Source organism: Tachypleus tridentatus, chromosome 4 (assembly GCF_004210375.1).
Source record: "Tachypleus tridentatus isolate NWPU-2018 chromosome 4, ASM421037v1, whole genome shotgun sequence".
Taxonomy (NCBI): Eukaryota; Metazoa; Arthropoda; class Merostomata; order Xiphosura; family Limulidae; genus Tachypleus; species Tachypleus tridentatus.
The window spans coordinates 102,519,861-102,635,488 of record NC_134828.1 but is presented as its reverse complement, the minus strand read 5'-3'; the positions used below and the strand labels follow the sequence as shown (position 1 = coordinate 102,635,488).

At 34.9% G+C, this 115,628-nt stretch overlaps 2 protein-coding genes across 3 annotated transcripts; one reads left to right on the top strand and one right to left on the bottom strand.

Moving 5' to 3' along the window:
- Positions 1-4,942: 4,942 nt before the first annotated feature.
- On the top strand, positions 4,943-53,417 carry LOC143249800 (sclerostin domain-containing protein 1-like). 2 transcript variants are annotated; one of them, XM_076500236.1, is made up of 2 exons: positions 4,943-5,950; positions 50,164-53,417. In XM_076500236.1, exons 1-2 carry the CDS (start codon positions 5,752-5,754, stop codon positions 50,496-50,498), a joined length of 534 nt encoding a protein of 177 aa, XP_076356351.1. In that variant the 5' UTR covers positions 4,943-5,751; the 3' UTR covers positions 50,499-53,417. The 2 variants fall into 2 exon arrangements, with proteins under 2 accessions (XP_076356351.1, XP_076356352.1); XM_076500237.1 differs by having other exon boundaries at positions 5,810-7,880.
- A 48,064-nt stretch (positions 53,418-101,481) lies between these two features.
- Positions 101,482-107,680, bottom strand: LOC143249799 (uncharacterized). Its single transcript, XM_076500234.1, has 4 exons — positions 107,578-107,680; positions 107,207-107,444; positions 103,721-104,042; positions 101,482-102,259 (listed from the first exon to the last, which is right to left on the bottom strand). Exons 3-4 carry the CDS (start codon positions 104,040-104,042, stop codon positions 101,634-101,636), a joined length of 948 nt encoding a protein of 315 aa, XP_076356349.1. The 5' UTR covers positions 107,207-107,444; positions 107,578-107,680; the 3' UTR covers positions 101,482-101,633.
- Positions 107,681-115,628: the final 7,948 nt, after the last annotated feature.

The following is a 115,628-nucleotide window of genomic DNA, read 5'->3' as shown; positions in this document are numbered from 1 at the left end:
AGCGTCAAGAATTTTTTTCGGTAATGAACATTCTGGCTGGAAACATTTGAAAATTTTAAATTTTGAGAAAGTGAGAAAAATAATCATTTAGGACATTTGTTTTGAAAGGTTGCCTAGATATAAAATGAGGTGAAGAAAAACGCAATATTCGAAACCTTCGAGAAGACACGTCTTTTGAAAACCAGAAGACGTGTATGAAAAGTTAGAGAAACAAAACTCCATATATAACCAACCCAGGGCTAGAGTCATACGTGTATAAAAAAATGTGCGAATATAAACCTCAGAATATGCTTTTAAGAGATAACAGAACCTGAAACAGAGCGGGAAGACAATCAAAGTGAGATATTTATAGAATATAATGCCTAATCATTCACCTCTATCAAAGAACTCTTGATGCTGACTTGAAATAACAAGTGATTGAAACGTGAACAAAATTTTCCCTTTTTAGAACCAAAGAGAATCACTGTTGTTAGAGTGGCAATAAGCAAGATGACAGTGACGAATTCAAGCCAAAAGATGTTGACCACAGTCATAATAACTTATCTGAGTGTAAATGCAATCTTAAAGATGGCCAAAACACTTGTGTCATCGTGATGTTGACATATTCAACAGGACTCATTGTCTTAAACATATCAACAACGTAAATAATATATAGATAGAACCGAGAGAATCGAGATAAAGACTTCTCAAGAGGAAAAATTGCACGTGATCTACTAAGAAATCTTAGTTAATAAAACTGACGTGTGGATGAAGAGAAAGCATTACATTTCATAATCCGTAGATTAAACGTCACTCATTCAAAACCACACACACGAGAAAGTTTGTTACTGTTAGATACATTGGGCATAGAGCTGGATAGTTTTAGGTGTCGGTCTATTGTTAAGAGCTATGGACAAAACCCAGTCTGGGTGCATGTCGAGAGCTGCTGATCTGCAAAGCAACCTATGGAGTCGTTGAACCCAAATACGTTGAAAAGGTTTATTGAAGACATAAATAAGGTTGATAGGCTTATTATGTTTTAGGAAGAATAAAAGTACATAATTCTTCACAGAATTAAGTTAGAATTCAAAGCGAAGAAAATTACCCATGACACATTTGCATCTTTCTCTATTCCCACACGTGTATATTTTTTAGTGTTTAACATCCAAGCTGAGAGCAAAAACATAATCCGCTAATACGTAAAAAAATGAGTTAACTTCTATGGGATAATATGAAGAGTAAAATAACATTTCAAGTTATACGTGCTTTCAGAATTTTTTTTTTTATTATTCGTTCGATCAGAAACAGGATAAATCTTTGCATATAATGTATTTCAGCCAAGTTATCTCATAGGAATTTTAAACTGAAAAGTCATTTATATCAGACCAATCAATGATGTGATGACAACAATAATGTCATTTATTTACGTTGTAGATTTGAACAGAGTTTAAGTGGGGTCAGGTATGGCCAGATGGTCAAGGCACTCAACTCCTAATCTGACGGTCACGGGTTCGAATCCCCGTCACACCGAAAATGCTCGCCCTTTCAGCCGAAGGAGGGTTATAATATGAAGACCAATCCCACTATTCATTGGTAAAATAGTTGGCGTTAGGTGGTAATGACTAGGCGCCTACCCTCTTCTCTTACACTGCTAAATTAAGGACGGTTAGCGTACATAGCATACGTGTAGCTTTGCATGAAATTCAAGAAACAAACAAACAGAATTAAAGTGATTCAGCTTTATGTTACAATCATATGATATTGACTGTTAAAACTTATTGATATAAGTTTAAGGTGATTATACAAAAACAGCGAACCACCTTGACATTACTCATCAATTTATTTATCTGTACACAATGATAAATATATAACAGATAGACTGAAACCAGTTATCAACAAAGATATGTATGTACGTTGAACGTTAGTAAACAGTAACAGAGTAATCCAATTTCATGAGATCTATTTATTTTTGTTGAGAGAACAATCTCACGTTTCAGCAAAAACATGACCCTACTTCTTACATACCACTCGACTCGTAATCCAAGTGTCGCGGGTTCGAATCCCCGTCACACAAACATGCTCGCCCTTTCAGCTATGGGTGCGTTGTAATGTTCGATCAATTCCACTATTCATTGGTAAAATAGTAGCCCAAGAGTTGGCGGTGGGTGTTAATGACTAGTTGCCTTCCCTCTAGTCTTATACTGCTAAATTAGGGACGGCTAGCGCAGATAGTCCTCGTCTAGCTTTGTGCGAAATTCAAAACAAACCAAACCAATCATATGTACTGAAACAAGTGAAAACGTTGCGCGGTTATTTTGTTTGTAAGCTCTTGTAACGTGCACGTGACGACAGAGATACACACGTGTATATCAGTGAAACTACAAATGTATAGCTGGGTGTAAGAAACTAATCAATCAACGATATCGGAATGAAAGTCTATGCGACTGCCTAATTTTTATTTACATTTGTGATCGCACGTCACAACGTATTCTGAGACTCGTATTAGCGTACATTATTTGTTTTGTTTTATCGACTCCGTCGTATTCCTAAAATAATCACCGTATAAATAACTTTAAAAAACATCAGTGAAGGGTGGATAAGAACAAAACGGTTTGTTTAACCAGTCCCGTCTTTGTTTTATTTGTAGAATCGACCGCACTGTTTTCAGTTTCCCTAGGTGATTTGTGTCACTTAGAATGTCCACTCCTTTAATTAACATCCTGGATATGACTGTTGACGTCAGTTGAAACTTGCTAGTTTAATCATAATGAAAAGACGTAAAAGAAACTAAAGTGGGGAAGTTATGTAAAAAAAAATGTAAAAGACAGATAAGAGCAAATAAGTAAATACACCCACGTATTCGGTTCGGAAAGGCTAATATTTGCACATTAGAATTCCGATTTCACTTAGAGTGTATAACAGGATTTCGTTGTGACATTTGCTGTTGATATTGAGACGAATATCAACACCTGATCGCAACGATACGGTAATCCTCCCCCAGTCGACTGGAATAACATGTGTAGACAAGTTAACCGGATTCGGGAAGGAATTTATCCGACTTTCACACAATAATAATCCTGGACAGCAAATTTCTATTTCAGTAGCCTCTATTTTCATCATGACTCCGGTCCAGCACGACCAGGTGGTTAAGGCACTCGAGTCGTAATGCGAGGGTCACGAGTTCGCATCCCCGTTGCGCCAAACATCCTCCCCCTTTCAGCCGTGTGGGCGTTATAATGTTACGGTCAATCCCACTATTCGTGGGTAAAAGAGTAGCTCAAGAGTTGACGGTGGGTGATGATGACTAGCTGTCTTCCCTCTAGTCTTACACTGCAAAATTAGGAACGGCTACCGCTGATAACCCTCGTGCAGATTTGCGCGAAATTTGAAAACAAATCAAACTTCATGATTCCACCGACGTATTTTTGTTACGACTTTTTTCATTCAAGCCAGGTAAAAGTTAACAACAACATAGATTTTATTTGTTCTAAAGTGTTAATTTTTTAATATTTTTCGAGACGATTTATTAAAGCAATCAACGCAAATCATTTCGTCCGGTACGCTCCGTTATAGGAGACAATACAGAGCTACTGAATTATTTATTATACGTTAATCCAACAAGAATAAAACGGTTGTTTCAAGTGTAATTTAGTCGATGACATTAAAAACAAAAAAAGCCTCAGTTCAGTTTTGTCTAAAACAATAAGCGGTCACGCCGAAGTAGTCAGTGTGGTTATATAATAAGAAAGGGGAAACTTATCTCTTCTATGAGACGAGTGAAACCATCCCTCAATCCGAGTGCGGGTGTCAGTAAACAACAACAACAAAAAACAAACACATATATTCTATGTACATTCGGATTCTCTACACCCAGTCTTTAATATTCCGACTATTACCCACATCACTTTTAACACAGACATATAAAGCTTGTTGCTGGTTTAGGATTTTTAATGAACGTACTTTTGTTTGTTAGTCTGTATTATTTCTGATTTTTCTTGTTATATTATAATAATTATTCTGCATTTTTAACTTACTATAAGTATTTCCGACCAACGTAAAGTCTCCCGTGTTGACCGAACTTGTGGTTTTATCAGGAATCACTTGAAATAAAAGTTGTATATAATGGTTATATGTAAGTGAAGATTGCAGGGTTTGGGTAGTTTGGTATTCTGATATTTTACTAGTGTAACCTTCATGCTATTTACATTTCAAGTCCTTGTGCTGAAAAATGAATATACATTTATTTGAGAAAGTGTTTATTATAAAGACCTAATTATAAGTGATCAATTTAAGTCTATTCTTCACCAAAACCTAATATACCAAATTGTTTATAAACGTATTAATGACGTCATGAACTATTTAAAACCTCGAAGATTCTCCCTGTATCTTGTGCCAAATTAACTTGTCAAAAGGTCGCTGACATTATACACAAACTGTCTGGTTGTTGCGTTTTAAACTGATTTGATGTTCAGAAAGTTCCTCGTGCCACTTTCTTTAAACCCACCAACAGTTAATCTATTTTGAAATACTTGGTGTAAATGTGTGAATTTGTTGACAGTTCGCCCACTCTAGCGAATATTTCTGCCAATACAATCGACTATAGTAATTTCAAATACATAACCGTTTCCAGCTCGCCTAGTTTGGTGTAGCCTTACTGACGCCTTATTAGTGCATCAAACGTTGCGGACAACGTTCTTTCGTCCTTGCCTCAAATGGGTAGAGATCCCAGTAGGCTTACAGGGTCAGAAACATACAGCTTTTTTTTGTTGTTGTTTGAAGGCTGAGGCCCTCACACCAGTACAATTCGAAAAGGCCACCGCACAGAAATATGATAGTTGCCTTACGCTAATACATTTTTCATCTCCAGCACATACAATTAAAAACTATTAATTAATATCTCAAGATTTTGCACGTACCGCGTACTACAGCCGACAGAAAGCAACGTATCATCCACACGCATTGCGCTTGAATCTCAGCATTCGCTCACTTGTTCTGTCACTGCACGTGACCACCAGGTAGCAGGGTACGCGCAATGACAGCAGGTGATTGGCCAACTAAGCGGGAGGTGGACCTTTTGCGTAGACATAAAACTTGATTCGTAAGAGGCAGTTGTAAGAGATTATTTGAGTGGGGTTCGCGTGGAAAGTAGTGTTACGTTTAGTTGAGGTGGGGATGGTAAAATCAGATTTACGCTAGAGGATATTTAAGGCGGTTTACTATATCGGTTAGGTTTCGAGAAATATAGGGACTTTCAAAAATATTTTAAAATTTCTAGTTCATGCTGTGTTGAAAAACCGAAACTAACAGCAAGTAGTAACCTACCTTCACTTGGGACAGGTATGTAATAGTAGATGAGAGTATAGGTTTACGTAAATGAATGAAACACTCTGGATCGGATAATATGATGAATATTTACAACTTCCAATTATGATAAGGGAAGATTTAAAGCGTCCCACTCTCTAGCTGTCGATGCGCATGGTGATGTAACTGGTCTACGTTTGGGAAACCCAGCAACTAATAGGCTTGTATGTATTCCTGCTTGCATTGAAATTTTAACGATGTGTTAATTGTTGCATTTTCTTACGTACTCTGGAAATAAAGCGAAACATACTGCATAATAACTTGGATTTCTAGGCGTTAACGTTTAGAAAAGTGTAATATTTTTGTGTTAACTTAATTGCAAGGAGACAAAGGCAATAACTGAAAATTTGAAACATTTCGCTTTCGAGTAACTATTGATGTATATTTGACACGTGCAAGTCTTCGTGTAGAATGACAGAACTGAGAATAATGGTTGGAATGCTCATGGTTTCTGTTCTAACAATGTCCCACTTTGCCTGTGGCTTTCAGCCTTATGGTTATCAACCCAGTTACCGCAAAGACAAGTCCGACAACAATGTTACCTCAGACACCGAGCCTCAACGTTGGAGCGACGAAACCTTCAACGCTATTATGTCGGATTTAAAATCTGGTGAGTTCCACATTGGCCTACTGATGCCTTTCAGTTAATGCCTGATCAGCTGACTGACTCTCGTTACGATTAGCCATCATTCCTTTAACTTATAACGACAGACTTCGTATGTTTCTAATATTAATAAAAATGATTAAACCTTTTAAAAACGCTATATTTGTTAGGAGAGTTGCTCTAGTATATATTTTAAAGTTTAGCTTAAAACATAAGTGATTGTAGTCAACTAGAACATGGAATTGATGTGAATTTGAACGTATAAGTTCCGAAGCAAGTTCCGGGTAAAGTTGCATATAATGTGAATAGACTATACTGCTCTGTATCCCTGTAGAAGTAAATCAGTATCGGATGGAAGGCCCTCTAGTTTGTTTCATGTACACTATTGTTTTTAAGTAACAAATAGATGTATTGCAAATTGACTAATTTGTATGCTCAAACTGAAATTTTGACTAATGGATGTTGTGTGTGTTTTTATATATTGATAAACCCGTAATTCTTCACCATGAAAATTGAAATGGATCAGATTCGATTACGTATTGTTTATTTCTTTTAGTTAACCTCGGGTTATTTATTTAACCTGCTTGTGTATAATTGTATATTATCGTTATACGCACTTTTCACTGTTTTATTTAAAAGATCATCTTCAGTTTACGTTATCCATTTTTCCCTCTTGGGGGACTTACTGTTTCGAGTATTTATGATGACAATTTGAGAAATGTTTTCTTCCTAACTTTTAAAAGATTTATTCAATAGCGTCAAAAAGCTATTTAATGTCTTCGAATTTATTTTTTGTGTGTATTTTCGTATATTAATTATTATGAAAGAGTGCTCTGTACTTCATTCAGCAACATCACGTGAATATGATAATTATAAAACACTAGACAGAGTTTTCACCAGATTCGCTCTAATTGGGTAGTGTCTCCTGACGGGACAAAGGGACTTTCATTGAATATCGTCTTGTATTACAATCGCTAAATCTACTTTACTGTGCATGTAATTTTAATGGTTTGTTTCTTTAAAGGCCAAATGTACTTGCGCACGTTTAAGAGAAACAAGTTTGTAGTCCAAGGTTAACCTTTACTTGGCCTAAAATTCTGTTAACTGTTGTTATTATAGTAACAACAAATAAATAAACACGCCTCTCGTGTCTTCGTACTAAACTTAATAACTTATTCAATACAAGTATTTTCGTATATTGTTTGCGTCGAGCAGTTGGTTAATGGAAGCATGAGACTGAGAACGTGTGTAACACAGATTGAGAAGATAATCTATCGAAACACCTAAAACTGTCCACTAACTAGCTCGGTTCAAGAGTTAGCCTTGGAGTTTCGTAGCTATTTATGGAAGTACCATGCGACGTGAGAAGAATTTCGAACTCCCATAAAGTGGTTGTCAAACCCTGTCGGTAGTTTACAAATTAGCTACCACGAAGGCATGATCGAATTGTTGGACGTCCGGATCTCTCTGTGATTTATGATCGCTTGAGGGTGTGGCGTGACTGCTTTGTGTTTTACAGACCTTGGTCTAGCGCTCTTCTATTTATTTTTGTCTTTTTTTTTAATCGAAAGATGTCGCGAAATGTTATTAAACAATAGAAAACTTTCCTATTGTTCCTTTATCATTGGTGGCACTTCACAATGAGTAAGAACAAAGTATTATTTACTGATAAACCTTTCACGTTGACTTCAACTCACTGAACACTTGTGGAAGAAGATTCAGTTTTTCTCTGTTGTAACCAACTTTCCGGTTGTTGAAACTACTGCAGCATTATGGAACGTATTTCTAAGAACCCACTGAGTGAAAGCAAAGATTGTTATAATATGCCAGTTACACTACATGCATGATCCAATGCCGGTGAGGTCTTTCTTAAAATTCAGAGCTCGTCAAATCGGTAAGAAACCGTCTGAGAGAACTTTTCAGGGTGTGAATAAAGGTAAACAAGTGCATCGTTATTTTTGTCAATCTTATTTCAGTCTCTTTACAAATCAAACTTAGAACTAACAATAACAATTTTATTTTATACCCAGCTCTGCTTCACCAAAGTTGTCAAAAGTGAATATAAAAACAATTAGGTTACAGGCATTCTTCACATGCACTGTGCATGTTAAACCATCTAGTATCAAGGAAGACTATCTGTGGACGCATCTCCTCTTAAACGAGTCGACCAATCCAAACCAGACGTAGCATGCTAATATAGTAGTCCAAAAGCACATCAAATTCGTATTACACGTTCCCATAATTCTGAAATTTTTTTTTATAGAATAAGCCCTATATATATCGTTACTGCCAGAAGCTTTCGTAAGTAACCGTGTTCGAACAAAGCTTTCACGAAAACAAAAATTTTACAAGTCGAAGTTTGTGAATAAAAATTTTGGCATGTTTCTCATAATCACAAAAAATGTACAGTAATAAACTATCCAAGTTCAATACGGAGAATAAATGTGTTTTAAGTTTTCAACTCTTTCCTTATTCATACAATATAACTTTAGGTTATACTTTGGTTAGAATGAATTAGAGAAGTATTTCATTATTAAAATGTTTGTGATATTTTTTGCTTATTGATGTAGAATGTAGCTTTACGTAGAAGAAAATCCAAGATTATTATTATTATTAAATTTTGTACATTAACTGCACCGAATTCAGACAGTAGAAATCTTGACCACGTCTCTACCGTGAAATTGGCTACTTTTAAACAAGAACTGACACAACTGCTTTGCCATTTGTGCCAAGTTTCTCCGCTTCCACACCATCCGTTCCATTTCCCCTGTATTGTAAGAGTTTTGTTTGTGTTGAGAGAGAGAGAGAGAGAATAACAACTACTGACAGTTCTAGCAGAGGTTTGCTCATTTTCAGCCAATTTGTGTTTCCCGCGATTTCAAGATAAAGATGACTGAAGAATGCAGTTTCTTTTAAAATATACCCTCAAAACTTTTAAAGTAATACCTTTAAAATACATGCTCTAAAAGAGCTTCAGAAAGAAAGCTCATTTGTAGACTTTCATGGAATCTGTCGGGTTTTCACCAAAGGGTAGACCAAGTACAATTTTCGCTAAAGAAAATTAAATTGTACATTTATTTTAATTTTATTCTAACATTGTTTGTATATTTTACTTGTTTGTCTATTTTATTTGAATTAATTTTAATACGATTCACAACTCGCAAGAATTAGCGAGTCAGCAAGTTTGTCTTGTACCTACAGGGGGTCATGTAATAACCACAGCGTTAACGGGAGGAAATTACGTAATACCCGAGTTCATGTTTATTCCTTTTTGAACGACCTAAAACACGTATTCTGAAGACAACTGGTACGGGCATTAAACACTAATTAAAATAAAGTACAGAACAACGTTTCTACCTTCTTAACCTAACCTGTAGATGACCTCAGAAGGTCGCAACGTTGTCCTGTATTTTAAAGTTTTAATACCCATATCAGTCGTCTTTAGAATACATTTTTGCTGCTCGTGGGTTTCTCGTCATCATGAATTATCTAAAACATGACTTGTGTAAATTTTCGTGAAGTTTTGATATATTTGGGGGAGAAAAATGGTCACATGCTTAGATAATGAAATAAATATCCAGTTCGGGTAACAAATTGTTTTTGAGGCTAATAATGTGACATAGTTTCATTGTGGTTAAGCTAGTAACTGATTTCGTAATTCAGAATTTTTACAGATGCACGTGAAATTTACTGTTTTCCTTTTTAATAGGCAAAAAAAAAAAAAAAAGCAAATGTGTGGACCAGATTTATTAACCTTTGTATGTGCTGGAACCGCTAAATTTTGTTACACCCTCTGTGCTGTATACATTACACTTACTACACACGACTGTGTGAGTTTGTAACTAGCAACAAGAATAGAATCGTGGAATTTCTGTTTAAGAATGCTGTGTCGAATAATAATTAAAAAAAAAATCTAGAACGTTTAGTCTCCGTCTTTGTGGAAAGTCCGGACTTATCGAATGTAGTTTAAGGTTTAACCTTCTGTAAACTTTTACAGAAACCATTAATTGCATATTATTGTTGTAGTGCCCTTGGTATGCATACAAACAAACACCCACGTATGATCAGATAACTTGGAACAGGGAGGAGCAGGGAATACATTGAGGAGGACAGGAAAGTGAGGGAAGACACTACATTAAAGAAGAGTGTTTAGCACTACACGTTAAGTGTTCCCACGGCCGGAATTTTTATGGTCTATAGTCCGAAATTGTAAAATTTGACGAGAAAAATATACTTCGCTAGCGACCACACAACCAATCACATCACGTGATCGACAGTCGGAAAACCAGTTCCTGCTTTGTGTTTGTTATCGCGAGACAAGTTTAATGGCTTTTTGAAACGGTTCAAAGTTTGACAAAGTAATTAACTTTTTATATGAGCAGGGATTTATTGATGTAACTGGTTTATTTGATCCACTATTCCTACATATTTTTCAACTCTTGATATAAGAAGTATGTGTTGTGCCATTACATTTTGTCACCGCTATATGGACACTAATGACTAAGAGTAGAAGTGTATTCATTACACAAGCTTCAAAGAAGTCGTGTGTAGTTTGATCTTACACAGCTCGTTGTCTGAAACTTCGGCGTTTTCTACATGTCGCTGAAATGTAGCAAATATTACGGTAATATTAGTTTTGTAATCATATAAGAGAGGGAGAATTGGAGAGGGTAATAACAGCGAGAGATGACTTCCTTGGAGTTATCAGGTGGAGGTAAATTATCCGGGAAAGAAACCTGTAATTATTCCTTTCTTGAATTTTTATGAGTAAATTGTCAGAAGAAAAAGTCGTATTTCTCACAAACGAAACAAAACACACGTTACACGAAGTGCATGTTCTTGCAATTCTACTGAAAGCGTGTTGCGTTATAATGATACGGTCAATCCCACTATTCGTTGGTAAAAGAGTAGCCCAAGAGTTGGCGGTAGGTGATGATGACTAGTCTTACACTGCTAAATTAGAGACGGCTAGCGCAGATAGCCCTTGAGTAGCTTTGCGCGAATTTAAAAAAAAAACTAAACAAAACTAGAGATGTGACGAGTCAGAGATCAAATACGTGTTCGTTATTAATCTTCGTTCGAAAGATTGCGTCAGAGGATTGTGACCAAGTTTTGGTCATTTGAATAATTCATTATTTATTGAAGTGGAACTAGGAAAGTGAGGAGGGAACGTTTTAGTTAAACCTAATCTTTCCAACAGACTTCCCCTACTCATCTTTTCCTTTTCCGGTCCTTTTCCTTCTCTTTTTCCATAAAAGGGAGAAGTGGAGGACTAGGAAGATAAAGGATGGGCAGGGCTGTATTTGTCTATTCCATAGACAAAATGTACACATTAGCTCAAGGTTGGTGCTGTGTATCTTCACAGTAGGGTAGGACTTTTATGCTCGTGTTTGCCCCCAGGGCAGAGGAAGTAGGAGTGGAACTGAGAGGTTGAACACAGAAACAGCTAGTCCAAACGAACGTTTCAAACTGCTGTACAAGTTCGTTTGACAAGTTCAAGGTTGCAGTAGCTCGATGGGAAATAAATCTATGTAATTTGTCAACACTTTCTTGTAATCAGTGAAAAACCGCACTCATTTTAGTACACGGGGATTTTTAGTAAAACAGTATTACAATGACTAAGTGGAACAGAAGGACATTTTTTTTTCTGCTCAAAGCCCACGAGTTTAATACATCTTAATCAAATCAGTTGTATCGCACGTGTATGGAAATATTACCGCTAATTCCGTCTACCCACAGCCCCTCAACAGCATGTCTGTGGACTTACAACGCTAGGAACCGGGTTTCGATACCCATGATGGGCAGAGCACAAATAGAAAATTGTGTAGCTTTGTGCTTAACTTCAAACACAAAAACAAAAGTCGCAAAAGTTTTGATTAATTATACATTATTTGAATTTGTTTTGGAATATTGTTTTAAGTTTTTTTGTTGTTTCTAAATTAATATTTAAACTTATGTATTGCGAGCTTGAACTACGATCTAATAACCCAAACATTATTTAACGTGCTCAAATATTATTACAGTTGTACTGTAATAGTTTTTGGTAAACTTCCAGAATGCATTTTACTGTACTGAAAAGCTTTGCAACAAAATTACTAATCAGTTGTATTAACTGAAAAATTCTGTAACCTGTGAGGAAATTGAAGAATATTTTCTTATTAAATTTCTGTGGTATTTAGATAACGTAAGCTGTAAGTTGCATGCCCAGAATTAAATTGAGAGTAGGCCCAGCATGGCCAGGTGGGTTAAGGCGTTCGACTCGTAATCTGAGAGTTGCTGGTTCGAATCCCGGTCGCACCACACATGCCCGCCCTTTCAGCCGTGGGGGCGTTATAATGTGACGGTCAATCCCACTATTCGTTGCTAAAAGAGTAGTTCAAGAGTTGGCGGTGGGTGGTGATGACTAGCTGCCTTTTCTCTAGTCTTGAACTGCTAAATTAGGGACGGCTAGCGCAGATAGCCTTTGTGTAACTTTGTCCGAAATTCAAAAACAAACAAACAAAAAAACGATAATGTGAAGCTATATTTATTAAATGAAAAGTAAATTTTCCTTGAAATACGGTTGTTGTACGCCTGAGGGAGGAACTCACAGTTTGGAAAACTGTGTGTTATTACCTCCTACACGGAGGTTGTGTTTTCACTTTCACCCTTCCGTGTTTGCTAGCAAGATTTCTTTAAAACGGTTGAATTGATTTGAACGAAAATTGGTATAAGTTTGGACTGTGGACCAATTTGGAAATGGTTAAATTTTTGGAGGGTCCAGATAAGAGCAAGACCACAAAACAAAATCCCTCTCTCTTAACATGGGGCCAGGTGGTCGCAGGTTCAAATACCCGTTACATCAAACGTGCTCGACCTTTCAGCCGTGGGGGCGTTATAACCTTTACATCTCTTGCATGCGAAGGTTAAATGGTTTGATGGTTAATTTTCTTGTTTGTTTCTTTATCTTCTAGCGTGGATGTGAGACAAAAGTATCGTACTCATTTAATAGGGCCCGGGATGGCTAGATGGTTAAGGCACTCGACTCGTGATCCGTCCTTTCAGCCCTGGGGGCGTTATAATGTGGTGGTCAATCCGACCATACGTTGATAAATGAGTACCCCAAGAGTTGGCGGTGGATGGTGATGACCAGCCGCCTTCCCTCTAGTCTTACACTATTAAATTAGGGACGGCTAGCGCAGATAACCCTCGTGTAGCTTTGCGCGAAATTTAAAACAAACCAAACCACACTTAACATGGGAACAGATTTTTTCACACTGTTTATACAGTACACTTCAGTAACAAAAATTATCGAATGTTGATGAAACTTGGTGGACATAGAATATTATTCCACATTGACCTGTCGAAAAGGACCGTTCGAGTTGATAACGACGAAGATTACGGACACACTTTCGTATTTTTGAGTCAAATTTGATCAACGCTGCGTAGCTGATGTAAGTTCTCTGCTGAGTGCCCCTCTAGGTTATCTTTGCTTTTCCATTTATTACTCTCGCCCCCGATTATTTCAATCAGGTCTGTTTGTATTTCCTCACATGTATCTCGAAAACTAATCGACCGATGTAAACGAAAATTTTACACAAGATGGAAAATGAATACGAGACAGTCCTTCCCAAATTTGGTACGGATCCAAGTTCGGTTATGGATTACGAAAAAGTTTGAAGCATTTTATAATGGGGAGATAAGGCATATTTTGCGGTTTTGGGTTATCATCTCTGTAAGGTGTGATCGGATTTGTACCAAATTTTATGGGTACATTAACTTACATTTGAGACTTCTCATAATACTACAAAAATAATCCGGATCCTTCTGGATTTAAGAAGGATTTTCTGAGATTTCGAAGGTGAAATTTGACGTTATTCAATATACGTGCATGCAGTCTCGACGAAGGGTGACAGGACGAGGGTATGTAATATCTGTGATTGCTCTCCTTTTGTTTATCTTGTAATATTGAGGGGGAGTGACTAATCATGTTACACAGTGAAGAATATTCTGCAAAAGAAATAAACCGAAAGCAACAGGTATCCCTGCAAAGTAATGACCATGGATGTCGTCTTACCTTTAACATATATATTTATGATATTGTTGCAATATTATTTACTTTATTTGCTTGTTTTTTTTTAAATTCATCTGCTGAAAAATAAGTACAGGCTATTTAGCAATCACAATTTTTTTATTTCCTTCTTTAACATGTTTACAAGCTTCAACACTGTCGTAAATTATTGTAGGCCTACGTTACAAAGACTAGGAGTAACGTAAACCAAATCAACTCATTTCGAAAAAGTAACTGGAATGTCAACACGCTAACTGTTTTACTCTGCTATTTTTAAATAATTATCAGACTTGTACGTTAAATCTGGAAGCAACTTTTGCATAAAATAGTTTAAACAATTACACTACTGTTCACGCAGAATCAACAAATATCTGAATAAAAAAATCAACAAATCATCATTCTATATATATGCAAAAACGGCTCGTTTGGGTTGAGAAAATATTTTACATAGAAGACTGACAAACTACACTGACAAACACCACACCAACATTATTTATAAAATACAATGTGATAACTGCCACGACTTCTATATTTGAGAAATAAGTAGAAAAATGGAAACCAGATTCAAAGAACATAAAAAGTCACCTTCACACGTTTTCGAACACTGCGAGTCAAATAAACACAACATAAACCATAGAAAACACTCAAATACTAAATAAAGAAACAAACATAAACAAACGCAAAATTAAAGAAGCCTTACTTATACAACAACTTAAACCCAAAATAAACCAATATAAAGGAACGCCTTTATACCTATATTAATATAATAAAATAAATAAAATTATATTCAAACATCTAACACCGCCCTCTACATTCCGACACTAAGTTACACAACCCCTTTCAAACATGTGGTCAGCTTCCGGTCAGTTACCTCTTTTTTTGTGAACCTGACGATGACCGAAGAAGGTCGAAACGTTGTTCGCTCTTCTATGCAAAATATTTTCTCAACCCAAACGAGCCGTTTTTACATATAAATTTCTCTACAAGTGGGTTTTCTCGACATCAAATCATCATTCTATTTTAACTCTGCATGGGGGTTAGACTTAAATGAGCATAAATATGTATATTTTATTATAGTAAACTACTGTATTATTTATCTGTAGAGTAGTTGTTAATTAAGTTATATTATTTACTTAAACAATTGTATACAACAGCTAAATTACCCGTTCATTTCACATATATCCAGCAAATTACTTGAAAGTTATTTAAAAGACAACGAAATTACCTGTAGGAACATGTATTTAAATAATCCAATTTTCACAATATTTTAATTCTTCCCTAAATCTTTGATTTCCAAACAAAAAAACTGCACAATCCAGATTAAAGTTTCTTTACATACCACATTGGCTGTTGTTCTTTCTGACAACATAAACGGGTTTTGACGAGATCCAGCCCTTAAACATACTACATGGTACTAACCATGTGAACAACAAGACTGCTTTAGGAACAACACAGCAACCTTTAAACTTTTACATTGCATCTTATTAATTGACGTTGTAAAACAGATTAACTAGTAATTGGAGTTTTCTAATTCAAAGGAGTAATTTGGTAGCAAAGGAATTTTTGGAATAAAGACAACTTCACCGTTGGTATGACCAGTTGTCATTGTTGCTTCAACAGAATGTGGCAGTAAAATCTTAAAAATTAAATTTGCGCCATTACGTATCCTTGGAGGATAAAGATTTTTCAACAACTTTATTGTTGAACCTACCTTTAATTTCAGAATATGACCTAGCATCCCTGGTGGTTCAAGAGAAATAAGGAACTGTAACTGGAAACCTAACGTTTTATCTGTATGCGAATTTCTTTCTGGGAACTTTTTGCAGCAATTGATAACTTATGTCATGAACACCATTTTTTATCGAGGTGTAAGAATTGTTCTTTTAAACAACCATTAATATTTTTAACAAATATTTGGGAACACCTTTTCCCTAGCTCTTTTGTATGTTTAAGTCGCTACACTTGTCTGAAATAGTAATGGAGTTGTTTGATTAATCGGGAACATTCTAAAACTAACGTAAGAAGTTTCCGAATTAAACTGAATGCTTTTATATTGCTGAAGTTGTTAAAAACGGAGACTGTATAGATATAATGGTACTGTCTGTTGTTTGTCCGTGTAATTACATCTCAGGGTGTGGATGGATCTTCACCGAAATTTGTATGGAAGTTGAAGTTCGTTGGGTCCGTAGGGAGACGCATACAAATTTTCAATTTTATGTTTTTTACTATCATGTATGAGGGAAGTATCTTTACATGCCCTAAAGTTAACCTCTCGTTAATCATGAATTTCCGTCCAGGAACTGGTGTTCCAGCTAGTATACAAAATAAACCACAAATTAACATGCACGTTACGCCTTCAACATAAGCAATATTGTAGGCCTAACAACAATATTGTGATGCCTTTGTTGTTAACCGACAATGCACAGTGTTGAGTGTTATCAAAAAGAATTTGGCACGAAGACAAACTGAATCTAAAAACCAAAAGTGTGTTGTTGTTTTATGGGAATTTTGCCCCATTTGTTTTACATCCGGGGGGCCACGTGAGTCACTCACCCAAATTTTATAGTGATTGGTCAAATAGTGTGAGAGGAGTTAGTGGAGAGACAATCTCATTTGTATATATTTTATATTTCAGTCATTGGTTGTCGTATACGTACATGTATGTACTAATGAAATAACATATTAGCATGTTCCATTCTTCAGGGGTGATGTTTGTTTATTGTTGAAACTCGTCGCCAACAAGTCACACACGCCTTCTGTAAAAAAAAAAAATCCAATCTACAGCAGCTTTGAAGTTACAATTACAAAGTATCAACAGGAGCCATTGCATGCATCTATTTTGAGTCCAAAAAATGCTAATGTTTCATCAGAAGAGCGTAAACTAAAACAAAACTACTAGAAACTATGTTATAACTAATATATATTTGTTATACCACAAAACTAGAGCATTCCACTGAATACCCTTGAAACAGTAAGAAATATTAGTTAATGGACGTTAACATTACAATTATTTATGTAGCTTTTGTGTTACGAAGCGCAACCCTACACAATGGGTCATGTGTGCTATGCCCACCACGGGTATCGAGATCCGGTTTATAGCGTCATAAACACTTAAACTGTTTTCTTTTTTATTTAAACGCGAGACAGTGTGAGTTGTTTAATTATTTTTGATATTTTTATTATTCTGTAAACAGGACAAGTCTTAATATTTGAAGCTTCTACTGGAGTTAATGATTAGTAATTAAAGGCCTAGTTGTTAAGGCGCTTAATACGTAATCTGCGGGCCGTGAGTTCGAATCCCCGTCACATTAAACATGCTCGCACTTTCAGTCCTGGGGGCGCTTTAATTTAACGGTCAAACTCATTATTCGTTGTTAAAAGAGTAGTCCAGCAATCGGCAGCGGGTGGTAAGTAGCTACCTTCCTTATAGTATTTCACTGTTAATTTAGGGACAGCTAGCGAAGATAGTCCTTGTGTATCTTTGCGCGAAATTTTAAACAAAACTAAAACTAGTGGTAAAGGCGCTTTGTAATCAATGGGTCGCTGATTCAAAAGCAATTCTCAACATGCCTGCTTTCTCAGCTATGGAGCATTATAACATTACGGTCAATCCCACTATTCGTTGGTAACAGAACAGCCCAAACGTTGGCGGTGGGTGCTGCCTACAGGTTGCCTTCACTTAAGTAGCTTTGCGTGAAATTCAAAACAAAACAAACCAAAATCCATCTTTAAAAAACAACAACAAAAAAAAAACGCGTGTTGTTGTTAATTTTTGTTTGTTATGTTTATGGGAGAGCTAGCTATAAGGGCTGTCTTCGCTAGCCGTCCTTAATTTAGCTGTGTATGACTAAAGGGAAGACAACAAGTCATCTCCACCCACCCGTTAACCCTTGGGCTACTGTTTTAAAACGAATAGTGGGATTGACTGTAACATTATAACGCCTCCACGGCTGAAAGGGCGAGCATATTTGGTGCGACAGGGATTTGAACCCACGACCCTCGGCTTATGAGTCGAGTGCTTTAACCCTCTGGCTAAAAGACGGAAGTTAAGTATAAATTTTATCTTTAACTGTAGTCGAATAAATTACCTTGTTCCTTCCTTTAGTTTCTGAGCGGTGTTTTTTTTGTTTGTCTTAGTTGTCATGTTGTCGTTGTTATCAGCCCCAAGGGAACGTTACACTTTTAGTATAAGTAAACAATTTTGTTTACTTGGCATTTCCGTTAGATAGTATTCCCCTTTCATTTTGAGTCGGACTCGTCTGCCCATTCTTGTGATATTTGTGACATTAGTTACATCTATGAGGTCCCATTCTGAAAGTATTAATCTTAAATTAAAACGTCTTTAAGTGGATAAAATTTTAATTTAAAAAAAAAAAATATTATTTAACTGATTATGGAAGTGGTATTGATACAATGTTTTCAAAATTTCACATTAATCTATCATTACTTTGGGGTTAGCGTGTAACTATCACTGAACGTTTGTAGTTGTACTCGCAATCAAAGAAACGGACACAACCTGATTATCAGTCTGTTGTTGCCTTGGGAACTTGAGTTTCTACGAGTTATTAAGTATTTGTAGTCGTATTTCGCAAACATACAAGCGGGAAAATATTTCATTTTAACTGAGGTTTGTTGCGTGATTCAGTATATAGCATTTTTATAGTCTGTGTTACTGACTACGAAACGGTGTGATAGATCAAATAGCGATTACTAATTTAATAGGAGAGAAATAGTAGTTAAATATTATGTCTTATTTAAAGATCGAAAGTTATTTAATAAAATGATGGTCACTCAAAGATTATGAAGGTTGAATGTAATTTGAATTACTGTCATCGTGTTTAATGGGAAATAATGAGTTATGATATTCCGAAATCACTTTAGTTGTACACTGTGTGTGCGAGTGACAGTTGTCATATTTTGACCTTTGTCGTTACGTTTCTGACGCCATTGTTCAAAATTCCACGTCTCGCGTGACGTTACTAGTAAACTAGTTTCGCTGGATCCAAGCGCCATAAAAACGTTTTGTTTTTAACGTTACGGTTAATTTACGATAACAGTTTTATTTACAGGAATATCACAGTAAAACGTGGCGTGAAGTTTGGGGAACAGTTGTTTATTTAGAAACGTCGAAAAAGCTAAATGTTTCTGTCAGGTATTTTTTTTATTTTTTATTAATATTTATACCTTACGACATTAAATCATTTACTGCCATCTATAGTTACTGATCGTTTATTCCAACGAAAAATAACATGCAGCGATAACGTCACACATAACTTAAATGTGCATTACGTTCTTTCATTTAATTATTTTAAAAATACATACTGCATTGCTACTTTTGAAATGTTTTTTAGCTTAAGGAGAAAAGACTGAAACAGTATTATGTAAATAGTTACGTTTTCCCCTTCTTTAACTATAGTGTTTGTTGTTGACAAGTTGCTTTTAGCAAACGCCTTCCTGTAGTTGTGTTTGGGAATTTTCAGTTAAAGAAACAAACGAATGTATACACCATTAAACTTGTTCATAACTCTACGTTTAAAATATACGTTTACTTACGGAAGATAAGTTTACCACAATGGATATTCAAGATTTCTAATGCACAAATATGTGCTTTTAATTACACTTTATAATATGGAGATCAATTATAAGGGATCCCCAGTTCAATGTGAAATTTAAGTTATGGAAACTGGAACAAAGTTTTGTCTTGCAAGACTTAGAATGTGTGCGCAAAGCTCAACAAGGGTTATGCGCTCGTAACTAGCTGTTCGCGATTTTGAACTGAAACTAAAAGGTGGTTAGTCTACAGTGTTCACTACCCTTGGTCACTTATCTGTTTGGATTGTGTGGTTTGTTTGTCAACACCATGACTCAAAAACTGAGAAGAGCGTTATTTTGGTAGCGGGACAGATTTCGGATTTATAGGACGGACATTCTTAACTACTAGGGGCACCCGGCTTGTTCAATTAGTGTATTTATCATGACATTTACATTTTTAAATTGATCTCTACCTCTTGTTTTGCAACTGGTAATTATTTATTAACTCACCTGAAACTGTCTCTGATTAAATAAGTAGAAAATCTGGTGTGTTTTTTTGAGCTTCCGGCATCACACGTTTCATGCCCGTGAGGTTTCGAAATTCCGTGTAATAGGACAAGAAAGAAAGGTCACGTTAGTTTTTGAACAAAGGTGAACGGTTCTCATTGGTTCTATTTAGTTTTAAACTGTGGTACGAATTTTGGATCAACTGAAATTAATTTGAAGACATTGTTATGTTACAAAACTTTTAACAAGAAATGAACAACAGACGATAATTGGAAATAAATTCAATTTGAAAACGAAACGTATTGTGTCTTCAACATTTTATCTACTTTCCAAGAGCGATAGTAAAGTATGTGACGCAGTATTAAGGACAGCATTTTCAAACAATGTTACCACAGTGCTCAGTTTTATCAACATAGTTTGATACGGGAACTTCGGTTTTGATATTTCACATTTTTTTTTTAATTGGAGTCTTCAACTTGAATGGTATGTGATACGCCATTGTGCTAACGATTAGGTCTGATATTTTTATAATTCGGATATGGCTACTTCTAATCTTGAACTATTGACTAGAATGAAAATCCTGCCACTTAGATTCTCAGACCAACATGCTAAGCACTAGTTCTGCCTGATCCTAAAGTCTTTGTGGAAACTGTTGACGGGGAATTATAGTTTTCACCAAAATCTATATAAATTATATTAATACAGTCTGTTGGCTGCCCATGTAATTACTTCGCAGGATGTGGATGGATCTTCACCGAAATTGGTATGGAAGTTCATTAGGCTCATAGGGGTTACGTACAAATTCTCAGTTTTGCATTTTATCTCTTACGGTTTTTATTTTTGCGTTTTTTTTTACCACTACTTCGCCCCCTGTTGACATATTTTCAGCCAAATTTAACATGAAGGTTTATGGAGTCCATGCAGAGATTAATGCCAATTTCCGGTTTCACATTTTGTGTGTTATAGTTTTTATGGAATTTTTTTGCGTTATTTTTAGTCGCATATGAGGGAAGTAACTTTTCGTGTCCTGAGATAAGATAACCTTTCGTTAATAATGAACTTGCATAACTTCCGACCAGGTGACGGATACACCAGCTAATAAGTAAATAAATTAAATGAGCTGTAGTATTTTTTTTATTTTATTTTAAAATATAACTTAAATAATTGGATGACAGACGAACCACTTGACAAAATTTGTTTTAGCCTATTGAATAAATAGGTATCTGGCCCGGCATGGCCAGGTGGGTTAAGGCGTGCGTTTCGTAATCTGAGGGGCGCAGGTTCGAATCCCCGTCGCATCAAACATGCTCGCCTTTTCAGACATGGGGGCGTTATAATGTACGATCAATCCCACTATTCGTTGGTAAAAGAATAACTCAAGAGTTGGCGGTGAGTGGTGATGACTAGCTGCCTTCCCTCTAGTCTTACACTGCTAAATTAGGGACGGCTAGCGCAGATAGCCCTTGAGTAGCTTTGCACGAAATTCAAAAACAAACAAACAAACTAGGTATCCACTATCTGAGCTCTATCCATTACGAGAAATCTAATCTTGGATTTTAGCGTCATAAGTTCGAAAATTTCCCGTTGACCCCTCCAGGTCAAGATTAAGATTAGAAACTAAAAAGCCTTGCTACAAATAAATTCATCAAATTTACCTTTGAAATTATGTTGTGAATAATTCCAACTTTGAAAACATCGACACGATGATCAGACATAAAATCTTTCACAAATGTATTTGATGGCAGAAGTGTGTTATTTGCAATATTGTTAAATTTTCCTTTGTTTTCTGGTTATTTCTCCCTCTTTCTGATGTACAGTAAACTTAGTCTTGTAACGGGAATGGTCTAGTAGTGTGCTTGGACAGTGGTTTTGTTGTTGTTTTTTTAAATTTCGCGCAAAGCTACACAAGGGCTATCTGCGCTAGCCGTCTCTAATTTAGCAGTGTAAGACGAGAGGGAAGGCAGCTAATCATCACCACCCACCGTCAACTCATGGGCTACTCTTTACCAATTAATAGTGGGATTGACCGTCACATTTATAACGCCCTCACGGCTGAAAGGACGAGCATGTTTGGTGCGATGGGGATTCGAATCCACGACCCTCGGATAATGATTCGAGTGCCTTAACCTACCTGGCCTTGCTGGGTCTCGGCTTGGTCCGTGAATTCATGGTTCGTGACCAGTTTTGTGCACAAACGGGGAATTTCGAGGCGCTGAGTACATGATAATAGTGTTGATGAAGACCTACTATTTGGTCAGACGTCACTTGCCGGTGATTGTTTGAAGGTTGTTTTATCCAATGGGCAAAGGGAACAGTTGCCCAGAGCTCGCTGAGCGTTGCGAATAAAATAAATGAAATATTAAGTGTATATTAAAATAATAATAAACCAGATTATAAATTTTTCTCTTTTTATTTATTTAGTATATTTTATCACTAATAAACTTAGTTATCAAATTTTATGGCATTATATTTTTAAAAGCAAGAGGAAGTCCACTTAGTTTAGGGTCCAGTAGCGTCTTAATGTGGCACTGAGTATCTTTATCGTAACTGTACTTAATTTCTTTGAATACAGCATTTCTAGAATAAATTGAAAAATAGAAAATGATTCTTCGCAGACTCCTAAACCTGTAAGTGCACGATTTAGTCCTAACTTTGGTTAAGTCTTTATTAATGATGTCCATATTCGATAAATTAACATTACGACTGTTGTACGTTTTCTGCTTTTGTTTAGGTAGGCCTAAACTTTGCCTGCCTAATACTATCAGTAAACGAACTTATGCTGTTGTCATAAGACCTAACGTTAAACCTTTTTAAAACCTTTAAACTTTTAATATGTTGTTCGTACAAAATATCGACTAAAGTGTGTTTTATATCCGTTGATATGGGGTTCATGTACATTCAGACAGTAAGATTCTCGCACATTTTTAGGACAGACAAAAACTGAGGATTATTTAATGTGTTAATGGTAAACGGACAACTAGACACTTAAAAAACGGAAGAAATGAACATTTATATACCTAATAATTTTAGGAAGGTGCAAAAAAAATTAACTAAAGCTCCGTCCGCAACATGTTTAAAGGAAAAATTGTATTCGCAACATATTTGTCTAATTACTCAGTAACCATGGTTAGAAATGCGGTAGTTCGATTTTTTTTAATGCACGTGAGAACTACATACGCAGTTTCTTAATGTATACATCAGCAACTATAATTCCTGAAAATATAACAACAATACAGATATAAATTTAATTTTATTAGATATAGGGATACAAAATATTTGTCAGTTATAAAAGTGTCCCATCCATCCACTCAAAACTCGCACGTTTCATAATAATTTTGAGTTTCATAACTTTTGCTTTTCTTGAACGCTTTTACTTTGAAACTTCCTTCTGGATTAACTAAAAGAAATATCTGATTTTATCACTGGTATTAAACAAGAAGCGCAAGTGCCTTTTGAAACAGCAAATTATTGCGGTAACAAAATCTTACATGTCGTAATTTGTTAGCTAGAGGGCGCATGACAATATAATCAAGTAAGTTTGAGGATGTGGCCTAGAAAATTTTGACGTCAGAATTTCTGTTACATTTGAGAATAAACTGTATAAACAAAGTTGAGTAAAACATAAAACAGGTCAATGAAAGAACAATGTAAAACAGTAGTATGAATGGTTTATCACCATTACTGCTGTTTCATCCGTGGCTACAGGACTTTCCTGGACTACTACAGCCATGACACTGCGAAATAAGATCCTAGAATTTAGCTGACTAACTCAACATTGCCTGTTGAAGAAATCAAGTATCTATGATAGAAATATACCATGGGAACCATATCACACTTAGTTTGAAATTGTTTCCAGAACAGGTGTAATGATGAACGAAAAGCCATCTAGCTTGCTGCCTGTTTGAAAGGACTAGCTTTGACTACATTAATTAACCGCTTATAAATTATCTTCATACATTTATTTTCTTATGTATTCTGTTTGGGGAAAGACTTTCTGTTCTAGAAATTTGAGTATTTACAATACGTCTTTGTGTTGTTTTGAAAGGTAAAATTATAAGTAACTTTCACAAGTGTTTTCGTGTGTGAACAGTGGACAAATCTTCCTCCTCCTTTTATGTATTTTTTTTATTTCAGTATTGACCTTCTTAAAAACGGTAGAATGTCAATATATCTATGCGAAGTGGGCATGTCATATCTCTGAATACTTTAACTGGTTCGCCCGCAGTGCGTTTTTAAGACTCGTAATACGAAAACGAGCAATCTTGTTTGATGATTTGATTTAACTTTTGAGTTATTTCGATTCAAGATCACCCGGGGTTTGGCTAGAAATTGCAGCCACCCAGTAGTTTTATGTAATTTTCCAACATTGTCGAAGGTTTTTTACCTCTTTTTCTTGAACGAGTTTTTGGTCTTTTTGAGACTTAAGAGGATCAGATGCATTGGAGAACCTATTACTTTCTACTCTCTCCACGATGGTTTATTGTCGATTTCTTGAGGAAACTGTAAATGAATTACATCGTAATCAGGTTTTTTTATATACAGATTTATTAATCTTTCTTCTTCCTGGTCGAGATTTAGGACATTTTTAGACTTCGGAGCGTCTGGAAAAATGTTGTCTTTTCTATCCTTTCCTGGATGGTTGGTTTGTTCTTTCAGTTTTTGATTTAGACGGGAAAATACTAGTGTTATTACAACACGAGGATTGGTGATTGTGTCCAGTTTTCCAGGCACGTATCTTCACCCGATAACCAGCTAACTGGACACCTAAAAAATGTGAAAGTACGACATCTAGACACCTAATTATTTTAGATGGAAGTTAAGACTTCCAACATACTTAAAATACAAGTAATGCCGATTTTATAATAGAGTGAATTAAGCTGGTAATGTAGTAGGTCTAAATATACAAAGTCATATAATGGAAAATGGACACAACCATTTTCCTCTTCAAAGACACCATTTATGACCAAATAAATGTGATCACCGCTGGGCCTAACGACAGCCGATAGTTTTTTATATGCTATCATGTAGTGAAATAAATTGAACTGGTAATATGGTAGGACTACATATATACAGGTATTTTATATACGTATATAGTGTTGTGCATATAACATATCTGTAATTATTGTTTTATTTTATAAGTGGTGTCACTTTTTTAAGCTTTTGTGATGGTCCCACACATTAGAAACTGTTAGTGATATTCATACACACGTTTTAGATTAAATCGCTTTGAGGGCGTTGTGCACAAACAACCTTTCACTGCTTTCATAATTCTTTTAACTCTGGTTAAGGTTCAGCTGTAGGTTGCCTTAGGTTATATTATATCTGTGGTAGATGTTAATTGGTGAGAGATACTTAGTACCACTTTCTTCTTGTGTGCTGTAGAGGGCTAAGTCACGTAAAAGCTTGTTTATATTCCAATTTTTCTCGAAATAATTTAGTGAACTATGTAGGTGTCTCTCGGGTTAATATTGTATATTTACATATTTATGAAGGAAGACCGGTAAGATTTATTTTGAAAGTTGATGATTTGAGGGTTGCTATGGGTAAGGGGTTTTGTAAGATTTGTAATTTATTTTTTATACGTGATGGTGCTATGTTAATCCATGTCAGACATGAAATGACGTAATCTACCAGTGCGTGTTGTGTTGTATAATTTTTAAATACGTTTCTAGCTATGCTCCTCTGTTTTTGCTTGTCAGACTCTTAGCATAGTTCGTACGTCGCTATTTCCATCCACAGTCTCACGGACGGCAATAGTTGTCCAACGGTATAACGCCGTGAATGTTCTTGTTTGTTTAACAGAAAGGCTTAATGAATAGTCCTGTTCTTGCAAACAGAAACAAGTTATTTAGGTTCGTTTTACTAATTTAAATCCAATTATATAAAGAAATATTGGATCTCCTTACATTTTAATTTCCGTTCACTAAATATAAACAGCAGGAACAGAGGTTAAAATATTTGTAATTTGTAGTGCATCGCTTGACAGCCCCTGTTAGACCCTCACTGGACGTGTTGCAGTTGTACATCTTAATTTGGGTATTTTCCCAACAAAATGTTGCACTGTTCTAATTTGTATACCGTTTTAGTCATTAACTCTCTTTCAGTCTTATTAACAGAAAGTATGTTTGTGTACAGACGATTCATCACACTTTTAGTTTACGAAGATGGCTGTTCTCGTGCTTCAACTTGAATTGTTTATATCGGTGTCGGTCCTATGTTTACACACAGCTGACTAGCATTTCAATTTCCATGGTAAAATCCCCTCGCTAGTACAAAGCTAAAATCAGGGCTTCGATTCCTTACGGTGGGCTCGGTACCGATGTGGCTTTGTTATAAAAATAACACACGCACACATTCATCCGTGGTAAAAAGTTTCATAATATATTAAAGTCCTTTTTAGTATATACATATTCATAACTCTGTCACTCTTATATGTGGACATCGATCTATAAGACATGAAAGTCTGTTGCAATTGTATCGGGTTATTTGAATGGTATTATTTTGATTCCAGTTTCTTTGGCCTTCTTTCTCATAAAAAGAGTAATTAATTTTGATATGTAATTTGAAGTTTTTGTACTTCTGTGTTATGGTCAATTTCAAATCTTCATTTGTTCTTAATGCTACAAATAGCATCACGATGGCACTTAAGATCGGAGTGTTCTCTTTCGTAACCATAGCTTGTACTTTGCAGATCATGGCTCTGTTCTGGATTGCTTTGCGAGGTGGTTTCTGATCCTGTAACTGACCCAAACGCTCTGTTTATCAGCTTTTTATTTCATCTGTTTCCAGTGAAAACCCAAGTATTTTACAAAATGTGACGTTCTTTAGTCCGACGTTGTTAGGTAAAGATTAAGATCTCTTGTCACATCCCTAACTTGAATGACTACAAGTAAAGTGAGTACAGGAGGTTTCTAAAACATCAAGTGTTTGCAGAAGTAGGTTTGATATTAAAACTATTATCTTATGAATGTTTCAATCGGATTCCTTTTGTATTTCAATCAGCAGCATCTAACAAAGAGATCTTTTTTTTATCAGTATTTAGAGTGTAAGCAATTAAACGTGAGTACATGCAGCTTTCTACTAACTTTCAATGAAGTTTAATGAAGGAAATACATTGGTTAAAAATGTTTGATTACGTCGCTACTATGAGGGAAAAAATAAACGATGTCGGAGACCCCCCCCTCTCCGATCTGGAAAGGAAAATACAATCCCGAAAATCCCGGGATTTGTGGAGTCCAATAAGCAGACAGGATCCTGGGTGTAAAAACCCATAACTGTGAGCCTGTGACATAATTCTCAAGCCACAAGTCAACCCTAGAGGCGTTGTATGTCGAATCGTTGGAAATTCATCGTGAACCAAATATATATATAGGTAGTAAAAATGTCGCCCGTGGCACCAATGCTCACGTATTCAGCAACACACCACAATATTAATATATGCATAAATCATTCTTATAAGTATTATTAACTCTCTCTATCGCTGACTCTTTCGTTAAAAAAAACTTGCCGTGTATAATGTAAACTGTTATTTATAAATCTCTGATGTTATCTTTATTTCGAATGGCTAGTTACGTCTTTATGGAGTCACTGAATTATAGAATGTCAGTGTTCTCAATGGAGCTTAAAATATAAACACATATTTTTTGATAGATTGTTTAGGCAGAGTATTCATAATAAAACTTTGTAGAATGGACGGTAACTGCCATCCACCAGGACATTATAAAAGACCGACAACAACGTCGCCCTCTACACTTGTCTCCGCAAGAGGCAGCTGTTGTCTATTCTATAAAGCTCCATACACGCCTGTTGTGGGCCTTACCTACTGTATACTGCTGATAGACGGTTGTAAAAACAATTAAAACTGTGTTTGTATATTCAATGTATTGTATGGAGGTTTGGTTTTTCAAGTAGTTAGAGCTTTTTGATATAGAGGTAGCGCCTCCCAGGAAAATAATTTATAAGGCATTACTTTCCTTAGAACCTTGAGGCCTTGAGTTGGACTTTTTATCTATAACATTTAGTGATTTTTATAAACGTATTCTATTATCAGCGTTTGCAAGGACATTCGAATTACAGAACTGTATATAGTTTAAACTCCTACTAGTGCTAAGTAATTATAGGATAGCAAATTAATGTACATTAAACACTGTGAATTAATGTTTATGAGAGGTTTTAGGTCTCTACGTCCTGGCAGAAGACAAAGGATTATATCGGTAAATTACAATTAATAATAGTTTTAGCTTTCAAAGCCTTAAAACCCAACTAGTTTCGATAAAACAACTTCAGAACTTGACATTCGAGCAGTACTCTAGAACCTGGTTATATTGCCAAACTTTAGTTTTTTAAGAATTATTAATTTTCTAAGTAGATATGGCATTCGGAGGGGATGCGGAAGCAAGAATATATTACCCAGCTCCTTGAGAGTTTTATTTATTTATTTATTTATTTTTACCTCTCCTCTACCCACTATAACTTTGGTAGGTCGTTTGTCACTAAATGATAGATGTTTGTTTATCGAGTCTTGGTGATTTACCCGTAAAACTATTTTGGGGAACGAGAATATATGAAAATGTCAAAACATGTTGTTCAGTAATCTTTGAATTGGAACTTGTAGAAACTATCCAAAATATTACAAAATCGTGTTTGGTACATAAGTACTGTTACTGGGTGTTTTACTTACTGGGCCGCGCTCTTCGTGACTGGTTGAAATCCTGGTTATGTTTACAAGACTTCGTTTAGTTTAGGGCAAATTTATACCTATGGGGAGATTGAGTCAATGTCCTCTCCTACCTAACTGTCTCGTCATCTTGCTTGTTTTTCTTCTTCTTCGATCTTGTAGGAAGAGAAGTAGCAATTAGTAGATATTTTCGTAATTAGTAAGTACTTCTTGACCTCAGTATAATACGCCATCTACCCTTATTGTTGCGAGTCTGTTTGATAATATGTAAGACAGATTGTTTTTGAAAATATATTCATTGTATCTGCAGCACCACGTAATGTAAGTGTGCATAACATCCAATATTTAAACGGACAAGAAACAGTTTGCATTATTTAATTATTGATATCGTGTTATTTTTAACATTTTTAATTTCTTCTTACATGAACAAGGTAATATCTCAGGCTTACTTCATATCTTATTCTGTGTACGATTTTCATTTATTTTTGTAAAACGGTCTGATAATTAAAATTTTACCCCAGCTAATTCTTTAGTGAAAAAGTTAATGCACAGGTTATAAGTAACCCTTATCTTTTTGTGGTTAAACCTTTTTAAATTTAATACTGTTCGTAATTTTACGTTTTCAGTTAATTACGCCATAAAGTGTTACTCCTTTTCAACGGATCTGTGAAGGTTAAATATAGTAAGTAATAACCCATTATCTTTTAAAAGTTCTTTATAGTCATTCAAAACAAAAATACAGTTAATTTAATGACAAACATATCGGATGTATATTGGCAAAGATCATTTTATTCTGAAGACGAGAAATAAAATTTCATTGCTGTTATTTTAACATGTGGTTAAGCGACTCATATAAGTAGTAAGCATTTTACAAACAAGACGGTATTCACAAATTCGAAAAAAAAACAACAAAGAAACTGTGATTTCTTTTTTACTAACTCGATTTTGTTATTTGCAACAAATGTGTGGTCACGATTACAGCCTTGTATCAGATGCATACTGTAAAACGATGAGTTAACTTGGCTCTCTTTAAATATCTACTTGAGCTGTTATCCACATCTACTACCCGTAAGTGTTACAAAAAGATGTGAATGAAATGGTTATCTTGACTTGATCATTCAAGTATTTATACTGGTTGATTTCCTTGACCTGTTCCTCCTTTAGAACAAGTAGAAGCGCCAAAATCAAGTTTTTCCTTTCAGACCTGATGGATCTGGGGCCAGTTTAGGCCCAGCGAGACCTTGGCTTGCCTGTGTTGTTTATCTAGCCTTAGGCGAAAAACTGTCTACGTAGACTCATTATTTCCTTTTTTTTGCCAAATAATTCGCCTACCCTAATGTCTGAAGTTTCTTCATTCACTAAGGATGCGAGCCACTTCTGCCGCACGAGTACCAGTAGAATAGAAGGACGCTCGCACTAGATCTGCACTTGCGCCCTCTGGGTTCATCTTTACCACTTGCTCTCGTAGGTAGGGCTTATGTTTATGAAAGTCAAACATGGGAGTTTTTACAGTCGTGAATTTATAATATTTTCCATACACGTATGAACCTAGACATAGAAACGTGTTTGTTTGTTTTTATTAGGCCAAATCTGTCTGAAATATGTTGTTACGTTATTTTATATCTTCATTAGATGACTGTCAAATTGGTTTTGTGAAATCTGACGATATAACGAATTGTGTTTTTTTAATATAGAAGTTCCTAATTGTGCCTGATATATAATTCACTAAACACGTTAAATCATTAAAACATTTTTTGGTACTTTTAAATGTGAAACGAACTTAAAGTAATTCACTAACTGGTGTTTTTACAGTCAGTAGGGTTCGTTTTATTGAAAGTATTATTTAGTCTAGGAAATCTGTTTTAGAATATTTGCGCAAAGTTTACACAAAAGAGCTGTTTCCACATAGTCGTCTTTAGGTTTGAACTAAATGGGAGTACGCCGTTAGTTAGCCAAAAGCATCTACCATCAACTCTTGGACTGTTTTCGTCGAAGCAAAATATAATTTTACTGTTGCTGTTATGGCAGGTCCACGGATCCAGGACGATGTCTCGCCTCCATGACCACTGACTCTCGCTTTAAAACAAACTTTTGATGCATTCCAATTAATAAATACAGATTTTTGCAAAAATTTGGCGTTACTTTAAATCATAAGATGCACTCTGTGAACATTTATAACTATAAGACTTGAATGTGGTAATCAAATGAAGTCGACCACCAAAATTCCTCTACCAAATACTCAAGAATTAATTGTTTTTCCGAATTTCGCGCAAAGCTACACGAAGGCTATCTGCGCTAGCTGTCCCTAATTTAGCAGTATAAGACTCGAGGGAAGGCAGCCAGTCATTGCCACCCACCGCCAACTCTTGGGCTTCTCCTTTACCAACGAATGGTGGGACTGACCGTTACATTATAATGCATCCACGGATGAAAGGGCGAAGCATATTTGGTGCGACGGGGATTCGAACCCGCGACCCTCAGATTACGAGTTGAACGCCTTAACCCACCTGGCCATGGTGGACAAATATTCAAGAAGTTTTTTTGAGTGATGTTTCAATTGTGGAAAATTGTTCTAAATTCTTTTTGATATGAATTGTCATATATTTTTTTTATTTTGTGTTCAGACAAAATTGTTTGTTTTTTTCGTGTAAGTATGTACTTTGTATTTTTCAATCATTTGTTTGAAAATTTTTGTTTTATTGAAATAGAACCATTTCTTTCTAATGAGATGCCAGATTTATGCAACAAAGTACCGAATTTTTACAGCCATGTGTAATTTCTCATCTTGAAAAATAAAAGATATGTTTACCAAATTACCTACCTAATTAATTTTCACTTTTAAAACTAGATAAACAAACTTTCAAAATGTTTTTAAAAAGTAAAGGTGAATTATATATAATTTATATGAGACATTCTCCTTATTTTCGTGCCTATATCTCTTTTTAAGTATATGCGTTTTGTTTTGGCACAAGACTGAACCGTGAATCCGAGGTCCAAGCACGCTAATGAACAGGCCACGCCTAATCCAGTGAAAAACCACGAAAATGTTTAAAGTTCTGAAAGTGATCCTGTAAATTTGTGTTGAGTAATAAATATGGAAAATGGTATAAATAGGAATGATCAAAATGTGTTGACGTTTTACCTGCGTCTTCACTCAACCTTGCAAACTAACAAGTTCAAACTGTTCTTATGGAACGAATTTCTATCAATAACTACCGAGTGCAATTATTTTCTGGCGTTCTTAAATACAAGCAGGATTTTGTCTGTGATGTGAGAGATCAGTGATCTGTGGATTCGTGCCACACGTGCACATGCATCAATACATTCTGTCGTAGAACAAACCGATAGCTCAATTGAGTTTAGAAGCTTGAGTGTCAGAATTTGAGATTTGCGAACCGGGAGAGTTCGATAATACACGTCGAGAAGTTTGATCGTAAATACTAGTGCACTTAACTGACATATCTGTTAAGCCTTACCTTACTGTAAAGCCCACGCAGTACTCTAAGTATTTTGTGCAGCCTCGCTGCAAACAACTAATTTATAGAAAATATTAAGCTGCCGGCAGGGATCCACTGTCTTTTGTCCAGATATGGCGATACCAGCGGCCTCTGGCGCCCACAAGCACGGGCAACTGTAATGTGTGGGCGGTGCTTCCATTGCTGGTGTCAGATAGGTTTGATAGGTGCAGCATATGTTCCTACAACGTTAATCTAAAAAAAGCAAAAAAACAAACCCAACAACCTTTAGTATATTCTTATACGGCTATGGCAAGCCTCTGATCAACGCGATAAGACTCTCCTGTCTTCTCCCCTTAACCCCGTGTTTCTATCTTAAAATCAATAATTTTAGTTTGACGTTTTGATCTCACGAACAGGAAGTCATTTTTCACATGTATATTGCAGCTCTTAGTTCTGTTACTTGCCGCACCGTTTATATGGCGTTGTGATACGTAGTTGGAAAATATAACTACACATTATAATAACATGTAGAGACGTAAGGCATTACCTGTAAGTTTGTCATGCCGAAACTCAATCCTAGAGAACTCTGGTATATAGTGTATTGTTAAAAATTACTTGCTTTATTTCAAAGAGACTTAAAGTTCTTGGATGTTTTTGGAGTACGTTTTTACACATCTTGATTTTTGCAATTGGTGAGCGTGGCGATTCTTAGATGTTTTATATTAACAATTGTTTAGAATTATTCACTCTTTCTGAGCAGAATCAATGCTGATTCGTTTTGTTGGAACAAATTCATTATAGGTGACACAAAGCATGGCGGACTCTGTCAGTAAGGTAAAATGAGAAAATACAAAACTAAACAATTACTAATTATTTTTTTTTAATTTCATTTACAAGAACATTATAAAAAGAGATTGTTGTAACCTAGTTCGCTGTTCTTTATTGGATTATAAAGGCGAGACAAGTTTCTTTTAAAATGTTAATACAAAATTCATTTTAAAGTACACAGAAACTCGGGTCAAAATTGGCTTAATGAATGTTTTTCCAATTGTACTGTAAACATTGAAAAACTCTTTTTTCACTGGTAGTGTTAGCAGTAGAAGAAATGCGATACTTTATAACTGCTACGTTTATTAACCTCCTTCGTTAAATGCTTGTAACGTATTGTAGTCTTACCAGCTAGCAAATAACCACAGTTGTTGTTGTTTTGAATTAGGCACGAAGCTACATAATGGGCTATCTGTGCTCTGCCCACCACGGGTATCGAAACCCGGTTTTTAGCATTGTTAGTCCACAGACATACCGCTGAGCCACTAGGGGGCAATTAACCACAGTATATATATATAAAAAAAGGAAAACATTAAACGAATGTTGTTGTTTTTTTTCCTTGTGAGAAATCGGAACATTTTTTCCTTTTTTGTTTTATTGAAAGTTTTAAGTTTGAGGTATCAATAAAACGGGACTTATTAAACACTTTGTCTTCAATACTACATTAAAGAAAAATGAATCGAAGGTAACAATACATGTGATACAGAGGTACGTGCAAATATACCTTTTACAACTTTATCTATAAAAAACATCGCGAGGTGACTGCGATTTAATGAGCAGAGAATACATAATCTGTAGTTCAGGCAATGATGTGTTTAGCTTGTATGATGGTAGGAATTGTTATCTTGATCTATGTAACAGTAATAGCCTAACCAGGGTGGGTTTATATACATGTATATGACAATTAAGTGAATGAAGTTTTTAGATCATAATAAATATTGGTTATCTAAGGTGCCGACAAGATTATGTGGCCAAACGACAGGAAATTAAGTCATTAATAGTAACACAGAAAATGTCAACTATTTAGTTACAATAGGTGGAGCTTTCCTCGGTTTCTGAGTGGCTAATTCGTACAAAAACAAACAAACAACAAAACATTTCCGCTTGTAACAGGTGTACTGTTATTCATTTATTTTTATATCTACCTTTGTTTTAGTATAGTTCTTTTCAATGCATGTGAGGTATATTATTCGATATGTATTGCACAAATCACGCCTGTTCTCTAAATTTGTAGATTTTAGAGCACAAGGTTCAACACTGTGGTTTACGAAAATATTAGCGCGTCTTCGAACATTGTTGAACGTTCGAGGATCTCTCATAATTGGTGTATATTGTTTGGTCAGCTACAGTTAGTATAATAAAGCCTCGGAAGCTATAATCGTGATTAACGTTTATTAATCGAAAAGCTACAGAATAGGATCAGGAACATTTGTAGATTTCCAACATAACGAACCATTCAACTTCAGATAATCAACTTCGGACGTTGGTATTTCTACGAGGACATTAGATATGTCTTTCCGTATGAAAGTAAGCCTTTAAACTGTTTTAGGCCAAACGGGAATAGAGCTAGCTAGCATTCACGTCAAGTGAAGTATATCTGTGTTTCAACTTAAGTAATTTGTGCCTCGTGGACCTGGATCGTCTATAGAATATTCAGTTCCAGACCAGATAGAAGGCTGAATATTGTCTGTAATTTTGTACATAAATAATTATCTGTAATAAGTTGTCATAAATTGTATTGTTGTTTTTATATTGAAATATTTTTCTTTCTTAACACAAATGTGTGTATCAGTGTTGTTGACAAATGTCCTAAATTTGATTATATATCGACATTCAATTAACTTCTAAATTAAAATCGGTTTCCGGCTATTTCAAATTATAATACTTTAAGGTACGTAATATAATAAATCGGAGACTCGCCCATGATAAATTATAATTATGTAACGCGCAAAATGATCTGTAGATATATTTCATTTGACGCAAATTGGTTAGAAAATATTCATTTGCGTGTTGTGTTTTTATATATATTATATATATGTATTTTTTTTTTACTAAATTTCTAAATTTTGTCTTTATCTTTGAATGAAAACTTACAATAGTTGAGAGCATATTGCGCTGACCAACGTTGTCCTGGAAACGTTGGTTGTGTGCGACTGTATTACCCATAAAATCGTAATTTACGAAAGGAAACGAATTCTGTCTTGTGGTATGTAACTGTTTTTGTGTGCTGTAGAGCACTGTTAAGGTTTTGAAGAGCTGAGCCAGGCCTAACATGATTTAAGAAGAGAAATAGGTTTGGTTTTGAATTTCGCGCAAAGCTACACGAGGGCTACCTGCGCTAGCCGTCCCTAATTTAGCAATGTAAGACTAAAGGGGAGGCGACTAGTCATAACCACCTGCCGCCAACTCTTGAGCTACTCTTTTACCAACGAATAGTAAGTGATCATTACATTATAACGCCCCCACGGCTGAAAGGACGAGCAGGTTTGGTGCGACGGGGATTCGAACTCGCGATCCTCAGCTTACGAGTCGAACGCCTTAACCACCTGGCCATGCCGGGCCTAAGAGAGAAATAACCATGTAAACTGTTTTCGTTAGAAATTAGGTATTGTGGATAAAACACTGCAATGGTAGTTGCAGTATAAAGTTGCCCAATTAACTACCACGGAATGAACATGAACACATATTAATAAGTCTTTGAATTCTAAGTAAATGAAATTTGTGAACTTTCGGATAAAGTGTTTCTACGATGAAGAAATAAATACAACAGCAATATTGAACCACACACACACACACACAAAATATCGAAATCTGGCATGGACACTCGGCCATCAGTTATAAAAGTTTTATAAAAATAAACAAAAATAATCTGTATTTGTAGCAGTATCATACTGCGTCTGATAATGGTGATGATATACCCTTTAGTGAGTGATACAAGTGAATGTCAAGTATGTGAGACAAGATGTGGAAGAGAGTCGTCTTTCGTAAAGGTTACTACAAAATTGTGCGTTAAAAACATGCTAATAAAAGATGTGTGTGTGTCGAACATAATATAAGAACGTTATTCTCACTGTATGAAAGCATTCATCGAATGACATTACAGATATATAATTTCTACATTACATATTTAAGAGAGGATTGCTATTGAAAACACCAATCCGTTTAAACTACTCCTAATAACAAAAAATAGATAAACAAAAACAGCGTCACTAGATTAATGTTTTTGTTTTGTTTTTTAATTTATCAACCAATCACTTGACCTTTTCCTTCACATTTCCAATAGGCCAGGACAGACCTTCAAGTGCATCTACTACGCAAGTAACGTTTATGTTCAGAACTTAGGTCAATTTTTTTCTCTCCACCTGTCTCCATGTGACTCCTTGATATGCTCCTAGTTAGAGTCAAATATAAAAATGAATTCAGAGTTTGTTACTTTATATTTAACCAACTATGCAACAATTTAGTGATATTTTTTTCCTACAGTTCTTACATTACAATCAAATATTTTTTACTTTTTTCTCTGCTCTCTATATTTAAATTACCTCAGAGCTGTAATAATTTCGTTGTCTAAAGGTATAAAGACCTTCTTTGGAAGGGGGGGCAACCACCCAAAATTGCAGTGTTTATATACCTATAAATGTGCATCAGAATAAGTTGTAAGAAGGTAATCTGCGAGGAGTGAACCGATAGGTGATTTATTATATTGGCCTTGTTGTAATATTGTCTCCCTTTGTGATGCTAATTCATAGTAAACGCTGTATTTTCCGCAGGTCCAGTTGTATCATGCCCTAAACTAAATTCTACAACCGATGTATTAGAAACCAAGATGCTTCCCTCCTAAAGAAATGGTGGCGAGAACATAGGCGTTCTATAAAGATGCGTACTCTTGTGAGATAATGCGAACTAGAACTAGGTAGAATTAGAATCTGCGAGTCTGCTTGGCGGACAAACTATTAATTAACTTGACAAATTCCGTCTGTAATAACTAATAAAGTGAAAAGCCGAGATGTGTAATATTCCAAAGGCAGTAGTTCAGTTGCTTAAATCACCTCCTTAGTAAACAAGAATAACTGGTTCGAATCCCACTCGTCCCAGTTTTCACTTTTGCAGACTATTTCTTACTTAATTACTAGATGGCGCTACTAGTTACAAAGTTTTGATGTATTGTGCCTTACGAAACAATTGCTCATGGAAAGGAAACTTAACGAAAAAGTTGTTTGTTCAAATGAATAACATACCAGAGAAATAAACATTAAACGGGGACTAAAATATCTGTATAAACGTTTTAGAAGACGAATATAAAACTTGAATTATGGATTAATCATACAGATCGTTGCCTTAGCTGGACCGGATGTAGATGTTTCTTGAAGCAGAAATTTAACTGGTCATAGTTAGGATTATATAAACCTCTCGTCTTTTGTGTCGGTTTTCTTCACTTGTTAACTTGAAGATATGTCGCATGAAAAGTTTTAGAAGCTGTTAGGCTTAAGTTTCATTTAACATTAGGGAATGGGAAAGGCGATATATTGAGTAATGTTTTGTGAAATAAAAATGAATTAACAGGATTTGTAAGTTTTATATCTGTTTCCATTTGGACCCCTGTAAAATTGGAGTAAGAAAAAACCGAATGCTTGTCCGAAATTTTGACCATATTTTTTTTTTAAAGATCTGCTTTGTTTCTAGTTTTTGTGTGAACCATGGAAACGAAAAATGCAATATTATCAAAGATTTTATGCAAATAAACAAGTAATTGCAAACTGAAACCCAAACTTCCTAACCTTGTCTGTTTTTTGTTTTGTTTTTATCTTTTACTGAATCCCTTACCCAATTTAAAACATTTCAGTGTAATGGAAACTTGGTTTAGCAGAAAAATGTTTTACACTTCTTGTAGTGGTCCAATAATTAGCATGCTGGATTTGTGAATATAAGGATCCATGGTTTGTGCCATGTTACTGCAAAAATTCATGGGTGCGTTATAACAGTGCGGCCAAATACCATCATTCGATTAGGAAAGCCCAAGCAGTGGGTGCTGTTAACTAGTTGAATTCCCTTTAAACTTGGTTAAAAAATTAAGGGGAATTAGCGCAGATGATGCTTGTAATCTTCGCACGAATTTCCAATACAAACTTCTAATTCATGTGTTTTTTGCGTGTGTTTTTTCCTTCTAGCAAAGCCACATCGGGCTGTCTGCTGTGTCCACCGAAGGGAATCGAGCCCCTGATTTTAGCTTTATAAATCCGTAGCCTTACCGTTGTACTAGCGGAGGACTCTCCTAATTCAAACACCCGACATGGCCAAGTGTGTTAAGGCGTTCGACTCGTAATCTGAGGGTTCGAATATCGGTCGCGCCAAACATGCTCGCCCATTCAGCCAATGGGGAGTTATAATGTGACGGTCAATCCCACTATTCGTTGGTAAAAGAGTAGCACAAGAGTTGGCGGTGGGTGGTGATGACTAGCTGCCTTCTCTCTAGTCTTACACTACTAAATTAGGGACAGCTAGCGCAGATGACCCTTGTGTAGCTTTGCGCAAAATTCAAAACAAACAAATCCTAATTCAAATTTTAGCGTTGTAATAAATATAATCTATAGCAATAGCTTATAAATCTACAAGTCCTAAAGTGAATACTGTTAGTTATTACAACTTAATCTTGGTTATCCTGTTCATCAAAAATTATTGTAAGTTCTGATTGATAGTAAGTCTTGCTGACTTTACAGTAGCCAGTTGTGTGGTTCCAAAGTCATTTTTCTGATATTAACATGGGTAATATTTAAGTCAACAGATTAGTTGAATCCACATCGCGAGTTACTTCATGGATCAACAGTAAGTCTACAGACTTAAAACGCTAAACTTCGGGATATGATTTTCCATAGTTAAAAAAAAGAATATTGTCAACTGTGTAGCCTTACGCCCAAAATAAACAACGCCTAAAATGACAAAGTTATGCATTTCGCAAGAAAGCCTGCTTGAAGGTTTGTAACATGTCACTGGAGTTTTGAAATCGCGGTAGAAATGAAACTCTGCAGCATTAGGTGTTGAAAGCATAGTTAGTGTGATAGGTGACGTTTCATCGAGTGACAAGAGTACAAGGAACTTGAAGATAAAACACTGTAAAGTGCAAGAGTGCACTTTTTTTAAAAAGTCGACAGTGCTGGATGAATTGTTCAGTCACGTGTAAGCGTTGAGTAAACGATAATAACAGTCGTATTTGACGTAGGTAGGTCTTAAGAACGAATTAGTTGTTTAAGTTGATGCCCAAGAAAGAATGAAGAAAGAACCAGTGACAACTAAGTAGTCAGGTTTGTTCAAAGATTTTCTTATTCTGATGGGCAAGGCTTCTGTAGTTTGTCTGAACGGCTTAGAATGTTTGAACGGAAGACACTAATTTCATATATTGTGATAACGAAATGCTCATGAACTTACGAAGAAACCGTTTAAGAGAATTGTACTCTTCAGCAATAACACTGAACTGGTACAACCCAAAAAACACGTCCAACCCTTTTGTTTGGTGTCAAGTGTTCATTACACCCCACAATTAATCTACCAATATTATGATAGATATTCCAATAATGGCATTGGTGCTCCATTTTAATTATTAGTTGTTTAGTATAGACTTTTCAGATGAACAGTATCGACCTGTTAACTGGCGTTATTTGTGTTATACGTTTTTCAAACGCTCATAAGTTACCTGTGTGTGGTACAGAGCAGACGTTTTGATTTCCATACCAGTGAACTATTTAGACAAACAAAAGTTAGACAAACGTCCAGCGTCACAAAACAGGCATTCTCAGATATGTGAAAATAAAATAATTTGTGTACTATATACACAATCAACAATATTTGGAAGCCTTTGTTAGGTATGGTGTAATTCGTTCGGTTGGTGACAAAATGGTTAAATGCTAATGTTTCTAAGACTGTAGTTTAGGCTCTAGCATCCAAAGTTCTGCACCAATGAAACTGATTAGATAATGTTACCTCTGCGTGTGCGACTTCCTTAGATCATTTTAATTCGTTGTTAAAAAGTTCGATTCGTCAAGTATAACATTTTAAGATATGGTAAAGTTACGAGAAAATATGAAAGTATAAACTTTGTAACCAGTATATATATCGATTAGAAAACGTTTTAAATTATTTTTTCAGTATCATGTGTAGTAATTTTTAATGTTTGTTTTAAAAAAAAACTCCTTTAAAAAACAAAACAAACAAGTACAAAATCTAAAAACATATTAAAGGGATGTATATTTGTGTGGTTTCGAGCAGGTCATTTTATTTCTTTTTATCATTCCTGAGTTTCACCGATTTTATAATATCTTAGATTTTCCTTTTACCATCATATGTGCCATTTTATTCTTGAATTGTTGGTTAAGTTCCTGGTTGTTTTATTAGTTTTGTTGAGTGTGAGGTTAACATGAGGCCTGTAATTTTAACTTGCAAGTAAGCTGTTGGAAACGGGGAGGGGGGGGACTTAACCCAGAAGGCTAGATAAATAGGTAAATGAAGAATGTAGACAACCTTCACGTGGGTGTTCCAAATTTTGACTACGCGATCGACCTCCACTGCAGGCAGGCCGATATGTATAATTACAAAACGTATAATAAAATAAATCATTTCGTTACTTGATTTGCTTTTTAGGCTACGTCCGTAAAGTCAATGCACAAGGGCTTTATAGCCTCGTTTTATTAAAATATCCCGATTCCCTCGTCATACCTAGCCTTCTACCCTTTGCATTTCAACCTTCTGTAGGTCGACAATGGTCAATGCTCTAACTAAGATGTTAGCGTTAACATATGGCGTGTTTCGGGGGAAGATTACCCCTTTGGCCAAGTCGTAAAATCTAGCGTTAGCTTGCCCGCTGGGGATATCGATGTGACGCCTTATTGCCAGTTAAAACCACCATGCAAGTTTAATGGCGGTTGCTTTTACATTCAAACTATCCACTGTTAGGACTAGCATCTCCTTCGGAAATCCTTGTTAAGTTAATGCTGTAAGCCGGAGATATTTTTCTTCATACATATGTAAAAGGTTCAGTGAAGTCTTCATTAGTGAAGTCTATTGCCCTAAACCGCTGACAGACAAGGTGCCCCACAGCGTCTTCCACATGAATCCCGATTTATTAATTGTCAAGACGATAATCATGGAAATTTAATAAAAGTCTAGTTTTTGATTTAATGAAGACAACAACTGCTAACTGCTGCGAATGTCTTTTTATATTTAACAGTTTACGTAATGTACACGCCATGTTCGTTGTTCCTTGCCATATCTACAGAGGCTGTTAATTTACATACTCAGGAAATTACTATTACTTGTTCTGTAATAAGATCTTAAACTGTTTTTTAATTTATTGAAACGTGTTCATCTAGTTCACATAAAAAACTTTTACTAAGACGAAATCGATGGTTAGTAATTCCGTACTTAAGTAAGCTTTCTGTGTATCGAAAATATGTTAAATATTGAGTTATAACGTTGAACACTTTGAAAACCATTCTGAATTAAAGAACTTCTGTATATTAATTAGTATATGACACACGCAAAGTAGAACTCAAATGCTATTTGTGCTAATCTTTGATTTGAAATTTGTGATGGACTAATTAGAAGTAATGTGAAAAATCATATGTATTATAGCGTAATTTTTGGTAACGATTATTAATTAATTACTGCCGTAATTGTTGTATTTTGTAACATTTGGAAAAATTACTCCTTATATAACAATATCAAGATTGTTTCCAGTTCACTTCATCTAATATTTATTTTTACGAAAGCATTGTTTTCATAGTGCTTATTACCCTGCTATTAATTTTAGTAAAATAAAAACATGTTTTTAAGCAGTTTTATTATATCATTTGTTTTTATATACGTTGTATCGTATTAATTACTAATTCGTTTTTCAGTTTTCCGATCGGTTATAGAGGTATATTAACTGTGTCAACTAATTTTAGTAAATAAAAAAACTAGTTGTATGAGGTATATATTACGATCAACGTATTTTATTATGAACATATTTCGTAATAAAGGGGTGCAAGTCGGGGTCATAACAATGTCGGAATATTTTGCTACACCTTCAACCTCCCCCCCATCTTTTTTGTTGTTGTTGGTAACGAATGTTGGCTTTTCGAAGATAAATTCCTTTTTGTAGATTTAATTCTTAGTTCTATAATTAGGTTCATCTTCTAGTTTGCATGCCCACACGCACCCACAAACACAATACTTGAACATTTTTGTTCGGATTCTTTGTTTAGTGTACGGTTTTCAAGTGGTCGATAATTTAGCTAAACTAGCTTCACTTTTCTTTATATATTATATGAGGAGATTTCCTTAACTGCTGCAGTAATCACATGTCAACGCACCACTTGTAGAGTTTGTTTGTTTGTTTTGGAATTTCGCACAAAGCTACTCGAGGGCTATCTGTGCTAGTCGCCCCTAATTTAGCAGTGTAAGACTAGAGGGAAGGCAGCTAGTCATCACCACCCACCGCCAACTCTTGGGCTACTCTTTTACCAGCGAATAGTGGGATTGACCGTAACATTATAACGCCCCCACGGCTGGGAGGGCGAGCATGTTTAGCGCGACGCGGGCGCGAACCCGCGACCCTCGGATTACGAGTGGCGCGCCTTACGCGCTTGGCCATGCCGGGCCATCACTTGTAGAGAGAAAAGCGTTCGTTACCAGTTTTGATTCCTGTTTAAAACTTCCAATCACAGGCGGTCGACAAGATGGCGTCTAGATGAACAAAAACTGGACGTGTGTTCTTGTCGGGAATGCATTTACTCTTTTTTATCAGAGCTGGTTAGTGGTATTGCTCTTTGCTGTAAGAAGCAATTTATATTTACTTGCATACATTAAAGAACAACTTTTCCAAGTAATATTGAGGGCACGTGCGTGTGGTATAACCACCAACGAAGGCATGATAAATTTATTTCTCTATGCTTGGGGCTTTGGAAGTTCCAGAAATCATAGATGTTGGAAATGGGGCCTTGACGTAACCCAATCAGCCATAAGCACATTGCTTGTTCATAAATATATAATTATGGAAACAAAGAACATAACGTAACAAGTCTGCTCAATTATTTTCTCTTTGTAAACGTATGCATGCCATTTCACCAGTCTCTTTGTTCATACCACAAAAAATTAAACTGCACGTCGCTGTCTGTAAATCTGTTATCGTGATTGACAAGGGCTATTGGAAGTATGGTAGGGAGACAGAAAGATTTGTATAATATCGTGAATTAGAAACAGTATTGTAATACAAAATAGCGATGTGGTTAATTCTGTAGACCGAAATGTAATTTGAAGCAAGGACATGTACAAGTTGTGGATATCGTCTTGGCTTCATATGATGTTTCAATATCAGTTAGGTTTACATTAACGCTCTTTGAAATGACTGGACAGCCACCTACTGGCGAATACCATATGTTTCTCGCACATGAGCTTTTTTGTTGTTGTTGTTTTGCCTTGGGCTGAGCTCATTTTTGAGATCTGTCAATGAAACAGACTTTATCCAATAACATGTTAAAATATGTTTAACTCTCCACAGTTCACTGATCCTCCTCGTGTCAAGATGTTTGTGGTAAAACTAGTGAAAATACATTTCATTAAGAACAATGAACTTAAGGTATGGCAGCTATTTCTTATTCGAAATTTAGATATTTGCGATTATATTCTCCTGAATTTTGTTTTTAGAATGTTCATGATTGATGTGTTGTAAAAAGATAAGAAAAACCAAAATAATTAATATGGACCATAAATTTCTGTTTATCTAAATTATCCGCCATAATGATTGTAGTTTCTTTTTTCTTACTAAACGCAGAAAAGTGTATAGTCTTTAGAATATCGTCATAAAGCGTCTGTCATTTTCAAGTGGGAAGTTTCAGATTTGTGACTTGCTATGTTTGTGTGTGGGGGGTGACAAAATAATCATTTTATCCGTGGCACAACGGCTCATGGAATAGCTCCGGGCTTGTTTCTTTTGTTTTTTTAAGTACAAACTTTTAGCTCATAGCTCCATCATCTCTTCACCGATTTGAGATCGAATTACCGTTTCGGATTCGGGAGGTTAAAAACCCTTTCCACTGATGTATTTTATCACACTTAAGGTCTCGTGGATTAATTTGCTCTAGTCCTGCTTTAAAAGATTTCAAGTGGAAACTCCTAATGAGTAATATAACAGAATCGGGTATACGCGCGTTCCACGCTTACTATTGCTAGAGCACAAAAATATAGCTAATAACAAAATATAACAAGGTATTGTACATTAGTTTCCTCACTTCCTTCATACAAAATTTAAGTGCCGCGGCTATTGAGGATTCTCGTCATACAGTAGTGTGCTGCCTATCAGTCAGTCAGAAGACGCTAAAATGATGTCATATAAGGGACAATTAACGTCACAATTTAAACCGTCGTGACGTCGATAAAACGTGCGCATGCCACGAATCACGAGAAGCATTATGCACCCTGTAGGCTACAACTCGGATGACACATGAAATTCAAAAACAAGAAATAAAAATATTTGTTTTCTGTAATTTTGGTTTTACTTACTCTTGAATTTATTCCGTTTCTATCAATATAATACTGTTATTTCGTGGAAATCCACAACGTGGAACCTTCTGGGTGTTTGTTACAAGCATGAAAATCCACGACAGACATAAATTTAAAAACAGTTGAAGTTTTGGCTGAATGTTTTGTGTTAATAAACAGATTACTTGTGATGACAGGAGAGTTACAGTAACACGAGATTTCTAAATCTTCCAAAAGGCTGGTTCTTAGTAGACAAAAACATTTTTTTTCCTGACATGATTTTTTTATTCATGTTTAATTTGGTGAAATTCATGTTTGATGCACAGTTAGTTACTATTGCTGGCCTTCGCAAACCTAACCCACCAGTTATAAATATGCCAAAACTACGTATAAAAGGCTGTTTAAATTAATGAAGTGTTTTTCAGTGTTGACACAAACTCAGTGATTAAAACGTGGTTGTTATTAACAGATGTTGCACTTGGTGGGGGTGGAAGTGAGATTTATAGTTGAAACCCTAAGTTAACTAATCAAAGTGGTGTCTTTTATTATCTTCATAAACTAGACGTCTAGCTAGAGAAGACAAGTAACCTTTGACCTTCCTTTCTTTTTGTCTGAGCTCCCTAGTGACTCAGCGATGAGTTTTTAATCTTGCGACTCTAAAAATCGGGTTTTGATACCCGTGGTGAACAGAAGCATTGATCTGTTTTATATAATATTTTGTACAAGAACATGATAGTATACTACAGTATATGGTGTTATTAATTTCTTTAAAAAATATTCCTGAAAAAACATTCTAACATGAGTCGAATCGAACAACAAGGTAGTTTACAGACTGGACAAACACTTTCGCCCCGGCATAGCCAGATGGTTAAGGCGTTCGACTCGTAATCTGAGGGTTGTGGGTTCGAATCCCACTATTCGTTAATAAAAGAGTAGTCCAAGAGTCGGCGGTGGGTGGTGATTATTAGTTGCCTTTTCTCTGGTCTTACACTGCTAAATTAAGGACGGCTAGCGCAGATAGCCCTCGTGTAGCTTTGCGCGAAATAAAAAACAAACAAACAAATGAAGACTTTCAAAACAATATTTTGTTAACGTCCAACTGTTTTGGGTCAATTCAAATATTACTATGAATTTGATCTACTTCCAATTCTGTATAACTGGTATATTAGACTGGTCTCGATGAGTCATGTGACGTTATATTTAATGCTTTTTTATCTGTGTTCTCAGCTCGTTTTATTATCGGTAATTTTATCTTGCAAAACACATTTGCTCATGTACTAACGCTAATGACCAGTAAATTAGTTTTTACAGCTCGAAATACTTGCTGCAAGCTGATGTAAACGTGCATGCTAGGCCTAACTGGAAATCTTAATATCCTTAAATACTGCAGGAAAACTTTGAAAGTTTCATATGAATAGAATCTACACGGTTTTTAGCAACAAAATTAACCAGTTAGGCTACGTAAGAGCAAGATTATCTTAAATATTTAGGGTAAAAATACGTTTTGGTGGTTGTACCTGGCCGTGAAATAATATCATCTTTATGTAAAAAATAGTTGAGATAAGTAATTTGTTTGTATAACCATAGCATTCCGTACGCTGGAAATGGTTTTGAAAAGTATAACTAACGAAAACAGGTTACTTGACTGAACTTGTCATTATTTCTGGAGAAAGATGGCGATGCAGTTTTTAGGGTTAGGTGTAAGTACTGTGACACGTTTTTTATGTTGATAAAATGTCGCTCTTGTGTAACCCGAATGGTTTACTTCATGTTTGAGTATCGTGGTAAACGTTTGAAACGTGTTAAATTACGACAATAAAGATCTTTTCGACGTTTCAGACTTGTTATTCACTTTCAACATTAAGACCGTGGGTGAAAAGCCTCACTATTTACCCTAGGCGTACCAAAGGAAAATCGTCCCGCAACGTAGTTAGTAAGAAACTAGTAGGTTGGTTAACCTTGACGTAGACACCTGTGGCCCATTTAGTACTGCCCACGTCCGATAGGTGAGACTTGAAATGGCTCAGGGTCGACAGAGAAAGTGCATATAATGGCTGGTAAGCCTAACAAGTCCTAACGCTGATCAGTTACTAACACTGGTGAAAATAGTCAAGAAACAAAATGGAAAAATTTATTTATTAAATTACTCACCAATTATATAGCAGAATTCATAAATATTTTACATCCGACATGATTGATAATTTGATGATATATAAATATCTACTATTGTTACTAATTATACACTAGAAATAGGTATTTAATTGAACATACACACGAAGTCTGAGTCTAAAATATAAGAAATGCTGTTATCGTCTGGAAGTTCTTATAACGTAATAATCTGTTCTTCAACATTTGTGTGAAATAGAATTACCGCAATTAAAATTAACGATACTGACCTATTGGAAGTTCAAGTGTGTATTTATGTGTATTAATTATCTTGCTTTGCACTTGTCATCGCTTGTTCAAGGACTCTAGAACTGCTTTTCAATGTGTAATGACCCTTAACAATAACATTTTGTTTAATGTATAGCTGATCAAATGATTTGTGGGAACAAGACCTACCCCAGCTGAAAGGTGCAGTTTAATACTAATATCGGCTGACACGTAAGCTCAGCTTGGTCGAAAGAACGAATGAGGCTGTCCAGAAACGAAAGTATAAACGTGGGTAAATAAACAACATTTAAACCACAAAGATTACTCATCTAAAGTCGTAATTTTTTGTGTGTATGACATTCCTTATTGTGGATCTAAATGGGTGAGAAGTTTGACATAACTAATAAATAAAGAAATAAAAGGAGCTTTGTTACGTAACCAAGTTGTACATTAAGTTGTCACAACTGTCAGGTTAACAAATATCGAATATTGAATGTAGCTAGGCAGTTACAGTCTCTATAATTACATAAAGGTGGGCGTCTAAATAAACGTTACACGAGAGACACTCCTATATCTGTTTCTGTATTTCAAGTGAAGTGTTTCGTACTTGAAATCAAGTTTAAATACTAGCTTTCTGTTGTTGGTTTACGTTCGAACATGAAAACGGTTGTAAGCCTGAGAGGTGAGATACGCTTGTCATTTTAGGTGGTAACCGTAACTATCTGGTTTTGGTATGCACGGAACCTAAAACGCTTATCCAAGATTTATGGCGCTAATTTTTGCGCTTGGATATATCTGCTTTCACAGAAAGAGAGAGAACTTTTTGCGGAGACTACTAAAGCAAGCGGTAAAAGTTCTAAATGCTAATACACCCAGTCGTCAACAAAAATGACGGTAATTTGCTTTTCGTTTTTTCGGTGAGCTTAATAATAGCCCCGAGTATTTATATTATAACGTAATGTTCTTCACAAATAATAAATTATATTACCATTTTTCCTAATTTAATATTGTTTAGTAATTGTAAATGTTATTACGAAGTGTTGGACGAGTTGGTGATTAAATCGGTGAAGAAGAAATCTTTTTTATTTTATTATTTGAACTCTGCAAATTTCTAAAGAATATTAAAAATCTCTTTTAAACAGAAATGCATCCCAAACTACAATGTCTTTTTAAGAAAAAAACCCAAAAAAACGTTGTCTAACCAGATCGGTACTTGGATATCGTTTACACACAGTCCTCAAACCAGCCCTAATATTGTCTTTCTTAGAAATTTTGGGATCGGAAACTGATCCATTGTATCTGTTTAATTTACCACGTTTTTAACAATCAAAGTGGTTTTGGTTTGTTTTGATTTTTACCCAAAGCTACACGAGGGCTGTCTGCGCTAGCCGTCCCTGATTTCGCAGTGTGAGACTAGAGGGAAGGCAGCTGGTTATCACCACCCACTACCAAATTTTGGGCTACTTTTTTACCAACGAACAGTAGGATTGACTATAACATTATAACGCCCCCACGGCTGAAAGGTCGAGCATGTTTGGTGCGACGAGGATTCGAACCCGCGACCCTCAGATTACGAGTCGAACGCCTTAACCCACCTGACCAGACCGAATAAAATTGAATGTGTAAAACCTTTTACCTGCACTTAAGATATCTAATTTTTATTGTAAACAGTCAAGCTTTTATAAACAGTCTTTTGCCATGGATCTCCATTTGGACTCAAGTAAATCAGAGGTATCTGTAATTAAAACCAAGAAAATGCCATTAGTATATCTAAGGTAATTTTAAAATAAGTTAACTAATTTATGTGAGCATAAAGAACGCATTCTTTCTCGACGTCATTCCATTAGCAATCAAGTTTGTCAATACCTGAAAATTATAATGTAGGTACGAGTTACAAACCAACTACGTGCTTCACTCCTTTCCGGTATTATTTCGCCTTGTTAAATAGTTCTACATTGGAAACATTAAAACACTTTGTTATTTTTAGAATATATTTTCGAAATCATGACTGGCGTTTAGCATGAAAATTAATTATTAAACTCTGCTTGACTTTTTTATATCCAATTTTCTTTACGCATAGTGGTTACAATCGTGTCTTTAAGAAGTTGGTATCTTAACTTTAAGAGTTACCTGGATTCATATTTTTTTGTCCAAGTACCTGACCTTGTTCAAGTAAAAATAAAAAAAAAACACCTTTGTTTCCCACGTCATTAAATAACTTGACATGTTGAGGCAGTTCAGCTAGCCAGCTTTTTTTGTTTAAGCAAGCGAATTATCTTTGTCACGTGATCGTTTACATCTCCCCTGCCACCAATACATCGACCACGAGACAGCACTGGAACTCGCGTGCGATTTCTTTGACATGGGAGATTTTAGTTGACATCTTTTACCTTGGGTTATTACTCTGTTACCGTAGAGAGTCCACATTTGTACTTATCTTCAGTTTTTAGCGAAGGTGAAAGATATCCGGTGTCATTTATTTTGTGTTCGGTATTTTTGTTAGCGAAGGCAAAAATAAAATCTGATGGAGGTTTCGAGTTTTGGATATTATAGAAGATTATAATAATAATGTGATCTACAGTGAAAGTTACGGACTTCTAAAGGTTAAGTCATAAATTTTGTAGTATGTTTTTAAGTCGCTGCAAATTTTTTGTTTTCAGTTCATGTTCCTTCTGTTCACTTGCTTCTATGCTATCGTGGCGCCTCTAGTGACTCGACAGAGCTTTTTGGTTTTTTTTTTTTTAACAATTCTTCTACTCCGCAAACTTGTTTGAGTATTCCTTAGCTTTACAAGATTAATGTTGATTTTAGGTTTACATTTTTCTGCCTATAGGTTAAATTAATGTGAGTGTGTGGAAGGTGTTTGGCAGAAAAACTGATATTTCACTCTTTCATAATTCGAAAATAAGATATCTTGGTTTTAAAAATAAAGTCCAGTCTACCAGTATGTTCCTTACGTGTTGTTATGAACTTTAGCTAACTTTAGACGAGACAACTCGGCTATGCTGTTTGTAGTGGTGAGCTGTGTGGAATATTTATTTTATTCATTCACTTGAGATTCAAATAACATGTAATATTCATGGTATTATTGAACGATTTTGAGTACTTGAAGTAAGAAGAGGGGCGAGTGTATTTACTATTAATAGTGTAACTAGGGGTATGTATTACTTATTTCATAGCTGTGCATTATTTTCAACCATTGTTTTTTCTTTGGTTAAAAAATATATATCTGACTTAAAGCTACTGATTCATTGCTGTATTCACTTTTGTTTTCCTATTCCAGATGCTCAGCTTGGTTGTGTGGAATTACGATCGAAGCGATATTTTTCCGATGGATATTGCACTTCGATTAGGCCCATCACAGAAGTAGTGTGTTCAGGCATCTGTCTGCCTGTCCGTTACCTTACTTGGTATCATTTATTCTTGAAGCAGGTTCCTCGAAAGAAAGACATGGAATGGCGTTGTATTGAGGATGGAGTCCGTCGGAAGAGAGTCCGATTGGTTTGTCGTAATGGCGAACGCCGGAAGTACAAAATCAAAATCGTCACATCCTGTAAATGCGTAAGAAGAAAACGCGCAAGGAACAAGAAGTCACCGAAAAACAGTGAAATCAAGTAGTATTTTTGTGCAACAGAAGGAGAAATATAGTGGTAACTTAAATCTTGTTGTCTCATCGGTTCTTTTATGTGTTTTTTTGTGTAATGTGCCAATTGTATACTTATGTAATTTTGCGAAGATAAAATTACATGTATAGTAGTTACCAGCTAACTTCAGAAGTCAGACTGCCGTTATATCGATCTATTTAAGTTTAGAAACAATTAAATAACGAAAGACTGGACGAAATCTGAATTATGGAGAGAAGAAAGAGGCCATGATGGATGGCACGAGACATGTTACAGGAAGAAAGTTACATAGTGGTGAAAAAGAAATCTTAAACATTTTAGATGATTTTGCAAAAGAAAACTGGAATAATCAAAGTTATTTTGTCTTATCAAGATCTTTCTGAGGTGACGACAACCTCTTGGATGTTCTATGTACTTCTTAAACTGTGTACAAATTTCAATTTGGAAATAGTTCGTAATGTAGCAAACATCTCGATGGTTTTATGTTAGCTGTGTGTACGTGTTTTTTATTGTTTATTTTTATTATATTTACAATCTTGTATTTCTGTAATGCTTAAGTTCGAAGTTGTACTTTGCCCAGAAAAAGTTCCTTTTAGGTGGTTTTACCGTGAAAGAAAAATGAACTTTCGACCAAGTTGCTTCCGAAGTCTCTAGGATAAAAGATATACAAACAGCAGTTAACATCTGGAATTTAGTGCAACTTGCTAAACATTGTGCTTCTAGAAAATATTCATTACCAGTATTTATTAAAGTAATAAATTAAAACTGATGTTTTAAAAAATGCGGTAATTGTCTTGCTAAAACTATTTTGTTCTATGACTGGGAATACCAGTTCAAAAGAAATGTTATTACAATTTGTAATTAGCGGTCTTGTTATTAATTTGTACAGAAAGCTAAATCTGTGAATTTGGGGGTTAATGGGGGGAATGTAATATATCAGTGTACGTATAAAAAAATCTATGAAAGCATCTTTCACCGTTTTTAAAGTAAATTATTACCAGTTTACATGCTATATTGATCGATACTTGTTGATGATGCATTTAGTTTAGTTCAGTGAACTAATCGGGAAACTTCGAAACCATTTTACCCTATTCACCGCACACTTATTTCCACTTTAGGATTGTATTTCTTACTAAGTTTTAAACCGAGAACTTTATTTACTATAAAAATTTCCGGCTGTTGGCATGACTCGTTTTGTTTTGCTACAAGAAACATATACGGAAAATGATAAAGAAGGAAAAATATGGTCAGTGTTGAAGAAGCGAGTATCACAATATGTTTATATTCTCCATAACAGTGATATGGCTTAAAAAATTAAAACTGTACATTTAACACAGAAAAAATATAAACCTAAAAGTTATCTCAAAAACAACAGATCTTAGGCCTAACGTTTTGCATTAATGACAGCTTGTATTTCATGGTGAAAGATATGATTTTGTCTATTGTGGTACAAGAACGAGTTCATGTTTTTCTGTAGATTTATCAGGAATTCTTCTCTAATTACTCAAGTACGCTAAGTGGACAAGATCGTTTAGTGGTACTGTACTTAAATCATGACTTTCGTGTCAGAATGATTAAACATAACTAAGAATAAATCCACCCCCTAGTGGCACATAAGGGCTTATAACTCTAAAAATCGAGTTTCTGTATCCGTGGTGGGCACAATATAGATAACCTATTGTGTAGTTTGTGCTCTACATTAAATAAACAAATCTAGTCTGCTGATACTGAGTTCTATAGTACGCTGATATCTCCACTTAAATTTTGTCATAGTCTTCACCATCTATAAAACTGATTTTAAAACAACTTCTGTAAATACGTCTAAACCTTGTGATCAAGAAGGTGTTTATTTACCATCTTGTTGAAATAAAAACGCTATTGCTTCAACACAGAAAATTGCTTAATTACGTTACGATTTGGGTTCCTTCTGTGCCAATGTACGAGTTTATAAAAATGCACATAATTATCAAACATTTTGTAGATTAACATGCATACTAACTATCTTTCGCTTAATATTTATGGTTAAATATCCATTGTTTTTACACACGCACATGCGTTGGATAACGCAACACCCCTGCCTGTTGTGTGGGTCGGAAATAATATATTAAACTACAAACATATTTGATAATAAAGGGATTTTTGTATTAAAATATTTTTTCTTTGTTTTTAGTTAACCTGTGGAGTTAATCTTGTCTAATAACGAAGATACCCACATTGTTTAGTAAAAGTTATTGACTGACTTGCTTTCGATCATCCATTTTGAATATACTAGAATCTATAGAAGGAAGGTACCAATGTTTTAATTAAGAATAACATTTAATTACTTTGTACAGTATCTTTGACTAAATTAGATATAATTATCATGCCTAAGAGATTCCTAAAGTACGTTAGTGTTACTAGACAATTATCAATTTTGAAGTAAAACTATCATGGTATAAAGACTTTAGACATTTAATATAATTTAAAATTGTCGTGATTGTATTATTGATTTTAGATTAAATATATACGAATGTTTTGAGTTGCAGAAAGAAATCGGTTGTTCATTCACGCGAAAGGAAATTTCAACCGTCCTAAAAAAAATAACTTACAATGAAAATCTTAGACTTGTTTAAGAGTCTCTTCCCCAACGAATGTTCAAGTGGATCACTACAAGATTAATAAAGCATTTCCGTTACTTAAAATGCAGGTGGAAAGTTTTCTATCAAGTGTTTCTATGTTAAGTAAACAAGGGAATATTTTGTGAAAACTTAGTGACAATCAGTGGGAAAAATAATGGATCCTTTACTTAATAGTTAGTTAAACTCAAGAGGTATGAACATTTTCTTTATTTTACAACGTCTGCTTGCTTAATTAAATATTTTCTGTGTATCTGTGCATACCGCATGTTTTGACAATAAAGATTAAGGCAGTCGTATTTCTGTGTAATGCCGGTATATTTTTCTTTTGCTATTCTTACAAGTTTTGACATACTCCGTACTATTGTGTTAAGTTATGACTGTGGCTCATTGGATTTTTTTTTTCGACGTTTTTCCTTGGTTTAACTTTATTTATATACGGCTGTTGTGACGACTTTTCCCATGGTCAATTAACGAAAAATAATGGCAAACAGGAGTAGTTCTTTTCATATTTAACCTTGACCTGACACGCAGTTAGGCAAAATTCTGAAGGAAAAGACTTTTTTCTCATATTTATACTTTGTACAAAGACTTTCTTTTATATATTCGACCCTAAAAGATGAGAGAGAAATAACTAACACGGTTATAAATATAAAGCTTTACCATAAATTAATAGTTATTGTTTGTAGCGTAAAACAATTTACGTATTTTATGCCAGTGTGTGAACGAGAAACTTCTTTTCTTTTTGTAGTCAGTAAATTATTTAGTAAAGTACATGTTACGTATCTTCTATTAACTCTCAACCTTTCAAGTTCAAAAGCTGGGGGAGTCAGAAGCGCCATCTTCTGTTTATTACTCAATACTAAGAAAGTATAAATCAAGGAAACTCTAATTTTCTGCAGCACTATTTTTGATGTATAGTTTTATATATCAAGTCATTAATATAGCTGAAAATAATTAATAAATAAAGTTACTTCATGAAACGTATACTCATTTTAAATCATGTTTCAAAGAAATTTCAGATGAAACGATTGTTTTAACGACGATTAAATCCAAACCAGTAAAATCTAAATTAGTCAACTATTTGAATACTCGAACTTAACATAAATGAACCAAAATTACATAGACTGAAATTATCAACTGTTACCTCACCAAATTTTCAATTTGTTTTCCATGAAATAATAAACTTTAAGGATAAATATTACATATATTTTGGATTTTTTATTTAAATCGCCAGTTGAGAGAAAATCGCTGTTTAAAAGATTTATACTGAGAATTTCTTAATGAGTAATCGTGAATATTTTTATCCAATAATTTTCCACGCTTTTGCTTTTTAATGCCGGTTATAGAAAACCACATGGTATCAACAGTGACGATACGTCTGCATAGTTATGATTTCTGCCAACATTTGTTAATGTGTAATGATTAACCATCGAAAAAAAACCAAACATGACAGCGAAGTCAAAGCGCCGTAGCTATGGCAATGTGTGTTTTTGTGGACTGGTCTCTTCTTGTTTGCTTGTAGCTGGTGTTTTTGGATATTCGTACTGAAGTACTATTCATGTTTGGTAATGAATCATATGTATATTTTGTTATGTTTTTGTAGAAATGAAACATTTCAAACTATAACCAACAGAGATGTTCTAAGCATGTGACACATTAATTTTTGCGTAGTAAGCAATGTGAAATTTTTTAAATAAGAGACGTTGGGAATAATTTGTAAACGCGAGACGCAGTAAGAGGTCTTAAATAGCAGACAAACTGATGATTTTTTTAAACGCAAATATTCGTACGAGTTCTTAAATATTGAACATTATTCACTTTGTACTTGGTAAAATTTTAAAAATACACTATATCGTTTCTAAGTGTTAAATGTTATGTATAGGATGAACTGTTAGTTTCTCTACCTTAGGTATGTTTTATACATTTATGTCGGATTAGGTAGAAGTAATCATTCTAATAGATGCCTGATAATTCTCTCTTTTATATATTATTCCAAATATGACGAACATATACTTCTTTGAAACTGGAAAATATATCGAAACACGTGTTTTTAGGGTGCTCGACTCATAATCAGAAGGTCGCAGGTTGGAATCCCCGTCACACCAAACATGCTTACCCTTACAATCGTGGGGGTGTTATAATATAACCGTCAATCCCACTATTTGTTGGTAAAAGAGTAGCTCAAGCGGTGACCGTGGGTATTGATGACTAACTGCTTTCCCTCTAGTCTTACACTGCAAAATTAGACGACTAGCGCAGATAGCCTTCGTGTCGCTTTGCGCGAAATTCAAAACAAAGAAACAAATGGTTTCTTAATTTTGAAACTCTTTTTCAGTCATTAAATTACTAGGTTTACCGAAAATAAATTACTGCGACTGATCTTGTTTTTAAACATGTACACAACGATATTGCTTAAAACTCGTATGAGTTTTTATTTTTTTGTGCACTTAAGATAATTGCAAACAACTTGTAGGACAACGGTAAGTCTTCAGATTTACAACGCTAAAATCAGGGGTTCATTTCGGTGGACACGCACACACACAAAACAACTGAAGTTTAGCCATTCAGCTGCATAAGTTTTTACAGTAGTAATGAAATCGTATCAGATTTCGAAGGTAAACATGATAAGCAAACAAAGTAGAAAATAAATTACAACATGTGGTTCTATAAATCATACAGGTATCTCAGTTTACGAAACTTATAACAATTTCCAACTCGCGATATTAAAAAGAAAATTATATTTATTGGATTGTTATTAAGCCTTTGTACATTGGCCACCAACCATTGTTACTATCTCTTACGATTTAAAAGGTTAGGCTAAAGCTACTAAAGAAAGTAGTTGAGCTCGTAGCTAAGGTTTTTCTAGGCTGAAAATAAGTAATGGCGCCTCATAATTAAAATTCCTGCGGGCTAGGAAGCTGTTCCCGATATGGATTTATAATTATACATGTGCATCGCACGTGCAATTTCTATCTGGAAATCAAAGCTTATAGTTTTAATGATTAAACAAAAAATACCGCCTGTCATCCAAACGGTGTAAAGTTTCTTGACATAGAATCATTCTAATTTAATGTTTAGGGGCTCTCTGTTAAATATACAGATTAACCAAGTTTAATTTTCTTGAAATAGGGTGGTACAAAATTATCTTTTTTATTTTAAAATTTAATGATTACTTCACTAAGGAAACCTAAAATATTGCAGCTCAATTCAAATAAAGTTGTTGTTTTTTTGACATTTCACAAAACTTTGCATGTGCAACATTAGTGGGTATCGGCGCTTCTAACCGAAATTCCATTTCAATTCACGTTTGCTTCAATATGGTCACAGTTACAGCGGACGTCCATTATCCTGGTTTTTAATTCCGTGATATTTACCATAGGTGTGCAACACACGATATCCTTAACATAACCTCATACTTCTTTCCTGTATTGTGTTTCAAATTACGTTCACCACAGCCACTGAGTTGTCTCTACAAGCCAAACGACATATTAAGCCTATTCTCGCACGGTTACCATTTTAAGGAGTAACACTATTCACTGCATTATAAAAACAAAAACAACGACAATAAAAACTGTTTGAGTTAGGCTACAAAATTTCGGAAACTGGATGGTTGCATTTCCTGAGTTTTTTAATTATTTACGTTTTAAACTGGGAAAACTGATTTTTGAGCCATGTTGTATTATTTTCAAAGTTCTATTCAAACATAGAAAAAGTTGATTGCATATTCCGTGTTGAATACAAATTAGGATAAAACTGTGTGACTATTATTTTTCATAAATCTTATTTATATGCTTTACGTGAATTTGAATAAAAGTATTTAATATCAGTAACAGTGTGAGAAGCATTACATACACGCTTATGTTTGTTTATTAAGCGCAACGAGGTTGAATAGCGCATTCATTTTCATGCGATTTATATATATATAGGTCAACAAACCATTTATTTTAAAACTCTACACTGCTGAAAGACCTCTCATTTTCTCCTTTGATATTTGTACAGTCGTGCAGGAGGGTGTATAATTACATGTATTTTAATAGTCGACTTGCTCCGTATAACGCCAGCAATTTCATACCATCACCTGCGTCACACTGTTAAATAATGATATATGTTTATATAAAGACACTAGTGCTATTATTAGCTTTATCTGACCAGAGAAAGACCACACCTTAACAAATTAAGCTATTGATAATGTGACAAAAGCTGCAAGATCTAAGGTCAGTATGAAAATCAAGCTTTTTCCAACTGGTTTGTTATAAGCAGTGTGCTGATTTAATAGAGGGTTTAGTGTATGCAGGTGTGACTGTGATAACTAGTCTTGCTGGGAAGAGCTATAGTTTGTAGAATAAACATGCCAGGTTTTCTGTTAACATTAATTGTTACTGTCTCAAGTTGAACAGTTGTTTACCTGAGCTGACGTTACCAAAGAATAGAATAAAATATACACGTGTTCCACACAGTGTTAAAATTGCTAACTACAAACCGGCCAATCTTGGACTCCTATAATTGAGATCTTTCTCGTTAACCAACCATAAGGGCACACCAGTGGAAGGAAAATGTGTGAGATACACTAGATTACTGTCAATCGACTTCAAAACACGTGCTCAAAATGTCTTGGTTTTTAATTATTTTTTTTAGAATTTAGAATAATTAAGACAGCATAAATATTACATTATCACAACTATAACACGATAGGTTCACTTTATCTAACCCAAAGAGCATTTGTTTGTTTGTTTTTTTTTAATTTCGCGCAAAGCTACTCGAGGGCTATCTGCGCTAGCCGTCCCGAATTTTGCAGTGTAAGACTAGAGGGAAGGCAGCTAGTCATCACCACCAACTCTTAGGTTACTCTTTTACCAATAAAGAGTGGGATGGATCGTCACATTATAACGCCCCCACGGCTAAAAGAGCAAGCATGTTTAGTGTGACGGGGATTCGAACCTGCGACCCTCGGATTAGGAGTCGAACGTCTTAACACGCTTGGCCATGCCGGGCCCCCCAAAGAGCAATAATATTCTTTAAAATTTAACGGAAAATTTCTTTCTTTTTTGTTTTAAATTATGAGACTGTGATGTTGAACCTGTATGACAAGGCTTAATTATTAACTACATATAGCTTAACGCACGTAAAGACTGGATGATATAAATCTCATTTTGAATGAGTTGTAAATAAATTAATAAATATTTTAAGAATATAAAATTGATTTTTTGCAAACATTTATTTCTTTTTAAAACGGAAGAAAGTAAATTTAAAGTTAATCTCTGTATTTAGAGAAAAAAATAACAGTATTAATTTCGTGAGTTTCACACAATGGTATTAATTATCCTTGATTTCAAAGAGGTTTCCCTGAGAGTCTCTATTAGCCTTTGGAAACAACAAACCAATCATAAATTATAACTTTTTAAAATTTAAGTTAAAGGCCATTCTTGGCCTTGTGACTTTGTACCTTGTGAAATTTGACCATTTACAACGTTTTTTTGAAATTTTGTACGGTCAGTTTTGGTTTGTATTTTAGTGAACGGTCCTGAAGAAACTGTTAAGCGAAACGTTGAGTGTTTAATCAAAAACAACATTTTGATGTTATACGTTCATTTCTAATATTAATATTTATTCTATACACCAATATGCACTACAGCCATTAAATAAATACAATTAACCTTGTCAACTATTGACGAAGCACTGTTGTTATTCCTGATCTTTGTATATAATACGCATTTAACCTTGGATGTTTTAGTGTATTTCGGTTTTTGTTATTTTCTATATCAACAAATAACAAAATATACTTATATTTGTGAATTTTAGTACAGAATTTTAACTTTGAAAATTTAACTACAGTGACTTTAATGTTGTTTTATTTTACACAATAATTCTAGACTTGTGCCACCCCTCACCCCCTCCGTAACTCCTACCGCTAGAAACCGGGTTTCGATAACCGTGGTGGGCAGAGCACAAATAACCCATCGTGTAGCTTTGTGGTTCATTCCAAACAATTAATTGGGCCGGCATGTCCACCTAATCTGAGGGTCGCGGGTTCGAATCCACGTCACACCAAACATGCTTTTCCTTTCAGCCGTGGGGACGTTATAATGTGACGGTCAATCACACTATTCTTTGGTGAAAGAGTGGCTCAAGAGTTAGCGGCGGGTGGTGATGACTAGCTGTTTTCCTTCTAGTCTTACGCTGCTAAATTACGGACGGCTAGCGCAGATAGCCCTCGTGTAGCTTTGGGCGAAATTTGAAAACCATACAATCAATCAGTTAATTTAGCCTTGTCAAATCTGACCTAGTCGTATTATTCTTGTAAACAGCAATCTTGAAAACTCTGAAACAGTAAATTAAGTTTTGTAACACAAAGTTTTCATTTTATGAAATGTTGACATAATTTTAATCTTGTTAAATTTGTTTCAATGATATTAGCGAAACTGGTTCGTTAAAACATCGTAACAAATTACCTTCACTGAATGCATTGTTCCTTCAGACTATCAGTGTTACTGTAAATGTTCTTTCAATATCAAAAGATAACAATATCTTGTTGACTGATATGTGACCTTGGTGCTGTGAATAATATTAGTCATTTTTTTAAAATAATAATGCTTAATCTCTTCTAAAATATATGCCTAACCTTTAACAGTATCAGCAACTTCAAATGATTCCTACTTGAAGCAAAAGTAACAATTACAAAAGAAAGTTTTTATCGCAACTTCATTTACACTAGTAAGGTGGTGCATAAAGCTTAAAAAAATATAACAGATGCTTCAGAATGATTTTGAACATTACATTAAATATAAAAGTTGTATGTGTAATTAAAAACATGAATAATAGAAAAACCTTCAACCCCAGAAAGTAGGTAAGCCTTAGTTAACCAGTCTTGTGTTTCAAGACAGTTCAGTTCAGAATGGTATATAATGATTTTTTTTGACGGGAGGGGAGCTCAACTCACTTCAGTTAATCTTTATATTCATTACTTTTTTTCATTCTGAGAATTAGGCCCCAAATGTACATTTCGAGTGCTTGAATGAGGAACTCTTGTTATTTCCTAAACGTTAGGAGGAAAGTATTTGGTGACATCAAATCAAATCTGCAAGACAAACTTATAAATAATGTTAGATGGCTATGTCTGCGGTTTTTATAACAGAATAAACGCAAGGCCGTTTTATTTATATTTTTAAGGTTTTGAAACATCTTCGTGTGGTCATGTCACAAATAGCTGTTACTGTTGTTGGTCTAGTAAAACGTTTTGATTCCTTTAATTAAGGTCATTAGGAAATGGCAGATTTATTTACGCGTTTAGTATGTGGTACTTGAGGTAAGCCATTTGAGTAAATAACGGAAAATGTTATGCAATTAAAAAGAGCAGAGAATAAACAGGCTTACTTGTTATTCGTCCTACTAGTGGTTCAGCGGTAAGCCTGAAAGATTATAACGCAGAACACTTGGTTTCAATACCTATGGTTGATACAGACGGGTAGCCAATTCTGTTACATAGTGCTTAACAACAACAAAACTTTCTAATTTAACTACGGTACGTTAATTATTCAAAATAAAGAAAATGTAAAAACACATACCCTAAAAAAAAAAGAAGCTAAATTTTTACGTGACCTTAGCCCCCCTCTTTCCCCGGTACAGCGGTAAGTCTACGGATTTACAACGCTAAAATCAGGGATTCATTTATTCTCGGTGGGCTCAGCAGATAGCCTGATGTGGTTTTGCTATAAGAAAACATACACACACACACACGTGACCGTAGACTCAAGCAAATATTAAACAGATATTAACAGTTTTATAAATATATATTAAAATATTGTTTCAAGGTACTCGTGTTTTTTTGTAAAAAAATACAACCAGTAAACTTTACAGTGGTTTTTAACAAAATATTATCACAATTAAATTGAACAGTTAAAACCTAATCACAGCAAATATACATTCTATTCCATATTCTTACTCGATATCAATAAAACTATAAATTTAATCATATTTTCTTCATTTAGAAATATAGTCATAGAAGTTTGTTTGTTTTTGAATTTTGCACAAGGCTACACGAGGGTTATCTGGGCGAGCTGTCCCTAATTTAGCAGTATAAGACTAGAGGAAAGGCAGCTAGTCATCACCACCCACCGTCAACGCTTGGGCTACTCTTTTACCAACGAATAATGGGATTGACCGTAACTTATAACGCCCCCACGACTGAAGGAGTGAGCGTGTTTGATGTGACGGGGATTCGAACCTTGACCCCCACATTACGAATCGAGTGCCTTAGCCACCTGGCCATGCCGGGCTTAGTCGTAGAAGTAAAAGGATAAAATATTTCCAACGTTTCATTAGTTGGTGAACTTAGTTGATGTTTCAGCCTGTGGAAGCACAAGCTGAAAAGCCACATCCCCAAGCTACGGACATAGCCTTCCATAATTTAGAACAACTTACCAATGAGAAAGCGACCAAATCAGCAGCACTTGTGACCTACATGGCTACTCTTAACCGATTGAATATCATTTAAAGTAAGAGTATGTGAGCTGCAGGATATCTCGGGCTGCAAACATAGATTTCATCATCAAACCAGACCCGTTATAATAGTATGGAATAGAGAAACTGTAGTATATTATAATGAATTTTTATTGGTTGTAGGTATGGTTGTTTGTTTTTAAATTGCGCGCAAAGTTACACGAGGATTATCTGCCTTAGCCGTTCCTAATTCAGTAGTGTAAGACTAGAGGGAAGGCACCTAATCATTACCACCAACCGCCAACTCTTGGGCTATTCTTTTACTGACGAATAACGAGATTGATCGTATCATAATAATGCCCCTCACTGCTTAAAAACGAGCATGTTTGGTGTGATAGTAATTCTAACCCACGACCCTCAGATTACGAGTCGAGTACCTTAACCGCCTATCCATGCCGAACCTACGGCGATAGGCTAATCCGGGTTATATCATTTTCCTTTCTTTGTTAGATCTGAGTATCATTGTAGCTTTGAGGTAATTACGTACACTTTTTCATCAACTGACCATCAAAACATTTACAGATCTAACGTTAACTTCAGCGCCACTATCTGGAAATAACATCACATCATTAACTGTTGTCAGGGTGTTGTCGGAATACTCTCGTACACTTACCTGATTTGAAGCTTTATTTTCCTTGTTCTTATCAGTGTGGATTGAGCTTCCGCGAAAAATTCATTCCATAATAAATCACTCTTTTAAAAGTTAAAACTGGCTTAACTGTGGCCTAATTTGTCAAGTCTGAATCTTCTGTTTCATCACCTTATTGTCTTCAAGATGTAGCATATCTTGCTCTGAGGAATTTATAACATTGATTACCATCACGGATATCGAAATTCTGTTTCTGGTGTTGTAACTTCGAAAACATATCGCTGGGCCACTAGGGGGCAGACAGTGTTGTAAATTTCCATAAAATAAATTCGTATCCTTCTTTTCAGAAGATAAAAAGAGTTACGAGATATTAACCTATCCCCATATTCTAATCCATCCATCCCTGTAACCATTCTAATAACCTTCCTCTGAATGCTTTCCAATTCTATTACCTTAACTACTAGTCACAAAACACTAACTCTATGGTTTGAGTGGCTTATCCAGTACTAGGTCAGGATGCTTTTCTGCTACTGAATTGGATCACAACTGTATTTAACGCGTGACTCACGTTATGATGGTTAAAATACATTATCTTCCTCTTAATATAATTAAAGATCATTTGCCCAACCAACGAATTGATCCAAATCAATTTGGGATAACCTAACATACAGCTAGCAATACCCCAGAGATTAATCTCGTTAGTAAACTATACTAATTATGTGCCTATCAATACCATTAATCTAAATAAGAAAACTCAACGACTCAAGCGCTGACCCCTCAGGAACTCCACCAGTAGCAAGGGCAAATTTGATTAATAAATTTGGTTGATTTATCTCGTGCAACGTTCATGCAATTCAATTTATTAGTATTTCTTCCAACCCTCTGATATTTTTTCTCAGTTACTTTTTTTAACTCCAAGTACAACATCTCCACCCCTTTCCACCATCCAGATAACACGTAAAATTAACAGATTAGTAACAGAAAACCTCCCTTTTCACCATGTAAAGTTTGAAGTCGTGAACGAGAATAAAAGGGAAAATGATTGTACAGATTTTCTAGTGAAATATATCGACAACTTGTAATATTCGAGAGTTTTAATACTGAATTTAATAATGACAGTAGTAAAGAGACAGAAAAATTGTGTAAAGAAATTAAGGAGGTGAAACACTATAATACGTGGAGTGGAATATTAACGGACTATATTAAATAAAGAATAATATACTTAACATAATATTAATGTAGCATAAGATATGAAACACTGTAATATGTATAGTATAGTTGGTATGTTGTAATATGAAACAGTTCTGTGAGCGAGATAATATTGCATTCACAACAGAGAAAAAAGCAAATCCTAAGGGAACAATACGAAATACACTGAGTTGAGACGTTTTAAAACAGTTGAAACATTTTAATAACATTCTGCACAAGGATATTTAGGAAGAATTCTTGTGCTTCTTCTGTAAGAGAAATAAGTGAGACAAAAACAAGTGCCCGTTGTTAGCACTAGTTAGAAACTGGTTCAACTCCAATGAACGCATGCGTGCCTTTTGTTCATTTAGAATATAAGTTATAAATCACTTCAAAGCAAAAAAAAACAGAAGTGACAGTACTGAAGATTATCGCAGAGTTCTAGTTGTCTGTAGGATAATAAAAATGATTCATCTGTAACTAAAGCAACAACTGTATACAAATGTATCACACACGGAAATAAAACCAAAATTACAAAACTTACGCTCTCCGTACTCAGTAGTGTTTTATCGAATTCTTTAGCGAGGTAATAAATATTTATGCTTTTAAAATAACACAAGAAATTTAAGACATAGAAACTGTATCATTCTAGAATAAGTTGCTTGTCGAGTTATTATGATATTATATTTGCTACGTACGTTGTTTTTGATCCGTCAGATTAATATCATGTAGTATTTAGTATGAAGTCATTCTTGATCTGGATGTTTGACCTAACTATTTGAAGCCACACTAACATCATGTAGTATTTAACATGGAGTGATTCTTGATCTGGATGTTTGACCTAACTATTTTTGTATTTTAGCTCTTAACTGATAAGAGGCATATAATGCAGCATATTTCCTAATTATCGAATAATGTATATGTATATGTGTAATAAATGTATATGTATATATATATATATGTATATAATAAATGTATATGCTACACATTATGTTGTGTAATTTAAACACCTGAATTGCAACCAACATTTAACTTTAACTACTTCTGACGCAAAATTGTTTTCAGCATCATATCACGTAGTATATTAAGTAAGAAAACAAATGTTTAACACTGAATACTTCCTGATGCCGAAGTGTCTCTAGTATCTAATCATTTAATACAATAACAAATGTTTAACACTGAATTCTTCCTGATGCCGGAGTGTCTCTGATATCTAATCATTTAATACAATAACAAATGTTTAACACTGAATACTTCCTGATGCCGGAGTGTCTCTCATATCTAATCATTTAATACAATAACAAATGTTTAACACTGAATACTTCCCGATGCCGGAGTGTCTCTTGTATCTAATCATTTAATACAATAACAAATGTTTAACACTGAATACGTCCTGATGCCGGAGTGTCTCTAATATCTAATCATTTAATACAATGACAAATGTTTAACACTGAATACTTCCTGATGCGGGAGTGTCTCTGATATCTAATCATTTAACACAATAACAAATGTTTAACACTGAATACTTCCTGATGCCGGAGTGTCTCTGATATCTAATCATTTAATACAATAACAAATGTTTAACACTGAATACTTCCCGATGCCGGAGTGTCTCTGATATCTAATCATTTAATACAATAACAAATGTTTAACACTGAATACTTCCTGATGCCGGAGTGTCTCTGGTATCTCATTATTTAACACAACTAATGTTTAACATTGAATAGTTATATTTGAACAGCTAATAATGTCTTTTGATGGCATTACACAGATTACCACTTTTTGGTTCTCTCTCACTGTTAATTGGTTTTATTTTCAGTTTTGTAATGTAATACCACTAGAATGTTTACCTAACTTGTGTATATGGAGTTGTTCTTGAGCAGCGGTTCTAGTGATATTTCGATTAAAACGTTTCATTTATTATAGCCTACACCGCAGTTATTGTCATTTTGGATTATAACGCAAATTAATAACATTTACAAATACGCACCTCAATTATCTTAATAGTATTGTCAAGGGATTAGACCTACATCACCAACAATTGTTTTCTTATATTTCTCCATTTTTGTATTAATTGCTTGTTACTGGACTTCTGAATTACCTGCTATGTGTAGAAATACACTTCGTCAGTTCGAAGTATCCGTATATATTCAGTACTAGCAAATCAATTTGGTCGCTCGTTGCACCGAAAATGCTCTCTTTTTCAGCCGTGGGGGCGTTATAAAGTAACAGCCAATCCCACTATTCGTTGGTAAAAGAGTAGCCCAAGAGTTGGCGGTGGGTGGTGATGACTAGCTGCCTTCCCTCTAGTCTTACGCTGCTAATTTATTCACGGCTAACGCAGATGGCCCTTGTGTAACTTTGCGCGAAATTCAAAACAAACCAATTTGGTTGTTATTTACCTATTTTCATATATCTGTAGTTTAGAAAGCGAGTTTCAACCTTAAATTCACTTGACCATGAGTATACCTTCGTAAATAGTGTCTTCATGAAACCTTTGATTACTAAAACGTATTAAAATCGAGAAATTACAAACAAATTATTCCTCATACAACATGCACGCGCTGCTACTTTTTTCTTTAAAGGGGTTTTTCCTGTAGTTCCAATGTTTCTAATTAAACAGTTTTAAGGTGTAGTCTTTATCGACACTAAGTTTTCATAAAATATTATAACTCAATGTCAGTCTCTATAGGTCCGGCATGGCCATGTGGTTAGAGCGCTCACCTGGTAATTTGAGGCCGTAGGTTCCAATCCCCGTCACGCCAAACATGCTCGCCCTTTCAGCCGTGAGGGCGTTATAATGTGATAGTCAATCCCACTATTCGTTGGTAAAAGAATAGCCATTAGTTGGCCGTGGGTAGTGATGACTAGCTAGCTGCCTTCCCTCTGGTCTTACACTGCTAAATTAGGAACGGTTAGCGCTATAGCCTTCGTATAGCTTTACACGAAATTCAAAACAAATAAATAATTTTATTTAAAAAGGAAAGAATGTAGGATCGCCTGTGTTAAATGGAAGACAAGAGAAAGTGACCTGTAGTATCCAATTCATTAACTTTCTTTCAAGTTTGCCCTTTCAGCTGTGGGGGCGTTATAATGTCACGGTAAATCTCACTATTCGTTGGTAAAAAGTAGCCCAAGAGTTGACGGTGACTGGTGATGACTGGCTGTCTTCCCTCTGGTCTTACACTGTTAACTTAGTGACGGCTAGCACAGATAGCCCTCGTTTAGCTTGCGTGAAATTAAAAAAACCCAAAGAAACAAACATCTTTCCAGTTTTGTTAAACTTCTCCATTTCCTTATCTTCTTTGCTTTAAAGCATTTTAACCCAATAGCTTTTCTGGTTCACATAGTTTTTGTGTTACTAGGAACAGTTTGGTGAATGATGCTAGCTCTCGGCAATAAGTGACCTATTCTTGATTTTAGTTTTAGTGCTTCAAAAATTATGTTATATTTATTTTAAATAAATAAACTTGTATGCAAAGACACCGTAATCTTAAGAGCCCACCACAAAGCTGTGGTGATCGAATATCTGCGTTGTCGTGGTTACTGGCATTTACAATATCCTAAGTTTAATTTTTAATCCATAAACATTTTTCATACAGTTAACAACATAAAGTTATAACACTATTGAAAAGCTAGAATATAATACAATCGCGCTGAATACACATCAAACCACTTGAAGATCCAATACAAAGGAAAACCACCAGTTACATATCCCTTTTCAATGTGGATTCCAATATTCTGGAGAAACAAAGAGGCAAACAGAGACTACATTTCAAATTAACTTAGGTTTAATACTGATTTATCTGAAATAGACTATCATGCCATATAACAGGAGAGTGTAATATATTATAATAGTACTAAAATAGAAGGACATCACCGAATCTTGTCTACTACAAGTAAACAGATTTTAGCAGGGCTTCCCTGAAGATAATAGCTTATTAAACAGACTAGCATTATAAAAATTTATATATAAAAATACATTAGACGCTAATTAATAATTAGAATGAGTTGATTATGTAGGCTACTGAATGTTACTCGCTAAATTAAAAACAAAACACTTAGGACCAACAGAAAAAGTTAACACGATAGCTCGAATTCCTTTAGAAAGTGAACGTTTCTTTATCAGAGGAAAATATTTCTTCAATTACAATATTATTTTCAGCGAATTACAAAATACAGAATAAAAACAAAGCTGAATATCGTACTGCCATTATTTTCAGAACACAGCAAACTAGATAATAGGTTTAGAAACTAAAAGCTAAGAGATTTAGCATAAGTTAATAAATAAAATAATCCAACTAGGGTATTCCATTTCTTGAGGATGTATACAAGCAACACTAGAGTTTACTTTGTTTGTCATCTTAGGTATTCCATTTCATGAGGATGTATACAAGCAACACTAGAGTTTACTTTGTTTGTCAACTTAGGTATTTCATTTCTTGAGGATGTATACAAGCAACACTAGAGTTTACTTTGTTTGTCAACTTAGGTATTCCATTTCTTGAGGATGTATACAAGCAACACTAGAGTTTACTTTGTTTGTCAACTTAGGTATTCCATTTCTTGAGGATGTATACAAGCAACACTAGAGTTTACTTTGTTTGTCAACTTAGGTATTTCGTTTCTTGAGGATGTATACAAGCAACACTAGAGTTTACTTTGTTTGTCAACTTAGGTATTTCGTTTCTTGATGATGTACAGAAGTAACACTAGAGTTTACTTTGTTTGTCAACTTAGGTATTCCATAGTTCATAAAATAAGTCTGGTGCTACAAATTGCGTTAGAGATAATTTTTTACTAAAACACGAACACAATCTACTGATTATAATTTAAAGCAATAACATTAAAATACAGTTTCGATTATATTCATTATTTGAATTTAACTGTATCGAGTAGCTGAGAGATACAAGGCGCTTTCAAAACTCTACTTGTTAAAACATATCTTTATAGTTCCGATAGTAATTATTATTATTAATAATGGCATAATGTTTGAGCACTTGAAAGATAGCAGAGTTCAGAATAATCATGAACTTTTGACAGATTTCTAACAGTTTCCATTACTAAATGTTCCGAACTTTTCTTTCAGATGTTAAAATCTAAAACATTTTCTTTGGAATGAGAGAAAATTATTAACCTATTTCCTTTTCACTAAAATCCGGGATTCGATTCCCCGCGGTGGACACAGCGGATAGTCCAATGTGGCTTTGAAACAAACAGATATACCAGACGAAGTTAAGATTAAGGCGGAAAAAGGTTAAACAATTTCGAACAAATGGTAAAATGCTTACTTCTTCTAACGTTTCAACATAGCCTAGACTAGATTGTATCGAATCGCACACACAAAAACAAAACTACTTGGTTTCAGTGAAATTTTAGACTGGATTTCGTCCACTGTATCAGTCATAAGGGTCTATATTGATGTTATTTTTCCAGACTTTCTAAGTTTGTTCCTGATATTTAAGAGTCAGTTATATATATAACTTTGGAAACTTTTAATTATTATAAAAGACGCGTGAAGATAGAACGAGCATTGTTTGATGAGCGATAACTTGATATTTAGTGTAAACTTGACACTATCAAAATGTAATGATTATACTATCACAGAAGAGTTGCATAGTTTGTTTTATAGCTATATATCTTTATAAGATGTTTATACCAAAGATCTTTTCGATATTTTGCTTAAATTCGATTATTATTGAATGAGAGAGGCTGTTCATCCTATATATTTGTTGCAAAAATTAATTTATCAAATCGCTCATCGCTGTCGTAAAGCGCCCTCTGAATCCTAAAGGTCAACAACCTTCTAGCATCCCACCCATCATTCTGTCCTGTTTATCTAATTTATGTAAACTCTTACACTCGTCGCCAGCGACAAACAGTGTGGTCTCGAGGCTGTGTTATAGATTAACCATGAGCTAATCTTGCTTTATTCATAACTCTGCACGAGCCTACTGGCAATTTTTACTTCGGCAGAACTAATTAACTTGTTTGGGGAATGACCGAGTGAAAACTAAAGCAAGAAATTTAATATAATGAGAGAAAGAATGATTTAATTGATCGCGGTCTAGATGTACTAGAAGAAGATTGCTTACTCATACGACCGATATAATGCATTGGGTGTTATTAACCTTAAATTCTAATGACGAATCCATTCCATGGTATGCATGCATAACGAAAAATATATACCAGATTCTGCGTAAACATGCAAGAACATAAATTGAATTTCACGGAGTCATAATTATCTAACGGTTTTACTCACATGTAAAGTACATAAATCGAACAGATACAAAACAGAAATGCTTGTTTGTAACAGATATTCTTTGTTTCTTTGTCATTTCTCAAGACTGAATCACTTCTATTTGAGCCGAGTTTACAAATATATATATATACATATATTTTAGTTTCGCTACAGAAAGATGCAAAGAAGAGACATTGCGTATGGCTTACATTAACAAAAACAAATGCTTAATAAAACACAAATAAACAACAAATAACTAAAATCGAAATTGGAATTAAATGGTTAGTCGATCAGTATAGGTATATAAAGGAAAATTAAAATATGTTAATGTTCAATGATATCTCTCAAAACTAATAAATCCTTAACTAGTATAGTTTTATTACAAGAAGATATATTCGCATATTTTCAATATATACAAGACAGTATATCGCTAAATGCAGAATTAGCGAAGGATTTGGCCAAAATGATATACTAATCCATTTAATAAACTTAGTTCAATTCTATATCTACAATAACCTGCTTTCAATGCTACTATAGCGCCACCACTGACACAGACAAAATATTAACAACGATTGTGTAGTTTAGATTTAGTTCAAGACCTAGGATAATTTAAATAGCGTTAAATCTGATGGTGATTAGGAAAGAAAGTTCTGTTAGATGAAAACTAATCTAAAAATACTTTAATTAATGTATTGACTAAACTATATCTGTTATTGTTTTAACGTATTTATTTTATGTCGATTTTGAATTGATAAGAGATTAAGAGGATCGTTGAGACAGATGTTTTTCAAGCTTCAAGCCATCTGATGATGTTGAAACAAAGATCGCATCCAGAGGTAACCAATAACAGAAATTGTCTCCTATTTCAACGTTTTTTGATCCTTTAATTTTTTTTATTTAATAAACTATACTATTTGAATACTTTCAAGAGGGATATAGAAGTTTTGCTTTGCTAGTATCTATACTGAGTTCATTAATATCTAGGACAATAACGAAATTTTTTGTCGCGTTTGGTTCATATCGTATTGTTTCATTATTAGTACATTTTCTTGTAAGCTATTATTCTGAAAAAATAAAGGATAACACAGCAGGCTTTCCCTCAAACAGACCCAGAATCGAACCAGGCAATTACCACCACACACTTTAGTAGATTGTTTGTTTGTTTGTTTTTGAATTTCGCACAAAGCTACTCGAGGGCTATCTGTGCTAGTCGTCCCTAATTTATCAGCGTGAGACTAGAGGGAAGGCAGCTCGTCATCACCACCCATCGCCAACTCTTGGGCTACTCTTTTACCAACGAAAAGTGGGATTGGCCGTTACATTATAACGCCTCCACGGCTGGGAGGGCGAGCATGTTTGGCGCAACGGGGATGCGAACCCGCGACCCTCAGATTACGAGTCGCACGCCTTAACACGCTTGGCCATGCCGGGCCCCTTTAGTAGATTAACAGTAGAATCTAGTTAATAATTAGTATATAGTAAAGTAATAATAATTAATTAATAATTAGACATTGATTGTATAGGCTACTAACCGTAACAACGACACAACAACACAGATGATCATACAGGTTACTAACCATGACAACAATACAGAAACTAAGGTGATTGTATAGGTTACTAACAGAGACAGCAGTGCTTACTGGTGGGTTAGGCTAGAGTGAATAGAAAACTGACCTTCTCGAGTTGTTGGCCCAACTTTCCTATAAAAATACACAATGACCTAATGGTTTATTTGTGTGTAACATCTATGGTTCTTATTCTATGTCCAGTCTCAGCCCATTTACAATTTCAATACAAGGTGAGAGGGACAAATCTTCATGTTGTCAGTCATAGATGGAAGTTCATTGTTGTTGCTTTTTGTCTTTATGTCAGCCTTTAATGTTATTTAATGTGATTCATTTTTATAACTCTGTATTTAATAACGATTCAATAAAAAATCAAGTTTGGTTAAATAAAGTTTAATGATTCTTTATCTTTGAACTTCACAAACTACATCATTTTTAATGAAAGTTAAATTTTTGAACGATAGCCAGCCACTTTCACAATATTCACCTTTTTTTTTAACCCCATATCGCCTACCAAGTAAATACTTGAATCTCCAGTTATTGGTAAAACTAACTAAATTATACAAAAAAGCCACAAAGTAAGTTAGAAAAACTGTTTTCCCACCAATAACATAATTTAACTGTGAGAATGAATTCTGGTTTTTCGTCTTTCTTTTGTTAAAACCTTTAAGCTTCACCGTTTCTACCGTCTTCTCACTGCCCCTCACTGATGAATAGCTGGCTTTGTTTCTGTAACATGGATTTACTTACGGTTATGTTGAAAATTTTATTTCAGAATTAGATTAGCAAAATGACTTCTAGTTGATATGTAGTATTCTGCTATACAGCAAATACTTTAAAGTATAACTTTCTGACTACCAGCAAAGAGTAGATTACCAGAGGTACATATCAGATCAAGAAGAGTGGACATGTGACCCTAGTTTTATTCAGTCAATCTTGCAAGATATTTTTATGACACTATCGCTACCTACACCCGTTGGCAAGACTGTAAAAGCTCCGAAAGAAGTAAAACGATGCACTTCGTTTACGGTGTAAAACGAAAAACTGAAGCAAAATCAGGCGTGACAGCATGACGAATCCTGGAAGTGACGGTTGGGAGAGGGGATGACCATGATTGAACTACTCTTTCTGTTTACAAAGAAGTGAAGGCTGCGCCCACCCCTCAAAAAAGTGCAACATCCAGCCAATATACCTCTATCTCAAAAGCAAAACTAATTGCCAGGTTGATTGTTCAACTTTTGCTCAACATCCCTATGGGCACAATTACCATAAGATGATAAGATTCAATCCATAATGTTCCTTAGAGATGACTGAAGATGAGGTCACCTTGACTGTACAAGCCCTTCTTGCTTAGACCAAACTATGGTAGATTTGTACATTGATAAAGCCATGACAATTACTATGTATTGCAACCTATCTCGTATGAGTCACTGATATCTTATGTTACGTACGTTGTGTATTATGATTTCAAATAGCTGTAAATTTTAACTTTAATCTAGAAGTTAATTAAATGTCAGCATGTATTAAACTTATGATATTTACAAACAACAAATAATTTTCTTTCTTTACACAAATATAATTTAATATACAAACAACAATACATTAATAATAACGGTTATCACAAGTAATGATTTATATACAAACATTTTACAAACTCCCAAACAATATTTCGGCCTTCTATCTGGTCTGGAACTGAATACGTTATTGACAGTTCGAGATCCACGATGAGCAAATTAATTCGGACTTGATATAGTGCACACTTCTCTTGAAGGAAATGGTAGCTAGCTCTATTCTTCATACGTGAGTTTTTTTACCAACGATAATATTTAATGACTTTGTAGAAATACTAATTCCGAAGTAATTTATTGAAGTTTGTAATGTTCGAAATCTATAAACATTCCTGGTGAAATATCTGTAGTTTTCCTATTAATAAACGTTTCTCATAATTATACCTTCCGAGGCTTATAGTATGTTGACTGTAGCGACCAAACAATATCCAAAAATATGTTAGTGCTTTTGTAAGACATGTATTGTTGATTCTTACTCTCAAGAATCTTCTACAAATTTAGAGAACAGGCGGGAGTTGCGCTATGTACATCCAGCAATTTACGTTACATGTAATAAATTGAAACAAACGTAGATGTTAAAATAAACGTATAACAGAATATCCGTTACACAGCCTTGTTACGGACCCTTTTGCAATGGAAACTATGCATCTTGACAGTAGCATTGACCAACCATATCAAAGTAAGACATTCATATATAGGAATTAAAGTAAGGTTGATGTTTAAGACAAAATTGAAAATTGCTCATAATAATTTTTGTTCAATATGTTATCTTCTGAAAAATTCTTTAGTTTATAACATTTGATTAGATATCAAATTCTCAGCGTCGGTCAATGACTTACTTCACGTTCATGTAATCAAGGAAATGTTTAAGCACTAAGTGAACATTTGAAACGAGTTTTTATTTGCTTTGTTTTTCAATTGTAATGTGGAATTATGGCTTCTATTAGTGCAGCTGTCGACGAGGCAGCACTTATACAACGTGTTGTCGTGTCGCAGCATCAAAACTCGTGATATACTGACATAAATAAAGAGTTTAAGAACAAAGTAAACATGTAGTTATAAGGAAATTGATTGTGCTCTTATAACCTTCTTATAACGTATAACCTTCGTGATTAGTGAATCAAAATTAAGTGCATTTCTTTCCTGAGGGATTGAAAAGCAAGCAGCCATAGTAATTGCCTGGTCAGAAGTTACTAATACATCCAGAGAATGACAACAGAATCATACTCCTGGGACTCACAAGAGAGATTGTGTGTTACAACACCAAACTTGCAGGTGATTGTTATGGATAACTGTCCTGTTTCATTAGCTAAGCCAACTCTCCAAATAGAGTATCAACTAACTGATGGTGATAGTCACTTCTTTTGTTGATCTGAGCAGCAATGGCACTGATAATGGTTAAAAGATGAAATAGTTAAATATTTGTTTTAACTGTAAGCAGATGATGGAGAATTGAGAGTTTAGACATCATAGAACATGATATTCAAGGAATAAAGTAGGTTAAGATGGAGATATGTTGGATTTGGATAATGATCTGAGTTTATATGAGATTACCAAATTACTTATCCACGTATACATTATGGATAATGCCCCAGCAACAACTTATCAGAAACTACGGAAAAGAAAAATACTTTGGAATAACTACTGATTTCTTTTCCTGAGGAACTACAGGCCGTTGTTTCTGGAGTTAATTCAGTGGTTCCAACAGATTAGCCACCGACAATCGTTAAGATAAGCAACCTTGTTATCACCGTCATCGTGGTGGCCAATATTTAAGGATAAACTTTAACAACTGGTAGATTATCTTTAGAAGAGTTGAAGAGTTTGATGTATACCAATAATAGATTGTGGATGTAAGTGTTTTAATGAAAGATGATCGGACAGACTCTAACTTGTTTAAATCCTCATAAAGCTGTCGAGCATGTTTCTGGAACAATGACATCAAATCTAATCACTTATCATCACCATTGAAGATCCTAATGGATTTAAAACTGAATAACATAAAGAGCTGGTACTACTATTATTTAGCCTAAGCTAGCCCTTGGATAAAGCCCTTCATCATTTTTCTTCATGAAGAGGGCTATCATAGAAGTGAAGACTAAGATGTGTTTCCTGGACTGACTCCCTGAATAACTGATAGCTACTTTCAATAATCCAAATAGTTTATTAACTTGTATCGTATCTTCATAAATTTTATTTTGTTGTTATTTACTTTGCTTTCAAGCTTAAGTTGTTGTTGGTTTTGTAGGTTTTTCCCCTATTGATCTTTAGTTTTGTTTAAGTTTCACCTACGATTATTTATATGATCTATAGGAAAATGTTATTTTTTACTGAACTTGTGTATTGATGTGCTTTGTTTGTAGCTGAAAATTGTGTGTTATTAATATTTTACTTTATTATAAAATTTTATGTTTTTATCTGATGTAAAGTTTAATCATGTTTGTTTCACTGCTTTGGATGATGCTGGTATTGTGCATTATTTTTAACTGCTTTTTAAATTGTTAAGCTATTTATAAATGAATATTTTATTGTATTTCTGACAATGTAAGGACTTACTGTGTTAACATGTTTTAGCATTTTTGGTCTTTGTTTGTATTCTGATTTTTACATAAAGGCGCATATCTTCATTTCTGGTACGTCCTCATTGAAATTAGATTTCAAACAGCCTAATAATTTAAAACTGAGAATTTAACCAGTGAATAACAGACATATCAAATAGGTTATGCATCCACAACATATTCAGCTGACTTCAAACACAGACCCAAGTGTTGTCATCCCTCTTGGAATCTGGTGCTGCAAAAGTCAGTAGACAAAAAGCTGTTTTATGAATTTCTGTCAAATTATAGACGCAAAGATGAAAGACCATACCATTTGTAAAAAAAAAAAAAAAAAAAGAAAAAGTCTTTTGGCGAGAGAATGGTAAATTTGCAGACTTACAATGCTAAAATCCGAGGTTCAATTCTCCATGATGGACACGGCAAATAGTGAAGTGTGGATTTGCTCTAAAAAGCGAACCCGTATTCAACAGTATGAATATCTTTGATAGTGTCGCGGAGTAACTGATGGTGAACTTTTTATTCTAAGTAACTTCGTAGCATGTTTTCTAGGATCCCATCTTTGAGAAATGCCCATACATATAGCTATTTACGAATCTGTGGAGAGGCCAGTCCTGTTAAACTCTGAACTGAAGTTGTCAAACAGAATTCTATGTACCACTTAGAGTTGAGAAAAATTCCTTTGTCATTAAGAGAGCAGTAAACTCAATTTGTTCTACTGTGTTCCTCTGTATCTTTGATTCGGTTATGTCAACTAACATAACCATATCCATCTTTTTGTGTGTAACGTTTTGGAGAAAGAAATAGTAATATTGCTACCCTAACCTTAGATGGCACGTGTTTGTATATGCATTCCTGATGTGAAGTTAGAGTACATACTAACAGTGGCGACTTATCAAATTAGTAATGGTTGTATCCATTAGTTAGATGTTCCTGTTCTTGGTCCATATTCCGAAATAATATTAAAACCTTTCTTACCTGCATAGAAATATATAATGTGTCTGTTGTGGAGAGAGGATTTATCGCATTCTTTGATAGATTGTTTAGGTAGAGCATTCATGATGAGACTTTGTAGAATGGACGGCAACTGCCTGTTGTGGAGACACAAGTGTAGAGGACGACGTTTCGAAAGTCTTCCGTCTTCAGGTCGACTTTGCCGTCCATTCTACAAAGTTTCTTCAGGATTTATGGCTGCATTGGATGTCCTTCATGAGATGGGTGTAAAACAGAACAAAGAATACCATTATTTCTACAAAGGATGTAGTATCAAATTAGACATCTGAAGTTACTGGACATGTAAGTTACCATCCTGCAGCTTCTTTTACAAAGAATTATAGGAGAATTGACAGTGCTTTTTACAACCAGTTCTCCTATAACGTAATCCATGCTCATAATGATGAAACAACCAGATACACTCAAACAGATCATAAAGTCCAAAGCTTTCTCTCGAAAGATGTTGAGGTTAAAAAAAAAAAAGGATTGAAGCAGATGATATGACTTTGAACTTTTCACAGGTGTATGAAAAACGTTTTGTTGTCACAGTGTATAAACCTAAAGCAGATGATTTCGTACACACAGGAACAACTGTGTGAAGATAGAAAACGAACTGTATGAGGTATAAGTTAGTAGCTGGTAAGATTTAGCCACGTGCAAAGTGACACATCTACACGAGCTTGGCAGAAGGAACTCCTGTTTACAAGACCAGTTTCCACGCCTCAAGTTATTCGGAATGCTGCAATATCCATCGATAACACTTTGGATGACCTATGGATGACTGGACAATGGAATAGGATGGGCAGAAATATAAATAAATGAACTCATAAAAAGTGAGCAAAATTACCATTTGTAAAGAAAAATAACCCATTGTTTCGGCTATAAATACAGATATTTGTTTACCCGACGATGTTCGACGACTGAAAAATAAGATGCTAAAGAAAAAGAAAGCAGTGCATTCCTCATAAATCCCCATTATTAGGTGTTATAACAGTTTAAATCCCCATTATTAGGTGTTATAACAGTTTAAATCCCCATTATTAGGTGTTATAACAGTTTAAATGTACGTTATTAGGTGTTATAACAGTTTAAATCCCCATTATTAGGTGTTATAACAGTTTAAATCCCCATTATTAGGTGTTATAACGGTTTAAATGTACATTATTAGGTGTTATAACAGTTTAAATCCCCATTATTAGGTGTTATAACAGTTTGTAATTTAAATGTACATTTCCTTTCTAGTGGGGCTTGGCATGGCCTAGCGCGTTAAGGCGTGCGCTTCGTAATCTGAGGGTCGCGGGTTCGCGCCCGAGTCGCACCAAACATGCTCGCCCTCCCAGCCGTGGGGGCGTTATAATGTGACGGTCAATCCCACTATTCATTGGTAAAAGAGTAGCCCAAGAGTTGGCGGTGGGTGGTGATGACTAGCTGCCTTCCCTCTAGTCTTACACTGCTAAATTAGGGACGGCTAGCACAGATAGCCTTCGAGTAGCTTTGAGCGAAATTCAAAAATAAAAAACACCTTTCTAGTGAAATATATGAGCTAGTTGTTATTCTATATATTTCAATGATATTACGAAATGTTGTCTTTTATGATACAAACTGTACTGACAAAATAATGAAATTGTTACTTCCGTTGCAACTGTTCCCATAATTCTGGATAAGCTGTATAATTATAATCTTGTTTCAAAATCATTGCGGAGAGAAATGAGGGATTATTTTGTAAGCTGTGTCGTTTCATAAAGTTGTTTCATGCACAGAGTAAACTATGAAGGAATGAACAACTTTCCACATGTCTCTACGCGTTCATAACCTCATGTTTATTTCCCACCACATATTAATAACAGTCTACTTTTGTCTCCTAGGCGTGTATTTTGTTTCTCTAACACGAAGGGTAGATCCTAGAATTTCAGAAGGGCGTAAAAACTCAAAAATACCAGTTTTGGACAAACAACGTTTAATATTATTCGTCTAGGAAATGTTGATATAATAGCCTAAAATGATACTTATATCGTGATCAAAATTAAATTAAACAACATTAACTATCTGGTTGGGAATTTTATCACAGATTATTAATTGTACATAAATTCGTATTAAGACTATGCTTAAATGATTTTTGCTCATTTAACAATACCTTAAATAGGGTCGAAAGTTTCTTTTTTTAGAAATCTCGTGAGTCTAAAATATTTGAAGTATTAAACACCATAAAACAAAACAATAACCATTGTATTATACAAAGACACGTGTGCAGCAGTCAGATTCTTTATTGGATAACCGTGGTTTTGAGCAATTACGACGTCTCGTGTTAAGTACATGGCCAATCACCTATGTTTTTAGAAAAAAAAACAAAGAGCAGATAACATAAAATCAGTCTGGAAAAATACTACATTCTTTCAATAGGATAATTCGTATTCATTGCTCACGTAGCCTGAGGTGACCATCATTCTTTAATTATAGTGGAAATGTTTTACCTTTCTGTCAGCATACGGGCCTTATATATACATATATATATATACTATTTTGGGTTAAATATTTGTTTATGATTAAGCACAAAACTACACGCAATGAACTAGTTGTACTGTGTCCACCAAGTACCGAAACCCGGGTTCTAGAGCTCTACGTCCGCAGACATACATTTTGGTTGATTCTTGTATGCGTTTAAAAAGAAAATATTCAGAATCGCTCTGTTATCCGTTTCTTAACTCTAAATACTAAGCATTTAACTTATCAATGGACACAATACTTATATTAAACCTTACTTTATAACAATGGAAAGCTTTTCTAAACTGGCGTTTTCAATATTTATAACGTTTACTGGGCTATTGTAAAAACGACGATAAAAATATTTTCCATTAACTGTTCAAAACCATCTGTAAAATATATAGATTACGCATGTGACAGAGAAAGTGGTGTAAATATTTACGTGCTCATATGCAAAAATGTCGTTTTCTTGTTTTTTTTTTTTTACAAATTCAGAGGCCAAATTTTGAAGCTAACATTTAGATTAAGAAAATAAATATTCGTAAATGAGCTTCCTCACAGTTAAGCTCATGTAGGTGAACTGTGTGTTACTCACACATCCAAATTATGAATGGTCTTCTACTTTTGTTTTTAAATATTCGTGCAAATCTACTCGAGGGCTAAATTTGAAGTGCTTGACCAGAGGGAAGACAGGTAATCGACAGCATCTCTTGGGCTACTCTCACCTGACGATATAGTAAGATCTGACTGTTATCCTTGTAACGCACTAACGGCAACAAAATGCAGCGAGTGATTTTCCTATTATTATTTCTTTTTTATTGGCTGTAACGACACAGGAACAATGGACCCAGAGATCCATAGTCTGGGGCGACACTAGACGCTAAGCCTCTCTCGGCTCACGAAGGCTCTTTTGTCTTTGGAAATAAAAAATGACAGCATTGTTTTTTTCACTTAACAAACTTGACTAGCTGTCAATGACTTTTAACTTCAATTTATATTTCAGTTAGTTATGTGTGGCATTGCTCAGGAATGTTATTTTTTTCTTTTTCTATTCGTAAGAAACAGAACATAAATCCATGACATGTTTCCAGGGCTTTTTTAGTCAGCTCGATTGTTCTATGTAGGTATGGACTGACAAGTAAACGACACATACGCTTTGTGTCTGTACATAGAACTGCGTTTCAGACTGTTATTATTTATATCGGTTTTTCCCTTTTACAATATTTTCAATTCATTAAACATTATGGCAGATACATCTTCTAAATACAAGTATCCTCTTGTTGGGCCCGGCATGGCCATGTGGTTAGAGCGCTGCACACATAATCTGAGACTCGCAGGTTCGAATCCTCATCAAATATGTTCAGTCTTTCAGCTTTGGGGGCGTTATTAGTTAACGATTAGTCTTACCATTAGTGGGTAATTTAGTATCCCAGGAGTTGGCGGTGGGTGGTGATGACTAGGTGCATTCCTTCTAATTTTACACTATTAAACTAGGGACGGCTTTGCGCGAAATTTAAAACAAATAAACAAACTTTTTACTGTCGACAATTCTACCTATTTATTTCATATGAACGAGAATTATTTACGTTTTAAAAGAAATATTTTCCTATTCAGTAGTTGCTTACTTTACTTTTGTTTATCGCGTGGCCAGGTGGTTAAGGCACTCGACTCGTAATCTGAGGATCGGGGGTTCGAATCCCCGTCACAACAAACATGCTCGCCCTTTCAGCCGTGGGGGCGTTATAACGTAAAATAATAGCCCACGAGTTGGCGGTGGGTAGTGATGACTAGCTACCATCCCTCTAGTCTTACATTGCAAAATTAGGGACGGCTAGAGCAGATAGTCCTCGTTTAGCTTTGCGCGAAATTCAAAACAAACCAAAGTTTATCGTGTATACCCTCTGCTACAGATCTTATAACGACAAAATGTGGGGGCTGGTGGTGAATACAGCGCAGATGACGCGTTGTGCAGCTTCGAATTTAAAATAAACTATTTTAAAAATCAAATTCTTGAATCGTATTGTATAAAACATTCATGTCAATGAAGTTTAGTCTTCGTACAATTAATCACAAATATGAAATCAACAGAAGTAGTAAAAACATTTTACTGAAATTTCTTATTTTGAGCAGTGTACTAGCTCGTAATTTGCATAACTTGCGTTTTAATCGAAAAGATTATTGTTTTAACATAATTAATTGTGGATTTTTTTAATTAGGCGTAGCAATTTAACTTTCTAAAAACTTCCAAATTACTGCAGTAAAACTTAAAAACCACCCGTTACACATTAAATTTAATAACAGTTGTTTGTAGGGTGTAACTCGTTAGTCAAGATGGAATATACGTACATAAATTATTATGTTGTTTACCCACAGTTAGCCTTCTTTCTAAAATTCCCTTGTAGTGCGACACTTTCCTGTGTGATTCTTTTATGAACGTAGTCACATCGTAGTATAAATTGCACTTATTATTTGTATGATTATATAACAGTTGTTTTAAAGGTTACAACTTGGTAACAACTACGAAAAACATTGATACTTTAATGATTTTAAAATTCATCTTTCGTAAGAAAATGTTTTTAATTACAATTTTAAATCTATTCCATGCGAGAATGACAAGAAAAGACAAAAACAAAACAAAACTTTGATAAATGTGAGCGTTTTGACACGAGTCCACGTGGAACATTTCAGGCATCGGATGACATAAAGCCACGTTTCATTTATGTAGTACAAACTGTTTATACAATTACTATATATATATACACAAACATCTGCAATAGTTAAAACCTCAAAAGTGTTTTAATCGACCTTCTAACGCCATAATGGATGCTAAACAGCGAAGTGTTCACTGGTTGCTCAGCGAATTTACGGAAAATTTAAATATTAAAAAGCAACGGTTCATAATTACATTAAATTCGTGGCAGTTAATATATAAAAATATCGAATTAAAGCTAAAAACTAAACCATTTAGACTGTAGAAACTAATTTCCGTTTAATCGAACGTACCGGTTTATAATAACGATATTGTAAAACATTTTTTTTTTTAAAGTGACACGTTTTACGCGTTAAGGCGTGCGCTTCGTAATCTGAGGGTCGCGGGTTCGCGCCCGAGTCGCGCCAAACATGCTCGCCCTCCCAGCCGTGGGGGCGTTATAATGTGACGGTCAATCCCACTATTCGTTGGTAAAAGAGTAGCCCAAGAGTTGGCGGTGGGTGGTGATGACTAGCTGCCTTCCCTCTAGTCTTACACTGCTAAATTAGGGACGGCTAGCACAGATAGCCCTCGAGTAGCTTTGTGCGAAATTCCAAAACAAACAAACAAAGACACGTTTTAATCGTTCGAATGTTTCGGTACTTTAGACAGAAGAATTTTTGAATAGCTATCAAGCACTCTTCTCATCTTTGTGATATTATTATACAGCAAGAAAAGAAAAAAGCCAAAGAAACACGTAGAATATGTTTTCGACTGTGGAATTAAGCTGTCATTAAAAAGGAGTAATTATTTCCTTTTTTAGAAATCTCGTAGTTTGGAATGTGTAATTAAACTCCATCTACAAAAATCAAAACAAGTAACAGTTCTGATTGTCACGTTGTTGTATGAACACGTTTTTATTCCGTTTGATGGTTTCTGAGACATTGTAAACTTGAGTTTACTCGTTTGTGTTCTACAAAGCCATTAATCTGTTGTTTTTGTTCGTTGTTTGTGTGTGTGTCTTCTTTGTGGTCCTTAATCAAATCGGTTTACAAGGTATTAATGCAAGAAAACTAAACATGTACAAGAACACTTGTCAGTTGGTTAAAATGAAAGTGTAAAAATTATGGTGTCACACTACAAAGTTCAGCACACAATAACACCAGCTACATTTCAAACACACACGGCTGATATTTGGCAAGCAAACTGTAGCGTTCCGTTTATTAGTACTTCATCAAAGCTATTTATACATCGAAAAGGCTTAGGGCACATTTCTTTTGCCAGGGAATGATGATTACAGAAGGACTATAGTTAGGCCTAATAAAAGTTAGGCCTCAACCTACAGGTGGACGGGTTGTTATTAAAAACAGGAGTGTAACGGTAGTGGGAAAATTCCATTTTGAAAATCATAAAAATATTTAGAACTCTGAGATTTCTTTTAATTTCTTCTTATATTTAATTTATATAGTAGACTAAGTTATACCTTTCATGCAGGTTTGCTATATTTTTGCCACAATCCTCTTTTATATGTTGCACTTAAAACTTTACCCAGCCCAAACTGGCGTGTTAAATGTGTTTAGAATGTCTTAACAATCACGCAATGGATTTAATGAAAGTGGAACTGTTTGAGCGAGAGACAATGGCTTTGTTCTTCAAGGACTTCAAGACGACATTTTAACCAGCTCGGAAAAAAAAAGTAAAACTTTACACCATATATGTTTAAAAAAACTACAGTGGCGTTTTAGTGACATTTTAAAGTCTGACGAGAAATATCACAACAGATTAATTTCAGACGTTAAGAAATATGCAGAAATTCGTATTTTTGTTGCGTTTCGAATTTTACTTACTGTGACTTCTTTTAACAGAAGTTATTATATTTACGTCCCCACAATTCTCACTGGTGAAAGCTATAACTCTCTGATTGTTTTTGTACAATTTAGAGTATTTTCATATTTCTGCAATTACAAGTCAAGAGAGGTATGTTTCACCTTGTGGGCTTCCATTTTTTAGGTTAAAAACTGTTGTAAGATATGTTTTTTATTTTATTATTTTTAAAACTTGTGAAATTTGTCATTGCAGAAATAAAATGCTTTCATTATCATTAAATGAACTGGATTTTTCACTAATTATTTAACAACTAAGTAAAAAAACCATCCCAACAATAAAAACCGTTACAATAGAACAATAAAAGAACAAAATATAACTAAGAACTGGTTAGGAATCTTTGTTTATACAAATCGTATTTTTAATGCTTCCTCGTGGGACCCAAACTTTAGGACAAATGATTTTCTTCAGCCGTGAGGGCGTTATAATGTTACGGTCAATCCCACTATTCGTTGGTAAAAGAGTAGTTCAAGAGTTTGCAGTGAGTGGTGATGACTCGCTGCCTTCCCTCTAGTCTTACACTGCAAAATTAGGGATGGCTAACGCAGATAGCCCTCGTGTGGCTTTGCGCGAAATTCAAAAACAAACAAACAATCGTTACCCACTTCAACGAACGAAGGTAAGTATAATTAGAGGGTGAATTAGAAAACCTTTTTATTATAAGTTTTATTCATTTTATCTTCTCATTGTACTTTAATTAGACACATATCATAATATAAAAATATTACTTAGAAACTCCAAGTTTCTTTAAGTGTGTATGTGTGTGTGTTTTCTTATAGCAAAGCCACATCGGGCTATCTGCTGAGTCCACCGAGGAGAATCGAACCCCTGATTTTAACGTTGTAAATCCGTAGACTTACTGCTGTGCTAGTGGGGGACATTCCTTTAAGCAAATTATGTGAAAGAAACCAAATATAAATAGGGCATGATAAAAACAAATCTTATTTTTCTTGACATTTTGTTTTCCGTGTGACCTCGTTTAAGTACGTACACACCAAAGCAGAAATATTATTGTTATAGGCTAGGATTTTAGCATTTTAATTTGGACATTATGCATTCTTTGATACAGGAAGTGATAGATAACGTGTGACGCCTAAAATCTTCCAGATTGTCTAGATTTAATACATACACACACAGCCTACAGCTTTACCACGCTAAATCTCGAGTATCAATAGCAATTATGGGCAGTGCGCAGATAACCCACTGCGTAACTGAGGGCTTAAACTACAAATCAACCAGCTAGATTTAACATAATGTCATGACTTTTTGTAAGATATGTGAAAAAACAACAACAAATTGTAATATAAAAACACGAGTGAATAAGTCAGTTAATCAATGAGTAGTAATCAGACAGTGAGATGGTAAGTTTATTGCCAGTTATCGAACAATTATCAGCTTAATTGCCAGGTCAATTTAACCTGAGATAGCCAGTTAGTGAATGACATAGTCAAGTGAGTTAAATAGTCAGTTCAGTGGTACGCAATTTTCTGCTGAGTTTATGTCATAGATACGATTGTTTGGAGTTAAACACAAAGCTACACGGTAGGCTGTCTCTGCTCTTCTCACCACGGGTATCGCTGCCTGTATTGAAGTCCCAGACATTCCGCTGTGCCACAAGGGGTGGGAACAATAGGTATGAAAGGAAGTTTAACAAGTAAGAGACTTAAGTTATATTTGTGAGTTAGGCATCTCAACGAAAATAATTGTAGAATGTTATCGAAGAAATAAATAACTTGTTCCAAATAACTGCTTAAAACAATCCAGAAAATTATACAAGAGTTAGAAGAAATTAAGCATGCAAAAAAAGAATGAAAAACAAGAGGGAATCTTCAATAGCCGCGGCAATTGAAATCCTTTTAGGCGGGATTAGAGAAAATTAATTTACGAGACCATGAGCAAGATTAAACGCATCAATCGAAAAAGTATGACTTCCTGATTCCAAAATTGTAATTAGATCTCATATCGGTCAAGAGATTACGGACTTATGTTTTAAAACTTTGTACTTGAAAAACTCAGATCAGTTCTCTAAGCTGCCATGCCGAGGCTAAAGTTTTCTACTTTTAGTTGGCAAACCTGGAGGTCAGTTTTCAACACTAACCTTGAACTTAAAAACTGGTAATTTGTCACTAAGTATAAATCCCTTGTACAGTCAGTTCCTTTTCTTCTCGAATTTTACAAGATTCTGTCTTGATTTTTACAGCGAATAGAAATTTACTTCACGAAGAACCAGTAGCGCAACCTGTACAGTTTCAATGTTACTAAACCTAGTCCTGTTTACGATTTAATGTGACACATCCAAGTGGGTGAAATCTCTTCCACTGTATGATACTCGTGGAGAGATAAACCCTAAACATTTTTAGTATCAGAAAGAAAATAATACGGTGATTCTGAGACATATTTCATTTTTATAGTGTATTAGATATTGACACCATATCTGGCTCTGCTTCTAAAAGTACAAATTCCAAAGATATTTTTATACCAACTTTGTGTGTTATTTATATAATAATCCAGTGTATCAGTTTACGTACTTCCTACACCGTGAAATATGCTTTTGTGGGGCGTGTTTCATGAGATACGTTAAAAATAACGAATGTTCAACATTTAACGTACTAAGTTCTTGTCATAGCACATTAATTTAACGACTTCTAAATAGATCGTTTAGCGTGCTATGAGAAGAACGTAGTGCAACAAATGGAATCACGTGACGCGAGCGTTAAATGTGACCCTGGACACCTTTGCTACATGTATGTTGAATGTTTTAAACGAGCAATGGCTGATCAAATGAGGTATTTCAGTAAAATTCAATGTCTAATGTACAACGAACTATTTAGACCTCACACGTGAAAAGACGTCGTGCTACTGTAGTTCATACAATGTTATTCTTACCTCCAGCACAGAGGTTATGTTTTCACCCCTATGTGCATTTATGTATTTGTTAGCAAGATTTCTCGAAAATGGCTAAATAGATTTCGACAAATGCTAGTATACATTGAGATTATGAAGTAGCTTAGAAGTGGCTAGTTTTGAAGTGTCAAAGCACAAGGTCAAGATCACATCGAGGTCACAAAAATAAAATAAATCTCCGTCTGTTAACATGGGGACTGATTTTTCACTACATTTTTGCTCTTGTAACTCAGTAAAAAAAAATCAAATTTTGATGAAACTTGGTGGACAAATGTAGAATATTATTTCTTATTGTCCTGCTTAAATGGTCAGTGTCTATTGATAATAACGGGCATACTTTTTACCCTTGAGAGCCAAATATGACCAATGCTGCTTGGCGAAAGTTTACTTTTTACTCAGTGGTTTCTAGCTTTCTTTGTTATGCTAAGGAACCTGGTGTTCTCCTTCCCGCGTGGACTTAGTATATAGTTAACACAAATAAATGTCTTGCTAAATGCGAAAGTCTTGTGATCTGAATGATCTATATTTTCAAAACTAAGATCAACCTTCGGCTTGATGACAAATAACAAAGACAAGGTGTTATTATAATTTGTATCATATCTAGTATTTCATGATATGGAAAAAATAAATAAATTTCACACTGACATTCATATAGTTATGTTAATAAATAGAAGTCATTTCTTTGCTGTGCCGACCGTAGAGATCGAGCCCTGCATTTTAGTTTTTAAGTCCTTGAACCTATCGCTGAGTCACTGCAGTTGGTGTTTTCTTAAACAAAATTAAGGTGACTGTCACGAACTAGTGTACTCAGAAAAGGTTCATTTCTGCATCACCATACAGTGGTTTGGTTTGCTTTGAAATTCGCACAAAGCTACACGAGAGAAGGCAGCTAGTCATCAACGCCCCAACGGCTGAAAGGGCGAGAATGTTTAGTATGACGGGGATTCGAACCCACGACCCTCAGATTACGAGTCGAACGCCTTAACCATTAACAGCTTTATAACCTGAGAGTACTGACCATTAACAGCTTTATAAGAGTGGTAATGGAGCCTGGCATGGTCAGATAGTTAAGGCACTCGACTCGTAATCTGAGAGTCGCGGGTTCGAATCCCCGTGATACCAAACCTGCTCACCCTTTCAGCCATGGGGGCGTTATAATGTGATGATCACTCACTATTCGTTGATAAAAGAGTAGCCCAAGAGTTGGCGGTGGGTGGTGATGACTAGCTACCTTCCCTCTAGTCTTACACTGCTAAATTAGGGACGACTATTGCAGATAGCCTTGAAGTAGCTTTGCGCGAAATTCAAAACAAACAAACAAATGCTCTTTGGGTAATTTAAAACAAATAAACACACTTTTTGCTGTCGACGATTCTACCTATTTATTTCATATGAACGAGAATTATTAACATTTTAAAAGAAATATTTTCCTAATCAGTAGTTGCTTACTTTACTTTTGTTTATTGCATGGCCAGGTGGTTAAGACACTCGACTCGTAATCCGAGGGTCGCGGACTTGAATCCGAGTCATACCAAACATGCTCGCTCTTTCAGCCATGGAGACGTTGTAATGTTATGGTCAGTCTGACCATTCGTTGGTAAAAGAGTAGCCCACGAGTTGGCGGTGGGTGGTGATGATTAGCTGCCTTCCCTCTAGTGCTACACTGCTAAATTAGGGACGGCTAGCGCAGTTAGCCCTCGAGTAGCTTTGCGCGAAATTCAGAAGCAAAAAACGAAATCCTCGAGGATAATACGTAACGAGTAACGTTGAAGAAGATGCCGAAGTGCATCACTTAAAACGGTCAGGTCTGCCTCACTGGTTAGTGTGCTAAGGCTCTGAGTGTAAGGATTACAGGTTCGCTTCCCACTGCAGTGAAAAATCATATTCATTTTAGGTGTGCTATAAAATTAACTGTCAAACCCCACTATTCTGTCAGACAATAGTTGGCGGTGGGTACTGCTTATTGTCTGCTTTCTAAAGTATCAATTCAATATGAGAGATGGTTATCAGCGGAAACCCGCTGTGCAAGTTTGCAAACGTAGTTAACTCGTTAGTTGTCTACTCTATTAATGAGGTGTTTGTATTTCTTGGAAACAGACCCATGTTACGTGCGAGGTGATAAAGTGACTGAGTATGAGTGAGTGCGCTTCTGAAAATAAATATACTGTTGAAGCTTGTTGGTTTATTTAAAAACAATCTAATTTTGGCAGTGGGACTGTGAGTGACAGTACCTTATGGAGTTCCTTAAACAATTAACGTGAGATATTGCACTTGTAACGCTGTGTTCTCAAAGAAAAACATGAATCTGCCAGCTTATAAGATGAAGCTGTTACAGTTGAAATAATTATAATATTTCACTCACACTTAACGTCTTTATTTAGGTTTGTTCTGATGTCTGTGTTGTTGTTTTTCAAAATGTATGTGTTGGTGTTCCGAAGTTAATTAGTTATCATTGTGGTAAAGAGGGTGTGAATCGCAAACGTATGCCAATTCTTTATCTTAGACAAGGGTTTCATATGACTGATCACTTTCTAAAGACTTATACTTGCTTGATCGTGTTTCTGTGTTGTTACTCTCCTATTGGAGCATGTCATATTCAAATTTAAGAATGAATGACAATGATTTATACAACTTAGTATGAACTGGCAGTTTATTTTTAAATTGAACGTATATAATAGAACTAATCATTGTGTGGTACTTTCAGATAAGACTTATAATGACAAGAAAGCTCCACTTAATAACGGGAGATTCGATATGACATTTACTGCCAAGGAATTTTATGCTATTTGACTACCGAAGTTTCTATGAATAAAGAAATATTAAATACAAATGTACAATCACAATAAAAATATTTATTTAAAACAAAGGCTGTTAAAATGTATATTTAGGTTTTCACAATGGACGGTTGCTTTTACTGAGAAGGTAGTGCAGAATAGGTAATATCGAACACCAAAATGTACCTCTCAAGATCTTATTGGTTATAAAGTTAGCTACATAAACAATAAACAGTAGGCTTATATAGATCGACAAGTACGTACATACGTCACTGGTCATTCTCCAATGAAACACGAGAGAGGTCATTATTTTCAGAGGTTACCTGACGACCACCAGCGGAAAATATGCTTATCTAAATTCATAACTCATTTCACAATTATTTTTCCCATGGAAAAATTAAAGATGCAACTCTAGGTAACTAACACAGGACTATGGGTGTCTAAAGTGGAACGAATTAAATGACATTTTTTGGCAAAAGAAACGTGAAAACAGCGCAAAACAATAAATTTTGAGATTTCTATACTGATACAAGAAGGTAGAAAACAGGTAGTATGTTTATATACGGCAATTGACGTAGGTTCTATTCAGCTGCTTGGTACTGCACTAGGACTTTGACATAACAGCAGAGTATCATCATAAATCGTGCTCCAATTTTTGTCTATTATAGGCATTTTAGCCTTTAGCAACCAAAGGCGTTCAGTAGACGACCAAAGAAACGTGTTAAGTTTATCACGGAACCTACACGTTAAGTTTATCACGGAACCCACACGTTAAGTTTATCACGGAACCTACACGTTAAGTTTATCACGGAGCCCACACGTTAAGTTTATCACGGAACCCACACGTTAAGTTTATCACGGAACCTACACGTTAAGTCTATCACGGAACCCACACGTTAAGTTTATCACGGAATCACGGAACCCACACGTTAAGTTTATCACGGAGCCCACACGTTAAGTTTATCACGGAACCCACACGTTAAGTTTATCACGGAACCCACACGTTAAGTTTATCACGGAACCTACACGTTAAGTTTATCACGGAACCTACACGTTAAGTTTATCACGGAACCTACACGTTAAGTTTATCACGGAACCCACACGTTTTATCACGGAACCTACACGTTAAGTTTATCACGGAACCCACACGTTAAGTTTATCACGGAACCCACACGTTGAGTTTATCACGGAACCTAGACGTTAATGTTAATAAACATTTAATTTTATTTGTTCACGTGCTTCATGACTTTCTTTTGTTGTCCAAAGTACGTTTATTATTTACAAAGCATTTTCTAAACGTGCTGTGTATTATCTACTAATATTTTACCTGCAGAGACTGGTGTAATGGAATACCTTACGAGAGTAAACAATATTTCTGTTTAAACAAAAAAAAAACAATGAACTATTATTGTCTGTACTGTGCCTTATACTGGTATCGAATCCTGACTTTTAGCATTATAACAGTAAAGATGGTTCACGCTGAGAACAACGAACAATTTGTACAACCTCAGCTAAACCGTATTTCATGATCCTTTTACATATAATTTTGACACTTGTTTGAGTAACCAGTGACATCTATGAAGTGTTTGTGGTAAATTAAGTCAGTTAATTTATGATGAGACGTTGGAAACTCCACCTAACAGCATTGTGGTTAACTAAAATAATTAGAAGCTTACTGGCTTGCAAGGTACTTTCAGATCACATCTAATAGTTGAGAATATCACATTACAGGATGTGCATGTATCCAGACTTTTGGAGAATCATGAAGGTCTCCATTTTGTAAAATGCTTCGGTCACGTTGTTTCCTGGGGTAGACGTGTCAGGAGGGGGGAATTTGACGCTGAGTCTGGGTGATTTAGTGTCAAATATTTGGATGAGAAATAACTCAACAACCTGGAAATAGCTTTCAGTATGTTGCACTGGATATTTAACCCCTAGATCCAAGTTAAAAGTTTGAAAACAAGGACCCCGTGAATACTAAATAGTCGATGTACAATAATCTAAAGAACTTACATGGGAATATACTCCTGATCTTAATGGGATCTTTATTGATAAGGTACATGAGTCTCAAGGATATCATATCTACGACGGAGTCTATTTCTTTGTCGACACCATTCAAAGTTAAAACTGTCACCAGTAGTTTAGACTCTCAAGCAAGATCCAAAATTCACGATGGCCCTCAAAGTATAGTCAAATCGTTGACCAACGGCTTCATTAGAAGAAGTCGCTATGTAGCATCTTAGGTTTAGTTGACATAATGAACCACCTATGCATTAGGAAAACCCACCCACAAAATATCAAAAGCGTGAGAAATGAAACTTTTCTTCAACTTTGGCTTAAAAAGTCAGTGGATATAGACATTTCTTCATCCTGGTGCAGGACTTTTAGGTGGAAGAGCTATTCCAACTAATACTACAGGAGGCGCAGTACAGGTTATGGGAAACTACAGCAACAGCTGCTCTAGATAGCTTAAACAGCTGGAGTCCATGTTGGATCTGGCCGTCAATTCAGACAAGCATAACAAACAGTTTACACCAAATGTTGTAGTGACTTGTTTCAGACAACCATAGGCCTGACACCACAAGGTGTATAGTTTTAACAAAAGCTTGCATCAATGACTTTTCTTTGTTTGGACAAATGTCCAAAAACGTTGGAGAACGTCTCTTGACACAAGGCGTCCAATCTGTCTTTTGGCCAATAGCATATTGAAATAGAAAATTAAACAGGCTTAAAGCTGTTTTCAGCAATGCAAGGAAATTCTGAATGAATTCTGTATTTTGTCATTTGGTCTATGTAACGTACCGAGAAACTTGTCGAGTCCACATTCAGAATATTGCAAAGGGGGTACTCTCTCTTTTATGTGACTTCAAGGAACGAGTATAAAAATTTGAAGTGTGCATATGTAACTTCTTCGTCACATAGCATATAAAGACCCATTGCTTACTAATGTTAAGGCCCGATATGGCCAAGCGTGTTAAGGTGTGCGACTCGTAATTTGTGGGTCGCGGGTTCGCATCCCCGTCGCGCCAAACATGCTCGCCCTTTCAGCCGTGGGGGCGTTATAATGTTCGGTCAATCCCACTATTCGTTGGTAAAAGAGTAGCCCAAGAGTTGGCGGTGGGTGGTGATGACTAGCTGCCTTCTCTCTAGTCTTACACTGCTAAATTAGGGACGGCTAGCACAGATAGCCCTCGAGTAGCTTTGTGCAAGATTCAAAAACAAAAACAAACTAATGTTAAAGAACATGTGACCCAGAATTATATGAATCAAATTCTGACAGCTTGCAGTTATGGCAGTTGTTAGATATGAATATCATCATTTATATGATATATATATCTACATAAACATATATATGTAAGTTTATGTATTTTGAATTTTCCAAGTGTTAGTAGAACGGATACGAGATTTTAAGACCCTGAAAGGTATAGTTCCATATCTGGAAAGAATTATCCATCGTTTGTTTATTTAGAAATAAGCACAGGGCTACACAATGGACGATCTGTGCTCTGCCCACCACGGGTATCGAAACCCGATGTTTAGTGGTGTGAGTTCGCAGACACTGTTGTGCCGCTGAGGAACATTAAGTTTCGTAAAAAATTATTAAGTTTATAACATTTAATTTTCTGCCAGTTTACTTCTTTGCATCTACAAATTTAACAGATTTCATTTTTGTATTTTATCATTCGGCCTTAAATTGGTTGTAATTTTATGTAGTAACATAGAAGATCTCATATTTGTAATTGCAGACTTAAATAAATACTACTGGAAACACTTTTTGTAAGTTCTAAACGATGCTATTTTTTGCGCTTGTAATTTAATATGTTTAGATTTTGTGTTTCTTATTTTAAAGGGCTTAACCTGAGATGTATTTTTGCTATATTTATGTGTATGTTAAGGGAAAATGTTTGCATTTAATTTTCTTTTGTATTTAATTGCAAAGAGTTGATTTATTTCATATTATGAAATTTGCTATCATGATCTGATTTAATATTCGAATGCTAACAAATTTTAGCTACCCTTTTATTTATGTGTATGTGGCGCCATCTTGCAGATTTATGAGGGTTTGTTTTTATGCCATATGTTTAAATAGTTTAATTCTTTATGGATCATTTAAAAAAATGTTATTTGTGTTGCAGTTATTTTAACGGGTTATATATATGGTTTCTCAGAGCTTATGTTTTTCGTCCTATTCCCGCAAAATCGCTCTTAGAATTTTGGGTTTGCAGATGCGTTACAAGATAGATTGTTTGCTTGTTTGCTTTAGAATTTCGTGCAAATCCACTGGAGGGCTATCGGCGTTAGCCGTCCCAAATTTAACAGTGTAAGACTTAGAGGGAAGGCAGCTAGTCATCACCACCCACCGTCAACTCTTGGCTTCTCTTTTACCAACGAATAGAGGAATTGAGCGTCACATTATAACGCCCCCACAGCTGAAAGGGCGAGCGTGTTTAGTGTGACGTGGATTCGAACCCGTGACCCTCATATTACCAGCCGAGCGCCTTGACCACCTGGCCATGCCGGGCCAGAATTGTTTTGAATTAAGCACAAAGTTGCACAATGGAATATCTATGCTCTGCCCACTACAGGTGTCGAAACCCAGTTTCTAGCAGCGGGAGTTCGCAGACTGTGACACGGGGAGGGAGTGGCACAAGTCTACAATTATTGTGTAAATTAAAACAGCATTAAAGTCACTGTAGTTGAACTATTAACGTTAAAACTTCTATACTAAAATTCAAAAATTTAAGTCTATTCTGTTATTTGTTGATATTGAAAATAACAAAAATTGAAATGTATTAACATATTCACCTGGCCATGTCAGACCCTCATGAGAGATGGACAAATTCCATTGTTCTATTAGCGTAACTCAAGAATTGTCGGTTGGCGGTGAGTGCTATTAACTAGCTGTTCTCCCTCTTGTCGACGAATTAAAATCAGAGACGACTAGCAGTGATAGCCCTTACCTAGCTTTGCTGAATATATAAAATAAATAAATAAACAAACAATACTTGACTTATTTTTAAGCATGATTATTTAACTACGTATTATATTGTCTTGTATTTGCATGGCCAGGTGGTTAAGGCATTCAACACGTACTCTGAAGGTCCCGGTTCGAATCTCCGTCATCCCAAATATGCTCGCCCTTTCAGCCATTGATAAAAGAGTAGCCCACGAATTGGGAGAAAGTGGTGATGATTAATTGCTTTATTATTCGCAAGTGAAAGGCATATTGATTTTTCTTGGTTTGTATAAATTTAAAAATAATCGTTTATTAATTATGTTATTTTAGTTCACTATTTTTTCTTTAATGTAATAGTTGCTTATTTAAACAAAGTAAGCTTTATATGTTTAAAATGTACATTAGTAAGTGAGTTAGAACAGACTGCTTTAATTGTGTCGTGAATAAGATAGGTTACGTTACCCACTCTCTAATTGTATATGGTAATGTGTCAATGTCCGATTCTTCTGTAGCTGTTTTTTTTTATCGAGTTTAGGGCATGTTTTTTTTTATCTAGTTGAATTGTCACTTACTAAGGAATGTTTATAGTATACAGCTGTGAAGTTACAGGCTAATACCGTTAAGGGAAATACTTGTATTTTACTGTGAGGAAATTCTGATTGTTATGGTATCTTTGGTTTTGTTCCATAGGCCAAACTACAGTAATTAAATTTAAAGTGTTGTTGGATGTCTAAGTATTGTGCTTAATTGGAAGCAAGAAGTGGGACCACAGACGTACTGATTGCAGTTTTAATTGAATTTCAATTTTATAATTGAATAACTCAAAAGAACAGCTACAGATAATAGAGTGGAAGCTGTGGCGATTTTCCTAATTAACTGACACTTCTACAACTTTCGAGATAGACATCTGTTTATACAGATGTGTTGATGGTTATGTTTCTGTATAGTTTGGAACAGAAGGCTTATTATTCTAACATCTGTTGTACAAGTGAATGAGTAGCTTACATTACTGTGACCAATTCACAGTTATCTTGTACGTTTGTTCCTCAGTTGTAAGAAGTGCTTAATTTTCTTGGAAGCATAGTTCATGTTATTTGAGCGTGTTAATCTACGAAATGATGAAAGTATCAAGATAACCACACCACAACTGGCCAGACATTTGGCACCATCTATACTACTACAATATATTGATTATTTGTTTGAAAAACTTCCAATCTCTTAGCACGATTACAAAATGTGAATAACAACAGTTTGTAGATTTCGTTAGGACTACTTTCAGACCAATTTGCGATAGGTGCTTCCATCACTATGTATTAATATTTGTTGTGGTTTTTTTCTTTTGTTGTTTTGAATTATGCACAAAGCTACTCAATGGGCTATCTGTGCTCTGCCCACCACGGGTATCGAAACACGATTTTTAGCCACTGGGGGACATTTTTTTTTTGGTACTTCTGAATTTCTTAGCTTCACCTGTTACTTTGCCTGATAATGTAATATTTCTAATCACATATGTATTGTTATGATATCACTTCATTAAACTGCCCAACACAATTTCTCCCATATTTGGTCTGTATTGATTTTTTGTGTTTTTTTTTCTTATCGCTTTAATTTACAGGTACACAAATATAAGGGCTGTGATCTAAGAGCTAAGCGTTTCAAACATTTTACGTAGAGCATTGGAATAGGAGAAATAACTTAATTTTGTTATGATGTTATACATAGGCTTCTATCTTTAAAGTTTTCCCAGTTTGAAAAGAAATTACATTTTTTTGATTGGTTGCTTGTTATGTCTTTGGTAAATAACGTTCAAAGATGCTTGTCCAGAGTGATTTAAAATCTGTAACCTGAACCAATCTTCACTCTATATTTAGATTTCTCACAAATTTCAACTGGATAGAGTAAATCTCCTCACATAAAAAGTGAAAATAATATATTCATACTATGTTTGAAATTTATTGTTTTACAATTTAATGTACGTATTTAAAACTTTGATAATTTATTATGTATATAAGATAACTTCTAATAATCATCTCATTAATACACTTAATTGTTTCTGATAAAAGTTAAAATACAGTGGTAAAGAGGTATCCATGTTGTGTTATTTGGGTATTTCTGTCGAGAATATGTTTGAAATATAGTTTAGGACAACGACCTCAATGTATTGGCAAATTCTAAATAAAAAAGAGAATTTCCGACAAATTCATTTTTTATGTTAAAATTTTTCGTGTAGAGTTCTTTTGCCAAGCTTTAAATATCCATGGGAAATTAATGGTAATAGACTGTGAAAAAAAGCAAAGAATTGCTGCTCTTGGCTTTATTCCATCTGGTTCTGTGACAGTTTAAAATTTCATGTAGAATTTAAAAAAAAACACTTTAAATCAGTGATAATTTGTCAATGTTAAAAAGCCGAAGACATTTTTCAAAAACTACTGAACAATAAGAGTCAGGCTAAACAATGAAAAAAGTGTATATATATTGTTTTTAGTCCCCAACGGCACAACGGTATGTCTACGGACTCATACCGCTAGAAACCGGGTTTCGATACCCTTGTTAGGCAGAGCACAGATAGCCCATTGTGTAGCTTTGTGCTCAATTCTAAACAAACAAAGAAATCTACTGCTTTTATTATTCTGACATGAATCTTACTTTTTAGACTTTAAATCACTTTCGTAAGTAATTAAGAATTTTTATTTATGCACGTTTTATATACAAAATGAGATAATAACTTTGGTGTTAACTTTACACTATAAAAGCTGTTCTCATATCAAAGTAATATATGTAATATTAAACTAATATTTCTATTAAAACTTCCATTTTGAAAGTTCACCTTGCTTGGCTAGAAAACCACATCAGCATTTAAAGACGCATTTCGAAGTTGTCGTAATTAAATGTCATCTACTATTGCTCGATAGAAGTTCGAGTGACGGTGTTTAAAATTGTTTTGTTTGTTTGTTTGTTTTAATTTCGCGCAAAGCTACTCGAGGGCTATCTGCGCTAGCCGTCCCTAATTTTGCAGTGTATGACTAGAGGGAAAGCAGCTAGTCATCACCACCCACCGCCAACTCTTGGGCTACTCTTTTACCAACGAATAATGGGATTGACCGTCACATTATAACTCCCCCAGGGCTGGGAGAGCAAGCATGTTTAGTGCGACTGGGATTCGAACCCGCAACCGTCGGATTACGAGTCGAACGTCTCAACACGTTTGGCCATGCCGGTCCCATGTGTTTAAAATTAAAAGCACGAATGTATTGAATAAATCATTTAAATAAACAAATGCCGATAGAGTTATACATTTGGCTTATATAAATATATATATATTTTTTCCTATCAATACCTTTCTTTAACAACGGCCTCTCATGACCAGATGATTAGGGCGATGGTCTTGCAATCTGCGGATTGCGGGTTCGAATTCCAATCCCACCAAACATGCTTCCCCTCCAGCCTTGAGGTGTTATAATGTGATGGCCAATCCCACTATTCATTGGTAAAAGTGTAGCTCAAGTGTTGATGACTAGTTGCTTTTCCTCTAGTCTTTCACTGCTAATTTAGGGATAGCTAACGCAGATAGCCCTCGTATAGTTTTATGCGAAATTCAAAACAAAGAAACAAATGCTTTCATAATTTTGAATCTCATTTTCAATCCTAAATTGAGGTCCGGCATGGCCAGATGGTTAAGGCGTTCGACTCGTAATCTGAGGGGCGCGGGTTCGAATCTTCATCACACCAAACATTCTCGCCCTTTCAACCTCGGGGGCATTATAATTATATGTTCAATCACATTATTCGTTGGTAAAGAGTAGCCCAAGAGTTTGCGGTGGGTGATGATGACCAGCCGCCTTCCCTCTAGTCTTACACAGATAAATTAGGGACGGCTAGTGCAGATAGCCCTCGTGTAGCTTTGCGCGATATTCAAAACAAACCAAAACAAGTCCTACAATGACAATTTTTATTAAGAATAAATTACTGCGACTTATTTTGTTTTTAAATGTTTACACAAACAAATTCTTTGATACTGCCCGCCGTGGCACAGCGGTAAGCCTGCGGTTTTATAACACAAGAAACCCACTTTGTACTTAACTACAAACAATCTTCAATAAGTCAGCTAATAGGCCGTTTCTTTCACTCTTCCTCATTTCACACCAAGTCTTATGTTTCAATAATTTTACGTTCACTAAAAGGAGTAGATGTTGGAATTATGAAACAATGTTCGATCTTTTGTTTAAGATGACAGTGGCGAAAGACTCCCAAAAATATAATATGTGGTTCCATTTTTAGACTGTTTTTGTTCTTTTTGTATATATGATATGCTCTAGTCATTGATCCAACATTCTCACAGGAATACAAAGCTGTCATGAAGCTTCCTCTCAGTTTTCTTTCTCATTCATATAGGGTATGACTCTGTTCCACAATACGTTGCTGCTACACCCTATTATGCGTAATTTTGTCAATAGTAGTTTATTGTAAAAACAAAACAAAAGCTAATTCCGCTGATCTGAAGACACATCGTCCGTTTGATGTGTTAAATATCTTGATAAAGTATGTTTATTTTGTTCGTGTGAAATTACCAAGTTTTTCTATTTTTATTATTATTCATTCTATATCAATGCTTCACGTTCCATCATCATAACTATAATATCTTTTTCAATTTGTGTTTACCTGTTGTAGATATTCTTGACCCTGGCTAATCTGAGGAAACCTTTATTTATTAGCAACGAACTTCACATTAATCCATCCAGCTGTTGGCAGTTTCTACAACGAGGAGAGAGATGAAAAAAAACTGTCAGTGAAGAAACAATTAGAGAAGAGTTTTGTAACTAAGATTCCACTTGATGAATATGATGAGAAAACGTCACAATGTTATGTTCTCCTATTTCCAGTATATATATATATATATGTATATAAAGAGACAAAACTGTAGTTTAAAAAGATGATGAGAAAACGTCACAATGTTATATATAAAGAGACAAAAGTGTAGTTCAAGAAGATGATGAGAAAACGTCAGAATGTTATGTCCTCCTATTTGCAGTTTATATATATATATATATATAAAAAGAGACAAAAGTGTAGTTCAAGAAGATGATGAGAAAACGTCACAATGTTATATCCTCCTATTTTCAGTATATATATATATATATACATAAAGAGACAAAACTGATAGTTGAAGAATGTATAGTAACGATCAAAATGTAATAAACAAAAAATAGGTAACAACCTAATGTAAGGCTTCTTGGGACGATGAGAGTTATTAAAGATGTGAAGGAATGATAGTTTTTTTGTGAATTGTTTTACATGTAATTTAATTATGACTATGATTAATAATACAATATATTATATTTAAATACAGAAAATTAAATCACAGTGTAATCTAACGTTTAATATGTTAGAGGAAAACAAATAGTAGATAAAGAGATAAGATAATTTATTCCAGTAAGCGTGGTTCTAAAATTACTAATTCAGTCAGAGTGCACTTTTGCAAAAGTGACAGAGGATATTTGAAGAAAGATCAAACTATTACTATATTAGTAGTATACGACTGCAGTAATTCGCGAAACAATATTAAGTAAATTATACACATAATACCAACTAATACGATATAAATAGCAAAAAGTCTTCTCAACTGAAATTCTAAAGTTACTGAATATGCTTCAGTGGAATTTTGACAAGAAGAGAACGACATAGTGATTATAATATTCCTATAATCTCTATAGTGTAAATAATTTGTTGTACGTACGTTTAACTACTTCGAATATTTTTTATATTATTTTCAATACAAGTGGAGTGCGTTTCGTTCATTCATTGTTTAATTTATCGCCAATAACATACAGACACCTACTGTAGCAGAATCCTAAGCCCAACAATAACTCAATATATGACAACTGGTAAACATAACAACTTTAACATCTAACGCTCATATTTCATTTGAATTAATAATTTATATAAATGAATATTAAGGTAACATAGTCTGGCAAGAAGTGCTTTTAACTGCTGTAGTGATGTAGATTTCGAGTTAACAAAAAAAAAGCCCACCAAAATCCGTTTACTTTTTTCTTTAATCTCAAGATCTGCAATATAACACATATAAACAAGTAACAGAGCATACAACTAACAAGAGTGGCCGATAAGCGAAAGATTGATATTTTGCTAACATTAACTATCTGTTCACCTTTCACTCATTGAATGATGGATGGACAATGTATAACCTCAACGAGTCTGGGTTTAAATCCCGTCATCAAATATACTCGTTGGTTCTGCTATGTGGACATTATAATGTGACAGTCACTCCTACTACTCGTTGTTGAAAACAAATCTAGTCCAAGAGATGGTGATGAGCAGCTGTCTTATCTTTAGTCTATTTCTTTTAAATCACGAATGACTAGAGCAAATAGCCCTCGAGTAGTTTGGCCACAAAATTAAAAACAAACAAACAAACCGACTCTAACGGCGAGTTTCCGCACTAAGGTGTAAAACTGAAGAATCTCACTCAAAAAAACACAAATTTTGTTGTAAGTTATTGAACGTAGCGACATCTAGGAACAGTTACGATAACCTATATTTAAATAGCGTAAGGAACATTTTTGTCTCAATTTATTATAAGAAACAATTTGTAATAATAAACAAATGGATTTTAATTTAAGGTAAGATATAATATCCTTCTTCAGAGATATTTTGATATACAGCTGTGATGTGCGAATCAACGTTGTCAGTTTAGTACTAAATTTTTTTTTTTTTTTCACTTAGGATGTAGTTCTGTTCTTGACGGAACTCTACTGTATAGGATCAGAAGTAACTAAGAAATCTTTTAATTAGCATTAATATTTAGTATTTATTTCAAAATTCACAAAAACTCAAAAAATGTATATAATTTTTTTATTTCGAATGTGTGAAAGGCTATAATTGCAAAACCCAGAGTCTGTATGTTTTGAAGTTAAGCACATAGCTACACTGATTTGTGAAGGGGTTGGGGGGAGTGGGTAGAGTTTTCCAAAATTTTATTATAGAAAGTTAAATATCTGTCTTTTCACCATTCAACTCGTAATCTGAGGGTCGCAGGCTCGAATCCCCGTCACACCAAACATGTTCGCCCTTTCATCTGTGAGGACGTTATAATGTAACAGTCATACTCACCATTCGTTGGCATTGAGTGGTGATGACTAGCCGCCTTCCCTCTAGTCTTACACTGCTAAATTAGGGACGGCTAGCGCAGATTGCCCTAGTGTAGTTTTGCGCGAAATTCAAAAACAAACCAGATCGAGAGACATCACTGGTTGAAATTTGTTTTTTTTTATTTAGTTAAAGTTTCATGCAAAATTAGGATCTGTATCAATCTGGAAAATTTAGCAAAATCAGATTAGGCTATTTGTTGTATCCCAAGTGAGAAAATCTAACCCCGGATTTTAGCGTTGTAAGTTCGTATGTGTACTGCTGTCGTACACGAGGACGTCATTTTATTTAAAATAATATATATATACATACATATGCAACGTTCCATGAAAGTAATTTTGAAATTTTATTTGAAACGGTGGTTAAAATCAAACTACACAATTTAAATAAAGAGAACTACTTTTTCTTACATCCATGGTAGTAAGTTTTTATCAAAGAAGTGAACTAACTCAAATATTAAACACTTAGTTATTAATACTATTGTACCGAAAATAGTCAAAACCATCGTAAGGCACTCGTGAATTTAGGCTAAAAAGCCTTTCTTTTGAAGAACTTTTTATTTTGTTGTTTTTCTTTTTTAGCAAGTGTGCATCACTGATTGGATTAGTCATTTTGTTGCTGGTTAAGATTGACTCCACCAAAAGAGGGCGTTGTTTGCCAGTCGAGTAAGCTCGAGTCCTTGTGTTGTTGGGTGTATTGTGGTTTATCTTTAAAACCTCCACTGTATCATTGTATTTGGCATTTCCTAAACCGCTGAATTCCAGTCTTTGTAAACCTGAAATCTGACTTGTAGAGGCGCCAGTATTTAATATCGGATAGGACGTTGTTTGGAAGGTCGTTGAAGTATCTTCCATTGATAAATTTGTTGACATTTGCTCAGTGTAGGTTTCTAAAATTGTTGTTCGATGGCTCGAATTTTCTTTATTGTCAGCATCTAAAGCTACATCTTCCAAAGTCACGTTTTCACCCTCCTCTGTCCTCTGATGTTCCGAAGGAATAAAATGCATTGAGGATTTTTCCTTCTTCTTTACAGTGAGAGTTGTGTGTAGTTGTATTCCTACCGAAGAGTTGGAAACTGATTCAGATTCAACTGTAAAAAAACAAACAAAAAACTAGATATTAAGACACGTGTATTGAACTTTAAATCAAATGAGTGAGACACAAGATAGCCTAACTCTAAAGGGTGGTTAGAGATATCTGAGCTTGTATCAGCTTTTGTTGCAGTATGAGTGTAAGACATCACTATATTCGAAAGAAAGGTTTCAAACCGAGATTCCACAAGTGTTACAGCTGTTAAAGATTATGAGCTAACCTAGACCTGGACTTAAGACGGGTAGAATTTTAAGTTGAGACATGGAACGATCTTCATTGAAAGAAAATATATATTTTTTAGAAACTGACATATAAAAAAACTGGTGCTCTCATGTTTTACAGTTGCTTTATAGCTCGCTATTTTATGCTAATAGTGTATTTATTTAATAGTTAAACAGATGGCAACTTTGTCAACCAATCGAATAACCCCATTTCCAAGCCAAAGATTTACAACATATAAATATTACGTATGTAATTTAAGCATGCTGCCAATAATACGTTAATGTAATACAGATTGTAGTTTCCTTAAAATATGCAAATAATACAACCACAGTAACTTTAGTTCCAACTTTCACAGACAGATAACACATTCTAGTGACGTAAGCACAATTTACAGTATATTTAAACAGACCGAGATCAGGATACGATACATTATCTATAGCCACAGACCAATCAATACCTATCTATCTATCTATCTATGTATATTAACAATGATTATCATTACATCGATAACTCTACCAATAAAATTTCTTTTCACACATGACAAACGAAAAACGTTGTATTTAACTTGGTACCTTCAAAAACAGAAGTTTGAAGTACAAGTTATAAAAACGTCACTTTCATACAAAGTTATACAAAAATTAAAAGCTGTTACGAGAAGCGTGCCGCTGGGTGTAGGAACAACATACAAGTATTCCACATTATTACACCGAATATTATTTTAATGCTAGTACTTGTATTATGTCATCATTGAAACAGTACGAAGTTCGGTGCAAATAAACGTTGAACATATTTCTACAAGAATCTTTTAATTATTACAATAAAACAAGATTAAAGAGATGACCAGATAATTATCCTTAACAATGTGTTAGTTTGGTTTGTTTTGAATTTCGCGCAAAGCCTAGCTACTCTAGGGCTATATGCTCTAGCCGTCCCTAATTTAGCAGTTCAAGACTAGAGAGAAAGGAGCTAGTCATCACCGCCCACCGCCAACTCTTGAGCTACTCTTTTGCCAACGAATAGTGGAATTATCCGTAACTTTATAACGCTCACACAGCTGAAAGGGTGAGCATGTTTGTTGTGACGGGGATTCGAACCCGCGACCCTCAGATTACGAATTGAGTGCCTTAATCACCTAGCCATGTAGAGCCAATGTGTTATTAACTTAACCTGTGTTTCTACTTAAAATGAACTAACTGCTTTTATAGAAATGTTATAACTCAGCGAAAGTTCTACTTACCGTTCTTCGAGTTCTCTGTCACAACAGATAAAGGTGTACTTTTCTCTGTCACAACAGATAAAGGTGTACTTTTCTTTGTGAGTGATCCAGATTTTGAGATCGCTTCAGCGTTATCTAACGATGAAGATGGTGACTTAGAGGTAACCGCTTTAACAGGCACAGAACCATAAGATTGGGGACGAACACCATGGTTTGGCTGCACGTTGTAGATTAGTGGCTGTGGGTACCACCACGAATAAACCCACGTCACTGGCCAGAAAGTAGCTTCGAGTAGTGGAACAGTTCCCGCCAACACCAGTATAAGCAAAATAAATCTAGACATCTGGGAAAGTTAAATTATTATTATATCTTCTAAACATTACGAACAATTACTGTTAAAATATAAAAGGTTACTTTTTATTTGAACCAGATAACTAATATCTTTAACCTTTGATAATGTAACTGATAGCTTAAACTTCGATAATGTTTTAAAAAACAGTTTATGCTTCACAATAGACTTATCATTACCGGACTGCCTACAAATACAACCTATGAAGACATGAATAAAAGAAGACAGCTGTCGTTTAATTTAACACAAACATATTAAAGCAGCAGCATTACCATTTTACCTTGAACGTAATTCTAAAAAAAGAAGCACACTTGAAGAAAACTTACTTTGAACATAGAATTTCTGTCGACTTCAATTCACGGACAGAAAAAAACAACAACCGGGCTTTAAACTGGGAATGTTACAAAATAACAGTTTAATAGAATCACACAATACCAGCGTTGTTTAGCAAATGATGTGAAACGACTGAGCAGAATTTTACATCAGAAAAACCAAAAGGAGATTCGAAACCACGTCCACTGAACACAATAAAATCTATGTACTACTATTGCAACTAAACAAAAAACAGCATATTTATTAAAGATACCGTAAATTCACACAAAGAACTAAGCACCAATAAACGCAAAATCAAAGAAACGATGTCAATTCGACAAAATAACCCACTCTAAACTAACACCTTAAGGTGCCAAGACACATTTACTAAGGTGTTGAGAAGTCTCGGTCATTTAACCAGTGTTCTCTACTATATGTATGTAAACTACATGATGTCGACCTTGTTGAAACGTTATACATGTCCTGTTAAGTGGTATCTAACTCTGAACTGTTCCAGTTAGCCAGACTAGAACAAATCACAGATTGTTTCACCCATTACAGTTCATTTTAACCAACAGTCGTGTTAGAGTAACGGCGAAATTTGTGTACACAGTTTCTAATAGTAAGGGAAAAAAATTACATTAAGGTAATTGTTAGTAAGGGTACTGTATTCCGACGCATCCATCTCCAAAAGAAAGTTTCTTTATGAGAGGTAATTAGTGTGTGAAATTGGATTGGCAGTACAGACTTGTGACTTGTTGGTGCGTTTTAAGCACAAACCTAGACAAGACGCTATCTATGCTTTACCAACCACGGGTATTTAAACCCTAGTTTTTGGGCTGTAAGCACGCAGACTAACCGATTAACCAATGGGATACAATGATTTGTTTGAGCAAAATTATTGTTAAAGAATATATATTTATTAACAATTTATTAGCTTAATGCACAACATAGGCTGCACATTTAATAATTTACAAATATTGTGTGTTTGTTTTTTAATTTCGCGCAAAGCTACACGAGGGCTATCTGCGCTAGCCGTTCCTAATTTAGTAGTGTAAGACTAGAGAGAAGGCAAGAAGGCAGCTAGTCATCACCACCCAAGGCCAACTCTCTGGCTACTCTTTCACCAATGGATATTGGGATTGACCGTAACATTATAACGCCTCCATGGCTGAGAGGGCGAGCATGTTTGGTGCGACGGGGATTTGAACCCGCAACCCTCAGATTACGAGTCGAACGTCTTAACCCACCTGGCTATGCCATTATACCTTTCATTGAGTATTGTAGGCTTTTGATTGAGATATCATCAAATAAATTTTGATATTCTTATGTACCTCTACTTTCTAACGTTGTAACAGAAAGTTCATGTTACTTTCAAGACACCATGAGTTTATTATCTATAGCTGCAGGGACGAGTTCCATAGATCATTTTGAAATTGTAGATTTGTGTATGATTTTCTGTTGATATAAGTGCATCACTAACGCATTATAAATCACGATCAAAACGAACTAGATTTCTGAGGACATTCAGATGCACAAATAAAATGTATGTCCTGGAATGTCCTGGTGATTAGTGTGTTCGAATACCTGTTGCTAAATATGCTTGCACTCTCACACGTGGATTCGTTATAATGTTACAATTAATCCTACTATTCATTGGTAAAACAGCAGCCAGAGAGTTGGTGATATCGACTTGTCGCCTTCTCTCTAGTCTTTCACTTCTAAACCAACGGATCACAGGATGCATTCCGTCCTTCAAGATTGTCCTTTCATCCACCGACCATCGATAAATAAAAATTTCAGTCTGATATTTAATTTTCAGGAAAGAATTGATTATCCACTTTTAACACCTGTAAGTTGCTGTCCTCCACTACTGTTGAAGATAACTCATCCCATACGTTATTTACAAGCACTGAAATAATGAAACGACTCTAACTGGAGACTATAGTGGGTCTTTTCCAAATTTTAAGCGTATTCTGCTATTCTATTATCTTCAGATTTCACCATAAAAAATTGTGTCTTATTTAGCGATAATTCCGGAGAATATTGTATACCTGAATAAAACCTTTTAAAAAGCACCTTTTATTTTCTCATGATAAAATAAGAATAAGATATGATAACCATTCTATTCGTGGAGTTATCTTAAGTATCCTGGCGCTGAACACTTTCCAACAGTTCAGCACAATTTGTTAGACAAGGAGAACAAAATCGTACACATTATTCGAAGTAAGATTTAGCTAGTGATTTGTATAGAGGAAAATCGTACCTCTTCTGACTTTTAATTATAAGCATTCGATGTATAAACAAATATTAGATTTCCTGAGCCATTATATTCATTACTGCCTTAACTAACTTACCAAATTAAAACTTTAAAAGGTATGTCTTTCTATATTTTCTTAAGCATGAACTTCCTTATAACAAAGGCATAAATTGATTTTCAAACACTTTGACCTTAAAAAGTAGAGAAAACATTAAATTTTATTTTTATTTGGTATAAAAAGCAGTGGTACTGTTAAACTTGACTAAAATTTTCTAATGATAAATAGTGGAAAACAAAAATTTCTATACCTATGAACAATTGTTTGGAACAGTTGTCACTAATGTTTATGGTCAATAAGTTAGTTTTAATAAAATTACTTAAATGATGCAATAAAGAAATATATCTTAAAAGTTTTCATACATGCAAAGGACTTGAACAACTCATTTTAGTTCTAATACTATGATTAGAAACAACAACCAAAATGAAACTTAAAATAAACAAATTTAATATTGTAACATATGACAATTAAACATTTAATCGATGGCGGTGAAGAGAGAACTAACTGATTTTCATTTATTTTTCTTACCTTTAGTTGAGACGCTACTAGTTAAACAGTCGAAGACCCGCCTTACCCACAATGCTGTACTGAGCATATTTAAAGCCAGAGTTACGAAACCCGGATGTCATCCAGAACCCTTTCTTCAGTCTTAGCCCACAATTAGAAAAGTGACAATGTCCAGTTTTCGGCGTGTGGCCTAGGGGCTTACTTTCTTCCGTACGTGAAGGTCAAGGCAGAGGTCAGGATAATGAACAACAGCGTAACCCTAAACATTAACCAGCTAACTTCAATACATGAATACACACATATACACAAATTTATATATATCTTGATGCATCTTAAACTTTCTTCAAATTTGGACAAACTTAAATTCATATTTTTCAATAAAATGTACTTACTTCCTACCGTAACCGTTAATTTTGTATACAATTAGTCTGGAGATAATATAACTTCCATGATAAAAAACACATTAATATAACTTCTACGTTAGTTGCCTCCAGGTGGCTCAGATATAAATATGAAGACTTAAAACCTGGTTGTGTAGGTTTATATTTTATAACAAATAAATTCGAAAATAAGCAATTATGTGGGCATGCATTGGAAGATTAATTATCACATTTGTGTGTGTGTGGAGGGGGTGTTTCACTAATACGGATTTTTTTTGCAACATTCAGTAATAAAAATGATATTAAGTTGTAATTTATTTTCCCACCAGTACGTTTTGATGTAATTAAACATTGACGTATAAAATACGGTGCATAAACCAAACTAAAATTAATTTATTAATAAAAACACTAAACAGTTTTCGACAAAAGTGTTGTTTGGGTTTTGAGTCAAGAATTTTTTGACGAGTTATTAAATATTCACAACATTCAATAGAACGTTTCTTTGCTCGAATATTATTGCATCCGGTGCCAGATAATGATTTTGTTTTGTTTAGCATTTATCACACTGTACTTCATATGCAAACATTGATAGCCAGTGCAATACATTGAACAATATTCTATTTTAGTTAATAACAATAAAAACAAAGACGTATTTGAATCATATACACAAGAATAGTTTGGTTGAGCAAAACTACTGATTGCTATATACTCCATGGGCAATGCGACAGATAATAAAACAACTTATGAAAATGTTTAAAGGTTTGTTCAGAATTTTCGCTTAAAGTTACACATGGTGATTGGATTTGTCTGGATTCGAATGTTTGAACAGTGCTTCTCAGATGCATCTGCTCTGCCTGTCCCTAATTTTGAGTTGACGGACTAGCAGAATGGCGCTCTTCTGGTTTTGACATGCGTGACCTGAGATGGCCAGTTGGTTAGGGCGCTCAGTTCGCAATCCGTTCGTCGTGAGTTCGAACCCCCATTCTACCAAACATGATCGTCCTTTCAGCTATGAGAGCATTATAATGTACGGTCAATCCACTATTTGTTGTTAAAATAATAGCCGGAGAGTTTACGGTGAGTGATGATGACTAGCTGCTTTCCTCTAGTCTTTTACTATCAAATCATGAACGGCTAGTGCAGATAGCGCTCGTGTAGCTTTGTGCTAAATTCTAAACAAACCTAAACAATCGATATCCGCGTTGAGCACTGCACATCGTTTGTATAACTCTGTGTTCCACAACAAAAACCGAAGGAAGGCAGTTAATAAACAACACCCATCACTCACGTTTGAGCCACTCTAATTAAATAGTGGGAATTAACTCTTACTTTTATAACACACCTGCAGTTTTAAGTGCAGTGCATTATTTTTTATTTTGTTTTTATACTTACTGCAATATGATACAAACCATGAAACTGCACATACACAGTTTCGTACGTTAACCACTAGGCCACGTCTGGTCCATCTTCTAAAAGACTACCTGCACATAACTGTACCAAATTTTATTAAGTTCACCCATTGCTAACTTTTGGAGGGTGTTCTAGTAGAAACATGACTCGAACTATGGTATTTACAATAATTACATCTCAATCACTTCTCCACTCTCTGGCAAAACTTAAAAGATTAACAGACGTTTAAAATTGAATTGTATCAAATCGAATTTGTCAAGAAAAAAGAGGAACAAACGAAAAACTCTGAACTTGATAATAATCTGAGTGGTAATTATGCTATAAAACAAGTTTCAATATCCGCATTGTTTAGCTTTATGCTTAAAAACAAACTAACAAAAGGTTTCGCAAGCTACCCCCCTCCCAACGAAGTAAATGTCTTGTCCAATGAAGAAACTATAAAGCAGGAGAAAGAATCGAGCCTCGAACGTTACGAATAAAGGTTCAACTGCACCATGCAACCGGGCCATGTCACCCCTATATCCGAGTAACTACAGTATAAAACCAAACGTTCAAAAGGAATGCAAAACTAACCTAACTTTTGTAATCGACTATATAGATTTAACCTAATTTTTAGACTCGGCATGGCCAGGTGATTAAGGCACTTGACTCATAATCTGAAGGTCGCGGGTTCGAATCCCCGTCACACCAAACATGCTCGCCCTTTGAGCCGTGGAGGCGTTATAATGTTTCGGTCAATCCCACTATTCGTTGGTAAAAGAGTAGCCCAAGAGTTGGCGGTGGGTGGTGATGAATAGCTGCCTTCCCTCTAGTCTTACACTGATAAATTAGGGACGGGCAGCGCAGATAGCCCTCATGTAGCTTTGCGCGAAATTCAGACCAAACAAACCTAACTTTTGTGTGGATTATGTAGATTTAATCCTGGATTTGTTTAAAAAGCCAGATGTGAGCTTACTTATTTGTCGACATATATTTAGCTTGAAGCATGTTGGAGTTGAGAACAAAGAAACTAAGGTTAGAAGCTGTGGTCAGTTTGTGAAATAGTTAGCCAAAGTTCGTTTACCAGTCTAAGACGTCTTTACTATTGGACCCGGGTTCTATCTCTAAGACAAAGAATAACCTACGTGCATGTAAGGTTATTGAATTCATTCACCGGTCTACACAGTCCCATACGTGTTCCGATGTCGTAACGAGCCTAGTGTGTTAACTGTAAATAATGTAAGATAAGGCATGTGTGCTACACCTGTATCCAGGCTGCCTTTTCTTGGAAGAGATCGTGTTGTGGCTTGTTTGATCATGACATTTAAACCTGATATTTCAAGCTGCTGCTTGGTGAAATAAAAACCGAATAATTAACCTTTTTCCTGGTTTGTTACTGCACACGTTGTAGGTTATAATACTGATGTGCAGCAACAAACCAGGATAAAGGTTAATTTTTCGGTTTTTATTTCACCAAACTTTCATCACACCCAACTGTACTTCCTTCAACAAAACTGCTCATCAAATAGATAACATTTTTATAACAGAGAACAACCATATCTAACGGTCCAATTTCCCTGTCACACAAAGTCTTGAATCCCAAAATGGCATTCCTAACAACACTGAAGAACTATATGGACAATGACGTTGATGTGTAGAAAAGTATGCAAAAATATTGGCCAATATTGTATATTGAAGCAGTTAAATAATCCTAAATTACGTATATAATAAAAATGTTGAGGGATGGTTGGGGAGCCTCCACGAGAACATTTTAAAAACCATTTGTCAAGAGTGTATTCTACATTTGTCAAGAGTCTATTTGTCAAGATCTACAGAACACACACTTAATTTTTTCAATCACATTAACTCTATACATCCCAACATTAACTTCACATGTGAACAGGAAGAAAGCAATAAAATATCATTTCTTAACCTCAAAATTACAAGAAGTGACACACAATTCAAAACAGAAATCCACCGAAAAATCACCCATACTGGACTATACATTCCTTGGAACTCAGCACATGAAACAAAACAAAAACTCAACATACTAAGAAACCAAATAAACACAGCCATAAAACTATGCTCACCAGATAAAATTAACGATGAATCAGACAAAATAAAACAATACTTCATCAACATCAATAAGTTTCCTCAACAAACCGTAGAAAACATTATACGCACACACCTAGACAGAAAGCAAAATCAACCAACAAAAGTAAATATATCTCACGAATCAAAAAATCACGAAACCATATACTGCTGCATACCATATATTCCCGACATAAGCAGAAAAATAACCAACATTTGGCAAAAACTAGTAACAAAATATGACATTCCAGTTAATATCAAATTTATTCAAAAACCAGGCACAAAACTGAGGTCTATACTATGTAAAAACTACACTGACAAACACCACACCAACATTATTTATAAAATACAATGTGATAACTGCCACGATTTCTATATTGGAGAAACAAGTAGAAAAATGGAAACCAGACTCAAAGAACATAAAAAGTCACCTTCACACGTTTTCGAACACTGCAAGTCAAATAAACACAACATAACCATAGAAAACATTCAAATACTAAATAAAGAAACAAACATAAACAAACGCAAAATTAAAGAAGCCTTACTTATACAACAACTTAAACCCAAAATAAACCAATATAAAGGAACGCCTTTATACCTATATTAATATAATAAAATAAATAAAATTATATATTCAAACATCTAACACCGCCCTCTACATTCCGACACTCAGTTACACAACCCCTTCCGAACATGTGGTCAGCTTCCGGTCAGTTACCTCTTTCTTTCTTTGTGAACCTGACGATGACCGAAGAAGGTCGAAACGTTGTTCGCTCTTCTATATAAAATATTTTCTCAACCCAAACGAGCCGTTTTTGCATATGTATTCTACAGTTTTAGAGACCATGGTTTTTAACAATTCATCCGTATTGGTAATAAAGAGATGTCTCATAAATAGCAAGAGTACAAGCCATTATAGAAATAGCTCCAGCCAGATAGTCCAGACATGGCAAGTTTATCCTCCACCAACCGCAAATATTAAAATTATCCACAAAAACTATATAGTTACATTTGGTCAAACAGACATGAATTAATTGAAAGATAAATAACAAACTCTGCCCTGAAAAAGAGAGTCTTGACACGACTGAGTTCAGTAAATATTTCACACTCAGTTGAATAGATTTCACATGTGCCTAATATTTGACCACTCTAGCATGTGTTTCACGACCTATTTATTAGATCCCAATATTAAGTATTTTAGTACAACGTAACTAGCAACCAATCAACATATCAACAATCCCTAACTACTTAACATTCCACCTAAACACAGAAGTAAGAGACCACAGTAACAAGAATCTAGAAAAGAATTAAAACAAATAAAATATATATCTTAATATAGCTAGAATTTCAATAAAAAATATAAGGCAGTTATCACATGTAAATTGATATAGAGTGCGAGAAAAGGTGAATTCCAGGCTTCTTGAAGCAAGTAGACGTAACCTAACCTGGAATGTAGCCCATGAAATCATCTTGTAAGAACAAAGTTAAAGTTCAAATCACTGCGGTAAATAACTCTCCTTTCTGCCTCTGTATTGAAACTGTAGGCCATGCTGTGTATGACTATGTCACGCCTACAGCTATGTGGAGAAAGTTTGCTTTCATTGTTAACATCCAATACGTCATGATTTCTACATCGCCGTTCTGTTATTCTGTTTTTGTTCCCTTAGGCAGTCTTACCTGTTTGGCAAACTGGGCACTTGTCCTGGGATCCATAGATGGAAGGAACCACAGCCTTTTGATCTAGTTCAGAATTTTCTTATCGTTATGGGGCTCCATTTAATGAATTTTGCTCGGGAGTCCAAAATGAGTAAGACTACTCCTGCCTGCCCCTAAGTCTTTTTTGCACTTAGTAGAAGAATTAAAGGCGCAAATCTTAGTTTCTAGATGTAGGAGTTTCTCCCATTACACATGAGACATCGCGTCAGAATCTTGACAAAAAAAGATAAGGAAAGCAGTTCTTGTCTGTAGAAGAGCTGAACAGCACCTACTCCTCAAAGATTACTTCTACAAAAGATGATTATCAGAAAGGTCAGACATTTTTCAGATCACCATTGAAGGTGTTCGTCCTCAAGTGTTAACTTCAGCACTTTCACTGGATTCAGGCCCTCGTTTACATAACAATATTCTTGTATTTCAAATGGTATACCAGTAGAGTATTACAGCAAGACATCATTTCGACTGGAAGTTTCTAACTTGATGCAGAATGTTTCTTGTGTTGTATGTAAATACGAACTTAGCTTCTGTGCCGTTCTTTCAAAATGGACTAAAAGTAGCACAGTGACTTTGCCCACAGACAGTATTCGACCACTCGATATTTATGTAAGTACTTAGTGTTTTTCTCATTATAGCTTTTTCCAGTTAATCTCTTTAAAGATAAATAAATAAAATCAAAGAAAACATTAATCTAGAAACGTAGAAAATTTTCATTTCCTGTAGCCACTGGTACGACCTCGAGAGGTGTAATAAGTGTTGAGACTCACGAAACCAAGTATAAAACATTTTCTACACCCATATATTTTTCTCTATGGAGAAAACTTCACAGAGAATATACAAAAAATAAAGTTTTTTTGTTTCCAAAACGTTCCTACTCCCATTCCCAACAGACAGTGGATTAACCTCTATACAAGGTTGAATTAACTAAGTAACATATCCAGAGGGGAGGGGTCTAAACATCAAACATTCTTCCTACAGAGAGACTTGTTGATTGACCCTCTGGAGCAGGTTAATCGAGGTAGGAAAGAGGTGTTATATAGCTTCATTCTAGTCTTGTTTAGAATTGAGCAAACAGAAAACATTTGAGGATTAATTGATTAACTAGAAGTTCATAAGTAGTTTAAGAATTTAATTACAATTTAAGTTTAGTAGACAAAACAAAAAAGTTATTAAGTTGATTTCATTTTATCTGCCTTTGCTTCTTTGTCTTTCTGTAATGGGGTATCTTGTGCAAAAACGTGCTCTCCAATAACAGGTCAGGAGGTATCTCAACTTCTCAACACTATAACTTCCTTTATTTTTCAATAGGATTGACCAATGATGACATAGTTAGCACGTGCATCTCAAGAATATAGGACAGAGACACCAAGCAAGAGAAAGACAGATACTCAAACATAGCCTGACAGCTAGACAGTTCAATTTGGTTGTTTCATGGAATACTTCGACTTGAAAGAATGAAACTATTTTCAAGAAATATCATAACCCAGTACAGGAATGTATCTTCCAATTCATAAAAGTTTAGAATATTTTCACTGGAATTAAGTCTTAAAGCACTCAAGTTTCACCTCTTCAACAAATCAACAAACTCAAACATCAATCAACGAAGGTAAATCCAAGATGTATCAACAAACATAACAAAGAAAATAATAAAAGAATGGTAGATACAAACTACGGTCAAAGAGAACCAAAATATAGATGTATTCATGAAAAAAAACTTTCTCTTTCTGACTGGCAAACATGGACTAAAACAAGTACCCAAAGTAAAAAGTACCTAAGCCAATACACCCACAGATCTGAAGGTCATGAACACAACACACATCGAGCACTTTTTCAAATATGTTTAACCTAAGTAACTGCCTAGAATGACATTCAAGAAGACTCTGATAACTGACTACTACACATATCATACTATATCATACTTAGCAAGTAGCTAAGTGATGACTTCAACAATACTTCTTCAAGCCAAATTCCATTTCGTTTTTCCTCTAGTATTTATTAATAAAGTTATATGTAAGTTCTAATTAATGAAGTATTTCCCTTAATCTGATTGGACAGAATATTTTACATCTGAGCAATGATAGTGGGGTTTTCTTGGAGTGCATCCATTTCAATCCTTTCACATGTAGTTATGGATATTGAATATTTTCATACCACCCATCTTTTTTTATGGGTCCCATGATCTATCTTTCAATTCTTCAATGTGGTTTTGCTTGGAGCAAAAAAATGTTACAAGCTTCTCAAGAAAAATATTTCCCGTAAGAAGAACCACGACTTGTCACTAGTTTGGATGCCCATTTGGGCTTTTGTAGCAATTATTCAGATGGGGCTAAGAGAAATTTATATCATTTTCCCCAAGATATCATTCTACTACATATTTTATGCTATAAGGAGAATGAAGAGAAATTATCAACTCCTTATCATCCCTGGTTTTCATTATTCTAAATGCCTACCATGAACAAATACAAACTCTCCCTATCTCTCTCAAGCTTTCAGTTTTGTAAGTAAAAAGTTTACATCCTATCTTTATAAATAATAATACTGTCGTATAGTTTAACCTATAATGTTAACTAGTCCATATTAAACACATGTAAGCTGCTCAAATATTTTAAAGTCGTAACTATAAAGTAAAGATACTGTCCTCCATCTTACACACATTTTATTTTTTATTGTATTTGTGAGTTTGAAAATTTTTCCATTGTGATTTTATACATTTTTGTATTTTGTTTCTTTCTTTCTGAAACTCAGTAAATTAAGCCAAGTTGTAGTTTGTTTTCACTAAAATAATCCCGCTTCTGAAATAAGTGTTCTAACGTTCTTCTTTCTGTGGGCTGGATTTTTAAAGATATTTGGTGAAAATAAGGTATGAATAT

Bases quoted from the DNA above. Each gene is read 5' to 3' on its own strand.
- LOC143249800 (XM_076500236.1), top strand. From the start codon at position 5,752: ATGACAGAACTGAGAATAATGGTTGGAATGCTCATGGTTTCTGTTCTA. The intron at 5,951-50,163 runs GTGAGTTCCACA...TTCCTATTCCAG, and splicing joins TATGTCGGATTTAAAATCTG to ATGCTCAGCTTGGTTGTGTG.
- LOC143249799 (XM_076500234.1), bottom strand. From the start codon at position 104,042: ATGTCTAGATTTATTTTGCTTATACTGGTGTTGGCGGGAACTGTTCCA. The intron at 102,260-103,720 runs GTAAGTAGAACT...GTTTTTTTACAG, and splicing joins GACAGAGAACTCGAAGAACG to TTGAATCTGAATCAGTTTCC.